The sequence below is a fragment of the Diprion similis genome, chromosome 6, assembly GCF_021155765.1.
Source record: "Diprion similis isolate iyDipSimi1 chromosome 6, iyDipSimi1.1, whole genome shotgun sequence".
In the NCBI taxonomy this organism is placed as follows: domain Eukaryota; kingdom Metazoa; phylum Arthropoda; class Insecta; order Hymenoptera; family Diprionidae; genus Diprion; species Diprion similis.
In genome coordinates this window covers 25,268,534-25,412,712 of record NC_060110.1, presented here as the reverse complement: position 1 = coordinate 25,412,712, position 144,179 = coordinate 25,268,534, and the positions used below count along the sequence as shown (strand labels likewise).

General features: G+C 43.8%; 1 protein-coding gene across 1 annotated transcript; it reads right to left on the bottom strand.

The window, feature by feature from the left end:
* Positions 1–35,915: 35,915 nt before the first annotated feature.
* LOC124407149 lies at positions 35,916–138,388 on the bottom strand. The gene is made up of 9 exons (XM_046883003.1): positions 137,242–138,388; positions 120,081–120,116; positions 86,462–86,659; positions 59,112–59,174; positions 43,390–43,529; positions 41,035–41,394; positions 38,607–38,703; positions 37,949–38,567; positions 35,916–36,913 (listed from the first exon to the last, which is right to left on the bottom strand). Exons 1-9 carry the CDS (start codon positions 137,903–137,905, stop codon positions 36,580–36,582), a joined length of 2,511 nt encoding a protein of 836 aa, XP_046738959.1. The 5' UTR covers positions 137,906–138,388; the 3' UTR covers positions 35,916–36,579.
* Between the last annotated feature and the right edge of the window lie 5,791 nt (positions 138,389–144,179).

The window sequence follows — 144,179 nt, the reverse complement described above, 5'->3', positions numbered from 1 at the left end:
AATCCGGAAGCCGAACTTATTCCAACCTTCCGGGTGCCGCGACCACCTTTCGCGTTGTTCGTACCCCCGTGTGTGTTGTGGTTTCGGGGAGCCAAACCCTTCCTAACCTCTCGGCCGCCGCAGAATCCGGAAGCCGAACATATTCCAACCGTCCGGAATCCAAGGTCTCGGAGGGCCGAACTTGTCCTAACTTTTCTGAAATCGATCCGATCGACTTGAAATTTGAATTACCGCGGGTCCCCGCTTGATTATGGCCATCTCAACGCGATGGTGGTGTCGAATCGGAAGTCGGTCGCCGGGAAAGCGGAAACGCCGGCTGTAAAATCCGAACCGTGAGATTTAGCGACATGCTTCTGAGGAGGTTTTTTCACCGCGATGACCGCACTGGTTCACTGGAATTTTTTCGGAATTTTCCGGGGCGATTTTGAAGTTTTTGAGTTGGGCGGTGGAATTCGGAAAAAAAAAAAAAAAAGTTCTCGACAAATAGGTACCGATCGGCTCAGAATCGTCCAAAACGCCCAGAAAACAAGTCTCTGGGTAACATTTTTTTTTCGAAATTCGATAAATTTCAAAGTTTTTTGGGTCGTGCGTTCAAAAAAAAAAAAAAAAAGTACCCGCCAAATAGGTACAGATCGGCTCAGAATCGTTCGAAACGCGTAGAAAACAAGTCTCTGAGTAACATTTTTTTTTTTCAAAATTCGAAAAATTTCAAAGTTTTTGGGGTTGTGCGTTCAAAAAAAAAAAAAAAAGTTCCCGCGAAATAGGTACAGATCGGCTCAGAATCGTTTGAAACGCCTAAAAAACAAGTTTCTGTGTGACGAAAATTTCGAAAAAAAACTTAGAAAATTTCCGTTGTTTCCGACATAGGTTAGGTTAGGTGCGAAATAATTTTCAAAAATTCATATCTCCTGAACCGTTCTACGGAGAGGGTTCGTTGAGGGCTCGTTTTGTTCGATAAATCAAGCTCTACCAAGTTCATGTCTGGACCAATTAGGTCCAGCGACGGTTCCCCCCCCACGCCCCCCCGGGGGGGGTTTTGAGGGGGGGTGTCAGTCTGACATCGGAAACGGGTGCGCAGAACTTTTATGCGTCCGACCATCACTTTTTGAGTTGGGTCGGGTCAGGTTAGGTGGGTGATATTTTTCGAAAAACGCCTATCTTTTGAACCAAGCTACGGAGAGGGTTGGTTAGGGGCTCATTTTTTTCGATAAATCAAGGGCTGAAAAGTTCATGCCAGGACCAAATAGGTCCAGCAACCGTCCCCCCCCCACCCCCCCCGGGGGGGGTCAAATGGGGGAGGGGGGAGGGGGCCGTGGGGGACATAACGGGCGGGGGGATCCTGCACCCGACCCACCCACCCCCCCTCGCCCCCCCCCATTTTTGCCCCCCCCCCCCCCTAAAAATCTCAAAAACGGCCCGGTAGATTTTGGAATAATTAGCGGCATTGGAAAGAGCGGAAAAAATCCGAAAAAGTTCACTCAAAAACCGGAAGTCGACCGGTGGTCATGGCTATAACCTAACCTAACCTAACCTAACCTAACCTAACCTAACCTAACCTAACCTAACCTAACCTAACCTAACCTAACCTAACCTAACCTAACCTAACCTAACCTAACCTACTCTGGGGCTTCGAAAATTTTCAAAGTTTTTTTCGAAATTTTCGTCACGGGGAGAAGTGTTTTCTGGGCGTTTCGGGCGATTCTGAGACGACCTAGGGTAACTTTCGAAGACGTTTTTTTTATTTTTGTACCTGTTCCAAAAATTTCAAAATATCAGTGAAAAAGTCTCAGAAAATTCTGAAAAATTGGGCAAGCTGTCGCGGTCAAAAAACTTGATCACAAGTACCCCTGAAAAGTGTACGGTTTTGGAACTATAGATGTGCATTGTGGTTTCGGGGAGCCGAACCCTTCCTAACCTCTCGGCCGCCGTAGAATCCGGAAGCCGAACTTATTCCAACCTTCCGGGTGCCGCGACCACCTTTCGCGTTGTTCGTACCCCCGTGTGTGTTGTGGTTTCGGGGAGCCGAACCCTTCCTAACCTCTCGGCCGCCGTAGAATCCGGAAGCCGAACTTATTCCGACCTTCCGGGTGCCGCGACCACCTTTCGCGTTGTTCGTACCCCCGTGTGTGTTGTGGTTTCGGGGAGCCGAACCCTTCCTAACCTCTCGGCCGCCGTAGAGTCCGGAAGCCGAACTTATTCCAACCTTCCGGGTGCCGCGACCACCTTTCGCGTTGTTCGTACCCCCGTGTGTGTTGTGGTTTCGGGGAGCCGAACCCTTCCTAACCTCTCGGCCGCCGTAGAATCCGGAAGCCGAACTTATTCCAACCTTCCGGGTGCCGCGACCACCTTTCGCGTTGTTCGTACCCCCGTGTGTGTTGTGGTTTCGGGGAGCCGAACCCTTCCTAACCTCTCGGCCGCCGTAGAATCCGGAAGCCGAACTTATTCCAACCTTCCGGGTGCCGCGACCACCTTTCGCGTTGTTCGTACCCCCGTGTGTGTTGTGGTTTCGGGGAGCCAAACCCTTCCTAACCTCTCGGCCGCCGCAGAATCCGGAAGCCGAACATATTCCAACCGTCCGGAATCCAAGGTCTCGGAGGGCCGAACTTGTCCTAACTTTTCTGAAATCGATCCGATCGACTTGAAATTTGAATTACCGCGGGTCCCCGCTTGATTATGGCCATCTCAACGCGATGGTGGTGTCGAATCGGAAGTCGGTCGCCGGGAAAGCGGAAACGCCGGCTGTAAAATCCGAACCGTGAGATTTAGCGACATGCTTCTGAGGAGGTTTTTTCACCGCGATGACCGCACTGGTTCACTGGAATTTTTTCGGAATTTTCCGGGGCGATTTTGAAGTTTTTGAGTTGGGCGGTGGAATTCGGAAAAAAAAAAAAAAAAGTTCTCGACAAATAGGTACCGATCGGCTCAGAATCGTCCAAAACGCCCAGAAAACAAGTCTCTGGGTAACATTTTTTTTTCGAAATTCGATAAATTTCAAAGTTTTTTGGGTCGTGCGTTCAAAAAAAAAAAAAAAAAGTACCCGCCAAATAGGTACAGATCGGCTCAGAATCGTTCGAAACGCGTAGAAAACAAGTCTCTGAGTAACATTTTTTTTTTTCAAAATTCGAAAAATTTCAAAGTTTTTGGGGTTGTGCGTTCAAAAAAAAAAAAAAAAGTTCCCGCGAAATAGGTACAGATCGGCTCAGAATCGTTTGAAACGCCTAAAAAACAAGTTTCTGTGTGACGAAAATTTCGAAAAAAAACTTAGAAAATTTCCGTTGTTTCCGACATAGGTTAGGTTAGGTGCGAAATAATTTTCAAAAATTCATATCTCCTGAACCGTTCTACGGAGAGGGTTCGTTGAGGGCTCGTTTTGTTCGATAAATCAAGCTCTACCAAGTTCATGTCTGGACCAATTAGGTCCAGCGACGGTTCCCCCCCCACGCCCCCCGCGGGGGGGGTTTTGAGGGGGGGTGTCAGTCTGACATCGGAAACGGGTGCGCAGAACTTTTATGCGTCCGACCATCACTTTTTGAGTTGGGTCGGGTCAGGTTAGGTGGGTGATATTTTTCGAAAAACGCCTATCTTTTGAACCAAGCTACGGAGAGGGTTGGTTAGGGGCTCATTTTTTTCGATAAATCAAGGGCTGAAAAGTTCATGCCAGGACCAAATAGGTCCAGCAACCGTCCCCCCCCCACCCCCCCCCGGGGGGGGTCGAATGGGGGAGGGGGGAGGGGGCCGTGGGGGACATAACGGGCGGGGGGATCCTGCACCCGACCCACCCACCCCCCCTCGCCCCCCCCCATTTTTGCCCCCCCCCCCCTAAAAATCTCAAAAACGGCCCGGTAGATTTTGGAATAATTAGCGGCATTGGAAAGAGCGGAAAAAATCCGAAAAAGTTCACTCAAAAACCGGAAGTCGACCGGTGGTCATGGCTATAACCTAACCTAACCTAACCTAACCTAACCTAACCTAACCTAACCTAACCTAACCTAACCTAACCTAACCTAACCTAACCTAACCTAACCTAACCTAACCTAACCTAACCTAACCTAACCTAACCTAACCTAACCTAACCTAACCTAACCTAACCTAACCTAACCTAACCTAACCTAACCTAACCTAACCTAACCTAACCTAACCTAACCTAACCTAACCTGGGGCTTCGAAAATTTTCAAAGTTTTTTTCGAAATTTTCGTCACGGGGAGAAGTGTTTTCTGGGCGTTTCGGGCGATTCTGAGACGACCTAGGGTAACTTTCGAAGACGTTTTTTTTATTTTTGTACCTGTTCCAAAAATTTCAAAATATCAGTGAAAAAGTCTCAGAAAATTCTGAAAAATTGGGCAAGCTGTCGCGGTCAAAAAACTTGATCACAAGTACCCCTGAAAAGTGTACGGTTTTGGAACTATAGATGTGCATTGTGGTTTCGGGGAGCCGAACCCTTCCTAACCTCTCGGCCGCCGTAGAATCCGGAAGCCGAACTTATTCCAACCTTCCGGGTGCCGCGACCACCTTTCGCGTTGTTCGTACCCCCGTGTGTGTTGTGGTTTCGGGGAGCCGAACCCTTCCTAACCTCTCGGCCGCCGTAGAATCCGGAAGCCGAACTTATTCCGACCTTCCGGGTGCCGCGACCACCTTTCGCGTTGTTCGTACCCCCGTGTGTGTTGTGGTTTCGGGGAGCCGAACCCTTCCTAACCTCTCGGCCGCCGTAGAGTCCGGAAGCCGAACTTATTCCAACCTTCCGGGTGCCGCGACCACCTTTCGCGTTGTTCGTACCCCCGTGTGTGTTGTGGTTTCGGGGAGCCGAACCCTTCCTAACCTCTCGGCCGCCGTAGAATCCGGAAGCCGAACTTATTCCAACCTTCCGGGTGCCGCGACCACCTTTCGCGTTGTTCGTACCCCCGTGTGTGTTGTGGTTTCGGGGAGCCGAACCCTTCCTAACCTCTCGGCCGCCGTAGAATCCGGAAGCCGAACTTATTCCAACCTTCCGGGTGCCGCGACCACCTTTCGCGTTGTTCGTACCCCCGTGTGTGTTGTGGTTTCGGGGAGCCAAACCCTTCCTAACCTCTCGGCCGCCGCAGAATCCGGAAGCCGAACATATTCCAACCGTCCGGAATCCAAGGTCTCGGAGGGCCGAACTTGTCCTAACTTTTCTGAAATCGATCCGATCGACTTGAAATTTGAATTACCGCGGGTCCCCGCTTGATTATGGCCATCTCAACGCGATGGTGGTGTCGAATCGGAAGTCGGTCGCCGGGAAAGCGGAAACGCCGGCTGTAAAATCCGAACCGTGAGATTTAGCGACATGCTTCTGAGGAGGTTTTTTCACCGCGATGACCGCACTGGTTCACTGGAATTTTTTCGGAATTTTCCGGGGCGATTTTGAAGTTTTTGAGTTGGGCGGTGGAATTCGGAAAAAAAAAAAAAAAAGTTCTCGACAAATAGGTACCGATCGGCTCAGAATCGTCCAAAACGCCCAGAAAACAAGTCTCTGGGTAACATTTTTTTTTCGAAATTCGATAAATTTCAAAGTTTTTTGGGTCGTGCGTTCAAAAAAAAAAAAAAAAAGTACCCGCCAAATAGGTACAGATCGGCTCAGAATCGTTCGAAACGCGTAGAAAACAAGTCTCTGAGTAACATTTTTTTTTTTCAAAATTCGAAAAATTTCAAAGTTTTTGGGGTTGTGCGTTCAAAAAAAAAAAAAAAAGTTCCCGCGAAATAGGTACAGATCGGCTCAGAATCGTTTGAAACGCCTAAAAAACAAGTTTCTGTGTGACGAAAATTTCGAAAAAAAACTTAGAAAATTTCCGTTGTTTCCGACATAGGTTAGGTTAGGTGCGAAATAATTTTCAAAAATTCATATCTCCTGAACCGTTCTACGGAGAGGGTTCGTTGAGGGCTCGTTTTGTTCGATAAATCAAGCTCTACCAAGTTCATGTCTGGACCAATTAGGTCCAGCGACGGTTCCCCCCCCACGCCCCCCGCGGGGGGGGTTTTGAGGGGGGGTGTCAGTCTGACATCGGAAACGGGTGCGCAGAACTTTTATGCGTCCGACCATCACTTTTTGAGTTGGGTCGGGTCAGGTTAGGTGGGTGATATTTTTCGAAAAACGCCTATCTTTTGAACCAAGCTACGGAGAGGGTTGGTTAGGGGCTCATTTTTTTCGATAAATCAAGGGCTGAAAAGTTCATGCCAGGACCAAATAGGTCCAGCAACCGTCCCCCCCCCACCCCCCCCGGGGGGGGTCGAATGGGGGAGGGGGGAGGGGGCCGTGGGGGACATAACGGGCGGGGGGATCCTGCACCCGACCCACCCACCCCCCCTCGCCCCCCCCCATTTTTGCCCCCCCCCCCCTAAAAATCTCAAAAACGGCCCGGTAGATTTTGGAATAATTAGCGGCATTGGAAAGAGCGGAAAAAATCCGAAAAAGTTCACTCAAAAACCGGAAGTCGACCGGTGGTCATGGCTATAACCTAACCTAACCTAACCTAACCTAACCTAACCTAACCTAACCTAACCTAACCTAACCTAACCTAACCTAACCTAACCTAACCTAACCTAACCTAACCTAACCTAACCTAACCTAACCTACTCTGGGGCTTCGAAAATTTTCAAAGTTTTTTTCGAAATTTTCGTCACGGGGAGAAGTGTTTTCTGGGCGTTTCGGGCGATTCTGAGACGACCTAGGGTAACTTTCGAAGACGTTTTTTTTATTTTTGTACCTGTTCCAAAAATTTCAAAATATCAGTGAAAAAGTCTCAGAAAATTCTGAAAAATTGGGCAAGCTGTCGCGGTCAAAAAACTTGATCACAAGTACCCCTGAAAAGTGTACGGTTTTGGAACTATAGATGTGCATTGTGGTTTCGGGGAGCCGAACCCTTCCTAACCTCTCGGCCGCCGTAGAATCCGGAAGCCGAACTTATTCCAACCTTCCGGGTGCCGCGACCACCTTTCGCGTTGTTCGTACCCCCGTGTGTGTTGTGGTTTCGGGGAGCCGAACCCTTCCTAACCTCTCGGCCGCCGTAGAATCCGGAAGCCGAACTTATTCCGACCTTCCGGGTGCCGCGACCACCTTTCGCGTTGTTCGTACCCCCGTGTGTGTTGTGGTTTCGGGGAGCCGAACCCTTCCTAACCTCTCGGCCGCCGTAGAGTCCGGAAGCCGAACTTATTCCAACCTTCCGGGTGCCGCGACCACCTTTCGCGTTGTTCGTACCCCCGTGTGTGTTGTGGTTTCGGGGAGCCGAACCCTTCCTAACCTCTCGGCCGCCGTAGAATCCGGAAGCCGAACTTATTCCAACCTTCCGGGTGCCGCGACCACCTTTCGCGTTGTTCGTACCCCCGTGTGTGTTGTGGTTTCGGGGAGCCAAACCCTTCCTAACCTCTCGGCCGCCGCAGAATCCGGAAGCCGAACATATTCCAACCGTCCGGAATCCAAGGTCTCGGAGGGCCGAACTTGTCCTAACTTTTCTGAAATCGATCCGATCGACTTGAAATTTGAATTACCGCGGGTCCCCGCTTGATTATGGCCATCTCAACGCGATGGTGGTGTCGAATCGGAAGTCGGTCGCCGGGAAAGCGGAAACGCCGGCTGTAAAATCCGAACCGTGAGATTTAGCGACATGCTTCTGAGGAGGTTTTTTCACCGCGATGACCGCACTGGTTCACTGGAATTTTTTCGGAATTTTCCGGGGCGATTTTGAAGTTTTTGAGTTGGGCGGTGGAATTCGGAAAAAAAAAAAAAAAAGTTCTCGACAAATAGGTACCGATCGGCTCAGAATCGTCCAAAACGCCCAGAAAACAAGTCTCTGGGTAACATTTTTTTTTCGAAATTCGATAAATTTCAAAGTTTTTTGGGTCGTGCGTTCAAAAAAAAAAAAAAAAAGTACCCGCCAAATAGGTACAGATCGGCTCAGAATCGTTCGAAACGCGTAGAAAACAAGTCTCTGAGTAACATTTTTTTTTTTCAAAATTCGAAAAATTTCAAAGTTTTTGGGGTTGTGCGTTCAAAAAAAAAAAAAAAAGTTCCCGCGAAATAGGTACAGATCGGCTCAGAATCGTTTGAAACGCCTAAAAAACAAGTTTCTGTGTGACGAAAATTTCGAAAAAAAACTTAGAAAATTTCCGTTGTTTCCGACATAGGTTAGGTTAGGTGCGAAATAATTTTCAAAAATTCATATCTCCTGAACCGTTCTACGGAGAGGGTTCGTTGAGGGCTCGTTTTGTTCGATAAATCAAGCTCTACCAAGTTCATGTCTGGACCAATTAGGTCCAGCGACGGTTCCCCCCCCACGCCCCCCCGGGGGGGGTTTTGAGGGGGGGTGTCAGTCTGACATCGGAAACGGGTGCGCAGAACTTTTATGCGTCCGACCATCACTTTTTGAGTTGGGTCGGGTCAGGTTAGGTGGGTGATATTTTTCGAAAAACGCCTATCTTTTGAACCAAGCTACGGAGAGGGTTGGTTAGGGGCTCATTTTTTTCGATAAATCAAGGGCTGAAAAGTTCATGCCAGGACCAAATAGGTCCAGCAACCGTCCCCCCCCCACCCCCCCCGGGGGGGGTCAAATGGGGGAGGGGGGAGGGGGCCGTGGGGGACATAACGGGCGGGGGGATCCTGCACCCGACCCACCCACCCCCCCTCGCCCCCCCCCATTTTTGCCCCCCCCCCCCCTAAAAATCTCAAAAACGGCCCGGTAGATTTTGGAATAATTAGCGGCATTGGAAAGAGCGGAAAAAATCCGAAAAAGTTCACTCAAAAACCGGAAGTCGACCGGTGGTCATGGCTATAACCTAACCTAACCTAACCTAACCTAACCTAACCTAACCTAACCTAACCTAACCTAACCTAACCTAACCTAACCTAACCTAACCTAACCTAACCTAACCTAACCTAACCTAACCTAACCTAACCTAACCTAACCTAACCTAACCTACTCTGGGGCTTCGAAAATTTTCAAAGTTTTTTTCGAAATTTTCGTCACGGGGAGAAGTGTTTTCTGGGCGTTTCGGGCGATTCTGAGACGACCTAGGGTAACTTTCGAAGACGTTTTTTTTATTTTTGTACCTGTTCCAAAAATTTCAAAATATCAGTGAAAAAGTCTCAGAAAATTCTGAAAAATTGGGCAAGCTGTCGCGGTCAAAAAACTTGATCACAAGTACCCCTGAAAAGTGTACGGTTTTGGAACTATAGATGTGCATTGTGGTTTCGGGGAGCCGAACCCTTCCTAACCTCTCGGCCGCCGTAGAATCCGGAAGCCGAACTTATTCCAACCTTCCGGGTGCCGCGACCACCTTTCGCGTTGTTCGTACCCCCGTGTGTGTTGTGGTTTCGGGGAGCCGAACCCTTCCTAACCTCTCGGCCGCCGTAGAATCCGGAAGCCGAACTTATTCCGACCTTCCGGGTGCCGCGACCACCTTTCGCGTTGTTCGTACCCCCGTGTGTGTTGTGGTTTCGGGGAGCCGAACCCTTCCTAACCTCTCGGCCGCCGTAGAGTCCGGAAGCCGAACTTATTCCAACCTTCCGGGTGCCGCGACCACCTTTCGCGTTGTTCGTACCCCCGTGTGTGTTGTGGTTTCGGGGAGCCGAACCCTTCCTAACCTCTCGGCCGCCGTAGAATCCGGAAGCCGAACTTATTCCAACCTTCCGGGTGCCGCGACCACCTTTCGCGTTGTTCGTACCCCCGTGTGTGTTGTGGTTTCGGGGAGCCGAACCCTTCCTAACCTCTCGGCCGCCGTAGAATCCGGAAGCCGAACTTATTCCAACCTTCCGGGTGCCGCGACCACCTTTCGCGTTGTTCGTACCCCCGTGTGTGTTGTGGTTTCGGGGAGCCAAACCCTTCCTAACCTCTCGGCCGCCGCAGAATCCGGAAGCCGAACATATTCCAACCGTCCGGAATCCAAGGTCTCGGAGGGCCGAACTTGTCCTAACTTTTCTGAAATCGATCCGATCGACTTGAAATTTGAATTACCGCGGGTCCCCGCTTGATTATGGCCATCTCAACGCGATGGTGGTGTCGAATCGGAAGTCGGTCGCCGGGAAAGCGGAAACGCCGGCTGTAAAATCCGAACCGTGAGATTTAGCGACATGCTTCTGAGGAGGTTTTTTCACCGCGATGACCGCACTGGTTCACTGGAATTTTTTCGGAATTTTCCGGGGCGATTTTGAAGTTTTTGAGTTGGGCGGTGGAATTCGGAAAAAAAAAAAAAAAAGTTCTCGACAAATAGGTACCGATCGGCTCAGAATCGTCCAAAACGCCCAGAAAACAAGTCTCTGGGTAACATTTTTTTTTCGAAATTCGATAAATTTCAAAGTTTTTTGGGTCGTGCGTTCAAAAAAAAAAAAAAAAAGTACCCGCCAAATAGGTACAGATCGGCTCAGAATCGTTCGAAACGCGTAGAAAACAAGTCTCTGAGTAACATTTTTTTTTTTCAAAATTCGAAAAATTTCAAAGTTTTTGGGGTTGTGCGTTCAAAAAAAAAAAAAAAAGTTCCCGCGAAATAGGTACAGATCGGCTCAGAATCGTTTGAAACGCCTAAAAAACAAGTTTCTGTGTGACGAAAATTTCGAAAAAAAACTTAGAAAATTTCCGTTGTTTCCGACATAGGTTAGGTTAGGTGCGAAATAATTTTCAAAAATTCATATCTCCTGAACCGTTCTACGGAGAGGGTTCGTTGAGGGCTCGTTTTGTTCGATAAATCAAGCTCTACCAAGTTCATGTCTGGACCAATTAGGTCCAGCGACGGTTCCCCCCCCACGCCCCCCGCGGGGGGGGTTTTGAGGGGGGGTGTCAGTCTGACATCGGAAACGGGTGCGCAGAACTTTTATGCGTCCGACCATCACTTTTTGAGTTGGGTCGGGTCAGGTTAGGTGGGTGATATTTTTCGAAAAACGCCTATCTTTTGAACCAAGCTACGGAGAGGGTTGGTTAGGGGCTCATTTTTTTCGATAAATCAAGGGCTGAAAAGTTCATGCCAGGACCAAATAGGTCCAGCAACCGTCCCCCCCCCACCCCCCCCGGGGGGGGTCAAATGGGGGAGGGGGGAGGGGGCCGTGGGGGACATAACGGGCGGGGGGATCCTGCACCCGACCCACCCACCCCCCCTCGCCCCCCCCCATTTTTGCCCCCCCCCCCCTAAAAATCTCAAAAACGGCCCGGTAGATTTTGGAATAATTAGCGGCATTGGAAAGAGCGGAAAAAATCCGAAAAAGTTCACTCAAAAACCGGAAGTCGACCGGTGGTCATGGCTATAACCTAACCTAACCTAACCTAACCTAACCTAACCTAACCTAACCTAACCTAACCTAACCTAACCTAACCTAACCTAACCTAACCTAACCTAACCTAACCTAACCTAACCTAACCTAACCTACTCTGGGGCTTCGAAAATTTTCAAAGTTTTTTTCGAAATTTTCGTCACGGGGAGAAGTGTTTTCTGGGCGTTTCGGGCGATTCTGAGACGACCTAGGGTAACTTTCGAAGACGTTTTTTTTATTTTTGTACCTGTTCCAAAAATTTCAAAATATCAGTGAAAAAGTCTCAGAAAATTCTGAAAAATTGGGCAAGCTGTCGCGGTCAAAAAACTTGATCACAAGTACCCCTGAAAAGTGTACGGTTTTGGAACTATAGATGTGCATTGTGGTTTCGGGGAGCCGAACCCTTCCTAACCTCTCGGCCGCCGTAGAATCCGGAAGCCGAACTTATTCCAACCTTCCGGGTGCCGCGACCACCTTTCGCGTTGTTCGTACCCCCGTGTGTGTTGTGGTTTCGGGGAGCCGAACCCTTCCTAACCTCTCGGCCGCCGTAGAATCCGGAAGCCGAACTTATTCCGACCTTCCGGGTGCCGCGACCACCTTTCGCGTTGTTCGTACCCCCGTGTGTGTTGTGGTTTCGGGGAGCCGAACCCTTCCTAACCTCTCGGCCGCCGTAGAGTCCGGAAGCCGAACTTATTCCAACCTTCCGGGTGCCGCGACCACCTTTCGCGTTGTTCGTACCCCCGTGTGTGTTGTGGTTTCGGGGAGCCGAACCCTTCCTAACCTCTCGGCCGCCGTAGAATCCGGAAGCCGAACTTATTCCAACCTTCCGGGTGCCGCGACCACCTTTCGCGTTGTTCGTACCCCCGTGTGTGTTGTGGTTTCGGGGAGCCGAACCCTTCCTAACCTCTCGGCCGCCGTAGAATCCGGAAGCCGAACTTATTCCAACCTTCCGGGTGCCGCGACCACCTTTCGCGTTGTTCGTACCCCCGTGTGTGTTGTGGTTTCGGGGAGCCAAACCCTTCCTAACCTCTCGGCCGCCGCAGAATCCGGAAGCCGAACATATTCCAACCGTCCGGAATCCAAGGTCTCGGAGGGCCGAACTTGTCCTAACTTTTCTGAAATCGATCCGATCGACTTGAAATTTGAATTACCGCGGGTCCCCGCTTGATTATGGCCATCTCAACGCGATGGTGGTGTCGAATCGGAAGTCGGTCGCCGGGAAAGCGGAAACGCCGGCTGTAAAATCCGAACCGTGAGATTTAGCGACATGCTTCTGAGGAGGTTTTTTCACCGCGATGACCGCACTGGTTCACTGGAATTTTTTCGGAATTTTCCGGGGCGATTTTGAAGTTTTTGAGTTGGGCGGTGGAATTCGGAAAAAAAAAAAAAAAAGTTCTCGACAAATAGGTACCGATCGGCTCAGAATCGTCCAAAACGCCCAGAAAACAAGTCTCTGGGTAACATTTTTTTTTCGAAATTCGATAAATTTCAAAGTTTTTTGGGTCGTGCGTTCAAAAAAAAAAAAAAAAAGTACCCGCCAAATAGGTACAGATCGGCTCAGAATCGTTCGAAACGCGTAGAAAACAAGTCTCTGAGTAACATTTTTTTTTTTCAAAATTCGAAAAATTTCAAAGTTTTTGGGGTTGTGCGTTCAAAAAAAAAAAAAAAAGTTCCCGCGAAATAGGTACAGATCGGCTCAGAATCGTTTGAAACGCCTAAAAAACAAGTTTCTGTGTGACGAAAATTTCGAAAAAAAACTTAGAAAATTTCCGTTGTTTCCGACATAGGTTAGGTTAGGTGCGAAATAATTTTCAAAAATTCATATCTCCTGAACCGTTCTACGGAGAGGGTTCGTTGAGGGCTCGTTTTGTTCGATAAATCAAGCTCTACCAAGTTCATGTCTGGACCAATTAGGTCCAGCGACGGTTCCCCCCCCACGCCCCCCGCGGGGGGGGTTTTGAGGGGGGGTGTCAGTCTGACATCGGAAACGGGTGCGCAGAACTTTTATGCGTCCGACCATCACTTTTTGAGTTGGGTCGGGTCAGGTTAGGTGGGTGATATTTTTCGAAAAACGCCTATCTTTTGAACCAAGCTACGGAGAGGGTTGGTTAGGGGCTCATTTTTTTCGATAAATCAAGGGCTGAAAAGTTCATGCCAGGACCAAATAGGTCCAGCAACCGTCCCCCCCCCCACCCCCCCCGGGGGGGGTCAAATGGGGGAGGGGGGAGGGGGCCGTGGGGGACATAACGGGCGGGGGGATCCTGCACCCGACCCACCCACCCCCCCTCGCCCCCCCCCATTTTTGCCCCCCCCCCCCTAAAAATCTCAAAAACGGCCCGGTAGATTTTGGAATAATTAGCGGCATTGGAAAGAGCGGAAAAAATCCGAAAAAGTTCACTCAAAAACCGGAAGTCGACCGGTGGTCATGGCTATAACCTAACCTAACCTAACCTAACCTAACCTAACCTGACCCAAACCTGACCCAAACCTGACCCAAACCTGACCCAAACCTGACCCAAACCTGACCCAAACCTGACCCAAACCTGACCCAAACCTGACCCAAACCTGACCCAAACCTGACCCAAACCTGACCCAAACCCGACCCAAACCTGACCCAAACCTGACCCAAACCTGACCCAAACCTGACCCAAACCTGACCCAAACCTGACCCAAACCTGACCTAAACCTGACCTAAACCTGACCTAACCTTGAATACGTCGACTGAAAATGATTTTTGCATAGTTTCAGTGACCGACGTGATTGTGACCCGAGTCGGACTAACCTGCATGATATTCAACCTTGGTTGGCGACTATTTCGGGACAGCTGTCATGACTCACCTCATGATGTCATTGTTTCGGAAAGGCTCTTCACATGAAAACTTAATTTTTTTTTTTTTTTCCTTCCTCTCCACTCACGTCCGTGTTGTGCCTGAAGCCTTGCCGGGTTGGTTGGGTCCCTTAGCTCACTTCAACCTCCCAGGGGTCACCGTCACGGATGTCCGAACTTGTACGAAACATACGGGTGCCACGGCCTCCTCCGCCTTTTTTCGCACCTCCCTGTGTGTTAGGCTTCCGGGAAGCAGAACTCGACATACACTTCTAGGTGCTACTGTCTCGGACGTGCCGAACTTATTTAAACCTTTCTGTTGCCACTGTCACGTATGTTCTCATGTATTTCAACCTTATGGGTGCCACGTTTTACGAGCGGAGATCTTTTTCCTACAACTTGCGGAGTTTTGTTGATAGACTTCATATATTCGTCTTGAACCGTGAACTAGAATAGTCGCAACAATATTTAACAGAAAACTACCCAACCCAAATTCACTCTCTGCTGGTGTCGCCACTATTGGATGGTCAATTTCAAACAGCGTGAGCTCAACGAGTGGCATAGGTTGCGGCGGTTCAGTGGTAGTGTACGGACGGCTTCTAACGTCCTGCCCGTCCAATAGGCCTTCAGCAGTCACTGTGCTCCTTCGTAGCTTTCAGCCGTGCAATTATCCGAAGTGATTCAAAACACAGTTTTTACTTACGGTGGACGGATTGGTCTCCTGAATTCTTCTTGAAGTTTCTAGGGCGAGTTTAAGATCGATTCTCAGAATCAATCAGAACGATAGGAGATTGGAAAAGACGGCTATACGTGGCAGCAAGATGGCGATTCAAACGCGATGGTGGTGTCAAAACGGATGTCAGAAAACGGGAACACGGAAATGTCGAATGCGAATTTCGAACCGTCGGATGTAAGGGACGATTTTACGGAATTTCTAATTTGTTGTCGACCCCCGAACGCGGTTGAAGTTTTTCTGGAATTTATCGTCCAGTTCCTGCAAAATGGGATGGCACTGCTTGGCGGGGATATTTTGTAGCCACGGAACGGCCGGTGCGCTTTCCATCGTTACTTTGTCGGCCAATTTTTTGCCGACGGTACCTTTCTGATCTGTTAAAATATTCTCGAGATTTTCAGAGCAATTTGTAGTAGGTTTAAGTACGCTTTATTTCGACTGTTATTTTTATCCTCTGAGCCCTGCGTTTTGACCAGGTGCTCGAAGGACATTTTTTATACCGCGGTGGCTGGATTCGTCTTCCGGATGGTTCCAAACTTTTTAGGGTGATTTTGGATAGATTCACCTTTGGAGTGTCACTGTCGTTGGATGACTGAGCTTATTCTGACCTTTTCGGTGTCACGGTCACCTTCCACGGTTTTTCTACTGTGATGTACGCGGCAGAACGACACACCCGATCGCCTGGCTCCTCGCTCTGAACTTGGCTGCACACTACTCTCTGCGCGATTTCCCGCCAACCAACCAGCCGCACGCTGCGCGCTCACAGCGCGGGCGCTCAGAACTGGCTGGTCTCAAGCGCGAGTGTAGCGCAGCAGCGCTCCGCTCGGGAAGCTGCCAGACTAGAGTACCCGACGCTTGGCTCATACTCGTTGTCCGTACGGTGCCCCCCCCCCCCCCCCCCTGCCACCGGGCTATTGACCCACTTAGCATTTCCAATCAACTGTTACGTGACGAGTGGGACGTTTTAGAGAGGTTCTGATTAGTTCCGTGATTAAGGTTGCACTTTCGACTTACGTAGTTGTTGAATTTGATTCTAGGAAATCTGTTTATCAGCTTCGCAGGTTTTCCCACTGAGCTTACCCATCAATTCTAAGCGTTTGTTATTTTAGCCACGTGCCAACTATCACTATGCGTGTCTGAAATAAATAATTACTGACGACAACAATTGGGTATTAATACACTTTATTAACACAAACTTCACAGGTTCCAATGGTAAAGTTCACCGTAGTTCATAACTGACGGTATCCACTTATAATAGTGAGAAACTGCTTTTAAGCTACTGATGTTTGAAATAGTTATTCGATAACTTGATTCTGCGATTTTTGGTCAAGTTCTGATTTGATTCACAGTTTAATAGATTCTCACTGACTCTGAATAAAAACTTCTCTATGATGTCTGAATCTGTTCTCTATAATGTTTTGATCGATTCTGCTCTCTATGATGTTCAAAAATCTTCTCTCACTTCTAAAACTTTTCTGCCCTAATTCGAATCAGGGTTGAGAAGAAGTGGTGGAAAAAGTAGGAGGAGCTGAAAAGAGTCGCGAGTTCTCACGGGTCTAGGATGATTGGATGAGGATGTTGGTCTATATGGGGATAAGGCTTCTGATTAGTATACAGGATCTTGGCGGGGAATTAGCATGAGGTGGTTGGTTCAGAAAGCAAGCAGCGATGCGCTAATTGGCTGCGTAATCAGCAAAATGAGAGCGCTATGCCTAGTTCTGAGAATAAGTTTTATCTGTTTCTGAGCTATGCATGGTTCCTGTTCCCACGTTTCCATTGTTCAGTCTGTTAGATTACGTTTATTGAGTGTCAAGTTTCGAAATTTCATTGCAAGTGTTTATTACTCGAGATGTTGCAGCTGAGAATCGTAAATTATAGTTTAATGTGAAAGCTAATGTTGAAAGATACGACGGTCAAAATGGAAAAATATATGTACTATAGGTATGTTTGAGCCTTATTATTGAAATAATGGTTAGAATGAGAATTATTGATCTAAGGCTAATGCATGTTATGATGGTAATTCTGTATGTAGGTATGAGCTAAAACATATGGTAAGAGCGCATAAAGCTCTCTTGTGGTAACTACGCGTCGATAAAGATAGGGTGCAGGGAGGGCGCTGCCGTAGTTACCGACAGGGACGTAACACTCCAAGGACACGGGTAAATTAGAAACCCGTAGGTATCAGTGTCCGGAATACTGATCACCCACACAAGCATACTCGTGTCAGCATAAACGGATGCAAAAACAGTTTTGTTGTCTATTGTAGGTATCATATTTCAGTGATTGCAGCTGTGTCGATCAATTGGACAGCAATTACACAGCCACGGCAGCGATAGGTTGTACGCCAAAAGCATTCACGATATTTTGAAATCTGACAGAGATTTTCCTGAATGGCAGTTATAGGTTATCCATGAGGATATAATGTGTATCGTAACTTTCACAGGTTTTGAGAGCACCTTATTTGAGAAAATGACGTGTCAGTAGATGCTTTTTTTGTCTTGTATGAAATTATGAATTTTTATTCACTCTCTAGGAATGAAAAAGAAGCTCCATATTAAAGGAACGAAGCATTGATGATGGTTTGTTTTTTCGAACTCCCTGCCTCTCTCTGTTTATAGTTAACACAGGATTTTGCATCCATTGTAACGTTTTGCAGACTAACGCATTTGGATTGTCGTCCGCGCTTCTACACAAATGCAGGGAGTGATGCTGTTACTGGACGGAAACAAATTCCAACTTGCTGTAACGTAGCTGCACTAATTCCAGTTTCACGAATTCGGGTTGTGATACCGTGACAATAGTCCTACCGCTAATGTTGGTTTTTCAAACCTAGCGTGCCTAGTCTGAATTTTATCTCCTGCCTTGCACATGTAGAATGCAGTCCGTTGCTGTACCACTGACTCAGGATGTTACTCCATCACTGTTCGTTGAATAACCCAAGATTTGCAGATGCAGGAAATGATTCAATAGTTGCATACAGATACAGGACATTCGTCCGTTGCTGATCCATGGCTATTTTTTATTCTAGTACAAATTATATAACTTCTTGGCTAGTAAAGAAGTAAATGTAATTTTAACAAGGTTCAATCAGACGAAAGTTATTACTTAGATATTTTACAAAAGCTTCGGCAACAAAGGTACCCATGCATATGCAAGAACACGAGCCGTGTAAACTAATAAACTAATGAGTCAGAGCAGCGCTATGCCATGCTCTGCTCTAAAACTGACGTGAATCAGTTGGGTGCTACGCCATGGGTCTGCTGACCAGCGTATCCAAGGCAAACTTGTATTCATATTGATGTCCTGTGGTAGGGTCGACGTTTGAGTAATAAATAGATTAATCACAGGGGTGTACTTCCGAGAAGCCCATATACCTCTGATTGATTTGAAGTTTGATAGACCCACGTATTTTGACGCTCTGATCACGAATATGAGAGTGAGAATACATAAAAATTCGATTTTCTTTTTACTTTTTCAAAATTTGGGAAAAAATTTTAAGAGTTTTGCATCTCGGCGTGTTCGAGGTGTACAACGCGTCTTTATAAGCACCTTAAACGTTGCTTCTAGGTACCGGACGCGGTCGTAGTCACCACTTAACTCGTTCGATGGCGCTAGTTACGCCCGTAACAAATATTACCTAACGCTGACGCACATTAACGCACGCTCTCTGCCTAGCGCAGGAATCGGCTAATCCGCACACATTTTACCGTGCGCGAAATCGAACTTCCCATGCAGGTGTTACAAGAAATCAGTTTTTGCGAGTTCTCAACTTTAAAATCGAATTTTATGGGTGTTTGCACTATCACATTCGTGATCGACGCGTCAAATACGTAGGTATAATAAACTTTAAATCAATTGGAGGTATGGGCTTTTCGGAAATTTATCCAATCATCCTGATTGGTTCGCACGTCAGTGTGAACTGTCCACGCTGATGTGTCTAATGCGTTGCACTTAGTGCGTTGGTGTCATCAGCTGTTATGCGAGTGCTCGATCTGTCAGCTGGACGGTCGAACGCGGCACAATATAAACGAGATATACATTACGTCAAATATGACGGAAATTTTTCGAATTCAATTATTTTCATTTAGTTCGCGGAATAATTACACCTTACTGCAAGGACCTAATGACGGTTTCATCTTATCTAACCTTGATTTGATTACGGACTTGTTACGCACACAAAGACGCATCTTACGGATGTACTTGACCGTTGCAGTACGCAACGTGGCCCCATGCACCCCCTTCCGACTTGCCTGACTACCATACACTTGCTTAACTCGCGCCCGCTGGTCGTCGGCGGAAGATGTATCGATTTTGTAAGAATTGGTCATCGATTGAATTGGTTAGAACGAATTTATCCGATACCTATTCTGATAGATTTGACAATGAGTAAAGGGAAGTAATATTTCAATATCTATGTCGAAATTTATTATACAGTTACAGTGTTTCTACTAATCGTATGATAATTATTGTAATAATATCGATTGTAACAATAATAGATAGTTAATTATTCGATAATGGTACAAACTACGATTAAAATTGATCTTGCGATGCTAATAATAGTAGTGATGATTATGCCGATGATGGTCAGATTGACGCAACTTTGTAGTATTAACAATTTTACGATTGATATGATTTTTTTCATTCCTGCAAAATTAATGTTTCAACTGTGACGTTGAATACGTCGTTTTTTTTCTCGTTCCGCGTCTTTTGGCAGGCGAGCGACACATTTAAACAGATAAGCCTGATTGTCGACTTGGTCAAGTTACCCATTAGCTATCGGCCTTGTTCAGAACGAAGTTTGTTCTCTTGCTACCGTACTTGTACACATGGGGACATTAATTCAGAGACTGCTGATTTCTCGGCCAAGCCAATTACGCTGGTAACGCAGATTCAGCCGGTAGTGACCAGGCGACAGTGGCACTGCAGGCTGAATCTACGTTACCAACGTAATCGTCTCGGTCGAAAAACTAGCAGTGTCTGAATTAAGTTCCACGTGCATGTGTTTATCATTCAGTTATGTTATTGTTGAAAATTCCTGTGTCACACATGAGACAGGTTATGCTCATCGAATAGCTCGTCCGATGTTATAAGTGTAGGCAATTAGAACGACCCGAATGAATGTATTGTCTAGTTGGTAGGATTCACCATTTGTATGGTATACCGTGGTTTAGATTACCGAAAACATTGAATTGGTTTGCTGTAAGTGGTATTATATCAACTAGAGTTTCGCAGCATACGATTGTCTTGAGAATAAATTAGTATACTGAATCATGTCTAATTGCGAAAGTATCCATTCATGGTTTTCGGACAAAGGTTTATTGATTGACCCGGGAAGTATTATTATAGGTACCTTCTATTGAAACTATACGCTAAGCAAGTACGATTTAATCATGACAATTGAACTTGCGTGGCATACACACATCGGGACATTAGGTGATGTGCGACATAAGGACCCTTAATTACAGGCAAACAGGATACTACATATACTCACTCTGAACAGAGCTCCGAGTTTCAGATGCATGGCTTGTTTGAATTGAAGCTTACAATTAGAGCATATACTACTGAAGGTGACTTCTCGTCTACAGAGAGAGAGAGAGAGAGAGAGAGATATTTATATGTTGGTATTAGGGTGCTTCATTTAAAACGAACATTTTTTTTTTCGCTGACACATGAAAATTTGCTTATTCACATCTGAAAAACGACTCACTCTAAAGATGAGCCCTTGATTTTAATTTTAAGTACTTTCTTGCGATCGTTGAATTTTTCCCATTTAAATAACATGTAAATCATTTTTTTTTTTCAAGTTGTTATAGCTCAGTTCGGTCTTATGATTTTTCATTGTATTCAGTCGCAATCTGTAGTGTATGAGAGACTCCTTAAAAGTGTCCAGTAATATTTTACTGTCACTTGAACCGTTTCGTCGGTGTCGGCCTCGAAAGCTCATTTTTTTTTAAGAAGATATTGAATGTAGAAGAATAAAATGAAATATGTTGAATAGAACTTTGTCAAATAATTTTATAACTTCTTATCTTTAATTATCAGGGGGTGCATCGCATTTTCTCAAAAAAAAAAAAGGAAAAAAAACAACAACATATATTTGATATATTTCAATACATTCTCAAAAAAAAAAAACATATCTTGAACGTAAGTTTTTTTTTTTAGAAAAAGCGATGCACTTCCTGATAATTAAAGATGTGAGGTTATAAAATTATTTGATAGAGCTAGTTTTATCAAGGATAGGCCTTAACTTATTCGATAATAAGCTCACTATGAGAAATAATACAATAAATGCTGAAATCTTATGAATTTTTTTAATTTTCAATGTATTAAACTGAATATACCTTGTGAACCACGCACTTCAGCAAAATATATGGTGAGACATTTTTTGTAAGAAATTTCTTACAAATTGTTCCATGACTTTTTTATTGTAACTTGAGCTGTTGCGTTGATAACCAAGAAAATATGACAATATTCGTGGAAATGGGGCTCTCGAGGCCGACACGATTTAGAGAAGAATATTAATGGACACTTTTAAAGAGTCTCTAATACACTACAGATTGCGACTAATTCAAATGAAAAATCATAAAACTGGGCTATAACAATGAAAGAAAAAAAAAACAATGATTTATATGTTATTTAAACGGGAAAAATTGAACGATCGAGAGGAAGTACTTAAAATTGAAGGCTCATCTTTCGAGTGAGTTTTTTCTTAGATGTGGGTAACGAAATTTATATGTTTCAGCGAAAAAAAATGTTCGTTTCAAATGAAGCACCCAATATATGTATATATGTATATCATTATCTCTTCGGCTGCAATTTTCGCGAGGCCGATGCGAGAAATAGGTTTCCTTCGGTAATATATGCTCTAGGGATTGAAGCCGCCAACGCGCGGCTGAAGTCGCCTCGGCGATACTCTGATCTACTCGGAGTCGTTCCTATGACGCGCATGCGCGCAATGTCCCGGTATACATATCCGCATACGAAACTCTCACCCAAGTTTCGAAGATCAAGCACTTTAAAAGCAGCTGGTGGAATTAGGTAAATATACATAGCTCAGCCACACACCACTAAGGTGCATACCTAGATTTCTTGATACCGTGTAAGGCTATGCGTAATCGTGTCCCCTTTACGAGTTAAATGATCGTGTTTCTTCTGTTTCCTGTCACTATCTCAATATCATCGATTCGTTGCACTCCGAACATGATAGAATCATTCGTCCACGATAACATTACAGGTATCTCGTATATTTTACACACGCGTGATTCGCATTTTTATTACAAACGACACATCAAATTTTTGCGGTTATTCGTAACAGTATCCTATAACATTACAATCTATATTTATAAATAATTATTGTATAGCGTCTGTTTTATACATATCGTGATGTCGTACCTGTTGCCTTGCATTCGATCATATTCACCTTTCAAGCGGTGACAATTTCAGGGTATCGTACACGAGTAATTGTTATGGAGCAATAATACATGTTGGTCAGAGTTAGGTAACCAGTTATAATGCATATTCATATTTACACGGGTGATCGAATTTCGTGAAAAATTTATTGCGGGATCGAACTCGGGGTGAGTAATTTTGAAGAGCGTGGCAGAATAAACAATTACGATATAATACAATCATACCTATTAGTAAAAGGTCGGTAAGTGGAAGGCTGATATGCATTAATTATCCGAGGGATTGAAATTCTATTGTACAATACACGTTACATCGTAGATAAACACGGCTATCCTGGTTAGTGTGGCGGTTTGACCAGAGTTTGTCGGTCTATGAAACGACCAAAATCCGTCAAGCTCAGCTGCCCGTAGACTTATAGGGATAGACTGCGCGCCATGTGCACTGAGCTGAAGCCGTGAGAAGGCAGAGAAAACAATAGCCGCAGGCATCCCTCTTACTCTACACGATGACTTGGCGGGGAAAACAGATAGACTTATACAAGTATAACTCCTTGCTTGTCTTGTCGGTTTCCCGGTCTGGTAGTTATCGCCCACTCTCTTGAGCGTGCAACAGACAGAGGACCGCTGCAGGACTAGCTCTGTCCTTCGGTCTCGGCTTCAGCGGGCCCAGAAGTGCGCGCGCGGTTTACCTCTGTAAGTCTCATATATGCCTCAGCCATGCCACTCGTATGTATGTACATACACACAAGTCCATCCTGAACAGCTCCGAGTTTCGCACTAGCCGCGTGCTAACAAACGAACAGCGGAGCCTGAATGGACTATTGAACTATACTCAAAATGTAACGCGCACAGCAATGGATCCGCACGGGGCGAGAAATGGAGTTAATATAGTGGATTTCATTTTCATCAATAGCTTCAAGTCAATCACTTCTACAGGCTCGGCGTCTCGTTTTCATGGACACCGCAGGGACAGTATCGTATATAATATCATACCCTCTACCAATCCCAGAAGCTCGAGTTCTCTTGCTGTTATAATAATAAATAACAAAGAAGTGGTGAAAAATGGGTGCATAAAATCGTGCAAGCGCAAATGTCAGCCTAAGGGAGTGTTTCGTTCCACAGGTAATGAGGGTATTAATATTTCATTCATAGAAATTTTAGCTTCGTTATCAGGCGGTAACAGGTTATGTCTTGTAGAAATTAAGATAACATCGGGAAAATAAAACTTCGGGGGTTCGTCGTTACTACCACGGCCGTGGTAGAGAAAGAGGTCCGACACTATATTTGTCATCCCTCTTGGTTCGCGCCTATTCATTGCAGTGCGCGTTCCATCTTGAGTATAGTTCAGTCGAATGGACTTCATGTTGCTCATCCACAAAAACGCATGGTACATAAAACAACTACATACCCAAGATAGGAATATCCTAGAAATTGGCGGTATGTGTACTCGGTTGGTATCGCGTAGGTATATTGAGAAAACTTTACACAAGCTATATGGTGTTACTCTTCACATTTCGTGTCATACGCTCTACTTATATTTTCGTTGCACATAAACTGAATGGCTACAAAAATCAATCGCTTACGGATCACGTGTGCATTACACATACCAATGCGTATCTATGCACAATGTACATGCAGGAGATTCTAACAATCTCAACGTGTAACGTATACTTATGTACCCGTGCATGTATACGTATAGGTAGTAGCCTGTTTCGGAAAAAAATAATTTGCGATTTTACCACCGTGAAACCGTCTAATAAGTGTTTTTAGGTTGAAAAGAAGATTCTGTCCAAATATAAGCACTTAACTTTATGCGACAGATCGCACTGATTTGAGTCTTCCCTTTTTTTTTTTCATTGAATTTGTGAAGAAACACGTTGTAGCACTTTAATTATTATTTCTTTCCTAAAATTCATATTTTGTGAAAGATCACGGTCCATAACATAGCAATATACCGAACGGGAGTCTTATTTTACTAAATTAAAAGTTCATATTAAATTGCAACCGTCTTATCAGGTCGAATTAATAATAAAAAAGTCGTCAGTACACTTCTCAAATGTCAACTGCAATGGATACTCAATACTACAAGTGTGAATCATTTTTGTGAGATAAATTGACATGGTTGATGTAACGGTTAATAAAAAATTGTTAATGATTCTTCATAAATTGAGGAAATTGCAAAAAAACTAAAAAATCCAACGAGCGCGATCTTCCACATAAAGCAGAGTACTCATCTGTCGATAGAATGTTTCTTTTGACCTAAGCAAACTATTTAGAATGTTCCTCGGTGGAAATTCACAAATTATTTTTTTCCAAAACCCCACTGTGTATATTCAACAAATGGTGTTGCATGGGAAAGTATAATACGTACTTCAGAGAATACGATAGAGTCATTCTTTGAAAAAAATTGGAGCATCTACGATTATGCAAATATTCGTGTAATAAATCAAAGACCAAGAGTATATATGTATACATGTACACTTTTATATTACCTACCGAACGAGTCAGTTTCTGATGGTTACTATGATTATAATGTTTATAGTTACTTGCTAATTCATTCTGGTCCACATCATGCTTAGCGCGCTATTCTCGCACATTAATTAATCCGAGTACAGTCGATTCTGAAATTTTGAGTTTAACACTAGCATATGGACATTGCCACCTCGAACAAGGCGATTTAGGATGTTTTTTAACCATGTATTTTTAAAATTAATTCAAACTTTTTTTAACGTCAAATGTACATAAGAAAGCACACCCGTATTTGTTCGTTGGACCGAAAAGGTTTTTTTACGCTAGTTATGTATTATTGACATGTGATTATTAGTGACATTTAATTATGGAATTATCTCGTTCACCGTTGAATTTTACGTATTATTAACAAATTTTTCATAGACTAGGTTAAAAAAAAACTAGTTGATTTTACTTTATTTTCTTGTAATTTCAAGTTTTCATAATCTGAATCGTCGAATCAGTTTTTTTTTTCATTATGCAATTTTGATTATTATCGTTTATACGTAAAAGTCAACAGTAAACGAGATTATTCAATAATCAAATTCCCCCTCGCCCCCCTTTGCGAGTCCAATTCGAAGAATATCGATCCGAGAGGAAAATGGTAATAATCACAGTTGTAAGGCGTCATTCAAGTATTACGTAATGCTATTTTTGACCTTTTTCGCCCCCCCCCCCCCCCCCCCCCCTCCCTCAAATGTTACGCTACCCGACTAATTGCTAAGATTATGACGAGGCGTTGAAAATTTCCTAAAAATTCAGAATAGCATATTGCGCGCGCGATTCAAGTCATCAACAGCGACTAGTTCGTAAACTTGAACGACTTTTCGAGTTGAGAATGCAAAAAAAAATGTTGCGTCACATTAGACGACCCCCCCCCCCCCCCCCCCCCCCCGCCCTTCGCCGTATCAAATATTCACGGTTTGACCAACCCCTCCCCCCCTGAGGGCGTAACGTATTACATGAATGATGCCTAAAGAATGAAATTCGTTTGTTATCATCTTCAGTGTAAACTTGAAACCAAACGAGTAATTTAATAAATAAGAAGGATGAAGAATGGATTCCCTAAAATCTGGATTTAGACTTCCAATGACCCCCTTTCCTCGCAACAATTCATGACGGAAAAGTTTCTGTGCCAAATTAATGCAACTTCAGTACTAATTTTGGTCTAAGGCGACCGGGCTACATTGCTTAGAGGCTGTCGGAGGTATCCTTATGTTGGACCCGCTAAATTTTGGAGAGTTTGGCATCAAGTTTACTTGGGCGTTCGTGTTTTCGGAGAAACGTTCGCTCATTCCAAGAGTGTAACGCAAACGCGTGTCCGTGATGGTATCACAAGTGGGGATAATGGTCAGTGGTAGAATATACGAAGATTTGTCATATGATCTCTGCGAGGTACGTATTACGCGTCGTGGCAGGTATATTGCACACATTGCATACATTGCATACGACATCAAAGCAACGATTGTGTTTAAACTATTGGTTTTGTAGGATACCTTATCATCTATCAATCCATCTCTGCAAGGTATCATGAATATCGTACATACTTACATTAACCACTTACACTCTATTTACCTTTTTCACCCAGCAATATATGCTTCGTCGTTTGCAATCACCCACACAGCAAAATTCATATGGCGAATACATGGCAGAAATATAACAACTATAATGTTTCACGTTTCTCTGACTATTTTATAGTCAGGCTCTTGTAACGTCATAAAAATATCATACATAGCCGTCAGCAGGCGCCTTCAAAGAAAGTTGTTTTGCGGTGTACGCTGTAACTAGTCACTGGATTGTCCGAAAAAAAGTTACAATGCGCTTAATAGGTGAGTTGCAATGAAAATTTAGAAAAATATAGTTCACATGTTGCATTATTATGTGAAAATTAATCAAATAAACCGGCATTACTAGTATCTTGTAAAAAGGAACTTGAAAATATGCTTTTTATACACCGAATTAACCTTACACTGCCCTTGAAAAGATTGAAATTGAAAAAATCGCGTGACAGCTAAAAGTTTTTAACATCTCATCCAAATATACAGAATGAAACGTTACAGGGAAAATTTGTATAAAAACATTGAAAATTCAGTCATCAATTGACACAAAAACCATGTCAATGTCACATATCTGTCCGAATGTATAACATTCGGGCTGTGTGAGATAATACCAAGGAAGAAAATTGGAAAATTAATACACGTAGAGATGTAAATGGATGATTAATATTCGTACTCGGGTGAAAGTATAACAGCGAATAGAAAAAAATGTAATATCTTCTAAGATAATAACAATAATAACAATAATCATAACAATGGTAATAGTAGAAATAATAATAGTGAAGAACTAGTAACGAAAAGTGTGATGTTGATAATAATTTAACCAGTCAAGTGATGGCAATACGAAGGGGTGCGAATGTAAATGCTCCACGATACCGCGTGCGAAGGTGTGTAACGTTCGGAGATTAGTCCATTCGCGATACAGCGGACGATTCGAACTTTGATAATTCGGAAATGATCGAGCCGCACCCAATATAAAGTAGGTATGAAATCAACGAGGTGAAAGAGCGGAAAACATTCGCGGTTGTTGGTAATATTAACTGTCATTGTTTAAATACCTATAAATGGCTATAAATACGGAATATCCCACGAACATTGTCATTTTGCCCGTTGCAACTTCAATTTGGAAGTATCCGAAAAATCAGTTCGCATTTTACTCACCCTTGCATGCATTACATAATACGTAGGTACATGAAAGCCGTATAAATAAAAGATGCGATCGACCATTTCGCAATTGAGGCAATCGTACAGATAATAATCGTAATCGGCGAAATATTGATATGTCCTAACAACGAAACAAGCGCTGATAAAAAAAATTATTTTGATACAAGGTATAATGATATATGATGACGACCGTAATCTTATTAATTATAATATTAAGAAACAAAATAATCACAATTATGACAGACCCGAAGGGGGTTCTCTGTAAATTCACCTTTTAATTACATGCTGTCGACGGTATATATATATGTATATTTTTTTTTTTATTCGCAGGATACGCGTATAGATACTGATTACCGCATGCGCGTACCTACCGCATGGGTGACGTGAGTTAGGCATAGGAAATTTCTGTGTTTATACTATACTTGGTCCATATTTATGATTTTCCTCCATACACCGTACATACCCTGCACGTTCCCAACTTCGAACCATGATTATACGGCGAAGCAGCCCGCCGACACGCTTCTACGTAACAATAGCTGACTTGGGTATAGCAAACGGTCGGCGCAAGGCATATCGATTAGTCACTCTAATTGTGACAGCCTACGGGTTTCCATTTAACAAATGAAATGGTTGCGGTAATATATCAGGTATAATTGTGATGACGAGAAATGTATTCAAAAAATAAGATAACATCAATGAAAATTGTAACGCTGATGACGCTGATGATACCGACGAAGCGAATGAAGATAATATTATTCATTTTGTTTTATCCGACAGAAAAAAGTTTCCTAGCTGCAAAACAGTTGAATCAAGTTCACACATATTGCACACACAAGTGTTTTCCGCATCTTAATTGCATCTATCGCGACATCTATACATTATTACATTATCAAATTTCTCGTCATATTTCACTATTTAAAATTACAACTTGATGTATAACACGTCGCGTGTCTAATGAGATAAGGCCGTAACGGCCAAAAATGCGATTTTACTGGCAAAAGGGTGTATAACTTTTTTTTTTCACCGTTCACTCTGAAAATGATGAAAACGTATACTTGGACCAAAATCAAGCGTATGAAAATATAAAGATAAAAGGTCGTATGTTAGGCAGATACGACCTTTATTCATTAATAAGTACATTAAAACAGAATGTCCGTAACGATCATGTTTCCTTTTGTCTCCGCAATCGTTCTAGAAGCCATTGAAACGTATAGCTAAATCTAGATCTGAAAAAATCAGAAATTTTATCAGAAAGTTTTCGAAGATAAAAACAGCAGAGCGTGACCGCCAATTTTTTTTATTGATTGCAAACTCTTTAAAGACTACTGAAACGCATGAAAAATTGAAATTAACAAAGTTACACAGTGAGGATGTCGATTTTCTGAACATCGATTATCCAGACAGTCAATTATGGGAATGATAGGAATAGCAATAATAATTTTTTGCGGTAACGCCCTTATGCAATCATCGTATTGGATCATTTTTTCACTTTTCATTAGGATCAAAAGGTCGTATCTGCTAACACGTACGACCTTTTGCGTTTAGTTGATGAATTCATACTGGAACCGAGAAAGTGAAAACAAAAAAATAATTTTTAGCAGCTACGACCGTATGGAATAAATCGACATAGGTTTCTATAGTTGAATCGGTAGCGGAAGGTTGTATCTAACTTCGACGTTTCTGACTGAATTTTCCTGTTTTAAGCCTAGATGCGATTAAAAAATCAACGCCATTTTGTCTGTTTCAAAAGAAAAAGGTCGTAGGGTGGCGCTTACGACCTTATGCCGGTAGACATGCGACGTGTGTGTCGTATTTTGATTACCATCGTATGCACATGCCCATATCACTGACAATAAGTTATACATAATGGTCAATATGCATAGTATATAGATAGATATATGTATGTATTTTACGCAGAGATCTCCAATAATAAAATGACACATTCATTCATCGTACATTGTACACTAGAGTGTTTGGGGAAAAAATAAGTTGCGAATTTCCGCCGTGGCACTTTCCGTTCACCCCCGTCCGATACGCATTGACTACCTCGTATAAAAACATTGACCATCGGTGCAAAAGACTGCTAGGGGCGTAAAGGTGTGACGTTTACAACTCAGAATGTAGATATTATCTACAAATATTATGTTATCCGCAAACATCAACGTCAGAGCTTACGCCACAACCAGTTTTCCGCTTCGACGGTCAATGTCTTTGGACGAGGCACGTAGTCACCACGTTTTGGTCAAGTGCGGACAGGGTGAGCCGTAACTATTTCTCTCATACCGCTGCGCGCTGGTCGCTGCACGGAACAAACAAGCCCGCGCGTGTTCCAGTTCATATTGAAACGGGACCCCGGCATAATTTTAACGAAAAAATTGTGCGAAAGATGTGACAAATCTATGAGCGCCATCTTATACGTAACGTACAACGCTCATTTTTTGAGAGAGTCTTTCTTTAAACCCAAAAAAACTTTTTAGGTGGTGCCACGGTGGAAATTCGCAAACATTTTTTCCTAAAACACCCTGTTAATTGCGATATACATGACGGTACTTAAAATAAAGTGTACACTTGATCTGCAGGACTTGGATTGACAAACTGAGGCAACTATTTGTTTGGACGCGTTAGCTCGTGTCGAAGAATAACAATTTCAAGATAACAAATTGGTGTACAGACTTACTAAAAATAGTACATTGTGTAACGAGGGAATAATCAACTTTTATTCCTGTGTTACACATAGGACCTTACCTTCGACTCAACTTTAGCCACATTACTTACTTGAAAAAAAAGGAGAGAAAATCTAAAAAATGCATTCAAGAAATGCATGTATATAGGTCGGCGGGAGTTAAGGTATGGTAGCGAGTCTAGGGTTACGGGCACTGGTAACGGCGGTGCCCCCCCCCCCCCCCCCCCCCGCCACCCGCCTAAAAAAATATTTTCCATGTCCTAAAACCCGGATTTTACTATTCTGACAAATACCGCGTGCTTCATCCGGAGAGTGACAAGATAATAACGATTCGGGTCACGAAGAGAAATCCGATTCATTTGAATCAGCAAAACTCTGGTTGGGTTGTGCCGCAATGATCGCCGCACTTCGTTAATTCAACAAAGTTTTTCCATATTTATTTTCGTTTGGGTGTGGAGAACAGCTCGCGTGTGTTGCTATGTAAAAATCTGACCGTATTATAAAAATGTGGAAGCTAGCATAAAAGAGATCGCCAAAATTATTAAGATAAAGTGGCAAGGTGACTGCTGTCGCTTATATTCACGAAGCCTTCAGAGACTTCGGCATCTTGCACTGCTTATTGACGAAATGAAGGGAGGTCAGAATTAACGGCACTCGGGTGTAGTACGCACGAGGACAGTGATTCGGAAACTGGTAATTCTTCGGCCGATTAGATTACGCTGATAATGGAGTCTGTCCGCGAACCAATTTCAATTTTGTATTGCTGGGTTCTCTTATGTTTACGAAGATTGATCCCACCTCGCGGCTGGCCAACGTCGGCGCGGTGGACTGACTTCGTTATTGCTAACCTAATCGACTCGGCCGAAAAATGACCCGTCCGAAAATCATTGTCCCCACGGGTATAGTCCGTCATCGCAATCTAATTTCTCACTTATTATGCACTTTATGTGCTGTACAGATTGACCCTTGTGAACAATGCTCACTTGTGAGAGAAAACTAATGTGTGTATACGGAGAAACCAACAGCATGACTAACGAAATACGGATAGATGCGTGAATTTTATTCGGCCTCATCGTCACCGTACAAAAATTTTCTGAACCAAAATGAAAGGGGAAAAAGAACTTTTCAGATTTCTTTGTACCATGGCGAATACTAATTTCCTTGATATGTGCTGTTCAATGCACACAGTCGCGTATCTCTGGTATGGCAAGCATAGCACGAGCCCTGGGTGTTGTTTCGGAAGGGACGCTCGGAGCTTACTTGAAAGAGGCTGCACAGTTGAAAATCAATTCTTTTTTAGGTAGCTTCATTACAATATAGTCGCACGTCCAGTTTCTATTAAATTTTCACATTCACAAGTTGTATGGTATTTATCTGCTAGAAATTTAAGGAAAAAGAAATTGTCGCGGTGAGAGTGTACGGAATTGTATTGCGAATAATATGACTCGTCGCAGAGTGAAATCGACCAAATATACCAGGTTTTCCAACGAGTTTTAGAAACGGGTTTAGCAGCAGTTTGAGGGGAGAAATCTTTATTCGAGAAATCTAACATAACGAGATTCAAAAGTTTCGAGTATCTTTGTTAAGGAGATGGTTCGGTGCATTTTCAAGCTATGGGAAATATCCGGTCCTATAGGGTTTGTGGTTTTTATTTTACGGCTCTATTTGCAAACGCAGAGAATCCTCTATGACGTCCAAAAATTTAAAAGAAAACTTCTACGAATATTTTACCAATTCTATCTTTCGAGTGAATGTAGATATTATCAATTTCACGCATGAGTTTTCATGGGTGGAAAAAAAACGAGAGCTTTGGGAAACAAAAACCGGACACGGTATTTTGATTCTTCGGTGAAAAATTTCACACCAAAAATGTATCACGTGGTTAAAAAAATTACGAAACTTTTATTAGATTGTTTTTAATTCATTTACTTCATATATATCTATATATATATAAATATATACTCTACTAAATCCGTAATGCATTATTGAATAGAAGATACGTATGAAGTAAATGAATTATAAATAATCCATCAAACAATTTTTAATTTCTTTCAATCGCCGGTTACTGTTTTGATGCAATTTCAAATGAACCCCAAGAAAAAAAATCAGGACCAGTATTTCTTATACCTAGAAGGTGTACCGAAGCTTTCCCTTAAAGGTCCTAGGATATCAGATTTTAAGACGGGCGTAATTTCAGTAGTTGCCACAGGAGTTATTTTCTTTAGATATGCCACTGAATACGTACCATTGGCAACTCGCAATCAGCTTGTTTTCATGATAGGCCTGACAACTCAGATGATACATCGTAATTGGATATACCGTATGATTTTTCAATTAAAATTATGCTCACATTACAACTTGACTACAACATCAAACATGAAGTACTTTTCTTTTCATTCTATGGGGTAATTATAACTATAGGGAAGAAAATTATGCAGGATTGTCGGCAAATAAATATTGCCTTATTAAATATTCGCAAGCAATGAACGTCATCGTTCCTGGAATAGTTTGTGGATCTCACCGTCAATCGATATTCGATTTTGTCCACTATGAATAGTCATTTTTTCGTAAATTCATTTTTCATAATTAACAATAAATGACCAACAACCGTCATGAGTGCACCGTTTCATCAAAATAAACTTGTTGATATGCTATGTCCGAACGTGTGTTTCAATAGGCGAATATGTAAGTCAATAAAGGTCTGTTTTAACTCTCATGGAATGAATATATTCCATATCCGTGATTCAGTTTCGGTACACAATTTCTCGAAGGGATGGGAGGGTCAATCAAAATGAAAAGTATATTTTTGGGGCCTGTGCGTGTAATAGGTGTTTCGCGAAACTTGAATCACGTGCGCAGGTGTCCAAACTTGTGCTTCTTATACAGTGAGTTTCTCTATCTGCGGAACGATGGGTGTGCCTTATTCAAGCAACCGGAGTTACAGCTTTCATCTCAGTTTGAGCATCGTATCCTGTCACATTTATCCCAAGCTTCAACTATTAATTACTTGCTTTGACAACGGTGAATATCGTTTGTTTTGACAACATTCGGTATGGCCGTGTCGGGATACGAAGCTCAACCTGACACGACCGCTGTAACTCTGGCTGCGTGATTAAGGCGCATGCATCGTTCGGCGGATAAACAAACTTACCGCATGTCCAACCAGTTAGGAAGGTTCATCGCCTCTGAAATACATTTCAACAAAATCAGGGAAACTGTGCTGGTCTTATGAAACTTTCAAAACAGTACGTGTACTGTCGTACGATGAGGTGCTTCTCGAATGCTGCACAATGAATTTCGCATGGGATTTAATCGCGAATGGAGCCTTTAAAATTGATGCAATTTTGAGGTTTTTGTGAATTTTGGTATTATCTTCACCGACGATACAGAAACTCCTTAGTACTTTTTCACTCACTGATACGAGATCTACATTGCCGACAAAAGATAGCGTAGGTGATTGTATGTATGCAATACCTATCATATTTCCCGTATGGCAACCCACATGAGTGGCTGGATCGTGTCGACACCGTTTTCTACAGAATCGTTTCTACAGGGCACCGTTTCTACACAATTCTTTAGAGAGTTCGTTTCCACAGATCATCTTTTCTACAAAATTCGATTGTAGAGAATTATTTTAGGTCTATACCCACAGAGATCCTCCTAAAAAGTCGTTTCTACAGACAAATTCTTTTAGATTGCTCAATTCTACAGAATAAATCTGTAAAGCTCGTTTCTACAGAATTGCAACCTTCAGTTCGTTTCTACAGAATTCAGGGAGTCGACACCGTTTCTACAGAATCGTTTCTACAGAGCACCGTTTCCACAGAGTTCTTTTCTACAGAGTTCGTTTCTACAGAAAATATTTTCTACAAAGTTCGATTCTACAGAATTATTTTAGGTCTATTCGAGTTCTGTAGAATGTAAATCTATGAGAAACGAACTTCCACGACCGAATTCTGTAGAATCGAACTTCCAAATCTAAATTCTGTAGAAACGAACTGCATGTCGCGATTCTGTAGAAAAGTTTTCTGTAGAAACGAGCTTTTCTCCTTTACTCTGTAGAATCAAACAATCTACAAGATTTCGTCTGCAGAAACGACTTTTTTGAAGGATCTCCGTAGATACAGACCTAAAATGATTCTGTAGAATCAAACTTTCTAGATAATATCTTGTGTAGAAACAAACTCTGTAGAAAAGAACTCTATAGAAACGGTGCTCTGTAGAAACGGTTTCTGTAGAAACGATGTTGACTCATTTTTTAAAAATTTAATTTAAGTTATTTGACCGCCACTTGTAGAAACGAACTTGTGGAAGTAAAACGGATTTACAGAAGTGAATTCTGTAGAAACGAACTTTCAGGACCGAATTTTGTAGAACCGCACTACCAAACTTGAATTTTGTAGGAACGAATTTCTAGGACCGAATTCTGTAGAATCGACCTTCCAGACCTAAATTCTGTAGAAACGAACTTCCAGACCGGAATTCTGTAGAAACGAACTGCAGATCGTAATTCTGTAGAAACAAACAATTGGATATAATATCTCTGTAAAAAGGTAGTAATGTACTTGTAGTAATTGGAGGCCAAAAATGATTATGCACAGACGAACTTTGTGGCAAAGTATCTTCTGTAGAAGCAGACTCTGTAGAAAAGAACTCTGTAGAAACGATTTCTGTAGAAACGATTCTGCCCTGCTGGATCGAAACTCTGGAGCTAACACGAATGCGACAATTTCAGTAACAAACATCTGATGGCATATTATTCGAAATTGACAGGCAATTTTTCTATCACATCACACTCACGGATATGCATAAGCTTTTCAGTATTTAGAAAGAAAAAGAGAGGTATAAATTTTGATCGCGTGTATCAGTTATAAGTATAACACTGCATGACGTCGACCGAAAAGTAAATGATGATCGTACTTTGATGTAAAAGAATCCTTTTATTAAGTAACAATTTCGTTTCACACAATATCTATGTTATCACGTAACTATATAGTCGTTAGCATTGACAATCATTCGTCATACTCTGAAGTGCCCATGAAACTCGCGGTAAGTGTACAGATGCATTGAGTAAATAATATGCAACCTATTTTCTCTCCTAAAAAAGCCTCAGATATAGGAGTGTCGAATTTTGTTACGATTACAGATCAGCCGTGAGTTACCAAACGAGTCACGGAATGCAAAATAACGGTGTTTATCTGCGATTATCGGTCTTGCGACAAAATCTGTTACGGGCGAACCAGAACAATTCCAGGACCACCGAGTAGTTGCATACACACAAAAATGCATCCAGATCCCTGGCTGAAAATGCATTTCCAAAACTGGAAGTGTATTTTCTGTACCTATGGCACGGACGTGATTCTTCAGATCGAGATATTGTTTCACGTGAAACAGCTTGTTCCGGGTGGAATATATGTCTCAATTTAAATTGAGACAAATGGTTGTATTTGAAAAAGATTACGGGACTGGAAAGTTGCTGATAGAAATTCCACGTAAAACAAAATTGCAGCGAGACTGTAAGTCAAAGTATGATTCCACTTTCGCCAAAACCCCAGTAACTGAGAATTACAGGCTTGCAAGTTGTACTCGGAGTATTTGCATGTATATTCGTGCCGGTACAGGTGGTTCACTCTGCCGGAATTGACCTGGTTCCGTTTAAGAAATTGAGATGAATCTGACAGCACGAAACCTGGAATATAGACAAGTCCATCTAGGTACACGCTAGGTACGCAGCCGCAAACAGTTTGACGCAGCTCTGTCTCAGTATCTGTAGGTTGTCATTAATATATAACAAATCCCTCAGCTTATTGTTATACTTACGCACAGTTCGGCTACAGCTATATTTACAATTACATATACATCTATATAACCTTAACTATACAATTTTCCAGAAAAAGAACAATTTTTTTGCTGCCTATACATACATACATGCATACATACATACATACATACATACATACATACACACATACACACATCTACACATAGGTATTAATACGGAAACGGACTAGCCACTATACCCACATCCGATTAAGACGTCCCGTATCTATTAAACCATCCGCCGATCGCAACTGTTGATCGAAGCGCATTTGATGAATAAAGTTTTCGCGTTTATCCGCGTCTTGGACGCGTCACGTCTGTCCCTGTTGCACTACAGGCATTCTTCGTCCGCCGACACCGACGACCGATTATATCTGACGCCTTTACCGTTACTTGTGTATAGTATTACATAGTTATTTATTGATAAAAATCTGTGAGATTGCACAAGCGTCGCTGCCGCCGCTGCTGTTGCTGCTGCTGCTGCTGCTGCTGCTGCTGCTGCTGCTGCAGCTGCTGATGATGATAATGATGATTGTGGTTCTGGTTTTGATGATGTGGGTGAGGGTGTAGATGAGAATGCTGACTTTGGGACTGGTGATTGTAGAGAGCGTCCTCCGCCTGGGAGGGCTGGTGTCACTCGTGGGACTTTGAACTCGTCGTGTGATAACTGCCGCCAGCGGTAGCGACCAGGGCAAGGGGCAGCGGTGATCCGAGGGACGACGTGCCGTGCCCGTGGCCGTGACTCTGACTGTGAGGATGGGGGTGAGTGTGGGGGTGGGGGTGGGGGTGTGGATGCGGGTGGGGGTGGGGGTGAGAGCCGACGTGGGTCGTCGCGTGGGTTGTCAGAGATAGAGGGCTCCCGGACATCGAACCGGCCAACGAGGCGAACACAGACGGCGTCGGCGAGGCCATCGTGGGACTGCCCATCGCAGCCGTCGGGGGGTTGATCCGTTTTTCCTTTTGTCGCCTGTAAACGAAACCACTTTAATAATTACGATCCCACTTACGTAATGTTGTTATCGTATATGTCATATAGAGGCCGTTACTCCTCACCATTCCTAGAGCACTTGGGGGTGCTATAACTAGAAGAAGATTTGGTAGTCAGAGAGAGAGAGAGAGAGAGAGAGAAACAATGTCAAGCTAAATTTCTGTGCACTGTACTCTACAGACTATATATTCACTTTAAGTTCAGTTCATCCCAAGTTCCCTTTCCTTTATACATGCGCAATTGTACTTATGCGTCACTACCCTCATATAATAAGATTTGGTTCTATATATCTATCTATCTGTACTTCCGCCCAACATCACTGGGGTTAAATCTTTTCCCTCCTTCAAATACACATTATTTGATTATCTATCGAATTCAGAGCGCAGTGATCTTGAGTTGCTTATTCAGTCCGCTGATGAGCGCCCTGATACATATTACCTATAACACCTATTATGTTCATTCCCATTTATATACGTATGCATAAATATGCTGACTATTATGTGAATTGGCAGATATTTGCCCCTGAGTCTTACACTATTACTGTAATATCACTATTTCTACTGTATTCACAGATGTATTCATGTTCAACTGTAACTTTTCCTTGCGGAGCTCATACTGTATGAAGTTTATTGTTCACGCATCACCTTATGTACACTCATGCCTTGCTTTGTAACGAGCAATTATTTATACTAAGTATTGTTTTTTTCGTTAACATTATTTTTTATATTCACTTGCCCTGAACTGCGTTAGGGGATACTTCCCATGGCTATGAAAATCTCTAATCTACTCTACTCTCATCTCTCCCAATCCCAGGTTGGTTAGCCGGTATTCAATAAATGACCCTGGATAAAATTTGCGGATCGGGTAGACTATTTCTCTCGTTTATTCGAATGCCTTGTTAAATTCCCAAATCTCGTAGTTACACTCGCATGTTGGATATAACAACGAGTAAAACCTAAGCAGTGAGTGAAGTAGAAACTGATCTCATCGAATTCGCAAGTGTTTGCAGTTTACCTGTTGCAGAACCAGACCCGGACGACTTCCTTCTCCATGGCAAGGCTGTCGGCGAGCATGGTGATTTCTTCGGAGGTAGGTTTTGGGTTCTGAAGGAAAGCCTTCTCGAGGGCAACGCGGACGCTGGTCTCGATCGAAGTCCGCTTCTTCCGTCTTCTGCCGATGGCTTCAGGAGTAGTCAGAGGGTTCGAGAGGGAGTTGGGGTTGTTAAGGGAATTGTCCGCGTCTTCTAACCATTTCTGGAGCAGTGGTTTCAGCTTGCACATGTTTTTGAAGGAAAGGTTCAACGCTTCGAACCTTGAAATCGTCGTCTGGGAAAAGTCGTTCCCGTAAAGTTTCCCCATTGCCAGACCGACGTCACCCTGGGTGAATCCCAGCTTTATTCGACGCTGCTTGAAAGTTTTCGCGAACTGCTCGAGTTCCTCGAGGTCCGTAGTCTCTTCCGGAGATGGCTCCAGTCTCGTCGGTGCTCCTTTAACGGCAGGTGGAGTCCCGGGCGGAGGTGGCGATCTTTGCTGGTTCAAACCCCGCACACTTCCAACACCTCCGACACTTCCGACAACGCTGATTCCTCCCCCGCCGCCAGGCCCGGCGCTTCCTCCTCCTCCTCCTCCTCCTCCTCCGCTGCTGCCGCCACCTCCGCCTCCACCGCCTCCACCGCCTCCACCGCCTCCACCACTTCCGGCATTCTGTAGAGTTTGCTGCTTTTGTAATGCTTGTAGCTGCTGCGCAGCCTGCGCTACTGCCTGCTGAACCTGAAACGTGCAATATCACATTACTTCAGGCGTATGCGACGGCCGCGGAGAGTTCAATAGTCAGGTGTGCACGTTCGTATTATGGTGAAAAACTTCCCGAACTGTTGAAACATATTCAACGTAAAAAGTTGAGACGTCACAAGAAAAACCCAGCCTATCTTACCACACCTAAATTAGGTGATTGCGGATTGAGCCACAAATTGTCAATTGATGGTAAATGCAACTGTTTAACGGCCGAGTGCATTCTTCGGCCTGTAGTGCCACTGTTGGCCGGCCGCCACGGACTGAATCTGCGTTACGAACGCAATCGACTCGGCCGAAAAACTAGCAGTCTCTGAATTAATGTCCACATGTGTACATTCGTACATTCTTACATTATTTCGCGCGCGAATAATGTATGACTTCGATACCGGTGACATTCAACAGAGGAGCTTGTAGGTAACTGTAACGCGTTGATTCCGTACGTACTGTTCATCACCTTTGGTGATAAGATAAAAGTAGTGGTTTCGGTAGAGCCATCAGTTCTTCTAATTTCAACGTATCTTTACGTTTTCCAACCTCTAGATTCCGAAAAACAGGTGTTTAGAAAAATTTCGGTCTGAATGTCGGTCTGATCCCGCGATGATCTCGGAAACGGCTAGATGAAAAAATTTGAAACTTGCAGAATTTTACGACGAAATCATGAGCTGGAAAAATTGCCATGTTCTGTTCAATTTCAACTCCCAGTTCTACCAGAAATAAATCGAATCTTAGTACCTTATCGACAAAATTTATACATCTTTCACGTTACTAATTTTTTTGAATATACGATTTTGTTTTTCCCAGTTTGTATATTTGTGTAAAGACAATTAATTCATAAGATTCTTGTCGTTCGAACATTTTTTTCCTATCTTTTTTCCAAAAACTTTTTCATTTGGCTGCCAAGTCGTATGAGTTTCAGATTTTTCACTCGGCCGTTTTGAATATCATTGTGAAGGTTTGTCAAACGGACCGACGGACTCTTTCCTTTTCACGGCGATGAAAAGTATCGCGAAAAATCTGTTTCCCCGGCTTTTTTGCAACATTCTACAAAATCTTTACGCGATTGGTTTATCGGCTCCGCAATAATTGCCTTGCAGTCTGACAGAGAATTCGATTTTTACGCAATCTTGAGCTAGTGATAATCATCGGTGATCAACTTGAGCTCCAAATTTCTCTTCACTGAGAAATACCTATTCAGTTCTCGAATACGCAATCTGTTATTCACCGGGAAAGCAATATAAGTACCTCAAGATTCGTATTATTATAACACTTGACACGAGAACAGGTTCATTTCGGTCGAAACATAAGTATGGATCCTACCGTACAAATGGGTGCAGGACTCTATTCTCTTTCCTTCGGTACCTGAAAGTTTTCACCTTGGAGGTTTCCCTACTAAACGACGGGATAAAGGATTGACGCGTGCCGCATTATTGTAGACGGCTGACGAGTCACCCTTTAAGGAGCGGTCGCGTGTCGTTTAGACAACAAAATTAAGATGAACACCTCCGTGCATTCTAGACCTTCTAGCCGGGCATAGAATTGATGGCGGAGCGCCCTAACAGAGGTGTCGCGGCAACCCTTCATGCGGAGGCCCTTGAAAGGCGAAAGCCGGTGCAGACGTGCAGGGTCGCGTGTCTCGAACGTGTCACGCTTTATACCCCGAAGAACACCGAGTCCGCGAGGGAACCTTTTGGCCGATTGGAAAGGGGTGCAGGCCAGGATCAATGGAATCTTTTGTCGAATCATAACAATTCAAGGCGTGACATTCGGGGCATCGCGAAACCAGCCCGACCTAGGCCCATACCGTCATCTCAGCCGACATGCTCGACAATACGACGCGACGCGACGCGACACGACACGACACGACACGACACACGGCGCAGCAAGGCACCTAATAAATGGCGAAGACGCGGAAACGTACGTGGAAATCGGATCGACGAAGACCAGAAGGGTCTATAAGCAAGAAAGATTTCCGCAACGCGCTGTACCTGACACGCGCTGAACTTTCCGCCCTCCGTGTTCCTTTGACACCGCGAAGGGATCACAAATGTGACTGTATTATAGAATACCAACAACTTTCTCTGCTTTTGGAGTCCCGTACCCCGATGTTCAAGTTTCAGCTTCGGTCTATGAAAAATGCGGAACGTCATGACTTGGGAACCCAACGACGAAAGTTTAATGAAATCTGTCTTTTCCGAAAAAATCTCACGTTAGGACAGGCAGGGATGGACGTTGCTCCAAAATACTCAGGAATGCTGCTTATTCGGTTAAACAAATTAATCAATCTAATCTCATCGTCTCGTTGTGTACCTGATTCCTGAGAAAGAACTGCGCCTGTGCCGGAAGTTGGCCGGCAGTTGCCGGATTGGCTTGTTGGAAGAGCGCGAATTGTTGTAGCTGTTGTTGCAGGGTGTGTTGCTGCTGCTGGAGGGTTGATGCCAGTGCTTGGATCTCCTGCGAGCTGAGCGCCCCGAAAGAATTGTGCATTAACATTTGTTGGCCGACGAGTTGAGCAGCCAGGGCCGCCTGAGAACCTGATCCATGGCTGGTCCCGTTGTTGGCATTAGTACCCGCGTGACTTCCGGTCAGCTGACTGCTGACCCCGGAACTTGGGGATGACGCGCTCCCGCTTGTTCCTCCGCTGCTATTCCGTTGCGAGACATCCGTTACCTGAAAAATTATCAGTTTTAGCGCTCGCCCGAAAGACTTTTGCATGCAGTTGGGCGGAATTCACGCCGCCTGTCTGACGCACGCACTTATACCACGAGATTTAGGAAGCACTTGACGTAGACGTGACTCACGCAATTACGATTCGCATAGTTTGTTGGACAAGTATACGAGACTCGAAGAAGAAAAATTTTTAATCCGGTATCAATGGTATTTTTGCGTCCCAATTTACTTAGCTCTATTTATGAAAAGATATTGTAACGAAGTTTTGTTCACACCCGTTGTACACTCTTACACCCTTATGTCTATACTTTTATTCATCCGCAATCACGTGTTTCGTCTTTAATAATTAGTCTGTGCACGTACGGTGGCCGCGTGAACCGGTATTATTGTAATAACATTCTTGTCTCTGACTTCGAACTAGAAATGCGTGTTGAGATTGAATAGCATTTTCTCTGCCCTATTCATTTTTGCTGGTTGGATCGCTTAATTTTGGTCAAGCATCCCTTTAATCTGGGTTGTAACTCGAGTCTTACAACACTGGTGTCGGAAGCGTGATTTGACTTTATGTATTACCGCATGCAAGTTGTCCTATTGTTTGTCATTTCGAAAATGAGGATTATTTCAGAATGGAAAGGCAGCCCGAACGTTTCATAAATTGCAAGATAGAATGTGGCTGAAATGGCGGTGCTGTTGTTTGCTCTATTATGAAGAAATCGATCGTTTCTTGTAACTCGAAATCATATGGCTTAAGAAGAATAAAAAAAGTTAGTCACCCTTGAAAGTTGATGTATCCTGTTCTCATACAATTGTTACTGGGTAACTCGTTGGGTTACAAGCGCTGAATACTGCGTTATTCTACAATATTAGCGATATATAAGAGAGTGAACGATGATGAAATCATGCCTGTATAAATTTACAAAACGAAAGATTCTTGCAGGTTGCATGTTTTTCATAGTTTTATAGCTAAATTTTTTCACTACTCAACTCTATCGGTTATGAAAAAACGCTCCATCACTTACGATTGTTAGGTAAGTATAGTCGCTTACTTATAGCCAATATGTAACTGCATTTGGTATTACTATTAATAACTTGTAATCATTTTGAAATCGCTGATGTACCCCTCTTTATGCGCCGAAATTACGAGTCATGAAATTCCATTCTTTAAACAATCTGAGGTACGAAGGGATCCACGTGAAATTTCACCCTGACCTTCTTCGATACACGTTCCTGTTTTCTACGGGTGAATGAAGAAATCATCGGATGTAAAATGTATAGATTATCTGGAGGGTAGTTTTATTTATATATATTGAATAAATGCAGCAATATTCGGATGTTCCTAAAAGCGGAAACTGGGCTATCGATACTTGCGAATCCCGTCAACGACATTGGTCATACCTATAAACGGACATGAGACGTGCTTTTCTCTTCGGTTCTGATTTATGAAAGCATGGGCTCGTTTCGAAGGTGAAAAACGTTTTTTATGCTTGCAGAGTATCACGGTTTCTTCGATTTCCGGCAATAAGACAGTTCGCGAGTTCGCTCACATATTTGGCCTGTTTTGCTAACTGTTCAAATCGACATTACTATTTTCGGAATTTTTTGGTATGGTAAGTCACACGAATTGGTAATTCACGATGCACAATATTTCAATTACTGAAACTGTATTACGGATATAATATTGCCCACATCCCAAGTACTCAGACCCGCTATAGGTGAAGCGAAATTTTCATAAAATTGTGCTAGTTAAATTACAACTTGCAAGGAGGGGTTCTTTCCGTATATATGATATGATAACCATTGTCGGATTTATCGCGGGAAATTAAAGAAAAAAAATCGAATAGAGAACCGTCATTATAATTATTACACCTTTGTCGTAATTTACACTTGATAAATCGAATATACTTGTATCGTCCAAGTTCCATAGAACCAAAGGGGCAAAACGGAAAAAAAACATGAGGTAATGATAAAACTGTTGCAAATACTTGGATGACTCACCAAATTAAGGGCCTCGCGGTCAGAATCAAGGGAGTCTTGATCAAGGTTGGCTGACTCGTGAACGTCGCGAACATCGCTGTCGATGCTTCGATCGTCCCCGCTCAGATCCGGTCCGTCGACGTCACCGTGAAGATCGGCATCTGCGAACAATGCGTCGAGTGAAATAAGTATCGCCACGAGTTGCGGCCTGCTGACGATCACAGAAAACGTGGGGGATTGCATTTGAAATTTCCAGCCATGATGAAATACTCATAACACGATATTCCGTACAATTGTTGTTGTTCTGAGCCCGAAGCTTCCGCCGGAAACGGGTCGGTGTATGTTGCGTTTTATGCGTAGGCGTACTCGTTGCGCGCATCCGAATATCGGCGAAGATCATTCTTGACTCTTCGAGGAAAACCATCCTCAAAACACAAGACACTTTTTATCAATTTGTTTGTTTTTCTTTCTCTGGTTTCCTGTCGTACCTCTCTTATTCTCAAAATCACATTCCGAAGTGGTTTAAACCCTGGGGAGCACCGATAGATCGAAAACAGGACGAATAGAAACACCACCAAAGAGCCCCGTTTTTAGATTAGTGAAAATCCACCTCGTCACTTGATTTTCATATTATGTGCTCGAATTCGATTGTCCGATAGAGAAAAACGAAACACTGTGAAAATTGTATAAGGATACTGATAAGTCGGGCATTTTACTTCCCATTCTATCGTGATCTTTGTTTCCTTCTTCTTGCCGTTGAGTAAAAAATTAACCAGATTATTTCACGAAACTAAAGTTGAAATGCTATTCGGCAACGATGAAAACACAGGCGCACTAGGTCAGGCTGTGCGGGATTGGAATCGGTAATCGGAAATCTAGTATCGAGACGGACGACACTGCAGTTGATCGTGCGGCGTGCGTCAGCCGATTGAGGGCATGACGCAACGCCGCGTATCCCAGCGGATGGCTTGGCCCTAAGGGTTTCTATTTCCCCCACCAAGTATGAAAAACCTTTCTTCCCCTCCTCAACTGGCGCGGTTGCCGCGTCTTTCTCGGCGGTTGAAGATATACTCGGCGGTGATTGGACGGCGCTTAAATTCATCTCGGCGCTGCCCCATTGGTTGGATAGAGCGGCGAACCCTTTAGATGGCGAAACGCGATTAGGTCTCCTTCACTCCCTTCTCCCCAATTCTCCTATCCTTTTCTCCCAGCCCCTACTCTCCCCCTTCATTTAGCCTTTAAAAAGCTACCCTTCAAACATCGATCATCACCGCGGAATGCCTCCTCTGCACCCGTACATATGTGTATGTGCGTGTGTAATTGTATACATAAATATATATAAATACTAAATATATATATATATATATATATATATATACAATATACATATATATATATAAATACTATGTATACAATTATACACATATATATATATATATATATATATATATATATATATATATATATATAAATAAATAGTAAGCCGCGCTTATTTCTCGCGTACTATGTATATATTACACCACAATACATTCACATGGGTATAGCGCTTACGTTACCGTGTGTTTATGTATAATATCATAGTCAACGGCCACCTTTCAGGAGTTGGAATTCAGGGTCAAACCATGCATATGATAGTCGCGTATGCTCATGGTAAAATTAATGAGGAGCAAGAAAGAAGATAATTGTCACTTGATGAACAATCTGTTGCAATCTGTTATGCCGGGACGAAGCAGTTGTACGCATAAGAGGGGTAAAATCGCACGACGAATTGCATAAAGTTGATTAAATTCTTATGTACCTACCATAAGAGTCGAGACAGTTCAAATCGGGTAAAGATCAATACTTGTACACAGGGTGGTGCCACACTCGTGTAATCTAAGAGGTAGGTACAATACCTATGTACGGATTGACAGCAACGGTTAACGTATCAAAAACTATCAAGATTCGTCGTGAACTGTGGATACGAAAAATTTTCAAAAAGCTCTCCAACCGAATACTTCATAGTTGGGTATCCGAGGCATCCGATTCATTCGAGTCCTCCGCATTAACCGAGGTGTATATTACATATTCGGAAAATACGCAAAGACTGGAATAAAACGGATGTCAGGCTTTCACGATTCTACGTATTTTCAAACAATGCCAAGTTTCATATTTGTCTACCGTATTACCCGAGACTTCACACGTCCGAGATACCCTCCACCCCCATATTGGCTCCGATAAACGAGGTTCTACCGTACTATCGAAGCGTTACGTCACAGGTCCAATGTGTGAGTAACGAAATAGATACGTCTCCAAATCGAGTCGACGTGAAATTTCAGTATAAGTAGATGCCGCACAATCGGTTTGCCTCGCGATCAGGGAAGAAATGTAATTACAAAAACTGAGGGGAGACAAACGAAGAATCCCTTCGGCGTGGTGTATTCCGGTGGCAAGATGGAGGAATGGCCTGTAACCTAGAGTATTCACGCGTGTGTACATCGTCGCAAAGTAAGCATGCTCTGCCGTATGCCCGCGGTCTATTCTCACAAAACGTTGACAGGTAAAAATTGTTCGGGCGAGTTTGCTAGATCTTCTCAGGATGAGGGTGTAAGAGCGGACCTGCAGGGCCGTTGCGGCCGTGCAGCAGCGGCAGCGACGGTATCGGGGCAACATCCGTGTATATTCGTGAAAGATTTTTTTCTTCGCTTTTTTCCCTCCTCCTTTTTCCGTTTTCCTACCTGGCAGATTCCCCCGAAAAATCTTAAAAAAAAAAAGAAACCGCTGCGCAGGCTGCACAGGTATGTTTCCCAAAAGTGCATTAACTAGACGGACTGGGTATGGGCCGATAGCTTGAACCCTGCCTGCAGAATGGCCAGGCTAGGGTGGCCAAGGTGGATAGTTAGGGTGGGTTGACAGAAGGGCCGGTTACGTACGCTCTCCGAGGTTCTGCCTATAACATGATTCTACAGGAGGAACAGCAAAGGCAGAAGTAGGGAGCAGGTATAACGCGAAATTTGCATCACAAGCGCCGCACCTTTTTAGAATTACGGTAACGTACGCTTTTTCGTTCTTCTGCCTTCCCTCTTTTCATTCCCCACCATTTTTTTCTATACTTTTTTCATTTTGCTCACAGATTTCGTGAGAAATGGGCAAGAACCCACTAGCTCTCTCTTTTTCTATTCCAAATATTTTTAAAACATTCGTCATCTTCACTTTCACATTCAATCGCGGATCTTTTTTTCACAGTCCCACACTTTTCCGCAACCTTTCGGTTGGGATAGAATCAAAAGGATTTCTGCGTGGATTCTAGCGGATGAAAGATTTTCTTCTATCCCAGAATTTACACCCTTTGCAGCAGTTATCTAACGCGTTGCGTTCGTGGAAGGAAATCGGAATCAATTACGAATGTGTCGTCAGACCTTTGGGTACATTTTAACGCATGCGTGTCAATGTGAACGTTGAATAGATGTTTTTCTTTTTACCAGGTGTAACGATGAAAATATGATGACGGAGAAAACCGTTGGAAACGGTTTTATAATTCTTCCACATGTCTCGTTCTACTCGGAGGCTCGATTTGTACAAGTTCGCGGCAGGTTATAGGCGGACATTCTTCAGACAAATCCGCAATCTAACGGCTCGCGATCAATAAGCGATAGAACAGGCATATGGCTCAGGTCCGCTTGCCGACAGTCGTAAATGTTGCGGCGAAATCTGTTTCGGTTTCTTGCATCACGATTGACAATTTATTATACCTATTGGAGAGTGTCGTAATGACTCCTGATCAGACAGGCAACATCGCGGTTTTGTCAGAAGTGATAACAATCAGGCACCGGAGAACCTTGATTCCTTCATACATACACGCATGCCTTATATACATCCTCGTAAATATCACGACAACTTTGATTTGCCTGGCGTAGTTATCTGCGGTAGAATATTCCATGGCGCGTATTTTTTCTCTCTTCAGTTCTCATCACATTTGGTGATATAAGAAGAGGGTTTGTTTCGGTCAAAAATCACTTTTTCTCATTTCAACGAATCTTTACATTTTCGAACCTCTGCAATCCGAAGAACCGGTTCTTAGGAAAACCTCGGTCTAGACGTCACGTCGATCCGTCGATCTGTCCGATAAACTCCCGCGATGATCTCCGAAATGACTCGATGCAAAAATCTAATGCTTACATTATTTTTCAATGAAACGATGGGATTGAACAATTGCGATAACTGGTTTAATTTGAACTTCCGGTTCCACCGGAAGTAAATTGATTTTTAAAGTTTTACAAACAAACTCAATCTTTTTTTTCTTATTAATGCTTCTAAATAGACGACTATATCTTTTACTAGTTCAGATATTTAAAAAAAAAAAAATAAAAATTTACAAAATTTGTGTAATCCAAATTTTTTTTCTAATTAGAAAATAAAAAAAATTACCCCTGTCTGCTAGGTCCTATCAGTTTCAGATATTTCACTTGTCTGTTTTCGAGATCATCGCGGAAGTTTGTTGTACAGACCGACGACTCTTCCCTTTCCATGTTGATGATAACTATCACGTAAAAACTGTTTTTCCGACTTATTTCACTTCTCATTGTCGAAGTTACTCCTGCAGGCTTAAATTCAGCAGCTGGATCGGTCTGAGACTGTAGTTTTGAGGCGGAAAAGTGAGAGAACGATGACGCGAGAATTTATAATATTGTCAAACGGCCGATGAATATCCCCTGTAGCTAGGTGAACGAACGCTGCGCTTAACTGGTTCGCCATCGATGATGGTCTGATCGTCGTGCTTTATCACCCCTTGTGTGATTATAAATGTATTTCTCAACGTTTGCCCGCCTTCGGCGCGAGAAACCAATGCACGGCACAGGGCTGCAAAGCTGCTGGAACGAGGCAGAGACGTGCGGCGGCAACAGGCAGATGCAGTCGACACACTGGTTGGCCATTGTACCGAAGAACTACACACCGGCGCAAACACCTAACCGCCACCACCTCCGCACCAACTACATTGACACCTACGTGGCTACCCTATACTAGGCACCTATGTGCAATACGTGTGCGGTGCGGGCATAATATACATATATACGTCTGTTCGTTGGTTTACTCTTTAATAGGTTCACCCTTGAAACAGGCGTTCGATCAGTATAACGGTAGGTATATGCGGGAACTGTGAGCTATCGATCGTTTCCTCGGCCTACCACCGAGCCCTCCGTTCCATGCAGTTTTCTGAAATTTCGGTAATTTTCCTGATGTCGATATTTGAAGAATTTTACCACGCATGTCGGTGAGAAATTTCGATGAACGTGGATTTCCCAATATCTAGCATCTTTTTTGCAGGCAAGTTTGGATTTACAGTCAAAACGAACTCACGTGTCGTGAATCTTCACCAATTGATTACATTAATCCAACTCTGCAATATAGATCGCTAGCACAAAGCACTTACGATAAACGTACAAACCGGGTTTTCCCCAGCGTGAAAATGCAATCTGTGTCGGTAACAACAATAGACAAGGAAGTGATTGCCGTTAAGGAAAAGGAGAAAAGACAAGTAAGTGAATCAAAGTGCTAGAAGCCTTGGCATCGTTAGACCGATGGAACGTACGAGGTACCATGTATAGCCCGTGCCCAAAAATAACGGAACATTCGTTCATAATGTATCTTTGTACAAGGGGAGGCGAAGGGGTGCAGACGAACTGGATGAAAACCGGAAAGAGAGGAAAAAAAAGTAAAAAAAGGGAGGCTTTTATGCCTGCGAGGGGATAGCTGGGGAAGGTCGCGGGAGAGAGAGAGAGAGAGAGAGAGAGAGAGAGATGCGGGAGTTAACGGTGAGGGGGGTCTTGGTCGCGTGCCGGTTTGGTAGCAGACTAAGACCCGCTGCTTGATTCACCTTTCCTCGTAGCAGCCGCGGGCATGCGTTCAAGAGTTCCTGACAAAATTCCGAATACCTACGTATGTATTTCCTGCAACTTGGAACAGGGCCTCCTGGATTAACTGTCCAGAAAGTTTGTTCCTCTGAGCCAAGACTGGCCAATAATTAAAAAAGACCCCGCCAACTTCCTTTGAAAGTAGGAGTTGATGATGAATTTTGACGGATAAACTTTCGGTTCGTCACATTCGAGACTCGTTCTATCGCAATAGAATACAGCCCTGGAATTTCCGCACTAACGAAAGATGAGGTGCCGCAAATTTCTGTCAGCATCCACCCATAGTAGGCATAGTACAGTTCGAAACCTGCAGTGATCCGACTTGTCGTCATATAATCTTGAATTTTTGACCATCAGTCAATGACTATTTACAAATTGTCCGCATGGATTTTGTCCGCTATAAGAATACCTAACAAATGAATGGCAGGATTACGAGTGTTTTTTGTGAATTGCCCCAGCGGGACGCCCAGGAGAACGTAATTCCCGGCTGGATTTTTTACGAACGACCGTCACCCCAATTGGCACCCGTCACTGCCTCTAGCTGATTATAACCGGCAGGTGCTCTCGATCGTTTGATCATAGTTTTCATCAATAAACGAGAGAAGACAAAACAAGTAAAATAAAATGATGACGGAAACCGCAGCAAAGGCAGGGGGTGTTTCGTCGACGCTTTATCCAGTTGTCACAATCTCAGCAGTAAATTTCCGATAAGGAAACGAGGCTATGCATACAAAACAAGGCGTACGCGTATAGGTAGGTAGATGCATGTGTATATTGGCACCATCCATCGCAGAGCCCCGAAACTCCATTTGGCAGTGGCATACATCGGGTCAATTTAGAATTTGCACCCTTGGCTGGCCGCAGGGTTGGCAGTGATGTATGGTGAGCGCGGCGGCCAAGAATACTGACCGCTTCTGCGTGCAGAGCGGCAGAGCGGTAGTTCTCCTTCCCATCTACAGGTCTTTTCCAAACTGTGTACCGAGGCGGGGAGCGATCGTTCCCGAGTCGGAGCTTCGAATAAGGAATGCCGTCAGCTTCTTGCATCGGTCGTGCACGTAGTTTCGCAGGGGCCGTGGCTGGAGGAGGGGATATCCAACCACCCCGAGACGCGATCTATTTGAATATGAGAAATTTGAAATTCGGTCAACGTAGCGGCGGACAGTGATTGCCACGTTTGGTAAGCCGGTCACGCCGCTTTCTCGCGTCATACCCGTCAAAAAGCTGCATCCTCGTGCCTGGAGCGTCCTCCCTCCACCCCTCCGGAAAAACCAGCGGCAGAATTCCTTCTATATAGTGCTTTTTCTCTGCCAGCCAATTTTTTTGTTTTTTTCCACTTCTTCTTCCAATCACCACGCACGACGCTGCATGTTTTAATTACACGTGTCTCTCCCGTAGAGTAGGTAAACCGTGAACTAAATATTTATCTTCACATGCAGGCTTCGTCTCCGATAGGTGAAAATAGTACGTTACATACTCTATGACGGAATCTCTGTTAATATTCCTTGCAAGTCGAAGTCGATTCACATTTTATTATCGATGCCGATTGACGAAGTCAAGTTTTCAATTACAAACAGCGGATGTACACATAGTACCTACCTACCGAAACATTTCATCATTCGCCCCGTATAACATGGGCAATTGATCTGTTCTTTACAAGGACATGCAGCGTGCCTGTAATCTGATCGGGAAGGAGTAGGTAAGGTCGAAAAAAGTCGACTGTCAGATTCGAAATGCAGCGAGTTGGATAGAAGTTGACATCCGCTTAGCCATCGTATGCGGTGAGAGGCGAGTGCATAGACAAGATAGCAGGAGGTATCGGTCAACTGCGTGAAAAGAGATAATACCCGTGAAGGACGTTGCACAGCGGAGAGCTTTTTGGTCAACGGTTAATGTCGCTTCGGACGAACGAGGGACCAACGAACATGCGCGGAGCATCGTCACGACCTCACAACCGCCTGTTTATGATATAATCATAGAAATGGAAAATAATAAATATATATATAAATATAAATATAAATAATACATATATATATATATATATATATATATATATATATATATATATATATATGTAGTATATACATACGTTTATACATATGTGTATACTATATATATTATATATGTGTGCATACATGTATACTACACACGCACACACACGCACGCGCATACTCAGGAGTAGAAAGCACTGCGGGGTCTCGATAAGCCGAGGGCATTTCACACTCGAGTTGAGATTCTATCGCAGAGCGAAGGACGCGTCGGCGTCGCGCCACCGTCGCGTTATTTAACCGTCCGAGTTCTCAACCCCTGGATCACATCACGCTACACCAATACCACGATGCGAGAGCCTGGGTCTGCAGGGTGTTCGTCGTCCCGTAAAAACTCTTTCTCTTCTGGTTTTATATGTATGTATGTATAATTCCTATGCAGATACATGCACCTACGCGTCTCTTATTATACGGACGAAAATGTTAGGAGGAGTGCATTGCTGTACCTGCTAACTGCAGTTAGACGAGCCATTGATAATAACTGAAGTGGCAGAGGAGAATCTCAGCAGACGTCGTAACTGTGTCAAATGCATCAGGTATAAACACGTTTATGGTGCGCGTACCCGGTAGGCGTACAACGTCCGTAAAATAATCTATGGATGAATGTAGATGTTTTTCATCTGTCGGAATTCTTACTCATTCTTGAGATCGGTATAGCTTCAATTTTGATTCTGTATAGCGTTTATTGAATATTATTTGAATCGCTTCCCCAAAATGGTGTGCCCCTTAAAATTGTTGTTTACTGTGAGTAACAAGAGACATGCTTATCTTTACAAACTCAGATCACTATTCATCAAACGTGCGCACATCAACGCAAATGAATGATGCTTATTTGGAAAGTTATTCGCCTCTCAAAAATTCGGGGATCGTGTACGTCAGAGAGCGGCACAGAGAGCGTTCCGGAACATGGTGACCTGCGTGGCATGACTACCGTCGTTTAAAATCATATTCTGATCTTACAAGGATAGTTTCAGACCTCCGGGTCATCGATTCACATGAGACATCTAGGGGTGTTTTTTCGGTCTCAGATATGAAAATTCAAATGTAACTCACTTAATGTTGGTTACATTCGTTTCTTCGCTCAGGTAATAAAAGATCATGTTGTCGAAAATTTTGAACTTCGCTATGACCATGGAATAATAATATATCCGTTTACACGTGAATCGATAAGAGTCTATCATCGAAACTGAAATCGAGGACGATGAAAATTAATATTTAAGGTAAAAATAACCAACAGGTTTCGTTTATCACGGCATTTCGCTCGTCAGACTGCCGATTCAATCAATTTTAACCGAGGTGAGCGGAAACCTAATGGATGGAAAGACACACCAGCCCTTTATTTTGGGCCAAAGGAACACTTCTACCTAGAGTTTGAGCAGAATTCGCGATCCGGAGATCTGACACTCTCCTCGTTGGTATGCTATAGAGCATCGCAATTAAATAGAGAGATTACTCGACATGCAAAGTCACTGTTCGACATTGTCGACTTTAATGAAATTGAATAGAACTGTACAAATTAATATAAATTTCCTTCCGGCACTGAACAAACGTCGAAGGCATTCTGTATTCCGATGTCTCGATGTTTCAACATTTCCGAATTGGGGATTCTCGAGGATGCAAGGTGATTCGTCTTGAAACATGGTCGGAACATATGTGATTTTTTGAAATCAAAAAATAACAATTACCCGTATGTTTGTCCGGCTAATTTCTTTATTTGATCCATATGTTACGCTATGTACTTGAGTTTTTTCATCTGCGGATTCTTCTCAGGAGTGGCGAGCCGACGTGCCGTGTAAATGTATATTTAGGTGGGTAAACATGACTAAGTATTATGTACAACTGAAGGCAATTCGTCCTATTAGGCGAGAACCGTTGACGCTGAGTTTCCCCGAATGGCTTTACGCTTCTGCCGAAACACCAGATTCACGTCTACCATTAGGACAGCTGCCGGCGGGACTCGTTCGTTTCTCACGTGTAATTGTTATCTGGCAAAACAAGGCTTCGTCTAGACGGGAATAATTGTGGCAAAAGAAGAAAAGAAGATGGTCGCGGACACGAAAATTGTGAGCCCTCGGAAACGCGATATACATATAATATATTAGGTAGGTATAAAATTTACAGATAATAACTTTCCGCAAGCTAGCGCATAGGTATTACGGGTATACCTTTTGTGGCTTTCATCCGATCGAATCGGCACCTGCACATGGCTTGTCATCGTCGCAGTTATAATCAATAGCCGGAAGTTGGTGATTTTTGAACGCGCACGGACTTTACGAAATCGTGGAGCTGTACCAGGAATTTCGCCACGTTCCGATACGATCTCGACTCTAGTTTATTCGTCCTTTCGTGCGTTCAGAAATTCCAATCAATTAACACCCCATTATCCGGGGTCGCACGTGCCACCCGGATGCAGACGTCGATGGGGGGTGGTCCTCGTCGAGGGACGTCTACGGCCCCTCGACAATTCTCTAGTACAGTAGTGTGTTTGCGTGCACCGTTGGTCGAATGCATACGCATGTATGTGTATAGTATGTATACCTATAAAGTTTCATGCATAGTGTCTATTGGTATTCGTATTCCTACGCGTAAACAGTCTGCATGTCATTATATTATCCATATGTACCGTTGGAATGCGGAGGATTTACTGGCTCCAGGCTGCAACAGGCTGATGACTAATTGTATCCTCAGTTTTGTGAAGTACAACACTGTGTGCATCGTCTTATACGCTAATTTCACACAGAAAAATTCAACTCTACTCCCATTGCCAGTTGAGTTGTCCCGGAAATCACGGTGGCATTCGTTTCCCGGCCATGTACCCTCTTCGTTCTATCCTACGTTGTCTATCCTAATATTGTGTTTTGCGCTTCTTTAGAGTCTGTAAGCTCGCTCATGGATATCAGCGGCTGCTGCTAGAAGAAGTCGACCGACGCATCTAAGTTTTTTGTACGGTAAATTTAAGCCGCTGCAAGAACATGTAATACTGGGTTACTCAGATAATACTTCTATGCAATAGGGAAAAAACGGTGAAATTTAATTTTCTCAATCATTCCTCCCTATACCCTGGGAAGTTGTACTCCAAAGTCCTGAAAATCCACCGCAAAGAATCTTTTTTCATGGGATCGCGCCCCGATGTAGTTCCTAGGTGACCATCAACATTTCGCAGTCAACGGTGATTTGAGGTCTTACAGTAGTAAATGTAACCGTTGGGTCATACGGTATGTTCATTATGCAATGTATAATACATATAGGTATGCATACTTGATATAATATGTAGCAAGCATATATGCTCTGAAAGTTGCATTTAATAAGAGTCGCGTAGTTCTGTATACACCTTCCTCCATTCTTAAATCCTCAATTCCTGAAATACTGAATGGAATTTCTGAGCATATAGGGAAGATGACCATTTAAAAAGGGAAATTGTCTTGACTCCGCTCCACTATGTAAATAACAAAGGAGTGCAATCAAACCATTAAAGTATATCATGATAAGTGTGTGCGCCAACTTTATCTGCGATTCACATACAAGTATACCTAAATAATATCCCGAATGCAACCGTCTCCTCGGCACGCGATGAAGTATTAACATATACCCACCGAAGCATATCGCGGCCCGGATCCAGTGTTACACGTATAGTATAGGTAGAGGAGCAAACGTGTCGCGTGTGCGTGTATTCCCTTGGAACGAGTACGCGGCGTAGGCATAGGTATGAGCCGATAGGTGGGCGCGCGTGACGATCGAGGGTCGGGAGTCGAGAGTCGAGAGTGTCGCCGATAAAAATCTTCGAGTCCTCTGAAAGCCTCCAGCCTACCGTGACCACTTCTCTCGCAGGGTCCAAGTGGCTTCGTCCCCGAATACGAAATTTGAATTCTCACTAAATTGCGAACGAGCGAGGGACGCGGTCCTGCGCGGCGCGGCGCGGCGCGGCGTCCGGCATCCCTAGGAGTGACTCGATCGCACAGTCATGAAGCGATCCGGGCCATTCAGAGGCGGCGCGTTTAGGTACCGCGGGCGATGCCGAACAATTCGCTCACGTATGTATTTGAATGAGAAAGTCGGGCCCGCTTAGTTCGCCGGCATCGAAAAAATCGAATAGCGTGTCGGTGTGTGAGAGGCGCCCGAATCGCAGGGAACCGCGTTGTCGACGGAACAAGCGCGGTGGCCTGCATCCCGCAGGGTGGATTTTGCATCCAAATGAAATTCGCGACCGCGACCTGCACCGGGGTTCGCGTAGCGCCCTCGCAGCTTCGCCGCTCCGATTATCGCGAAGCGTTACAGCTACGTATTTTACTCGCTCGTCGTCGTATTGGTCACGATGACGTAACAATGCCTACGTACTAGCTGCGCGAATTTCATACGATACAGGTGATTCTATTGTACCTTCTGACCTTCGCGCGGAAAAAGGACGACAGGCTGCAGTTTTGATGTTGAAAAAATAAAACTTGCGACTCCGCGTGAGATCGCGGTAGAGCCATTTATCAACCGTGGTCAGAAGAAGCGTTTACATTCTTTATCGCCATGTGGCGGCCGTCCGATAAATTCGTGGTGATTCAAGTTGCCAATAACTGCGCCATTGCAGGTAATCGACAAATGCTAATAATGGTAAGATGAAATGATAATTACTACCACAGAGACGACCCTGTAACAGTGGGGAGCAATATCTATCTGCACGTAATAATGGCGAAATTAGTTATGCCGAGAGCGTGTCGAACACCTGCTCATCGGATATGGTTTCGCCGTGCGCATCGCCCTCTATCAAGCCCGATCCACCGACCCGCAACACCGACGGGCTGTATTGTATACCTATATGTGTATAATTCCTTGGGTACTATAGATGCGGTGAAAAACCTGCGCCACTTAAATCTCACATATCCGACCGAAATATAATTAATTAATTACTAATCCTCCGTACTTCAATTCTGCATATTTAAATGACGATCATTAACGAGGCACAGCTGTGTCACAATACCGTCGAGTGGATTTCGAAGCGAAGACGTTCCTTCTCGCATGATCATTGGTATACTGCGAGGTTTTAACAGGGTTCTGTTCGAAATTTTTTTCTACTCTTGTATTCACGCCGGGTCTTCGTCGCGACTCGGCATTCCCCTACGAACTACCTCTCTGCAGCGAAATTTGACTTTCTCGCGTTGCATTGACTTTTTGCAGGGGGAAAGGTGTCTCAAGAGACGCTAAAATCATTCTTAATTGAACAATTTATTCGCAATAGTTCACGATAATATCTCAGCTCTCAAATTGGCCGCACATTTAAATGAAGATGAAAGTTTTTTTTCTACCATTTTTGAATCCTTCATTCATATACTATTTTTTCGTTACAGAGGTCGTAGGTACCAACCGGTAGAGGGATGCGCTCGTACAGAAATGTGCGGTAAAAAGTTTTCTGTACTTGAAAAAGCTTAGAACAAAGATGGGCACCGCGGCAAAGAAAGGAGCGAGGAACGAACATTCGAGTCAAGTCAAGTCTAACGAGAAATCGTGTATTTGATCGCAGGTCACAGGTGCGTATAACTCGAAAATGTATACGGTGATACAATACGCCGAGACTGTGCCCCACCGATTATCCCAATTGAAGCTGGTATATTGTATCCTAATGTTGGAAGTGTATATTCGGCAAATTGAAGTGAAAATACGCAAGCGGGGTGCAAGTAAAAAGAGTTTTCGTCTGGCAATGGCGTTGCACAAAGGTGGTGGCAGTATGCACCAGCGATCGGAACTGTGTAAAATTACAGAGTCCCGTGATATTAATGACTCCTAATGACGAGGAATGGGAATTCGGTCCCTTCGTGGCCGTACCTCTTCCACCTTGGATATTTCTGTTCTTCGCGGAGTACATGGTCACTCAGCGACGCGGTGCGGCACGGACAACGAATCCCATAGTGGAGCAGCGAGGTTCGGACAAGGGAGTATAATATCGGAGACTCGGAAGATCACCCCGAGATCGGTCAGCCGCGACGAGCGAGAACCACGGCGCCGGGGGTGGGGGAGAGGAGAGGGGCCGAGCCCCGGCTTCAGGGAATACGCATTAAAATGAAATTACTAATTGAAGAACGCTAATAGCAATAAAACAAACGACCGCTGAATGCTATAAAGTAAAATACAGGTTCGCCATCCTCTCCTCCTCCATCCTCATTCGCTGCGTTCTCCTTCCCCTGTCACTCCGTCGTTTCAACCTTATTGTTCGCTTCGGTCTTGCCACGAGCTGAAAGAAATTGACGTGGCAACAGGTGAACGCCAAACATTATTGAATCTTGGTACACAATGCGATACCTTTCGAAAGAATATACCTAATATGTTGTATAAATTTGTATGTGGTTATTCGTCACTCCAAATAACTTGGTGTATAGATTTCACAATTTTGTCGTCCCGTTCAGGCGAGAAATCAAGTTCCTCGAGTATATACTACGAGATGCCAAGAAAGTAACAACACCGCCAACCTGGCCGATCCGCCTCAATGACGGAGTGCCTGATTCAATAAGGAGAAAAAAATAAAGAGGAATATTTCCAAGCCTAGGCTTGGCCAGGCTAGGATGTCTCACAGAGTTGACGAGTATTCAATTTTGGCCCCCTTCCAATTTTCTATCCCATAACTGGAGAACCGAGCTCGTAAAACGAATCACTAGTCTCGGCAGCGTGCGTGCGGCGGAGTTCCTTGCGCCAACAATCTGTCATTCGGTCTGCAGTCCTTCATGAGTGTTTATAGCCATTCAATATCTAAACCTAAGGTTTTTTATCCGAAGCTTGGAATTTATTCGGTAAATTTCTTAAAACTCAATTGACTACCTGGATGTGATTTTATAAAATATATGTGTATATTCGTAAGCAGCTAGATGAACGGGGGGTGAGGGAACCAATAATGCTATCTCGCCCCGAAAATGATCTCTTCCATGCGATTGGTAGTACAGAGTTCTTTGGGAACAATAGTCTCCTGCCTCCACTATCATTATTGCAGTTGCGGTTGTCCTCGTTGTCCTTATTCTGTTTTATTACTTCATTGTTTCATACATATTTTCTTGGGAGTCCGAGGTGGCAGAGCGAATCCTTGGTTCAAACGAATCTGGATTCCGTGTATGCTAAATGTTTTTCCTGACAATTCGTGTTTTATTACTTTTCTGAGAATTAATTTTCTCAGAAGTAGGAAAGGTCGTGGTACGATATCCATTTCAAGCGGGGACCTCGTTTTGACACAATTTGCAATCCCGGCAGATTGATGACTCACACATGTATTTCGCTATAAGTGTGACAAAGACAAATGTGATGGTCAGAGCCGTTGTGCCGAATAAAAAGTATGCAGCACATCATGTTTTTGTAAATTTTATACTCAACTCTGAGAGAATAATTGATGGAAGTGTGGTAAGATTGCAGAGCGTAAAATTAGTTCAGCTATATGAACAGTAATCATCGTTTCGACTGAATTTACTGGATTTTTGGATAAAATGTAGATGAATTGCAGTTAAAATTTACACAGAAAAAGTATTGAAAATTCACTAGTTAAATCATTCAGCTGCCGCTGTCACGTAGTCAAAGTGTCAAGTATTTTTGAAAGTTCATTGTTGTTGAAAAATTTGTACAATTCATTTGGGTGCCATTCGCCATTATTCTGGCTATTCGAACAATTCGATTCTGTAAAAGTGAGTCAAGAAACGTGATATACCTAATACAGCTATACAGCGCATGTTCCAGTTTAGATTCTCAAGTTGACTAAGAGCTTATTTCACTAACCGTGATAAACAGTGTTTATTTTGCTCAAGGACCAAGAAAAATTTAAGAAATGAACAAAGAGGTCTCAACTCACCTTCAACGGACTGCGGGGACGCTGGTTCTGGTTCCTTATCGATCCGCCCTAATGCGTCGCTGGCTAAAACAAAAAAATATTAAGGATTTTAATTGCCACAAGTGTTGCTCTACAATACCGGTCCGAGAGACACAGATAACTAGCATATACTATACGCGGTTGTTTAAATTTTGGCGACCTTTCGATTTGTGATAACTCCTAGAACGACGCAATTTTTCTTCCTTACGATCTCATTCAAGCAACGGATTCAATATTCCCAAAGCAGCGGTCATGTTGTTAATCGCTTCCACTGTCACATCCATCAAGTACGTATCTCACAAGATCATGAAAAAAACCTAGAATCAACATTCTCTACAAGTGCCAGTAATACGTATATCACAGATTAGGGGATACAAAGGCGTAACTAGCGGATGTTCTACTGAAAACGATCCTGCTGCCAGATGGGCGTATCAGAAGCTTTAACATCGGGGATCCATGAAACAAAAATTCATAAGCATTCTGCCAGAGGGCATGAGCTACAGTTCATTTTAGCTTGATGCTGTCAGAAAAATGGATCGAACAATAACTATGAAGTAATTGTAAGCTCTTTTGGGTGAAGTAAAGTTGAAGAAATGTAAACAATGGCAAGGATATTTGCTACCAAAAGGGCGTTGACAACAAAAATTGATGACTGATATTACACCCCCGACTCGGATAATTAATCACAAATGGCCGTGCCATGGACATCTAGGATGGGTATGAAATTTCTCTATTGTATGCATATTTCAACTGGGAGCAAGTTTGAAGAAATCCATTAGAATTCCAAATGTCTGTTAGTTCTTCATTCACTAGAACTTTACTAGCTATTCACATAGAGTTGCAATAGACATCGAATGGATTTTTGGGTGAAGTAATCTCCACCTTCAGCAGGTACCTAAAGTTACACCAGGCACCCAAGGACAGCCAAGTGCTTAGATACGGGACGAAATCCAGGGCAAACATCCAAGTGATTAAAACTGAATTGTCGGGGGAAGCCCCGAGTTTGTATAAGATATAACTCGGCGTTGTTTTGACTAGCAAGAGAAGTGAACAGCCATGCGTCGTCTGGTGGCTATTTTATGGACACTGAAAATCCACCACCAGTTTTGTTCTAACCGTGAAGGTAGCGTAGATGTCGGTGGATGTCTTCTATAGGACCCCCATGGACATAATTCTTCCACGGAGGTGTGAATCCTGTATGGTCCTCTAATAAGTAGGGTGTTCTATGTGCGGACCGTCTGGTACAGCTACCGTTTCATGTCCTGTCTGTTTTCCCGATTGCACTTCAAGCAGAGTATGTAACATCATTTTTTTATTTTTGTGGCCTACACCATCGCGGTCGCAGGCGTTCGCAATTTTTCGTGATTTTCGGATTCTAATTTGACAGCTAAGAAGTTATACCCATCTATTTGTCGAAGGTACGGCAAATAAGAAGTAAGTGTGGCTCACGGCTGTATTTTGTTCCTTGGTTTCCTATTTTTAATCCGGTAACGACGCCAATTTTACGGTATAAACGAGGAAATGACTAAGGACAGTAAGTTCGGCACGTTCGTGGTTTTTAACCAGTTGCGATCCGGTGAACGATACCGTGCATCACATCAATCGGTGAGAGATGGCACAACTGTCCTTATTTGGGACGGAGATCCGGGATCCCCACAAAGTCCGAGTGGGGATTATCTTAGGCCGAAGCGGTAATAGAGTCGGAGGGGAAGGAAGGTTTCCGAGGTACGAAGGAGAGTCAGAATTGCGAGCCCCCAGGGCGTCGTAGCCGGTAGTCCAAGGATGCCGGGCGTCGCGGTGACGTATGACGGTCATCTCATCTCCAAATTACCCGACGGCCATCTCGGTTCGCAGGCTGCAAAGCGACAGAGAGAAAGAGGGACAGAAGCTGGCTGCTGAGCAGAAGTAGGAGGAAAGGACGGAAGGTTAAGGGCAATAGATTATTTGAATATCGAGAGACCGGGACAAAAGGGCGAGGGGGCTTTGGTGGGAAACGGGATTTTTCAACGCCGGCGAAGAATCCGCAGCCCCCTAATACACACCCATCGTCGGCCGTGTGGCGTAGAGCAGGAAATTGGTTGAGTTTCGGCATAATTTACCCTCGATCGATAGCAATCTGGTTTTTCCGTATAGCTCACCGAGAGCCGTGATTACACATTCTACCGTGTATTATTCCCGAGCATTGTAATTAGATATTTATCTCTATCGCGCAATTTTTCGATCGTTTCAAAGCGAGAATAGTTTTATGCGAAATTCCATCCCGTACCTCATCCTTGTTCCATTCGCAATTTTCGAACTAATTAAAGAAAATATTATCATAAACGATAACGCTTTAGTGTAACTAATGTCACTTGAGTAGGTATAGAATTGTATGCAGGATACAGGCACTTGACCTAGAAAATTACGAAAAAGGTACGAAATGAAATATTTTTGCACTCTGTAAGTTTCTCTAATAAAAGCAATACGTCAACATCGTATCCCTAGCGAAGAAACTGTGGTTAAATTTAACACCCAATTGGTAAGGAGAAAATATTTTCGATCTTGACCAAAGCAGAGAAAACTTGGTGCTTAACTCGATAAGGTATATACGGCAGATTCGTTCTAAAGGTGATTTTTTGCTGTACAACGTATCATATAGTATATTGACTCTACGTGCACTCAACGATTACAGAATTTTTGTAAATACACTCGTCTGTAACAAAGCAACACTGTCGCATCTAACTATACAAACGATCGAACACACGCGCATCAGTTCAAAATGAGAGGGTAGGTTGTAATTTGACGCAGCGACGAATCATGAATCCATGCGGTCGCGAAAATTTCAAATTGACCGCCATGCTGACATAAAAAGTGGAGTAGAACGACCGCAGAGGCAATCGATGTCTCCGGGGGTTGGAGCATCGACTCGCTCTCCCAAACGAGATTTTAATATTTGACTGGTACGATAACAATACCGATAATAACTGACCGCAAGGGGCTGTGGAGGGGTGGCGGTATAGGTTTGCTGCAAAAGTAGGCTGAAATATTAACGTCGACATTTCTGGTTTGCGGCGGGACGTCACAACGATGCCTAAACCAAGCCATTGCATAATATATTCTAATCACAGCCAATATATGTATTTTCACACGCTATGAATACTAGATGTAGTCTTTGAATCTTGTTTGCGTGCCGAGCTCAGCGTTATCCAGTTTTCAAAGGTCACCCACCCACTCGTGCACAGCTAAATGTGCGAAATTTTCAAACATGATTGGAACATTCTTCTTCTTGCGATTTTCATTATCGTTACAAATCTACGCAACTACAACCAACGATGTAACTGTTGGATCTGACCTGGAGTTACGAATAGAATAGGGGTATTTGGCTCACGTGATGGAGAACAATGATACAACGGACTATCTTAAAACGACGTATCACTGTATCAAAATTGCGTACATACTTTCCATATATTTGCACTCAGAAACTCGTCGTATAATTACGCCAAGAAAACCGAATATATTTTGAATTTTCGTTTCATTGTTTTTCATTACTTTTTCTTGGCTTTTGAAATCCTTTGTCGGTAATCCCTGATTCGATTTTTCGGAAATGTATGCGATTCTTCCACCGTTGCACTATAACCTTTGAATTATTATTGATATGTACGGGCATGTCAACGAATTTATTACAGATAGTCTGACATACAGCACTGCATCGCGTGTCTCTCATGAGCCACCCTACCTGCGAATCTACCTGTAGGCGTACATACACGGCCTGGTACACCACATCATGCGAAGAGGTCAGACAGCGTTGTAGAATTACCGTTCTTATCACCGTACATACAGATATAATACTCCGCGATACGTTGACGTTGTCCATTATTATTTTACGATCAACAACGAGCCAATTTCGTTCTCAACTGCTCGTGCATCGTTTCTCTTCGAAGCTCCTTTGCTGCACACTCCAGTAATCTCAGCTGTTAATAATCCCAACGCACGTGCCGCTGTTCGTCGTCCGCTCCATCCTCCGACTTCCCTGAAGATTTTCGAATTCAGAACAAGAATTATTGGATGTTTCCTTTTCCGCAAGAATTTATTTTCCATACATGTTCGCGGTGACGACACACGACGAGGCACATTGGAAATAGCCGGTACACGAAGTGACGTTTACGAATTAACCTTCCTGAACACTTTTATTGCTTTGTTGAAATTATACCACGCACACGCACACGCACACGCACACGCACGCACACATACACACACACATGATGAATTGAAATAATGATTTCTCATTCCATCCGAATAAGGCGTACCTAGATATCTTTTCAGACCAAAGGATCTGTAATAGGTGAAATAAGTGCACTGCAGAGTGAAGCGCGATTGTGGGGGTGATAATCGCGACCGTTATGAAGAAATCACCGAGCGTTTCCCTCTGGCCCCTCATTTTTCCTCGGCCTCGGCTGCAGACGAACTCTTCTCCGTCGCCATGACGACCGCCTTGGTTCACGGAGCAACGAAGGGGCGGGAGTCGAGCCGCGATGGTTCAAGACAGCAGCGTTCTCTCATTACCGAAGTACAACCCCGCACACCTCCTCCACCTCCTTGATCCTGAGCCGCCTTTTCATCTCGCTACGTTTAAAGTATACATATATAATGCAGCAAATGCATACTCAATATTCGTTTTGTCGCATATATCGCGGTAGCTATACAATTAATATAGGTACAGTTTGATCACTTTCCACCGGTGGCACCACACTTTTTGACACTAAAACTTTCATCTAACACCTACTTAATTGGAATGTTAACTTTTTAAAACCAATGAGGCGTGCGTAAAGTTTCCCATATCCGAACAGTGCGGCAAAACGACGCTGGCGCACGCGTTTAGCTGAAATTTGCGATTTGGCACACTAGGGCTTTCGTGGTGCATGCGCATTTTCCAGTAGCTTACATTTTACGCATGATCCTCACGCGCCGTCAGTTATGCCATTGGGCTGAGCTCAACGCGAAGATTTGCGCGTTTACGTCCGGATTCATGAAGTCGGGCTTAGGTCTCTGGAGGACTTGATTACCCTTCATCTACTTCTTTCGTATTGTTCTATTACATTCATTTGCTTCTCAAATCAAACTTTCATTCATAGGTGATGGAAACAAGAGCACGCATCGCACATGAGGATGGGCGATATCAGATTCGTGCGTTTACAGCGCTCGTCTCAGCTCGTGCCGCGTTCACACAAGTAATTATACGCTTGCAGCACTCGTATTCGTATGAACACAGCGCCGCCATTGCGGGTAACACTCCAAACTTCACACTCGTTGGAAATCACCTACTTTCCACACTTGTAACACGTAATATACTATTTTGTTATATGCGTGCAATACGCACACGCTAAGCTGCGGCGCAGATACCTCATTCAAGTTAGAGCGTACGACTGCGAACTTAGATCGGAGTGTGAGTCATATACCTACAACGAAATATAAATAATAAATCCTAATTGTGGGTCTGACATTTTAAGGAGGTAAAATCGATACTTATTGATTATCTTATTGTAAGATAGTCGTACATTGAATATTTCAAATTATTATATTCCTGCATGGCACCACGGAGATTACTTTGAGAATAGAAAAATAAAAGATACTGTACTCGTGAACAAAAACCAATCACTAATGCTTCATTTTGAATCGCTAAGCAATGGTTCTAAATTCAATATAGATTCATTTTATTTCACTCCGTGATAGCTCATTTGATTCCGATGCCTATATTCTCAAAAAAGCAACTGAAACAAATATCTTTTTTTTCAATGGCCAGTTCAATTATTTTACGATCTTTTTGTCACGAATAATGTCGGTGCGATGTTGTACTATTAAATATTTCACAGCGCAAACATCGTGAATAATAGTGTTTCAGTGAAAGTATAGAAAATGTAGACTTGTAGATAAAATGAGCAGTCGTTGAGTGAAAATCGGACGTCTTTGTTGGATTTTCAACCACTCTGAAGCGATTTGAAACAAAGCAGCGATATCTAACATTCTCGTTATAACTCCGGTATTTTCTATTTTTACCGTTAAAGATATCGCCGTAGAGTACGAATACGTTGGTACGACTATGGATTACGGATCGACAACTGTCGCGTATAAATTGGACTCTCGAATGACTTGTCGGGGTACGAGGACGAAGGAGGTTTGATCGAAGAGAGGTGTGCGTTATTTCACTCGGTAACCCTTCGTCATTATGGGGATGGGCTGGCACGCGCCGCATCCCATCGGCGGTTGCCGTCCGCATCAGCTTCGCCCATCGGTGCACGTTATCTACTTCATACGAGCATGAATATTTGTAATCTGCATTCCATGGGGGACTGACGGCGCGATGAAAATTGCGTCCATAAATGAAAATTCGTGAAATTCGTCACAGCCCAGCCTCCGCGTTCGAAATCCATGGTATTAATTTTGGTATTTATGGGAAGGAGTGTACAATTCAAGAACTCGACGCGGTAGCGCATCGGCGCGGCGGCTCGGTGGAGTACAGATCGAGGCAATAGTTTCATACAAAAATAAAAGGAGAATATATCTATCTGTACCTCTATTTGTTCTACGGAGTTCCCGATATCCGATGGAGTCATATACCTTCGTACAGCTCGGCAGACAGTACTTACTTTTCAACAGCATAAGCAACTTTCATTTTCATTAGGTGATACGAGTGACGTTTCGGTTACGTTCAAGGTGTTGCAAATGAGAAGTGAGAAAGAGCTAAAAAACAACAAAAAATGTCAGCAATTTTGGTTTTTAATCCATCAACGTTTGTTTGCCAAGCAATATACGTAGTTGATAAACCGCGGGCGTTGTTCGCTTATAACGATTGACTATTGAACTGTTCGCAGGCTGAAATTCGGACACCAGAGGTGCGAAGCGGAGCGCCAAAGGATCGCTGACATCCCGGCGCGTATCGTCAAGCTAAAACCGAAGGGCGGGGAGAGCTGGAAATTCTCTACTGGTCTAATGAAAGCTGGCTCCATTATTTCGCAACACGAACCACTTAGACTCACCCCTCATCCATTTGCCACGACATTCACATCCACATCCAGAACGCTCTCGCCGCCGGCTGCGCGAATGGCGCTTTCGTATGAAGTTCTATACATTGATACGCGCCTCTGTATATTTATACTAATTCAGAGACTGTGTTAAGATCTTGAAAAAAGCCGAATGGATCAGGTTACTTGGACATGGCGGTTCGGAGACACGAGAGATCGTGCCTTCATTACGGATACGCAATCTATTATACATTCTGGGACAAAAGTTGTCTATATTTTTTCTCCCTTGACGCACCTACGAAAATGAAGATGATTTTGTTGGCACGAAATGTGTACCGAAACAATAAACCACCGTCCATGTCATCAGATCAATTCAATTGATGACACATAGATCATTTGGTGCAGTCGTCATCATCGTCGGTGGCTTTTCACACGATTCACATATCAGCCGAATACTCTGCAGACTTTTCAATATTGTCTTAGATTAACGTCAGTACTCGACATTATTGTGTATGGTCTATGTCTCGTAGGATCTGATTCAACTTCATATCATACTATTCAAATATTGGTGGACAACTACACTCTATGTAAAATAATATATAGGTACACGTGTAGACATTCTAATATGATTGAATAGAACACGATCCTCAGAAGATGCACAGGGGCAAAAAGTTTAATTGTCAAGTCCGGGATAGCAAAAAATAAATTGATCGGATCATTCCTCGGTTTTATTGGTTGATCCAACGATTATACATTTCCAGTTATCAGGGAGGAAAAAAGTTTTCTGAGCCCTACAACCAGGAAGGGGGGAAATCTATTGTTATATATTGTTATCTATATATATAAAACGTGTGCGCGCGCGCATATGTGTGTGTGTGTGTGTGTGTGTGTGTGTGTGTGTGTGTGTGTGTGTGTGTGTGTGTGTGTGTGTGTGTGTGTGTGTGTGTGTGTGTGTGTGTGTGTGTGTGTGTGTGTGTGTGTGTGTGTGTGTGTGTGTGTGTGTGTGTGTGTGTGTGTCACACGTGACCCATCGCTCAAGGCACGGGGCGGGGGGAGGGGGGAGCTCAGCTGTCTGGGCAGCTTTTCTCTGTAATTAAGTTATAACTATGAGGAGAGGTAAAGAAACGAAATATCTGCTTGGCTCGGCAGTGGGCGAGAGGAGCAAATGGACGTGGCGGAGAAGGAGATGCAGGGGGCAGAGTGGAAAACAATAAGGGGCCAACTAATCCTCGCGATATATTATACCCAATGAGAGTGGTTCTGGCAGGCGGTCGGAAACAGGGGGAGAAGGGGAAAAACAGTCGAAGGATAGCGACTAACTGATGTACTATATCGAATTAGACGCAGCTCTAGATTCAGCTTTGGGCGTGGGTGTCGCCAATTGTGGTTACGCGCCAGAGTCTGAGCATGAAGGAAAGATGGAAAGAAAGAGAAAGTGGAAAGAATAAACGAGAGAGGCTGCCGTGGCGGGACGGCGGGATGCATGGGTGGAACTTGCGACGATCGAGTTTGTCGATAATTATCGTGGGGTGCAAATATCGACGGTAACCTGCTCGTGTACGCCTGACGGAAAACCACTCGATTGCGCGAAATTGAATCAACTATAAGCGAAGAAGGAGCGGGAGGAAAAGAAGGAATTCGCCCCTTCACCGAATCGAGAGATGTAATTAATTAATTCTCCCGCCGCCGTCCTGGATCCAACAAGGCGAGCGAAAAATATTGCAATCGTACAGATATAGTGGAATTTGATATTACAGATGTGCTTGACGTGCGGTTGATTAGACCGCTGAGAAGCATAGGTATACAGGTGCCGGCTTTGTTGTACATACACAGACATGATACAGTGTTTAATAGGTAAATGTATTTGGTCCGTTCAAATTGTAAGTGGCTTATTTACGACCTGTAATACGGTTGGACATTGATCGATAATTAATAAATGAATACACCTTCGTCTTTCACGAGATGCGATAGAAAAAGAATGTAATCAGTAGCAATTGACGATTAGAACTCTGGCTCAAAACCAAGGATGGATTCTTTGCGTTGCTTTAAACGCAATTTTTAGGCAAACAAATTTGATATTTTAGTAGGTTGATACATATAAGTTGCCGTGTGTACTTAGCGGCTACCTCCTTCGCCCGTCATCTACAAGATACTCGGTTAAACACGATAAAGGTATTCAGACGACCGTGCATCCACGTACGGTAAATTGTACTCTGCAATGCGGTGCAAGTGGTTATAGCTAGGAACATGCGCAATATGTTGGGGCACGGGCGAGTTGGTTAGCCGCTAACGAGGAGGCCGACTCATAACGTTTAATTAAGGTCCGGTACCCGGCGATCCCGGGCGATCCCGGCCGATCCCGGGAGGTCCTCGGCGCCGAGATCGTGACCGGGATTCCCCACAGGTAGATTCTCTGATAGGGCTCCGATAAGACCCCCTCTCCTTTCCAAGATTATGCCTGGGTCCCGATGGAAAGCTCCGCTTACTGCGAGAATAACGCGATCGGGAGCATCGAAGCAGGCGCAACTTCTCAAACAACAATACAAGTAGGTATGTACATTCTGAAATGAGACGCAAGCAAAACCTGATATGGTACATCGGATAGGGAGAATTATCCTAGAATTCGATGTTTCCTCAGTCACATCAACTTCCCAACTGTACACGGCAGAGGGTCGGCGCACAATAATAGGGCCAGTCAAAAAATGCGTGGAAATGCAGCTTGTGCAAGGAAACGCCTTGTGAATATTCAGTTATTGTACCGTTCCAAACCCTCGATAAAAAATTCCACAAACGTATGCATATTCTTCGTCCCTGCCTTAACTTGTAAACCAAATTTTATGGGGGTATTCCGATTTCTGAGCATTAATTATTCGAAGCTAATGCGTTGATCAAATTCTTTCTATGCCTATGAAGGGGATGGAACTATGTCTACCACGTCACGCGTGACAGTTCCGTAGACTAGTGAGGGTTGTATTTATGGGATACCTATTACCTCGATTGCTTGCCTGCGTTATGTTCACACTTGTTGCAAGTATTTCTTTCGTGTATAAGCACGTTTTTCATTTGCATCCAGTGCGCGTGCGGAGCGATCACCTAACGCACTCACAGACGCACCGCGACGATGCTCACAGAAAATTCACGAGTGGGAGATGCAATGCGGGGGGGGGGGGAGATCCAGGCGTAGGTCACGGATTTATTGTTCAATTCTCTCCGACACAATTATTCCCGTTCATAGAAACTTTCTGTCAATTTTTTCTCATTACTCATTAGTATACAAAGGGATAGTATGGTGGGAAATATTTTTCATTATCATACGTGGCCGATGTCACATTTTTACGGGTCGTAATGAGAAAAAATTGACAGAAAATTTGTATCAAGAAGGCTGCCTTTTTTATCAGCTGGCTGCATCAATATTTGAAATCGGAGTGAAGATCAGTCTGGAACGTTTCAACCATCGGGTCCTTGAACTCGTGAGTAGAATGATAATTAAATAACTTTCGTATGACTGCCACCAGTTACTGAATATCGATTAATGAAAATGAAAAATCAACTTTTATGCGTGTGACTGATTCTTCCACATCGTGCAATCAAAGAAATTCAACTTCTCCAAAAGCATTTGGAACATCATACAAGTATAGATTTTTTTCGCTTGCCATCATTGTAATAATCTCTCGCATAATTACCGAATACACGGATGTACTAAAGATTCTAAAAGTGGTAATAATACTACGACGAGCTTACGCAGTGCAGAATATTTCAACGTACCCAAAAATACTTAGGTCTAAACACTTCGAGGGTAATATTTCCTTGTTATTTTCCAATATTCCAAAGTGGATATTTCAAAGGAAACGTCTTGTCAATACCTAGGAAACGTCCGACGCTGCGCATGGTTGCATAATTCGTTGTAATGAGTTTGTTCCTGACGCAAGCGCTCGGTAATGTAATTTTGTCGAATCAGCTGTTATGGAAACGCAATGTAATACAAAATCAGAATTGATGTCTGAACGCCCGACACTTGCATGCATGTACAGCATCGAAGTTAAAGCGAACAAGTGAACCCGTGCCGCTGAATTTCGCTGTCTTGGAAGGAGATGCGATGACGGATTCAAATCTATAGGCTCGTGACTAACGACGCCATGCCGGGACTGACACATTCGACATCTGACCCACGGCAATGCAGGCTAGATAATCCCATTTTGCGTTCAGCCACTTTGCAAAGAGGATGCGCAGAAGCACTAGAAGTGTTCCGCATTATCGATATTTCGCATATACCTCGACACGTCCAATAAGTTTTTAATCCTTATCGTTAGTGAAATATACTCGAGCAGCTTTGCCATCCGAGGGTTCTCATCACTTGGCGTAATTAAAATCGTTCGGCTCGTCGTTATACCTACAACCCTCGCCTTCCAAGACCGCAGGATATACGCGACTACCGTGAAACGCACCGCTTGATGCATTAATTAATAGGTATACCTATAGTATATGTCGCGTATGATACAGTATGCCGGTATAGTGTATTCACTTTGCAATTGCCTAATTCGTATAAATATGTGTGCCGGAATCTCTTGTCAGTTGTTTACCATGATTTGGCGATTCCGCAATATAACGGTAACGGTAAGGCTTGGACCGCACTTCATAGTAGGTGCATATTTATTGTGCATGAGAAATTCTCTCTTTTCTTTGAAGAACGCGGCGCCCTCCCTCAAAGTGGAACCTCAATTGAAGATGTCATCTCTAAGTGTTTGGAAGAAATCGCGGCAGAGTGGGGATGTCAAAAATTCAGTAACAAATTTTTGATAAAAATATTTGCGACACCACACCATTTAGCCTTGAAAGCAAAATTGTTTTTTGGCAGCATAGAGAGTGCAAATCTACGTGAATCGGAAACAAACGTAATTGAAAAATATCCTTCGCACAACCATGATCGTGTTCTTTCCTCAAGTTCCCCGTTTTTCATCGGTCTCCCCAATTACACCTGATTGAAATTAAAATACTCAACTTGCAACGCGTGCGAAACTTGAAGGGTCGTATGGTGAACAAACAACACAAAAGGAAAGGTGGCGATGTAGTAGTTTTTCAGCTTTCACAGAGTGCGGTGCTTTTCCAATAAATTTTTCATTGCGAATAAACGTGCCTGAATCGACATTGCCGAAAACGTATTCGTTAATTGATGAGCAAAGCAATTAAGTCTTCTCGTTGTTACCATTTAAAACGCATGAGTTATAGCGACTCCCTACTCTTTTCGATACTTGGGAAATACTGGAATAGAACGATAATCAGCAATTAGGTAGATCGAATGATGAAAAATTGTAGGTAGAGTAAATATGACAGGGCGGGGGTAGGAGGCTTAAATGCCGCGGTATGTGGCGGTGAGGAAAGGCACGAAAGGGGCGTCACGAGATGGTCGTAAGTTGAGGGAGTTAGCTGATAGCGATCGGGCACAGGTGTAATGGAGCGACACCTCGCGTATTCCTAGCAATCAGTACCATGTATCTTATGCATCAATGGGCGCGGTGTAATAGATGTACCCCGTGCATCGAAACCGAAACTCGGGGAAGTTTCTCCGCCATGTGAGCCGGGCCAATTTAGGTCACTTCAATCGTAGGTTACGATATTGCTGCCCGTATAGGACTACTCGGGGCACATGCTTAGTTAAGAACGGTCAGTCTTCCAACTTTATGATTCATAAAATACAAACGATGCATTAGTTCGAATAGTTTGCGTAACGCTTTATACACATTTAATCGGTTTTAAGTCAATTTATTCTCAATATTATTCGTCGTTAAGTTTTTTCATACGTACAGGCATTGATCTCTGACATTGTCCGTTGCAAAATCTGCAATAGGTATAGGTCGACACGCAAAAAAATATAAGATGTTACATCGAACGATGAGACATTGCACCTGACACTTTTATCTGTGTTACATACATTTATAGAAATACTCACTTATACGAAAAGTATTTCCCAAGTCAGCGTGCATATTTTTCGTGGGGCGGAACTCTGCACAGTTCCTGACAACCATCGGAAAAGGTGATACTTATAGTTTGCATGTAATATCTGTTCCGGTTCACTTCTTATTTAAAACATTTTATTTGAACCCGTTAAACTCCCGATGTATTATTTGTTCATCATTGCATACTCTTTGTCGTGTATTGCACATTTTATTTACACTTGTTCAATTTCACCACCAGATTAGTTTCATATAACCAAAAATAATTATTCGGATAAAAATAAGGCAAGGCAAGATGAAAAAGTAAAGCATGAAAAGGAAAGAAAAAGAAAATCCCTGAACACTGAGTTTTTTTGTTTTATTATATTTTGTATACATTACAGTAACAATCGGACCCATTTATTCATATTTGTTAGCGGTGTCGTTGTTTTTAATCGGACCCTTATAGCCATCAGATACAGTACGTCTATTTGATCACCTTTCATGCAGCTTATTTTTCACAGTTATATTCTTTCCGATTACGTTCTACCAATAAATATTGGCTCAATGATGAAAAAATTATCTTGAGATTGATTAACAAATTGTTGGTGTGATCGATATTCGGCTTGGTTGCACAGTAGCAATGACGTGAAAAATAATCGCGAGAATATTATGTGTAACTTGCAAGGAACGAACATTCGCGGTACGTATAATAGTGATTAATTGTATAAATAGGGTATATGAAGTGAAGACGGGAGAGACAATTTTTCAAAATATAGATGCTCGGAGTTGAGGTATGTGTGAGCGGGAGGGGGAGGGCTGGGGTGCTTTTGCACGATCCTGTTCCGAACGAGTTGACTACCGATGTGAGATCCTTCTTCGAGCTTCTCGTCCGACAGACTCGTTCTGTCTACTATACTCTCTCGTCCTCGTTGGTCAGTGTAGCTGGTACATCTTACTGGCCTCTCTCCTTCTCACTATATGAGGCTAACACATTCTCTTTTTCTCTCACTCTCTCTCTCTCTCTCTCTCCCTCTCTCTGTCTCTAACTCTGTCTATCTGCCTATCTCCCTTTTTCTCTCCATCTGTAGCACACGCGCGCGCGCACACACACACACAAACACACACACACAGACGCGTACGCGCGCGCGCGAACGTTCACTCTCGCAATCCTCATGCCCCCGCCCCTCGAACCCACCTACCCCTCTCGACCACGAAGGGTACATACATTATTTCCCCCACCTCCGACTTTCCAGAAACTGAATTATAAATCAGTCCTCCACGCAGCTGTATCGATATGTTTATAGGCATCTTCATTGGGACTGTTGGAAATAAATTAGAACCAGTCAGGTGCGTTGAAGAAGCTTCCACCCTTCTGCGATCCACCAACAATTACAACAAGGTCCGTACAAAGCTCTTCCATTATATTAATTAAAAACTCAAGTCAGTGGCAATTTCCGAAACTGATGTATGAATGATCGCCACAACATTTTCATATTACATTATATGCACCTATACCATCATCTGAATCGAATATAAGTCATCTCGATGTTTTAACTATGGGGGTGGCAGATTTTGGAAAGTTTTCGAAAGATACAAGATGCTTGAAACCAAAAGGAGGAAACCAATTTTTTTCGTCCTCCAATATCCTAATTACACGCTGGCGGCACGAATTCAGACTATAATGAGAGTGCAGTGAGAGAGGGGGAAAAGCGAGCGAACAAGAGGAAGAAAGATGAAGGGAGAGCCGGCGTTTAATTTGCGGGCGAAGAACCGTGAAACCTTTTTTTCGTTCTTGTGCTCTGTGGCTACTACCCTCAGTCCGGGGTTCTTAGATGCCCAGGCGTCATGTCCTTTTACCTTCTATTGCCGCCAAAAGGGGTTCGGGAGCGGGGGGGGAGGGGGGGGGGGGAGGAAGCAAACCTTAATGGCAATAGAAATTCGACGACTCTTTCACCCCTCGACCTCCACCCCCGCCCCGCACCCTCGCCACCGGTATATGCATTATCCGTACGCGTTGATAGGTACATCTGTGTAGATATACGTGACATTACATGCCAAGGTGACTGTCAAGCAATAAATTCAATGTAACGATGGCATATGGGAAATTTTTGGATTCGTCTAAATTATACGTCTATTTCTCTACAGGTATAACTTCATTAAGACTATTTTCACTGATATATAGATATTGTAATTATATTAACAGACCATTTAATAATATTTGTCGAAATTAACATTTTTCAATACCCCCTGAATTCGATATAAATTCTGTCCAAAAATTTCACATAACCGAGACCGATTAAATAATATGAAATTCAAATCGTTCATTCTTCCTAATCTCAAACAATTTATAGGCGCCGTGATTTAGATCCCAGAAAGATATTTGGGAAGCATAATGTAAAAAAAAAAGAATAAAAGTAAACTCGATTCAATAAAAAAGCACAATCGCCATAATTTCTGTATAGTGTAGGAATTCGGTATAAAATAGATTTCTATCTAAGCCCGGCACCGAGCAGGATATAATCGGCGAGGAGGAGGGAGCATTGGGTGTTGGTGGGTAAAGGGATTGTAGTTTTCCACGTTAGTTTGTTATACGTGAGCGTCGGTAATTGGGGAGGATTAATTAATAATAATTGGTCTAATAGTTTGATACATCTCGTGGCAAGAGAACATCCAAGTTAATTATTTAACTGGATGGGAACAAATGCGGCACTCGCCGCAAACGAGCCATTTCTCAAGCGCGTCCGCAGCTCCGGTGCGGGCAACAATTAACAGCAATTGATAAATTAAATGAATTAGACAATCTACTCATCGATCCCCGACTCGAAACCAATTTACTGTTCCGCTTCTTATTCGGCAATAAATTCATCCGCTAATCCACCGGAATCGATCGACATTTATACACGCGGGCATCTCACCACGTCTTGTTATGATATTCAAACCGAAGAGAGGAGCACAGTCGTATTACGTCACTAAGTTCTTCATCGCGTACCTTTCCTTCTTATTGTCTTATCATTAATGCGTTTTTATCGCCAAACTGGTTCTTCCTCTATTCGTCCGTTACCGTGTGAGGTTGAATCTTGACAATTCACCTCTGAGCTAGCGTACGGATCTTGATTCTGATGTTGATTAAATTTGTAATAGGTACATATTGCTTGTAATTCATTTCAATATTTGTCATCAGGTAATAGAAATTAACAACTAGTAATTGGTAAGCCAGAATTCACTTGGATTGAGTATAACCCATCATCCCTTTATATAATGTGGTTGCAGCCGTTCCCTGTATAACGAGGCGTATACGTATGACGAGTAATGTCACGTTGCAGGGCTGCCAAAGTGACCTTCGACTTTGACTGACCTCAGCAAGCCTCGGGTCAACCCCGAAGCGAACCCTGCTTTAGAAAACGTGTATGGGTATAGTATTATTATGCGAGGTACAACGGGCAAACCCTCTGTGACGTATTGCATATACCTATTAGTTGGGCGGTACACCGGCAGCTATGCCTGCGTGCGTGCGTCGATTTTTACCGATTAGCAAGTGCACTGGAATCAGCCGATTCATTTGCCCTGGCTGCGTATAATGGCTCGGCACGTAATAATATTCCGCGCATTAATCCATCGTGAATGATTGTGAGGCAACGTGATATCGTCGCAGGTAAATACAAATGGGAAACTATGCCTGTGAATCATAGTCATTCCAGATGATCGCTACACCCCGGCCAAGGATGACGTGTAAAATACAAATGACCAGTTATAGTGTACAATTGGTATTATTACCTGATCGAGGAAGTAAAATTATTACGACTTCTTGAAAAAATCAGACGTATCAGCACGGATTCTTATAGACTTGTTAGACTCGTTTCAATTTTCTGGATATCATTGTCAACAATATACGAGTATAATGATTGTATGTAAAAGTAAAGTCGTATCATCATTCATCAGTTTTCGTTATAAAAATCGTTTGGTCACCGTCAAGTTCCAAATGCACAATGTGGCTGACCTTCGTTAGGTACAGGGTACTCGAACGTTTTAGAGAAAAGACAGGTGTAATTCTCGCCGGGCGAATGAATTTATCGTCAGGTTGATCACAATTTTTCACATACATAGACCAAGTCGTTTTCTCGATACGTATCCAAAATATCTTTGTCTAAATCAATATATCTCCAATTCACAAGCAGTGATTTTGACGATGACTCGGGTAAGTGAAAATGTACGGGGTTATAAATTTTTTAAGAGAAACCACGTTTTCAAATTCCACCACAAAACTCGATCGACCGGAGAATGTCGTAGAAAATGTTGAAGAGGCGATCGAGAGTAGGCATGAAGAGCAGGCGCCCTTATTTTGGAGCCTCGTTTCACCTTCCTTCCACTCCCCGGTCGTCGTCCCTCGGCCACCCCTTTGCTTGACCAAGAAAAGCATTGTCCAGCCGAATGGACCATTGTCGAATTGAATCATCAGCCCCCACCCACTGGTACGTGGGTTTACCACGTCGGATGTGTGCAGGGTAGGTACATGCAGGATTCTGAATATGTATACGTAGAGAGTAGGTACCTATGTACTGTAACACTGGTACGAAACACGACGATGCGCATCTGCGTATCAAAGCTCCACGTCGAGCAGCAACGGCCGCCGCAGAAGCGCCGTTATTGTCGTTTTCGTCGTTGGCCTTGTCGTTGTTGACGTTGCTGTTATTGTTATCATTATTATCAGCATTGCTATTGACAAACGTAGGGAGATTCGTGGGTGCAACGGCGTGGCGTGAGAGTTGGAACGGGGAATCGGGCGGCTGCTCAAATTCGGATGTAGGTATTGGAAATTGGGCAGAGGGGGAAGCGTAAGGTTGTGCCGAACTGTATACCGTCCGACTGATGGACGGAAATAAAGAGAAGAGAGGAGACGGAGAGGAGCGGAGAGTAATCGAGAGCCTCGTGCCACGCGGTAAGAACCATTTGTTGCCACCGAGTGAATTATTGCCATTGTCAGGATATTAACGAAAGGCGAGTCCTCGCCTTGGCACAAGAATAGGGCGGGAAATTTTCAGACACCGTTTACTCAATCCTACGTTAAACTAATGTGCAGCCGCTGAAATGACGGATTCGCAAAGGTTTCGGGATCCCTGTAGGGTCTGGATTATAAAGCGCCCGCGCCCCCTACCAACGCGGTCGCTTGCCAATCGCAGATTATTACCGGAACACCTACGCATTCGGGGATGGAAGGGGGAGGCTAACGTTAAGTGACTGAATAATCGGCGTCAACTTGTGAAAATGAACAATGAAATATTCATTACAGACGAAAGTAGAAGTTGCATTGCACAAGTTTTGAAAATAGTTGTCACTTATTATTCCAGAGTAAGGGCGACAATCCTTGTGGGGAATATTTCTTAAAAGTGGCCACTTAGGTTTGAGGAGCGGGCCATCGTATCATGTACTCGTATGGCTAAGCGATGTCGCAGGATGCGGATTCACCTCGGCTGATTTGGCACGGCTAGTTTCACCAAATGTTTCTTGTAAGAGAATTGGACCGCGGTGGCAATATTCGCGCTATTCGAATCCTTCCCTTACCACATTCCGGGATCGTGAATTTTCATGAACGTGGGCTATATCTACGAGCCCTTCAACGGAACTCAGTCCAAGGCACCGAGCGCCACCAGGCTGACCCCACGGTCAGCAGGAAGGGCCTGCCCGACCGATCGAAGCCTCACGGATGGAACCCGTTTCTGCTGACAGTGAGTAGGCAGCGTATGATATTTGACACGTAACGGAGGAACTGGGTATTCGGGATACTGCACCGGCATTGTACCCTATACGTGCAACAATTCCTGACGAGATGCCGAGAAACCATGCGAATCTAACAGGTACACACAGAAGTGCACTCAATTGACGCAGCATCGACATTTACTTCGACTTCTGATCAGGTCAATAATTTTTGTGATTTCGAAAGATTTACAATCCTTCGTTTTGACGTCGACAACGGATTTCCGAATTTCCAAGATATGATCTACTCGCGATAGGAAATTTCGTTCAACTCAGAGACACATCGTGCCACGATATTTCCACCAAAGTTAGTAATGCCAAGCACTAGACTAGAATTCCGTCGATCTACCTACACTGCAAAGCCATCCAGAAGGTACGGTGGAGGCAACTGCAGTAGAGGGTGGGAGGTAGAAATATAGGGAAAAGTGGAGCCCCGATGATAAATCACGATAGGTGCTGGCAGCTGGTGTTCGGGAAATTGCCCTCTATTGTCCTCGCCGGGTTATTTTGGAAAATCATCTTTCAGCTTTTTGCTCGCTAATTGCAGGGCTGTTTAAAATTACCGGCCACTTCCTGGGCACGGGGGGCCCCACTTGAAAATTCGAAACAAGATCCAGAGGTCCGAGGCTCCGAAAGCATATGGAATGCGGCGCAGGGATTAAAATACAGATTCACAATATCCTCGCCGAATTCCTAAATGCGCAGTATTCTTTGAAATTTTCTCTTGACTTTTTGATTTTTATGTCAGGCAAAAAGTCAGCACACTTCCAAGTGAAAAACGTGCATACATCAACTAAGGACGAAGAACCTTTGCAAATAGTGAGCCGTTACAATGGCATGTTTTGCGATCCTGAGTTAGAGTCTGAGAAAAGTGTTAGGACAAAGGGTTCCTAAATTTCATGGCGTAACGGAAGACTCGGAAAAGACAACCATAAGCGTCTCGCTAACGTTTCGAAAATGTTTCACCAACAAAATCTGACCCAAGCGTAGCTAGTCCCCGAGTTTCCCTGTTCTCTATTTGACCGTTTTCTTCACCGCGTGTCCTTTCTTCTCTTGGATGGGTTCGTCCCGCCTTCATCTCCCTGTTATAGAATGCTTTACGAATAGTTCTGAAATTGGCTAACCTGCCTCCAGGTAGACATTTTTAAATTATGTTCTTTTCATTTATTTGGCCCGGGCAATACTGACTTCGCACAGGCAAGGTAAATTTTTTTAATGACTTTAATCCTCACTGTAAGCATCGCTCCGCTGTTTGGGAGGGGTGGTAAAAGTAGTAAAAAAATCAACGACGGGAAAATGGTAATTTTTATTCTGAATGCCGTTTCGTGTTTCTGAAAACAAGTCAGATGGCTGATCCCCGTCCCCCTGGGATCACGATGGAACTGGATTCTATAAATCAAGCACAAAATAATCAAGTATCAAAAATTGGAAACGATAATTTTTTCGGAGCTACAAACTGATAGTCCATACCAATTGCACTGCACGATAAAAATATTTTTCAACTTGCCTTGACAAAACGCAGATTTTTTTAAAAGGCTTCGGCATGATCAAAAAGTCTGTTGCAATAAAAATTGCGTATCACATCAGAATTTCTAGAGATTCAAATTGTAAAGTTCAAGTACCGAGACTTTCCACAATTCCGTACTATTCATATGTTAGAAACGAGATGTGCCAGAGGTCAACGTATACTCGAACAAAGCTCAAATCTTCACCTTCCCCATAAAAGTCAATCGATGGGAGTTAGCCGTATAGTAGTTGACGTCAAAATAAAGCTTGAGTCGTCACCGTTTTGTAAACAATACTCATTTTTTATTCAAGTAATAACTCTAAAGCAGATTATGCATTTTTCGATTCGGCTTTCCACACGAGGCCGTGGAACTTGTGTAATTTGCTTTCAGCAGGATCAGCCAAGTTAAGAGTGTATGCAATATCTCCTAATTTTTTTCCAATGCACACGGTTACTAGACTACCGATCCGTTGAAATTTTGTTACTTTCGGGGAGAAACTCGGAGGAATATCTACCAAAAAGCAGTTGGATACGAAAATTGCAGAGTACTATTATGGAGAGTGTTTGTTATTTTCAAAAGTAGTAAAAGTAATTTATCGCACGAACTAAGAGAAATCTACTCTTTTGTTGGAAACTTGGTGGTTCAAACTGAATTTGAAGACCTGGTAGAATCCAACAGAGTACTACCTTCCTTGAAAATTGGAATCGAGAAATCCTGACGACATTCGCCGTTTTTCTGGACGGCGAAATTCGTGGTATACCTATTCGTCGTTACCAAAATTACCGACCATTTACTTAAGCCTTCGCACAAACTTCTCGCGACGAAACGCTTTCGGAGAATAGTAACCCGTCGGTACCGCTGCGGTATTCTCCTGTACTTTCAAATTCCTCAGATTAGCATAACGTTGATCTTCGTTTTCCAATTCCTACAGTCCCGAGCTCGCGGTCAACTCGGAAGTATAGGTATATCGTGGTGTTGGGGGCCGGAAGACGGAGAGGCTGGAGAGGCGGGGGTGTTCAATCGGTTATTGATTGAGGGGTGGGGGGCAGCGGGATCTGCACGTGGCTGACACGAGAGGAGAATTCCCTATGGGGGCTGGTCAGTATGAAGGCATACCGGCAGATGGCCATGCCGACCATCGGTCAGCGCCAGCTAGACCAGCTTCACTGTCGCCGGGTGGCCGGATCCCCAATCCCTCGGCACACGATCATCCGAGCGTTCCCCGGATCCCTCGTCTCCCCATCTTCCGTGAAAACTATGCTAAAAGGGAAATCAACTATTTCGAAGTAATATTATCGCGTCCTTGAAGGAAGGGGGGGTGGAGAGGATAAGCCGAGGGGCGGTGGATCGGGAAGCGATACGACTGCAGCAGTTGTAGTCGAGAACCATCTGCAGCTGCGAGCAGTCTGCGTATTGAACTTTCGTAGCGTTAATTTACCGTTGCAACCTTCGGCATCTAAACGCGAACGCTCGAAACGTGAACGGAGAATACTACTCGGCGCGTAAGGCTAACATGCAAATGATACCCATGACAATCGGAACGGGTTGAAATTCAGTAAAAGATCGCACACGCTCAGTGGATATGATATTGAAATTAGGTCAGAGAGAGAGGGGGATGGCGGGGGGGGGGGGGAAGGACATTTGGAAGAAGAAAATATTTCAGATCAGATATCGGGATCAGATATTCTGCGATTGCCGGAATTATCCGCGTGATTTCAAAAGATTGCATTTAACAGTTTGCAGATTCACGTGTGACCACCTCGGCGATGGTCAGAGTCGCGGCTGCGGGAAGAGAACGGGAGGCGACAAAGGAAAAGCGAGAGGATGAGGAGGTCAGAGGTTAAGAGGCGTGATCGAGGTCTGCTTTGAGCGTCGTTTATAGGAGGTACCGCCCTTCTATGTATACACCATAACGTAATACAACCCGTGTAATACTTGACTTTAAATTGAAAAGATTGCCCGAGGGACTTGGTCGAGGGGCGATGAGGGGGATGAGAGGGAGAAACTGAGGGAACGGCGGCGGGGGCGATGGCAGGAAAGTAGGGAATTACCCACACGAGTTAAGGAGCGGGTCATCGCTTCTCTTTCGCTTCAAGTATTTTGACTCGTCGCGCGAATAACAAATACGCATGGCAGGAGGTGACAGGAAAAGCTGCGGACGGTACTTGTGAGGTAATTTTGAAGTCGGGGAAACGGGAATGAGAGTCGCATAGCTGACGGGATATTCGCCAAGTTCAATGTAGAATTGCCAAGGGGTGGAATTACCGATCAACCGCCTTTCTAACAAGTAATTTCCTTTAATTAATCGATTATGCAGCCGACAGTCGGCAGGGCTCCGGCACGGCCGATATACCTGTAAGGCCGCGGTTCAAGCATCGCCAGGCCAGCGTGCACTCAAGCTTCACTAGCGTGGCTCTTGAGATCATAATTTTAGATAGGGCGGACAGCGGCGTATACGCAAATTGAGGTGAGTTCTGAGGTCAGCAGCTCGGCGAACGAGCAGCCCTCGTACCTGCTCTTCCTACTTTATTTCCATCCTCTTCGTATTCGTAAGTATACTGTCATTTTTAATCTTATTTTTAAACACTTTTACCTTTCACTTATTCGTATATTTTTAATATTCAATTATATGCTTCATCATTCAATCTCGAAGATACACATAGAATCAGGCAATACGACGTAACAAGAGTTACTTCAACCTTCACTATTATTTACATTATATATCCTGCTTGTTGAGAAAGTACAATGTTTTCGGAGTACATCGGGTCATCAAATATCTTAATTTAAAACGCCGATACCGCAAAACTTCTGCCCATCTTGGTTGAAGATCGTACGACGCGTCCAGTTCGTCGAGACTTTTGTCGGTACCTTATATTGGCTGAATAGTGTTTTAATTGTATTGAGGAGTTGGTGTCCTTTTGTACGACACTCGGCCCGTAAATTATTTTTAAACACGAATAGAATCATGCGTAACGATTCAAATATGCCCGCATAAATTCAAAACAACATCGAGGTGACATTTGACTCTTATTGTTAGTGTCAATTACGCGGTGTGTGCACCTTCGGATAATTCATTCCGCCTTCTCGAGGAACGAAAAGCAGTCTTTCGCTTGGTACCTGTCTCGGGAGCACGGCATGTTAAACACACTTTGTTAACGTGTTTGTACGCACTTTCGGAGAATCAGTTTAAATTATAAAAGTTCATCAGACAACTTATCTTTAAGAAGTGAAAATTTCGATAAAAACATCGTAATGAAAAGTTCGGTGAAGACAACGAATAGCCACTGAAGATGAAGAATATTATTCAACAGCTACGTTTAACGACGACGAGATGCCATGGACAAGGTGTATAATAAATTCCACGGAACACTGAAGATACGTTTAAAATTTTTGTAATCTTAAATAAAATTGTGAATGAGTAGAGAGACACTGACTTTGAAAAACAAACTCAACAAGTACAGAAAAAAACATAAAAAAACAATTTCAAAATATGCGAAATTAATGAATCAACTTTTTACTACCGTAGAATCGTTATATGTTGGGGATTAAATATGTGTATGAATGAGAGAGAAATGGATGAATAAATGGCTCATAAAACAGAGATTGATTGGAATTTATAGCAATTGATAAATTAAATAGATGACCGTCAGAATTTCTTGCTTGAATATTTATGTGCATTAATTATTACGTAAACCTGGGTACATTATGAAAGTATAAATATTAATAATAGTGATTTGTTTCACAAATACATATTATCATCAAATATGTTTCATGAGTAGCGATGAGAGGGTAATAACTGATCATGGTAACTGCGGGTGCGATACACACACACACGCGCATATATCATATATATATATATATATATATATATATATATATATATATATATATATATATATATATATATGATGTAAATATCTGAATCAAAATTCAATTTTAGCCGCAAGATCAGGTCTCTTGATATTTTATCTGTGTAGATCTGCTCTTTGGCCTCTTCGTGCAGTTTACTCCCGACCTTATTCGCCGATCTTATTCGAAGGCATAAGTGATACAGCGCGTGTGTGTGTGTGTGTGTGTGTGTACCTTATTCGTGATCCGTAGGGTGTCACAGCTAGCTGGCAGACTTTCCGGGTGAAGACAAACGAAGCAGCCCTCGGCCAAATGTTACGACGTGTTTTACAACGGGTAATAATAGTTCGAATCTGCGCCTGCCAATATTTCTCAGTCCCACCCTTTTCAACTTTCTATTGTGCGCACCAAGCCCGATAGCATTAGTCAGTTATTCTCAATGTGACTTTTACTTATAACCGTATGTAGAGGTGTGAAAAGAAGTCGAGGGTTGTGTCTACTTAACACAGTAGCCTCTCGAATGAATTACCGTTTGGACTCTTGTTTTCATAGATTTGGATCAATGATTTTTTGCGTAGAAAAACGAAAAACAAGAATAAAATACGCTAAAAAGTAAGAGCGAGGAGGGGAAAGGGGAGAGGGGGAGGAAGAGAGCAAGATAAAGAGAAGAGATGAAAAGAGAAAGTGCCACACGGTTGTCGTGAAAAACGGCAAGTTCCCCTCTAGGGTGAGTCGACTGCCGCGCGAGGAACAGGCTGATATCAATATGTTGCTAAACATCAATTTTACGAGATTCGAAGGAGGGCCAAGGGGTCCCGGTGATAAAATATCGCCAGCACACTGGCTACGTGTAAATTCGTCGGCTTGCTCCCTACTTCTCTCTCTCAATTTTTTCTTCATTTTTTATTCTTTTCTCTGACATTCGCGTGGCTTCGTAGATGTCGAAAATATTTATTAGAAACGTCACATCCACTGCACAACGGTACCTTATTCTTTGCTATAATTAAGGTCAAGCCGGGTCTTACGTATATTTTGTCAAAAGATTACGCAAACGCTCTATCATAGCAGACCGTATAAAATTACCCTCTTTGTCCAACCTGCCTCGAAGAAACGTGTTTTGGCGCATGTAGAGCGGGTGCGAAACTGCGACAGTTTGCATTCCGGGTAAAGCGAGCGCAAAGTTGTCCGTCCGACCACTTGCGGGTGCGCATGAAAACGATGATTTTACCCGCGCTTCACATCTACAAAGGGGCAAATTTTGAAAGTGATCGGAACAAAGAGAAAATCACAAACTTGGCGAGCGGAAAGCAATTTTACTCGTAGTTGCCTTCTTTCTGCCCTCGATATAATAATACCTACAGCGTACAACTATTGTAATTAAAGAGATCTGATTTTAATGGCATCCCGGAAAAAACGAAGATCCTTCCACTGAATATCCAGGAACATCACGTCCCGTGCCACCAGCTTTCGGAATAAACTGTTCCTGAAATGGAATACCTTGCCTTGAAATGTAATTTTGTACCTTCGGGGTGAGGGGTGGATACATTATCTTTTTCATTTCGGTTGAATAAATATTGAAGCGTCGTCGCACCGCGCAGAGGTACGCACACCCGTATAGAGGAAATACGTAGGCGCACAAGAAGACGGCTAGGAGCTCCGTTTGCGGTCTGCAGATTCTTCCGATCGTCGAACGGCCGAACCGGACCGAATGGCAAAGGGCAACCTCGCCAGCTCTACCCTGACAATCCCTTGTCTACCCGTCCTGTCTCAGCCATGTTTAATGCATCGTTCGACATTTCCACGTCAAACATTGCTTTGAGTAGCCGCGGTGAAATTTAGAAGCCCCATCCCTACGCAACCAAGTCCCGGCATGTAGGTACGGTCGATAGATACGTACACATACGTCGACTGGTACGTAGCTGATTCCCGATGTCCCGTTTCATCCCGAGATCGATCAGTATTGTAAAATATTTTGCATGTATACGCACGGGATATACTATCTCCCCTACAGGCTCGATCTTTTTCCCTCATTCTCTCGAGATATTTACAATGATGATGGAAATTCTTTTCCGCTTGCAGACTCTCGTTACAGTGACAAGGATCTTATGAAAAAACTGTATCGTTCAGCTTCAAAAACATCGTTGCATTTCGAGCACGATTTTTTTTCTATGGCGAATCATCGGAGTAGCGCGTCTATATTGAAATCGAGGGACGCTGTGACGAACGAGGGCGGGGAATGTCTTTCTGGCGATAAAACAATTCACTCTAGGTGGCTAAATAAACGGAATTTTAATACTCGAGGGAGAGAAAAACGATTCTTTTCCGACGGATAGTCTACACGGGTAGGGAGTGAATTTTATTTCACCGCTAGGTGTACATTGTGCCGCACGACGCAAGTGTTTCTCACTCACCGCACTAGCGGGAAGTATTCTATGCACACAATTGAGATGCTCTTCTCAAATTCATACCTGAAATCGGATTTCTTGAATAATTTTCATGCAAAAGCCGTATACCTGAAATTTTTTCCCAGCTTAGCAATTTGCTCTTCAAAGGAAAACGATTTATCGATAGGTGCGAAGAGTGAAGTGGGGGTTCTCCGGATGGTCGGTGAAATTGCATCACCCTTATTGCATTATTTAAAGAGCAGGGGCTGACGCCCACCCCCTTTAAGAGCTTTTCATGGGAGAGGAAACGCCGTTTCGAAGAGTGCCACTTGACCAATCCCGCGGTTCTTTAGATAGGGATGGAATTCAGGACTTGGCGGTACCCGCAGCAAGCCTCTCGCTCCTCCTAGCCTCCAAGTGAACCGGCTGTCTGGTGGTTCGTCTGGAGTTTTCAAGAAAGACTCAACTTCCCTCGCTATGCCGACCCAGACATTAGGGTTCAAATTGAAACGTGCAAAGCAAACCCACTTTCAGCAGTTATGGTTCGACGAAATTAAACGAACACGAAACTTCCTCCTTAGATCGGAGGCTCAAGGTGAGAATTAACGTATTATCGATCGATTTCGTAAAAATCTTGATGTCAAAGTCAGTAAGGTAAATATATTTTAAGTGATTCAGGAAAAAACGTACCTATGTGTACGTAACGGTTTGAAAAACAGGACGTGGATATGAAAGAAAATATTGTACACAGTTTTTCTCAACTGACCTCCCACTCATCGGGATATCACTATAATTCTATGGTACATGTAAGAATAAGTGATGTCAATCACGCAAAAACCGTAAGTAGCTGAAAAACAGCAGAGCCTGGGAGTTTGTCCCTATAGTGTAATATATTTGATATTTTCTGACCTGGTGAAATCCCGAACTTGGCACGAAGCGTTGCGGACGTTCCGAGATCAGGACTGGTAACAGGAGCTGCTATGGGTGGCGACAGAAGAGGAAGCGGGTGCGGCGCACCACCTCCACCCGCAGATACGAGGCTCGGCATCCTTTTGAAAGAACTGTCCGTTCTCCACGGCACTTCGTTGTCTCCCAGCCAGACTTTGCCTGAACATATCGAAACGAGCGGAACTAATTATTAATTTTTTTCTAGTAATTTATTTCATTTAGGCACAAAAATAATGATTTTTTTATTTTTCTTATTTTGCAGCGCAAACAGTTTCCGATGATCAGGAATTTTGAAAATTCGACGTTGCGCTTGAGAGTTCTCAATATAGCCGTCCAACGTCCATTTCGTACGCACACTACGTGCGTGTGTCGAAAAGTGCCCCTGTCCACTTCTGTCCCATTCTCAGTCTCCCTCTCTCTCTCTCGCTCTCTCGCTCTCTCTCTCTCTCGCACGCTCTTTCCCTCTCTGGGGTTTATCGGACGGCCACGGAGAGCCTGACCGTGGTCTCAGGGTATAGTTTGACCCTATACCATAGTCTATACATATAATAATACGTAGGATACGTGGCCTGCATAGTGGGGTGAGCTTGAGACAATATTGATGACTAACGCAAATGAGAGAAATGAGGAAAAACGTTATAAGTCAGGGGTGGTTTGCAGATGGCGTATTAATAACGCTCGTCCCTTTTGCGAAACGCGAGACTCGTTGCACCGTAAGTTCACCCTAGACCCTTTCCGCCATTCCCGTGCTCCCCCGAGCTCATAATTAGCTACGTTCGCCCACCCTGCAACGCAGATATTCCCGCTTTACCGTATTCCCAGCTTTCCTCCCTTCCCAAAGTTCTGGGAACAATGCGCCTCGCCCTTATACAAGCAGCTACCATCCCCAGGATATCACAATTGTCGTATCGGTCACTCTCACTGTACGAACTAAACTCTAGCCCCAATATTTTTCCGGAGCTAAATTTGTGATACAGTACCTAATTAGGCAGGACAAAGCTCTGTCTTCTCACTTCACGAGCACTCGCTTCGGTTCTTTATCAAAGCTCGTTGGAATTTGAGAAGCTTGGAAATTTACTTCCACGTAAATATATTACCTCCCTCCCTTTGGTTCCCGTGAATTCAAGCCTACCCCACCCCTCTCTTTTGCCTATCTCGCTCTTCACTTTAATCACACTTTGTTACTCTCTTTTTTTTGCTGGACAAAATAATTATTTCTTTTTCTTGAAATAGCATTGTGTTATAATAAGAATAATTACAAATTTGTGCAGGACGTGCAACTCTGAGGGGACTGTCTCCCAAAGTGAAATAAACTTGTCTTTGTAATTATCTATGTATACATTCAAATTTTTCGCAACCCTGTGCCCCGTAAATTCTATGGTACCCAGTATCGCGCTCCTTTTCTCTTTCGTCCATTTTCTACGCCAATGTGTACAAGGAGTAAACTAGTCCTGGCATTTGCTTGATGAATGATTTAGCTCAAGATGTCCCATCAAGGAGGACAGTCAGAAAGAAGCGTTTGAGACTACAGGATCTCTCGAGAGAGAACAGGATAGAGTGGGTGAGAAAGACAGGGGGGAGGGTCGAAGAGCGAGAGGGTAAGGTGCGACGAGAATAGAACTTTGGTGAGGGTGAAAGGGGATGTGGGGAGCAAGAGGGACAAAAGAAAGAAGAACCCGGCATTAACTGAGGGCGTCGGCTAATCAATATCATCGAGAAATGGCTGCTTCCAATCTCCTTGGACCATATGATATAGTTGTTCACCTATAGCTCTACATGTACTCGTAGAGATTTGCTCGTGCTATGAGATTGCGAGATGATCGTTTCCGTTCGCGAAAATATTTGAAGTTACGAATAATGGGACAGAATTCAACCGCAGGGCAAGTATGCTCTGACCACGGTCTGTTATTCAAAACTATTATTGACATAAGAAAAGCAAATTTAGTGCCGAATGGTGCTAATGCCAAAATTATGTAGATGAAAAAAAAAATCTTTATTCGGAATTACTATCTTTGGAAATGGCTCTGGATTCTTTTAGTTTGTGGCAAGGTCAATGGGTTCTTTTGGCGTAGATAGGCGAATATTTACATCACGTTTACTCGTCGCTCGATCGACTACAGGTGTTCCAAATCGAGGTTTTCGTTTCAAGTGGATTCTTGAGGCATTGCGGATTTTGCAATTTGTCTGCATATTTTCTTCTTATTGCAAACTGTTTTTCTGGTTTACTTTTCCGTAACTTTGTCAGACGTCCACCCTCCGTGGTTCAGCGTCGTGCCATCGGCCCCAGAATGACCAAATAAGCAATGTCGGTGAAGTTCGAGGGAAACTGGAATGAGCCGTATAAATTTCGGGTCCAGCAAGTTGAAATACATTGCGATTTGTTTAGGCCCACTGCATTAAGAAGCGGGAAAAACAGTATTTTTACTTTTCATCACCATGAAAAGGAAAGAGTCTGTCGGTCTCTCTGATAAACTTTCGCGGTGATCTCGAAAACGGCTGAGTCAAAAATCTGACACCGGTGGGACCTGGTTGCCAAATGAAAAAGTTTTGAAAGAAAAATTAGAAAAAAAATTTTCGAGAAACAAAAAATTCACAATTTTTCTTGAAGATAAATATCCAAACTGGGAAAAACATAATCGGTTATTTAGAAAAAGTAGTACAGAGGAATAAGTGTATATTTCATCCATCCAGAACAACATTTTTCTTAAAACGTGTTTTCCGGAATCTAGAGGTTCAAAAACGTAAAGATTCGTTGAAATTAGTAGTGATTTTCGATCGAAATCTTTACTTTTCTTATATGACCAAGGGTGATGAAAAGTAAAAATGAAGTACAATTCATGAATCACTCCGAATGACCGGCAAGTACGAGACTTCCTCTTCCAAATTGTAACTCAGAACACTGAGTCCAAAAATGTAGGTGACCTATAAAATCATTTCGTCAATGTATCCGCTGTATGAGTGTATTTGCGTGTACTGTATACTTGAACATCTTCATTGCCACCCGGAGCATCGTCAAATACTTTTTCCACTTGCCCTGATGTGAAGTCCTGGAAGAAGAGAGAATATAATTACTTCTCGCGTGTGTTCGGTAATTCCGAACAGCGAGATACCCTGAACCTTACAGACAGTCGAATTACCATCCAAATCGTGTTTCCTTGTGTGCTGGATAAGGATTCTCAACGTGGTGAACTTTTTTTTATTATTTTATCTGGCTTCCTAATATAATATAAAATTATTCTATGTAAAATCAAATACCAAGATAGCACTTTTTCAATTGCTCAAATATATTCTCATGCCGTGTATGAGACGTTAACAAAGATTGCACCGGTTATCGAAATTCGTAAGCAGCATATCACCGTTAGGTAGCTCCAATATTCTATGAAATTTTAGTGATTAGGTTTCTTGAATAACGCAGAAGGAATTCTTTTCGAAAAAAATATGTAGCGGACGTGCAGCACTAACTGTGTTGAAACCACATGAGCGAACGATACTAAAAGTTTCCATGCGTGCAGAAATAGGTCTGTGGGTCGATGGGTAGGTGAGTAGGTGGATTAAGTAGGCAGATAGGTAGGTAGGTAGAAAGGAAGGTAGGTATAGGCAGATATATCCAACGTGGACAGATGAAAAGGGAATAAGTAATGTAAAGCTCCATTATGCCGAAATGGTGGCGAGGAGGGTCAACCAAGGGAGCGTACGGGTCAGCCAATCCCCCGGGGGGCCGTTAAAGTGAAATACTCCCGAACGCAAGGTGGCCGGGGGTGCTGCCTCCCCTCGTATCAAGGGCGGCGGGAACGGGGAGGGATGGTGGGAGCTACAGTGCCCCGCGGAGGAAAACCTTCCTTTAGAAAGAGTCGCGAAAAACGAAGAAAGGGAGAAAGGGCGGAATGCAAGGGGGTAGGTAAATCGTTGTTATCCTGACAGTGATAAAAATCGCCGAATGCCCGGAGTCCGTACCTTTGTCTATGTATACACAGGCAACTACTGCCCGCACTTAATTCACAGAATCGAAAACGGTATTCGCATTTTTTTGCTAACGTCAAGTTCCTGCAGATGCCCGGTACTTCTGATCGCGCAATCTCTGATTTGCAAGTTTCAGCAATTTATCACAATTACTTGTTCCTTAGGAATCAAAATCAACCGACAGCAAGGAAGGATCGTGACAAAAGACGAAACACTTCGCTAAGATTCGCGGGAGACTTGGAATAGTGCTGTAAACAGACTAAATTGACACAGAGTGCAGGGAGATGAGTGAAAACGAAAGAAAGGCGGTTAAAAGAAATAAACGAGAAAAACAATCAGATATGCAAGCAGATACCTAAGTTGTAAGAATGCAAGTAAGGGCTTAGGCTGCTGCTGTATAACTCTGGTAAGGCAACGTGAGACCGCCTGTAGGCCGTCGCAAGATTCTCGATCGTAAGTAGTTGGCGAAATTCGGACCACTGGTTCCTTTAATCTCGTCGTGTTTGCATACCACCCCTCTCTCCATCCGAGGCATCGTTCCTATTTCTCCCTCTTCTCCCACTCTACCCTCTCAATTTGCCGCAGAACTTGAGTTCACCCTGCAGGCGAAAGAAACAATGAACCTAGACGTAGTCCTATACTACAGCCGAGGGGATCGACTACATCCACATAAGGCTAAAATTGACCACCGCCATACTGTGGCAATGCACGCGGCTACGAGAACAGGACGTGCGATGAACAAAGAGCTGTGGTCGGATGAGTAAAAAATTCAATGCAATACATTACCCCATCCATACCGTCAAAATAATCAACGAAATCTTTGACAACGTGTACCAATTCCATACACGCGACTCATATTTATCACGTTGCAGGATCTGCAAGATTTGATCCGAGTATCTTTCTAATATTTTATTATCACCTAACTCAAAGACCTTAGAAATATATGAAGAAGACACGGTCTCTTGAGCAAGAAATTATCGAACATACCTAGGCACACACACTTTACCTTTGGCTTTTCAAGTTTTTCGTTGCGTTCGTTCTCAATGGTAAAAAGAAGTGCAGGAGAAAAGGAGAGGAGACAGAAAATCAAAATTTCCATGGACTTTGAGCAAAAAGAGAGCGAAGAGAGAGTGAGATAAGGAGAGAGAGAGAGAGAACTGACGGAGCAAGGCACAGAGCGCGGGATGCGAATAAAGCGAACGATATAAGATTAATAGTGAACGAAACGGAGGGCTCGCTGGAAAGCTGCAGAAAAGAGAAGATACGACTCAGGGAGAGGGATGGAGGTGCTCCGGCTTCTGCCATCCTGCAAACCCCTCGGTAAGAGACTATGTCGGCTCTTCTCTTTGAAGATGGACCACGGATAGCGGATAGTGGCCAAATTGAATCCTGTTTAGGACGCGGGAAGAGTCGATAGAAGTATAGAGGGCTCCCCACTCCCCCTATCTTCCCCCTTCCGTGCTTCACCTTACACTATTCCGCCACTCCCATTTCTACTCTTCGCTTCTTTGCACATTTCCTCTTTCTCACTCTCCGACGTAAGTAAATTGTGGTCTCCCCAGCCTACCTCATACACACTTCGCACTGTTATTCAAATCCCGATCTACTCTATGCTGTTAAAATATTATTATAAGACCGCTAGCAAAATGACCGTCAAGACTTTAACGGTACCCGGATCAAGGATTTGTTACAGGTGGCAAAGGACAGAAATACGGTTACATAACTGTTTAACACGTGGCTTTCCAAGGATTCACAGTGTCAAAATACCCCGCCGTACCAATAAAGTTTCCATTTCATATTCACGGTCTGATTCCCTTTCAATTCCTTCTTCTCACCATTTGCATTCCTTGAAACTTGATCCGACCCAATTTTCAAGTTCTCATCGAACAGTGAGCTGTCTTGTGGGCAATCTGCTTTGCAATTATGCTGCAAGCACCTTGCCAATATAGTCAAATAAACCTCGAATTAGCATTGTGTGATTTGTAGCGCGCGTTATTATTTTTCTTCTACTCTTGTAAAACATTTAACAGAGTTACCGGAACATCATCTAGATGCAGACAATTTCGCAAGCACACATGCGTGCATACATCCATTTTTCAAAATACTTGCGAATGCTTTTAGCACTGAAACTATATTTTCCCGACGTGTATTCGGTATGTTTCCTCAATTTGAGATTCCAGCTGAAACAGAGAAGGCCGTAGGCTGCTTCTAATCGTGATAATTATTCGCATCAGATTATACCCGATACAGATGCTACATCTTGCCAGAGCTCTTCGTTCGTATTCTGATTCTGTTTCGGTGTAGATCGCTCGTGCAGGCACTGACGTCTCCGCGGTTAATGCACACGTGTACACATGTAGCACAGCATGCGGAAAGAGTCGATCAATAACCCCCCCCCCCCCCCCCCCCCCCCTTTCCAATACAACTCCGACCTTTCCGACCCCCCGCACTATTTTTCCTGAATTATGTCGGCCGAAGGTGAGGGTAGATGGGTAGGTCGTTGCAGAGGTGCAGCATAGGTATATTTATTCAGGTTGGTATTTAAACGGGGTAGATCTGAGAATTGTTTGTAGAACTAACAATGCATGCCCTGCACGCAATTGAGTATCCCATTGGACGGAGTGATTCTTCGAACTTTCTTTTCGTTCTTCCAACTTGTCTGATGTTCGATCAATTCGACATTCATTGTACAGACTTGAAGTGAATTAATTCGCGTGCTCCACTAGTTGCTGAGGTACAAAAACTTACTTCATCAAGCGGAATGTGAACGGTCGGTATTCATTTTTAGAAAGAGCATCACACATTCAGTGTTATCAACTTGAGAACTGTAGATTTTATTTTGGGATGACGGCGCTGCCGATTCTCAACTCGCAGAGCATAATTTTCCGAAAAGCATCTCGCGCAAACACCGAGGTATACAATATCAATGATGCGCCCGGCGCAATCAGTTACGTCGCACGGATACACTTTATAGAAACCAAATCAGACGGCCACAAAAAATGGCTGCAAATACACTATCCTTTGAAATTCAACGAATAAATCCGCACTAAGTGCGTGGAATCCAAGTATTAGTGCTTAAGATATTTGCAAGAATTTAGATATTTCAATTGTCTTGCGCATTTTATGGCTAATCACGTTCAACTGCAGTTGATCCCACCTATAAAAACAGTTCAAAATCACGCGTTTAGCGAAGGATAAAAATTTCTCCATCAATGGCAAAAGATCGGAGTAACGAGGGTTTTGCGTATATTCCGAAATGCGCCGTATTTAGTACCACCATTCTCAAGGCGACCAATATTATCGAAATTGCCGCCACCACCATCGAGAATCGTGTGACTCGTGGTAATGTATGCGGTTGCTTCAACGCGGGTTGACTCTCTCGTATAATAATACAGACCAATAACATCTATGGATCAATGCGCATACCGCCACGGTGTAGTACGGCCAAGAACATTGACAACTACGTAAGCGTGCGTATAGGAGTACGAGTATCCGTCTACTTGACGACTGGAATCGCATCGGGATGTCTCCGTCGATTTGTCATGGTTCCGAGTGCACTTAATTCAATCGAATGCCGATGAAATATTTATTGTGGCATACCTACCTATACGAGTTCAGGAATAAACTTTGTTCGTTTGTGCGCCATTGGGTTTCAGGTATGCGCCTGCGGTATACGGATATCTCTGCGTATACATGCCTTCAACCTTCTCCGCGCTCGAGGCAGCCAATAAAACATGAATAATAAAAAGGCGCCGGCTCGCTCCCCGGCCTGGAAGGGTTGCGCTTGCGCGGCCCGCCCCTCCGACCCTGGAAAGAACCCGGTGCTACCCCTTGCGACCAACCAATCTGCATGTCGGTCGCGCTTGGCGCTTGGTAACGCCATTTTGGAATCTCCGGTGCAATTACGCATCCCCTTCCCAGTGGGCTCGTAAGCACAAACCTAGTCCGAGCACCCGGTGTCGGGGTCACACCCCGGGGTCGCGTGGACACAAGGTTACGTATTATATTCTCCATTGCAACGGCGGAGTCGAAATGACGAATGAGTCGCATTTATACTCAAGGTTAACCACCGCGACCTCTCGAATATTATGCCCGTACCTGCGTACGAATATAAGCGGCACGGGAAACTGGCTTATTTACAGTACCTGCTCATCGTCATTAGATACATTTGTATTGCTTTAGCCAATGATCACCTTTCTCAGCATACGAAATAGTCTGCCCCGTTGCTAAAATAGGAGGTGAGAGGTATCATACAATGAACATTAGGTATTCTGTATGATACATGTACAGTTGTACACTCGTACGTAATCGGTTCAGTCACCGTAAATGTATCCTTACGTTAATGGATTCTGGCTATTGTAACTTGATGTTTTCCATTTCAGAACAAGGTCGAAAACACACCATTTCAATTATAGATGTAGGGTTTTATCAGTTCTCCTTAAGATGCCATAATCTGCTATACTACGACACACCCTGGTGTACACGCAGATCTGTATGATAACGTGTCTTGTGCACTGGCTCTTTGCGAAAGTGATCAGGGCTGAATAGATGGCAGACTCCTGAATCGAAAAAAAAATCAATGATACTGGTCACCGAACTAGAAGAACTGGATATAATTGTCACTGGAAGTGTCTGAATTGAATTTACGCAGGCGCACGAGCTGGTATATAGAGAATGTGCAGGGATTCAAGAAAATGGAGAACGGAGGTATCGAGACTAAGATTCGTTATCCATGTGTCGGGTATATTTACTTTCAACATACCTGCGACATCACGGGATTAATAGAAGATTTGCAAGAATTAAACGAACAAAAAAGTATACAGTATGAGCGATATATACAGGCTGACGTACTTCGTATACTACAGAGGGTATAAGTAGGTATATGCGATTATTCAGCTAGAACAAGTCGGATGTTCCGTTGTGCTTTGTTACTGGTTACGCAGGCCTATGCGAATAATATCATTCCGAACTAGCGTCGAATAAGTAAACCATACTAAAAAAAGAGGATAGAAGAAGGGGAAAAAAGAAAAATGGAGGGGTTCAGAAAAAATTATGATAATCACAATAATAACAATGAAAAGTTTAAAATGTTTGAGGAAGGGTGGAGGTTGCCGATCCAATGAAGCGGTGGATGTGTCCAATGGTTTTGTCAGTTTCAGGCTGACAGAGGGGGAGGGGGAGAGAGTGCGAGAAAGAGAAATCCAACGCGTGCGGGGTGCGTGCCGAGCAGGCGCAGATGCTCGAAAGCGCAGACAATAACTCGTACGGGCCTAGGAGGAGAGAGTGAACGGTGGCCAGAGGTAAACGTAAACGAAGGTGTGGTTTGAAAAGTGGCGCGAGAGAGATAGGTATAGCTAGGTAGATATACAGATGAAAATAGAGAAAGAAAGATGGATGGACCCAAGAGGGGGCGGGAGGGAGAGAGAGAGAGTCGCGCGAGGGTAGGTGAAGCGGCGCACGCCGTCTGGCATTGTGATTGGAAATTGAGGAAACCTAGCCCAACCTCGCCTAACCCCTTGAAAGCCTGCAGTGCAATACACAATATCAATTCGTTGCTGCGCAGCGTTCCCTTCCTCATTTCACCCCGGCCGTATCCCTAGGAGAGAGGGGGAAACTCCCTGTCCCCTGTAAATGCGGATGCAGCCGTTAAAAAAAAGTCAAAACGAAAGAAGAAGGGGAACCGACAAAAATCGGAAATTAAAATGAAAATAACATCTTCTCTAATACATGTAGAGGTACGGTGTGTATGATAATTTACAGTTTGTGCGAGAATCGCGCGGTAAATAAAACCGTTGCTCGATCGTTCGCTTCGCTTCGCTTGTATCCCAGGGGGAAACTCGGCCCGGATCGAGGTGGGAGAAGAAGGTGGAATTTTATTCAGATTCGAAGCCCGATTGGGCGAAATCCTTCTGATGGAACTACCAATGCGAGAGAGTTGAGAAGATGGATTGATCTTGAGCTGCAATGCATGCGCGTATGCCTACATCGGCCGTGTTCGTACTTGGCCGTGTATATGCCTCTCGCATCGGGAGAGGAGCCAACGAGGGTGGAGAGGGTGGAGAGGGTGGAGAGAGCAAAGAGGGCAAGAGACGGAAAGGAGAAACTCGCTGACGTCCGCGCACCTCGCATCATGCATCTATCCTCCACTTCGCGTCCTCCCTATGGGTTATTCATCGTGTCGCGGCGGGAAAAAGGAAGGAAAAACTGGTTGCCGTTGCCCATGACCCGGACGACGCCGCATGTCCATCCCGGGTCTGCGTGATCCTGCGTGCCTCTCCGCTTATCTAATTACGACTGAGTCTTTGACCTCTCCGACACTCGACGGACTTGGTCGTTTCCGGCAAGGCGAACGGTGTGAAATGACTTTAACCAGCCACGAGATATCATTGGACTCGGAAAGTCACGATATACTTTGAATTACTTTATAACGTGTAGTACGAATATTGCAAAGCAACTAAGAAATCGTCAAGAAAAGAAGTCGGCTACACCTCTATAAATGAAGGACGTTTTGCCGTTCAGGCGTTCCAAGCTTCCGTAGTACATTCGAAAGAGTTCAGATCTTCATTTGGTCGTAGGTTGACCCACGCCATTTTTACATCTTTCGCGAAGTCGAGTTTGAATCTAGTGCTATCCAGCCGCAACCGAAACGCAAAGTGCGTCGGCTTCAACGTGATGGAGGCTTCTGGGATCAGGCGACGCAGTCTACGGTATTGACTAGGAGAAATTACTGTCCACCCCCCCCCCCCCCCCCATCCCCCCACACCCTGCGAGTGCCCAAGGATTGTCTCTACAATCATGCGCGATTGAATTTATCATGCCGAGAAAACAATAGCAGGAGTTTTGTCTAAAACCTATTTGAAAATAGACAATAGGCAGCGAATCCTTATAGCAGGACCTAAAGAGACAATCTGCTCAGGGCCATTGGCAAAGTACGCCACCCAAGTAGTAAGTGAGACTACGGCAGGCCTCTCTCATGGCTTTCGTTGGGACAATTCTACAAATTATGTAAGGCTCTATTAGGTCGACGCTTCAATTTGTACTGAGGTCAGTTATAAATAAAAGCTTATCAAATCTTAACACTGACATGCGGTGAAGTTTTCTTCAGTTTGACGAAACGTATGGAAAGAATGAATGAAATCTTGCCATTTAAACGAGAAAAATAAAGAAACACGATAATCAGGAGCTCCAAAAATCTGAATAATGAAAAGATAATTTTGACATTTGCAAAAATAATACGAAAGCAAGAAAAGAAATCAATGAACGATAGGTTCACAATGGAAAAGTCGCATTTCCAAAGTCCGGTCACCTTACCTGCACGGACTGATTAGATTAGCTTAAGACTTACACATACAAGCGCGTGCTGGTAGATTAGAAGAAGACACAAAATTGTTTGGAAATGAATGAGTCAACCATGCCGAACGTACGATGTGGCAAACCTGGCAATGTATCTTCAGATTAATGTTGAACGTAAAAGCGCATATAACGTGTGGATTTAAAATATTGAACGTACAAAAGTATTGGAAAAAATATTAATTGGAATATAAATCTGAAATTGGATTGAGCCAACGTTAGGAATTCGCGATCTGTACGTACGTTGTGGAAGTAGTAAGTACCTTAAATCAGAGGATCGGTAAGCTCGACTACAATCCTAAACTCCCCCCCCCCCCCCCCTCTGGCATCGTAAACCTTCCGTAACTGCCAAATTTCAGGTAATATCCCCGCAACTTGCATTGTAGGTCAAATTTTGAAAGAGACTCGTCACGTGGAATAGGCATAATCCTAGAAAATGACGAGAATATTCGTATCGTGAATAAATATACACTCATGCAGGCAGACCAATATAAGTCACACAGGTGGGCCATAGAGGGGACGCGCCACATCCAGGTTACCGATAGCCGAGTTTACGCTGGTGATATTTGATTTATTATACGTTTCCCGTTGATAATTATATTGACCGTTGGACGTGTAAAACTGAGGCGCGCCCTGTCTTATCGCAAACTATCTGGCCTCGTTTACCCAATGTTTGTAAAAGGAGTCGCGCGCGTCATGTGGCTACACTCTTTATACACGTCTACAGTGTTATGCACGCAGGCGGGTCAATTCGAATTCATATATTGTATGCAACGCAATTATACTCGGGTACATCTATCCGCTTTTTTACTCGTAACCGAGCACGGTAGACAAATACTAAATGCACCGCAAATACATAAATACATACGTGTGCGTGTAGTCATGAACTGCACATACATTATAGTGTTGACTCGAAGGAGATACTACCAATTACGGAGCGTTTTGCTCTTAGACAGTTTCATAATAGCCCGCTGGACGCGCTAATTAAAAGTCTGCAGGCAACTTGATAATAATAAAGCGTTATTGCCGCTCGAGTTTCAAGTGAAATAAACGCTACACATCTCTTCGTGTATCAATAAAAGGAATACCATTCGCTCACACTTCACCCTGTACTGTTTATAAAGTGGCTGTCAAGCATGTAATATGCTTGTAGTAAGCAAATTTTGCATCGTTTCGAAATAAAAAATATCCAGTGTATTTACGATTGAATCGACTCAAAGGTAGATGCATATACTTAATGAGAAAATTTTGAATAAGTGAAACACTTACATAAGTGATTTACCAATAAATCAGGCATCTTAAGTAATCAAAGCCACGAATTACCTTTTATATGGATCTGTGGTATTATTATATTGGAAAAAAATGTTCGTAACCATTTTTTATTTCCTTGTTTATTTTCCGATCAAGTACAGTATAGATTTTCATAGAGGTTTTACATAGAGTTCATGTCACCAAAAAGATCGATCACTGTACAACGTAGATCTGCAAGTTACGGGTTTGAATAAAGACGAAAGATATTGCGAAGAGATGAAATCGAACAAGGAGATTGAAATGTAAGAAGAGGAAATGGAGGTTTGAAAAAGTGGAAGAAATGCTTGAATTATACTTCTACTCAAACTTTTTTCACCTTCTATATTGTTTCATACTGCAGGCTGTCAAATTTTGCAGTGATGTGGAAGGAGGAGGTGATACAGCAGGTGTGGGTGACTGCTTGACAATATCGTCTGACACTCGATGGCCGTCTATTCGAGTCGATTTACAATATATTAGTTGTGGTTGCACGGTTTTACCTGCACTTTTCGGAGGAAGATCGGACAAATTTTTGTTTGAACATGCATATCCAAAGACTTGATCGAAGAGAGAAAAAGGAAGAATAGCTGATAACCGAGAACCACCGGGATCAAATATGCATGGAAGACATTTTTACCACCATTGTCAAACCAATCCCTCACCCCTGCGGTAGCCATGCAGATAGAGATTATGTACCACGAAGCAACGGACTCGTTTAAAAAGGGGAGAATCGAGTCCACATGTATAGCGTACGATTGGTAGCCTGTCGCGTAAGCACCACATTTAGGGGTCCAGACAGGGCCTGAGAATTTTCGTTAAAATTTGTACACATAATGTAACTTTGGGAGAAAAATATACGTTTTTTAATGCCCCATTCCGAACCGGCACCCCTCGATTTCAAATTCGCATAAAAACGGTTCGCTTGCCAGCAGCGGGTACGTCGGTCCACCCGTCCACATGCGTGTCACATACACACCCCGCATTATTCTGAGCATACGTATGTATGGGTAAAAAACGTTACTTGATGTTTTACGTATACGTAAGCAGGGGGTAAATCCGCCGCTCCACGGCTTTTTTTCCCTCCTGTGAACGGGTTTTACCCCAAAGAAGAGAAATGAGAAAAAAAAGTGTAGCTACAGGTAAATTTCATGAATCTAGAAAATCAGGGGGGTCGCTGGGAAAGATATCCATGGTATATTCACAAAATTTTCGGAGAAAATTTCTGAAAGAAGAGAGAATAGGGGAAAAAAAAACTCTCTATGGAATTTTCTCGACCTGCTCGAAACCTAGAGAAGCATCGAACGAAGCAGGGTAGCACGAGGGTTTGTTCCCCGTTTTTTCCTCTTTTCTACCGAAAAGTAGGTATTGGGCTGCAACCGTTTCCTTAGAATTTTGAAATGTAGGTCATGGGAAAGCGCGTTGACTCATACGTATATGTTATCCCGATGTACGCTGTTATGCACGCAACGCTTTTATTCACATCGAAGAGAGAGGAAGTCGCATCGGAATTAAGTGAAGAAGGAAGGAAAACAGAAAAATGATTCCAAATTTAAAATCGCAGTGATTCAGAAGCAAGCCTATAATATTTACCGTTTTCTTACGCTGACCGCAACTCCGACGAACACTGAAAATAAAAATTTATGAAACTGCAATGTGAATCTCTGCAGCCCGAGGCAATGCGGCGAAAACGTAGTTATTTTGTCAATTTTTCAAGTATGTCGTGGTTAGAATTGAACCCTCCACCGACGATGATAAACTTAGGGTTCGTATGCTTGAATATTTTCGGAAGTTTACACATTCGAGATATTGATCTCGGCTGATTTCGATCCCTTGCGCCCTCCAAATGCATTTTGACGGAGAATATGAAAATATTGTACATGGTATATAACGTAATACATAAATGCTGCAAAATTGAATGGTAAGAAGATTTCATTGTAAATATTTTCGTCGAATTCAGGTTTTGGTAGACATTTGCCATGAGTCCGCACTTGAATAGTTAAATTACTCTGAAATTTTCTAGACGAAATAGTCAAGATACCTAGCTGCAGGAGGGGATCAGAAGGGGACGAATAAAAATTGAAAGAATTCTTTCGCTGAATGTGAAAGACGGGCAGTGAGGGAATGCGTACCTTATATACCCTTAAGACGTTATTTCAGAATGAACATCATTCATCGTGCAGCCGCCGTCTTTTGGATTGGAAAACCTTTCCCATTCTTTCTTCGGCAGCTAATCCCTAGGTAAGACGAAACAGTATTACGCTTATAAAAATATCAAGATTCTTGGAGCGTGGCATCGGCCGCGTATAATGCCGGGTCTCGGTTGACGTGATCCGAGGTTGGCGAGGCTTGCAAGACGCCATGTCACGGCTCTCCAGATTAGAGGGTGGTTTATTTTTTTTATTCCGTTTTTTTTTCACCTCCCCCCCCCCCCCCTCTATCCCTCTCCCTTCTCGCCCTCTTTCACTGCCTCTCCCGCCCGGAGAGGGTGGCGAATGGCAGCCATACGCAGAATGGGGATCGCTACGAGTGAATGACGGGACAATGAGGGCAGTCTAATGCACGCGAACGGTTCTTATGACGATTCAATATGTTTACTTAGAATACGCCGCTGCGCTTCTCTCAATGCAGCCGAGGTTCGGATTTCTTTCTCAACATTTCAATGACGAAGGTGAACCGAGTTCAGGGCCAATGTGTGCGGCGTGCATGCAGCGAGGAGGAAGTCGGTATACCTCATCGTTCGATGACTGCAGGCTATACAACCGTTCATTACCCAGTCTAATTGATAGGCGTATTAGTTATTTCCGAAACCCGATATCGATTAGCGTCGACGACGGTCGGTCGATCGCCCGCACATTATTTTGCCCACTCTGTTACGGACCAAACGGTAACGACGGCCCGTCAATTGTGAGGATTTTCCAATCGTTTGAACCGCGTACCGTCGGTCGAGGTAGCTCTGCGAGGTTTGTTCGACCAAAGATATCAATTATTTAATCAAACAATAGCGTCCAGTTGCAGTCATGCCATGTAAATTAATACTTGACGCGGCGCAATTCGGTCGATATAGGACCGACCCTACTTTTGGTTGCGCTTCCATATCAGTATGTATAATGTACGTGCGCTACGTCTCCATCCTGCAGCGGGCGTGAGATGATTGGCAAAGTTAATTCTAACCCGCGCAGAACATTGAACGGGTGGCATCGAGGGTTGCAGGAGTAGAATACAGTAGAGTAGAGTTTGTGAGAGATAGAGAGAGGGATGGAGGGACAGAGATAGCTGGTTTCAAAAGTGCGTAAATAAATACATCGCAGCGAGAGAGGGCAGGACGACGGGTCGAGCCGCTGGTGCCCGGGGTGAGGGTTGAGGGTCCGGTGGCTTGCTGCGGTCCCCGACACTGCCGAGATTCTTCCAGGAGGAAGGATAAACCGCGGCCTCTACCCTATCAGCGAATACCGCGCTCCTCGGGGGCGATGTCGACTCGGGGCGTGCTCACCCCATACATCCGCGTGATAATCTAATAAAAGGCCTTGGCACCCTCGAGCCAACCCCTCCGAAGTTCGAATCGGCATATCTTCGCCCGCATTTCAATGTCCGTTGTAAGTACACAGTGGTAAATACTACCTTTTAAAAGATTTCGAATGAAAACGGCCAATTTCTGGCAGCCCTTAATTGATGATACGTGACACCCACCTACGCACGTTATACCTTTTTATACCGAAGATTGTATTTCATTTTGGCATGACTTTGAGAATTCACTCAGTATGTTTGTGATGAAAAGAAAACTTCGTTGACTGCCCTGTTCGAAAGCTTGGAAAAACTCACTCACTCTATTCACGTAACAAGTAGCTGGATAATTATTATGATTTACGGTCTCTCGAGGACAAGTCTATCAGAAGTTATCCGAAAAATTGGTCGTCGTCAACTTGTGTCTGCGATTCACAAACGCTTGGGAAAGTTCAACCTCGTGAGACAAAGCGCTGGACCTGTGGTGGATGAGAACGAGATACAGAAAAAAGGACACAAATTTTGTAAACATCCTAATGCGGATCACATCCTGTTGACCATGACGATAAGAGGAAGATGGTTGGACCGAGGTGGGGCAACGGCCGATTCAATTAGGCAGGGCGAAAAAGGGGTAGAAGGTCAGTTGGTCGATACCTTCCCTTTTCATACAGCTGTCACGACTTTCGTATAAAGCTCTCGTGCACGCCCACCACCTCGGCTGCCAACTCGCGACGTCGGCGTGATGCACAGGTACACAAATGTTCATGTAGGCATATGTAGCTGTGTACACACAAAAGTATAGGACGCTGCAATTGGGCGAGTTTGGGCAAACAGTTGCGTCTTGTGCTCGGGTCTGGGACGAGCGCAGATTGAGTGACAGCGTTGACACGCGAGGATCACAAGAATTTTTCGTGAATAATAAAGCCGAAGAGATATAGCTGGTGTCTTTGGAAAGTTGGTTTCTCGGGTGTCTGTGATTGATAGTCGAGGGAAAATTGAAGGAATACAATGTCACGTTTTCATTGACCTGTACGTATGCAATAATATCGTAGTACACAAACTTAGATCGATCCTGACACCTTTAAAGCCACGACTGGCGTCTACTTCTTGCATTAAACAACAAGTGGCGGCAGACTACACCGCTGCCCATCAATGCGTCAGAACCAATTATCAAATGATTTTGCACGTTCCTTGCGATTAGTACATATATCTTTCTAAGGTGTGCATTAATATTTTCACACGTGCGGTAATTTTGTCTTCCAATCTTCGCTGTGCTTATTGCTCCGCGTTCCCGAGCTGTAATTACGATTTCGAGACCCGAAGCGTCATCAAGAGCTATAGTCTGTACGTTATCAGTCTATATAGGGTCATTCAACGGTTCGTGTGAATCGAGGTTTAAAATTCTGAATTCGAAACAAGCCCTTTACGATATTGTCTCCACACAGCGAGGCATCGGATTATATTGTGGAGTTACCCACGTCCTTCAGACAAAAGTCGCCAGTGCTGCAGCGGCATAAAAATCTTGGAAATAAATATTTCAACGAAAACAATTCTTGCACCATCTCTCCAAGGAAGCTGAAGAAATAAAATTTTACTTTTTTGTTGAATGGAAAAAAAAATAGTGGCTCCCGGGAATTTTACGTACGAAGAACTTCACACCCTCCGGACAGAACTACTACCCGTAAGCGAAAAGTTGAAATCTGCAATGTAAATCATGGAGCAAAATTAGAATGTGGAATTATCCTGGAAATACGCCCTTGAATGAAAAGTTGTCTCGGAATTGCATCGCTTCTCAAAGCGGTTAAGGGGTTTACGTCTGTGAAATATGCCAACGGCACAAGGCGGACCTGTTATTTTCCGTACGAGTTGGCATCCGCGCACAGAATCACACAAATACTCCACCGAGCCGGATAAACGGAAATTTTCCCTTCGAAAATTCGAACGGGCGACCCGAGCACTCAATAGCAGGACAGCCGACTTCCTGTCTCCGTGCCCCTCTCGTCCCCCCATGCTTGTTTCGTTCCTTCTCCGTTATTCAACTCCGCTGAGGCTAGCCGGGACGATCCAAGCGCCGACAGTGTAAAACCTCTCGATTTTATACCGAACCGTTGACCAGCGTTCCGCAGAATCCATTTAACCCAATATCAGCAAGTATTATTTAATTCGGAAGTCGGACCATGCGCGTTAGCCGTGGACGGCCGGATGGGCGGATGCCGAATTCACGACCCTCCGTATATCGCCTCGGGCATCGCTCCTTTCACCGCGGCCCTCGCACTCGCTTCTCGTTCACCCCGAAACCGGCTCGCTTTTCCATTAAGGGAGAACCTCAATTTTAGTCGGTCTGCGATGCATCGACCTCTTCTACCGTGTACGCCCTCGAGTACTCCGAGTAACAATACCTGCGCCTGCGGTGTGCTTATTTCATTGTGAGAGAAAATGTGCAAGGAAATAGCATAGTTACTTGAATTTCCTTTTCTTAAATACGAGTCGTATAATCTTCAGCCGTGTATCTTGAATTCCACTGATTGAGTAAGCAGCGAAGGTATTTCACAATATTATTTAATTGATATACTAATCAGTAATCATCTTCTACTCTTCACTTCTCGCAATACATATAATATTATGCACTTCCGCAGCAGTTACAATCTCGTGTCGAACTTACAAATTTATGTACTCACCATGAATTAGAAATGATTGCCGTCCTGCAGTATGACCCGGGTCTCGCCGCCAATTCTCGTTGACTCCGCGGGTCTGTAGCTGAGCAGAAGGGGGGCGCGGGTGGACGCGGGTGGACGAGGGTGGGGCGTCGGTCGTCGAAAGGAAACCCGGTTGTGTCTCATCAGCGAACAAATTTCGACGTTGTTTGCGTTGTTTGGCCCCCTGACTTGAATCCAGCCGGTCGCCTCGAGTGGAACAAGTCCTTCGCCAGCCTCCTGCCTGCGGACGACGAATCTGCTGGACGAGTTCGAGCCTAGCCTCGGTCCAATCTGGCACGTGACGTTGTTTCCGCTCCGGACCGTGATCGCCTCTTGTTTATTCTAGTTATTTTATTACAACGACGGTGGGGCTGGGAAACGGGAGTAGGAGAAAGAAGGCAGGAGGTAGGCCATGAAGAGGAAAAAAGAAAGATTGAGGGAGCGAGGAAGAGAAGAAGAGAGACAGAGAGAGAGAGAAAGAGAACTATTGAGTTATTGCCGATAGACAGAATAAGTCGATGCAACAGGAAATTGCCTGATGGGCTGCAACCATATGGTGTACGCCTTATCATCTGATCTTAATAAATCCATGATCGGTCGAATCTTGAGAATCTCGCATACATTGTCGACTGATTATTACACGGATTATCGTGTATTCATTTACTTATGAGGTAAATGATCCTTTGCTCGTTAACGATAAGAGGACGCGTAAATTTGAAAACTGATAGCATAACGGATCGTCGTTAATACCTCATTGATACAGCTCATTGTGAATCAACTGGCTGATTAAAATAAGAATGTTAATAGCTTTAGTTTACAGCGGACTTCATTTTTTAAGGAGTTGCGATTCTGTGATATTCTGCGTGTGAAGTCAAGAGCGCCAATTTATTATCGTCACATTTTTTGGTAGCCAGCGAAGCTTCATCATCCGGAACCGGCGTGCCGTAGCAAAAGGCTATGTTACAGTGACATATAAATGCGTTTAATTATTGTTCGTCCAAAATCGATAACTTTACTTCATTTAAGTAGCCTGGCTCAACGACCCCGCACGATCTGTAATATGGAACATTACCTACATTATAAAGCAGAGACTTGACTTTTATGGTGACCTCATAGCGTATAAAACGAGAATAATGATCCTCTTTTTACATTTAATCCAGTCGAGGTGTGATAATTTTTGTCACTGATGCGGAAGAATCAAAAGTGTATATAATACATACAGGTGATATGAATATTCAGGAAATCGCAATTGGGACAAAACCCTAGATCCTCCTTTTCAGCCATTTGTCGTCCATACAAGGGAGTACTCGAGAAATGAGAAGAAGGAGAAGCGGAAGAATGAGAAGAAGACGGAAACGGCACTGAAGAAGACCGGGAGAAAGAAAGACGTGGCGATGCCTACGGAAACGCGAGGAGAGGCGAGGTGCGGTTCGGCGTGGCCGTTGGCTATAAAGTATGAAGCATAAACCGTAAACCATAAAACGCGAGCCGTAAAGCATCGTCTTGGTAAATAAACCCCGTTTGGTTGCAAACCGAATGCAAAGCTATAGCAGAGATGATCTTTCAACGCTGTGGAGGACTTTCCTGGTGAAAAACTCGGGTAAAAAAGAAGGGCGAAGGGCAACCGCAGGCTCACAGGGTATCAGCTCTGCAGGTGGGAATCTCGCTCGACGACTGATTTCCTCAATTAACGCCACGAGAGTAATACAATATCGTCTGTGAAGCATAACGTGTTACAGTATTATTCAAACGCTGAAGGAATTACGAATGGGAACAACTCAAACGATATTGGTGATAAAAGTTGTGTTCGAAAATTTTTCAGGTGGGCCCACTTGGCCCGCAATTTCCCAACTTTGCGGTAGACGCTCGTATTCGGTCAGGTTTTAGTTTTTTGGTTAAAATCAGAAGATTCAACGATTAAAATCTCAACTCGTAACATTGTTTCCTACTTATAATTAGGCCCACTTTACACCGCCCCTTCCCTGGACCAAAATTGTGCTGTGCACGTAACAATAGATAGCCAAGTGAAGCGTCCTCAAACGAGGACGAAAAAACGTTTTCTATTGAATTTTTTACTCCCGAAACATGTAACGAATTCAATCATTCGAACCATTCAACTCCAATTCCGGATGTAATGTTACGAAAGACGGTCGAATAATTTCAGTACCCTTCCATCGACCAAAAGTTTAAATAAAAATCGATTGAAATCTGTAGATTTCTCGGTTTTTTCTGCTCTAGCACGGCCGCATATATTATACTACCCATGCACAAGCATAGAGTGAACCCGGTGTGGTTACGTACTCGCTTGTGATTTACGAGACCCAAATTTCTTACTCCGCACGGCTACAGGCGGCGCTTTTTTCGCGTCGGAAAGGAAAGGGGTAAGTTTCTTACTAAGGTTACAGGCTGGGCTGACAAGCGCACACGCGTAACCGCAAACTTTCACAGACATTGATAGTGCATTAGTGTTGGTTACGCACGCAGCGAATATGCGGCGCGGCGTTGAGCATACAGTCAGTGTAGGACGAGCCGGGGGGCGGCGTGGCGCGCACCTGTCCGCATCCTCGACTCACCCCGATGATTTAGAGACCGTATATCAGAAAGCCTTTGGCACCCACCAGTCGGCCGGTTGGTGGCTTTGTTCGACGATATCGTACGCTGGCTAAGTTGTGAGTGCATAGTTATTCCCTACCCCAATGCAGTCGGCACGTGGTTATAGGTACTAATTGTAAGCGTAAGACGCACCCGCGGGAGGGACGCCGGCAGGGGTTGACGTACTTAAGTAAGCGAGGTGAATCTGCCCTCTCCGCGATCGTCTTACCGAGACTTCTTCATCCTGCGTATTGAGACGTCTCTCGACGGACGTCTTACCTCTACTTTATCACCCAGGCCGATTGTTCCTTCGCGCTCCTTCTCACTCATTCCACCGAAAAGTCGTTTCACCTGTGCACCATCTAGATTTAATACATCATCCACCGAGATATAATGATCAAGAAAAACGCAACAAAATGACTCTATCAATATTGAGTTTCATTGCCGATTACTTGTACGGCCATAGAAGGTGAAATATTCTAATCAAGAGATTTTTCTTGAGTGAATCAGATAACTTCATTGCAGCACAATGTGCTTACAACATCATATCATCCTATCCGTTAATTGGGAATCACATTTTCTGGAGCTTTAACCAGTTCTTTATACCCCTTGCTGTGGCACCAAAGGCAGCTATAGAAAATGTGGATAGACACAAGCTATAAGTACACCGATTCATGTCAACTGCAAGAATCAGCGATAATTATTGGCGTGAACTGTAGCGGAGGCGATGAACTCCGCTGAGCAGCCGAAGATGATGCGATTCTTTGCTTCCTGCCAATGGCAAGAAATGAACGACTGAAGCGAGACACACGCGAGGCTCAAGGGGGCCTATAATTAAGGAAATTCAAGCAAACTTTCCTTCATCTTGTTTTCTCTGTTATTCAATATCATTATTAATGTTTTTAAAAGGTTCAACCAGCGGCGTGTGTATTTACGAGTAGGTAGTTATCAGATATTCATACACCGCAAAGTATATCGTTAATTGGAACTGCATTATGTTAAAGATCTCGACGGGCTGATCTTGTCTCGGGACTAGGGTACCATTGTCGGATGACCCGCAAGTTTCTTTTACGGCACCACCTCTTCTCCTCACGTACGCGTACCACAGGCAATCCGTACGGTATTCTGCACCATGTCATGCATGAAGTTAAGATGTAAAGGTTCGAATCGTACCTAATTGCACAACCAACGAATAGCATCAATAGCGACAAATACCACAGATTACCGATAATCAGCTTCTGGTAACTCATGGTAGAATTGAATGATACGTTAGTAATCAGATTTTTGTATCACGTAGAGTTTGAGTCGTCATATTCAAGTAGGCCTACCACTATAATAATTAGGAACCACCTGCTTTTGTCGAGAAAGGAAACACTCGAGTGGAAACAAAGATATTTTATCGGTTCTTGCGTCATCTGATCTAATAAATGAAATACTGGATCTTTTATTTCTCATTTAGACGCGAACGGTTGCGAACGGAAGACTTTATATATTTGCATTCGCAAAGAACTTTGAACTGAGAACTTATTTCAAGACCACGTTGGAAATGTATTGTCACCAGTAAAATCGTTTACAAATATTTTGGAAAAAGCGCTAGGGTTTTGTGAATACGATAAAAAACGAATCGCTCAAAGGATTTGGCTAAAATTTAATTCAACCTTTTTCAGGACTAGTTCGAGACGGGTGAAGGTTAAAAATTAAAAAAATTCTTATTCTCTACATTCCTCAACGTACATCATTAAACTCTGAAATGCAACTACATACCGTTACGATAGCTTTAGAACAAGTTTTCTATAATTCGTTATCAGTCACGTACATTGGTGTACAATTCCTTGTGGGTAGTATTCCAGACGAACTACTGAACGTATTATATTGAGATTCGGTTGGAAATCAGAGTATGCAAGCGAGCGGCAGAAGAATCCTAGAAATCTTAGGTAACGGGTGTTTTTAAAATTCTCGAAGAGTATAAATGAGAAAATTTTTTATCATATGTATCATACATATCTGCCCATCCACCCGTCAATCGATCAATTCGCACACGCGTTAAGTGTATCAAGTTGGGGTTTAAAACGTAAGTAAATACGTTGTAGGTGAATCGGAAGGGTTCGCGAGGCTTGGCTGTGAGTTTCATAGTCATACGGCACCGGATAAAGTTCCCACACGTGAGACTGAGCATCAACACGATAAAACACGTGTAGATAATTACCGACAAGCGCTACGGGCTTGCGATATTAATCACGATTAACTCGATTCAAGACATCCAAGTCTGCTCTACACTTTCTTTCACCTGTGGCGCGGTGAGCACAACGCAACAGCGTATAGTTGTGTGCGAGAGCTGCATCTCACGCGCAGGATATTACTGTGTGCATCTTTATGGTAGACGTACAAGATATGCACCATTGAACTCACACCGACGGATGGACCTTGTAAGTACTCAGATTGCTCCGATCACCGATGTGCTCTCGGACTCGAGGAATGAAGCCGGAGCCAGAGCCGAGGCGAAACGAGATGCCTATACATCGATCGCCCTCCTACCCCCCCTTCGCTCTCCCTCTCTTTCTGGCTTGTTCTTTCAGGCTCGTAATTGGTTAAATTCGACCTCTCTCGTCGAAAGTTACAGTATAAATCAAACGCACCCGCGCGGAATACCAGACTCCGTGTACCGCATCTCGTCATCTCGTCATTTGTATCGGTATGGATTTTAGAATGAGAAACGTTTCAATCATCCCGCTAAACAAACACTCGCCCGTACTACAAAGTCCATCATCTGTACTTTCACAAGCTCAATGAACAATGGCCGCACACAGGCTTACTTACCTATTTGATCCGTACTGTAATTAGAATCAGTGACTTATCAGTAGGCGTAAGTAAAATCAGTACCTCTAAACTTGTAAAGTGTACCTGACTGATTTAATTCACGACTGTCATCCCGATATGTACCCGATACTCAACTTTCGGTTGACGTAATAAATGTTAATTCAATATTCGACCAACCAGGCTCCGAATTTTTCAACCAGTATCGAAGAAATGGATTTTTGTAATTTCACCTCACGGTAACTTAGCTGGGTTGAACGCCAAAATATACGGCTTTAATGCAGTGTCAACACCCCCCAAAATTAAAAGGGCTAAATTCTCCTTTGTTTTCAAGTTTTGAACCGAATTAAGTAACGGTCATATGCGATACTATGCGATAGAGGCGAGTGGGATTTCCGAAGTTAATCGTATTACCATATAGCAGCGTGACTTCGAGGTTGGCCTACGCGAGAGGAGCTTCTCATCTGAATAAATATCGTATTATAATTAAAGGAATCGCTTAGGTCATAAATCAATGGAGTTCGGTTTATATATCAGTTGCACCTATAATATAGTCCAGCTCGTGGACTGCACCATGGGGGGTCTTTCCTCCTATGCTAATGGCACCCTCGCACGAAGAACTCCCCCCCTGCCCCTCTCTATCTCTTTCTCTCGGTATGGCCGCCTCTCTTATTTCAAACTTGACCCCCTCGCTGCCTCGGCTTCCCCGTGGTCATAATCATCCTGTGATCTCGCCGCTCTCAGGACAGCTTATCAATTTGTTACGAATAAAGTTTGTTGAATCAAATGAAAGGGTAATAAATATTGGGGTGAAGTGCTAGTCAATGCCCTTTTGTGTTTCCAAGCAGCGAGCCACCATCGGCATTACCGCAATTTTAACCTGAAATATTCATGTCCTAAACGAGCAGTTTTCATCTCCTACAAAATCTTGAGCACATGGGGTACGGAAGCTGCGGAACTTTCTATCCATCAGCACCGTCACAATTGACATCGCCACTGTATGTCGCACGACGCACGAACTTCGCATGACTCGAATCTATTTATCACGTTGGATGTATTACAGGTATACCCGTTCTAACCTGTCTCAAGCATCCCTTGCCCTTCCTTCTTTTTATTTCCTTCTCATTCTGACCCACTTTCAGCACCAACACCACGACAGTGCTCATAAGTGCTAGTCCCTCGGGCGATTTAATCTAATTTGTATACTCTTTTGTTAAGAGCCTGCCATCTCACCTATACCTCCACATCTGTACCCACGGCTGTGATTCACTCTACCTGTTACAACCGACGTACCGATTGTCACGACGCAGAATAATATATAATATAACGACGAAGAAGATGCAGGCATGTCAGGTTCCTTGACAGTTTATTGATATTGAAATACAAGAATGAAAATTTTCGTATTCAGCTTGCGTGAAGTAATTATACAGAGGTTCTTCGAAACGTTACAAGGTTAACAATGTAGATTAGTTGGGTGATGATGTTTTCTCAAAAGCGCGCACAGTAGAACTCGATGCGGCTTACCTAAGAAGAGATCGCAATAGCAATGGGTCGACGGCAGGTGAAATACTTGGTAAAGAGAGGACCATGCAGAAGCCTAACCACAAGTCAGTCCGCGGCAGGTCTTGTTCGCCCAAATTCTCAATGGGCAACCAGCTGGCTCGTTATCGATTCTGGATATTTTCACATGTACTCCAACTCCGAGCTGGACTCATTTTCAATCAAACTTTTAAGCACGTTGGCACGAGAATTTTGGTATTCCACATCAAACTTAGCCATTGGACAGGAACATCACAACCTAACGCAAAGGGCACTCGAGATTCAGCCTGTGTTTTACCGCTGTACGAAAAATTCGAGCTTGAAGGTTTCACCATTGAAGGTAATAGGATAGGGTCGCATCCGCGCAGCAGTGTTGGTGCAGGAGTAGGAAACGAAAGGTAGAGGGTACCGCGTAGGTATATCTACATGAATATATTTTATCTTATTTTTTCTAGCCGTTCAGAGAATCAATTAAAATTTTGGTCCGGTTGTTGGCAAAACGAGGGAATAATGATAGAGTTGAATGACGTGTAGTCAGGATTTCGGGATTTATTATTATTATTATTTATGCCCTCGCTGCAGGCCGCTGTTGGGTCCCAGGGCCGCACGGTTATGGACTGTATTGCAGGGCCGGTGATCCACTGACTTTCGATCCTTTCACCTCTCTAACTTCGATGCACTTTTTGTGAGAATGACGAGGTCTTGCAACTAATCCTGATCGATAATTATCTGGGATCCGTTTACTGCGACATTGTTAGTGCCAAAAGCGAAAGGAAAAAAGAATGGCAACAGGTTAACCAGGAAGAAAAATACTCGGGTATTATAGATATTATCTTGGATAAGTATCGTATAAACATACCTTGCTTGAATACTTTAAGCATTTTGGTATTCGACCCTTAATAGTCGCAGACTGAAATCTAAGTTACGCGGAATTGTAACAAAAATTGAGTTGAGAGCCAGAGAGGAGCAGGAGAACTCGGAAGCAGGGGGAAGTTTGGAATCCATCCTACGAATATACCAAGGAACGTTTGTTCGTTCCAGTCGAGACTGGAAGCGGCTGATCGACCGGGCAATATTTAATTACAGATAATTACTGGTTATAATCTGCGGCAGATCGGCGGCCTGCCGTTTAATTGATTGGCTTTACGGTCTGATTTGTGGATCTCTTGTTCGGAAGATCGGTATCCATTCCAATGATGCTTATTATCCACGGTGTAGAGCACACATTGCCGATCCTGTATCATTATTCGTATTATATGGTTATCACGCAATCCACCCACATCGCCTTGATGAACTTCGATCGCTTGGCTCATTCTCAGTGAAACCTCTGCCGACGATGACTTTAGCGGGGAGAAGGGCTCAGCTACTGTCAACCTACCAATGTCTCTCAACTCATCCAACGAGCTCGTTATGTCAGCAATATATGTTATACGCGTTTCTAGAATCTACGTACGTACGTCGATACCAAACTATGGAATTACCCCTCAGTTCTCGTGGTCAAGTGTCTCCATTACTTGGTCGGTGCCAGGAATCTTCCCAATTCCAGTTAGGCAAGAATACAAGTGGATACAAGTATTATTTCGAATGATTCCAATGTTGAGAACAATTCGAAGAGTTCTGTTCATCGTGATCACATGCAGTACAGCTAAGAAACTGCTGGTTTCTAACGTCTTTTTCAATATAATCCATATTTCAGTTCGATCGCAACGGCTAACGGTCTGTACCAGCGCTTTAGGGACCATGTTTTACAATTTGATTTCGGTACTCTTAGCATTGGAATTCAGTTTATGTCAGTTGAAAGGTAATTTACTAATGGCGGCAATTATTGGACTTAATACGACGGCATCAAGGCTCACAAGATTTTCTCAAATAAGGGATTCTAGAGCGCAGATCGAGAAACTATTAAAATCTCCTATTGAAACATCTGAAATTGGGATGTGGACTCGGACTTAATCAGCTACACCGAGGAAGATTGTTTCACTTGCGCACGTACGAGCCGAACATGCAGATCCAAACACGAAATATTACTAATGGCTGTTTACCGGATGATTGCGCCAAGTAATGGGTTATGCTACTGCGGTTCCCCGAGACCGCAAGGCCCTTCAGTAGGGAATAACCATATCTTACGATGATCAAGGTGCCGTGTAGAGTATGATTAGTTGGAGTAGAGGATCGTAGAACTTGTCAAGATTGCACTTGCCTGGTACACCGATCAAATTTTACTTTAATAAAACGCAGAAGTACACGAGTCCACTGCGTTCTGAGGACGAGGCAAAATTAATACCAAATGAATCAACGTAAGACGTTCGAACTGAACATAGGACAGAGTTATCAGGGTTCACGCGTACATCATATTCAACAATGCACCATACGCCCTGACAAAAAAAAACGACCTGCAATCAGTACTCGTACACAGCTCTCTCAAAAAACATATGGGATCCAGGTATTTTGGAAAGTTATTGGCAGGCTTGAAACAAAGTGTGAAGGTATTAGCGCATAGCACGAAGCGTAATTGCTTCTTGCCTCGCCTATGGAAAGAGACAGGTCAAGTAACGATCGTTGAAAAGTTGGCAGACAAAGATCTTTCTAATTCTTCCTGTAGTAATCAGATTTTTTTTCATTTCAAACCTAGGTGGATGATTTTCAAAAACTTTTTTCAAGGATTAAGCAAAATTTAGGATATTCATTGTTAAAACCTCCATCCTTACGTGAATTGAAACGATATTTTGATGGGGGCATGTCTGCCAGACGGTCCAAAAGACAGGCAATTAAGTTGCACGGAATGAAGTATACGGCTGCACTTTGTGGCTGTACATCCTGGTGGCTAAAAAATAATTCATCTCAAGTTCCGTAGCTCGTAGTTGACCTAATCGAATTTGAATTATCATAATGAAGCTTTGGAGTGGATGCCGTAGGTTGGCGGCATGAAGTAGCGTCCATTAGTAGCGTCCGCCGTGAAACAAGGTTATGCTAGATATCCAATCCGACTCAGCGGACATGGACGGCGCGTGCAGAGTCATCATTCGTGGAGATACAAAGACAACGCCGCCACGACCCAAGGTAGCTCGACGAGAGAGCCGCGGCCAGGTGGAGCAAAAAACTGGGTATGCTAAATGACAGGTAGATACAGATAGACTCGTATTCATACGTACTGTTCTAAAAACTTACATACACAATCGACTTGAACACAGATGTACAAGGTGTACTAAAATGACATATTCCTCATGGAATGGGCAAGTCTGCTCCCCAATTAACAATCGCCTAGAAAAGGGGGAAATAACCGCAATAAGTATATTTTACATTCCCCACAATTATTTTAATTTTCATGATTCTTTGAGGATTTTTAGCGCTGTGGTCCGAAGATGCGGTAGTGAACTGTTTTCTTCGATATTCAAAAAATAGAATAAAGAAATTGTCAACAGTAGATTACTGATATCCTGAAACTCGATATCAAGAATTTCTACAGTAGATTTTCGGTTTAGGAATGTGAATAAAGTTGTCTATCACTAACCATCAAAGTGAGCCATGCAACGGAACTGAATGGTTTTTAAAAATTCACGGAAATCGGAGTTGAATCAGAGGAGGTGGCGTACATGACTGATGTTAAAATCCTCACCCCGCTACATCACAGACACATTTATGAACTTGAAATTTACTCGTAGTATCCTTAAATCATCAAGGTCAGTACGGAGTATACGGGAATGGGGATTAGATTCCGTATAATAGGAACTTTCTTCCTGTCCTCCTTGCTTTGTCTCACCAACCACGATTACGTGTTTTCGGAAATACTCGTATCCCCTCATCTCCTCAATATCTCTTTTTTTAGTTGAAAGCAGAAGGTTGATGACAGAATCCAGTCCAGTATAATGTATATTATAATTTATTATTTGATTTTCTGTCGTTTCTTACAACATTTGATCGAGATGATTAGTAGGTATGGGTGTAATCTTTCACGAGCTCGCGTGGGAGAGATTAAAAATAATAAAGGCAGATGGATTCCCTTTTATTAATTGCATAAATCCTGCTTGAATGATACTCGGGAATAGACGTGAAGACGAAAGACTCGCTGTCGTCTCAACGTCTAGGAATGATTCTCCGTCAACAATATTGGTGAATTCTAAAGCATAGGAGTTCTAGAATTGAAGATCCCTCTGCTGCATTAAAATACACTTCGGGTCCTCCCACCACTTGCCCCCGTGTCCCCAGACCCCCTCACAATCCTTCGAAGGGCGACCAGGAACAAGAGATCGAATCACTATTTACACCCGTGAAAATGAAATGGCTTCATCCGTCTTATCGGGTCTGATCTCGCCTGGAGTTTCTTACGCTAATGTCGAAAATGTGTCGTCGCGTTTAGCTACCTGATATCTTGGCAGCCACCCTACTATCCTCTATCTCTCTCTCTCTCTCTGTCCCTTCCCCTTTCTCTCTCTTTCCGCCTCTTCCTTGAAACCGTGTGTCTAGGTATGCGATTTCGTGTCTGTCGGCCCGGTGATTCGCCCCGCGTGCGACAAGGGTGGTAATGGTGCCATCCGGGTAGTCGAAGGACCATTAAGTCCTACCTGGACCCCGTCGTCGATTTTTGTCGGCGATGAAATGGGTGCAAGGGAGAGAAACGAAGGAGAAGAAAGAGGGAAAAAGTGAAAAGAAAATGAAATAAAATGGAAAAAAGGACGGAGTTATGAGGGCACGCAAAAAATTCTACGGGTTCGTTCTCTGCCCGGCAAACTGCATTCAAATAACTCCATAGATCCCTAGATCCTTCCCTTTACACTTTACAGTAGTAGGTAGATGCACCCACACGCACTCACGTCTACCTGCGTTGCTGCCGACCGTGTGAAGCTGGGCACGTTTTGCTTTGTACGCACACTGTTGACTTGAAGACGCCTCGATAAAATCCCAAGACCAATTGCGCAATCCATTGCTTCGGTAAGGTGAACAAATAATTGAAAATAATTCCGGCGTCGTACCATGGCTAAAGGTAGGGGCTCAACCCAACAGCTGCTTTCAGGCTCGCGAAGGTATTTTTGTCGGCTTAATTTTTAACGCTCTTCTCATTATCTATGCAGGCATTCGAGAAAAGCCCAGAGTTCCGACAGAGTCGGGATTCACGAGTGATCCAAAGTTTCGAGACCCGGACGGCGAATAATTGGAAACCAAACCCCGGGGAGCTCAACTTGTTATAAAACCATGATCAGATATTTTTCTTCAGAACAGAAGACCGGACCGCCCGAGAGAAATCGCGTACGATACTCAGATTTTGGTGAGTTTCATTCTGCTTTTCATTCCAAGACATACTTTGATGGTTATATTCGTCACTACCGCACAGATTCACGTCTGCAAGCGCGTATGCAAAGTCACGGCAAGGCCGCCGCTCGTGGTAAAGACGAGAAGGTATGCCTGTAGTACCTGGTGGAGGGACCCTCGCCTTGGCGGTGGCGAGGAACGTGGGGAACGGGGGCCCAAGGGCCCCGGGCGAGGTCATCCGGCACCCTCGCCCCCGCGCACCCTGATTACCCGTGCCGGGGGCGGGACTCGTCGTAATGAGCGTCAAAGTGGCGCTCAACTCCGCAAGGAAAGATCAGAGTGCCCCAGGGCGATACCTATAGCCCCGGGTATGGGTATCCGTCTCTCGGCGAACGTTGCCGCTGCCGGTGCGGCTTTCACTTTTACGTCCTACCTTTCATCTCCGCTATCACAGTGACTAACTACATCTCGCTTCGAGGTACCGATAATCCACTTCAGCCACACGAAGGATTGGATGGTACGTTTTTAATCGAGCTGCAATTACTTCGTCCAGATAGTGGGATTTATATACCTGTACCAGATCATTTACTCGAATGAAAATATTTGATCGAATCGCTGACATGGATTCGACATGGAGCCTCAGCTTCTTGGTGGAGGAAAATCGCGATTTTTCACGAAAATTTCGATGAATTTTCGAAAATACGGGACTTGGTACAAATATTTTTGACGATTCATAGATAGTTGTAGAATGGCATACTGCTTCGCGATAAATTTTCGTACATCAATCCTTGAAATGGATTCGAGTTTTTGGGAAATATCATAGTAATCCGGGTGAGGAGAAACAATTAATGTTTGTTAATCTTCACATACCCCAAACCAGGTGAGTTTAAAAATATACGACAGATTTCGTACGCAGATTCGCAAGGATCGTACGGAGAAGACAAGAAGTGTTGTTGAATGCAGACCCACTACGTACTAGGTACTAAACTTGTCTTCGGTAAGTTTTCTCTAAGAGATAAAAGTGATATTTTTTCGGAAAGTTCTATATGAAAAACAAATTCTTCATTTACGTTTTTCAACGGACCGTGAAACCATATCGCTTGCAATATAACAAAGTAATAGTGAAATTGGAAGCCACGCGGTGTCACAAAAAGCGTCAATGCGTTCAGGTGAAGTTTGCCTGAGAAATTCTTCAAAATGAGAGGGAAAAAAATTAAAGTTATTTGGATGCTCAATTTCTTAAAGATGGTCTCGAACCTTGTCATAAGGTAAATCGAAAGTCTGCACTCGGCTATTTCGTCGTCGAGACTGCCGGCAACATGACCAGGATTGTCACTTTCGAATATCACAAGAATCAAGGGACAGTAATGCGAAAGGAATGAAACGTCTGGTCGTAGTCTTCGTGTGGATCGTAAAATACTTTCAAACTTGCAAGGATTCTGATTGTGAGTTCCGTCGACGTTTCACGATCCGTGCGGGTATTTCGCTAGGTTAAGAGTCATCGAGGGCACGAAATGCTCCGTAAGGCCGGCTCGGCATGCCCGAAGATGTCCTCGATGACGGGGGCGAGGGTTGTCAGCTCGGGGGCGTGACCGACGACGAGGGGAATACGAAAGCAGGCTGTTCACTGTCTGTCCTGTCGGCAGGCAGCAAGGCCCCCGGCATGATTGAACGATGTTATTTTAAGTTTTCCGCCGAGGGTTGCGGTGCTCCCGTCTTGCCCTAATCGGCTGTCGACTGTCGAGGATTCCCAACCCTCTTGCACCCGCTTGCCGAGCAACTAGATTCACGCCTCGGAGGATTCCTGTCCCTTGAGGGGGGGTCACGGGGGGTTGGAGAGAGAGAGAGGAACGAGGACTAGATTCAAAACGATTTGGATCAGTTCGAGACGGCGGAGAAGGGCGGAACCTGTTGATCCCCATCACTGCAGGTCATGCCCCGTCGTCAAGGGGTTTGAACTTGAGATATCCACGCGAACGAATACCCGCGCCACGATACGGGCACTCTTAACAAAAAAAGCTGTGGTTGAAATAAGTCTACCAACAGTAGATAAATCTACATTTTCAAATCAAAGCGACAATCACCGACCATCCACAGAACGGATTACAAATGCATTTTACGCATTCTACATAGCTCGGCTCGACGCGTATGGAGAAGCGTGTGCGACTACTATGCTTTGGGTTGATACGCGTGATCCATCGTAGCCATTGATTCGTCTTCAGAATCACTAGAATCCAACCGGGCACGGCTAAGAGCACATCCTCGAAGTGTCGACCGGTGGTTGGTTTTCGCAACGCGGCCAACTCCACCGGACGAGAGTGTAACGTTGATAGCCATATCAAAGTTACCCGGTTTTTTGACAGTTCCATTTGAAAAATTTACAATCTTTTCCTCAGCCAGCAACGCGTCTAGCCACACAATCATGCCCACGCGTGTAATCTACGTTTTCAGAATATTGCCAGCTGCGATCATTGAAAGCATGCGAAACTTTCGATGAGGGTCGAAGGTTACGCACAACGTTGATCTCTTTTCGTTCCTCAGATGCAAATGAAATTCTTGCAAGTAGTGTAATCACCGTGAAATAAACTCACCGTAAGGCCTTTCCAGCATCGGGTCACCACACGGTTCTACAACAGAGAAAAAGACGCAAATGAGTGACAAGAATAAATAGTGGATGGGATTTTAGGACGACCGACGACGCCCGACACCCGGCTGTCGACGCGCGGAAACGCAGCGAGACCGAGTCGGCCTGCTAATTGGCTCATTAGCTGGCTGCTATACGCGTATGATCCTACTCGCGCCCTGCCTACAGGTATAGTTATAATTATGCATCTCTCCGTGCGCTGCGTCTTCTCCTCGCGGGGCTAAGTTTCTCGATTATTGCTAGAAAATGTTTCAGTTTTCAGTTAAGTTTCCTTGATTCTCTCTTATGCAACAAATACATCCCCGTCAACCACGAATCGGAAATCGAAACTCGAGATGGTAGACGGGACCGCCAGAGGCTCATACATTACCTGGGACGGAATAATCCTTTTGCACGATGAGTACATATATCTGTCGGATTATGTGGGCAATATAAGCTGCCCTGGCTCAAGTAAGCTTCACGTGCGAGCTGGCTATTGTGATTATTATACCTAGTCGAGGCTTGTCACGCCTCGCTAATTAACATTCAGTCATCTCCCGCACACCTTGGGTTCGGCACAAGGAGTCGTTTAATATTTATTATATATCGTTTGCTCCCCCTGCTGGCCTGTGGCTGCAACGCGGCATATAGTATGTGTACCCAGTATTCTATCCTCAATTAGAATTCTTCGGACACGATACACTTGCCGATTCATGGAAAATATTACAATATAACAGACTCATCGCAGCGCGTAGGAGGTGGATCGGATAGCCGAAGACTCACGGGCAACCAGTCGAGAACCGTAAACGTTATAGGTAAACAAGTTGCCCGATCCACGGCCCAGATAATCCGCTCAGAGATTGCAAAAGAACCGAGGCTGCAAATTTCTCCAATTTCTGTATCATAAAAGTAAGTGTTTCGCTTTCCTTCTTCCCGCTGTAGATAATGGGAATGGTAGGGATATGTAAGGAAAGAAAAATAAATTGAAAAAAAAAAAGAAAAAACTAGACCTGAATTGTAATTAAATTTTTCAGAGGCTTAAGCTAATCAGATCGGCGAATTCGATGGTAGATTAAAATTTCTTGGAACAAGTTGGTAATCGAGATTGAAAGAGTAGAGACAACGACCATAGGCACAGCCTATAGCCATTTCGATACATTGACCTCCCCGTTAATCGTTACAACTTAACCATTACTAGATCGCGATGTGACGATTACGAACGCGCAAGGATCGTATCGAGACGGTTCCATTGTTTGTTCTTAATTAGCTATACAACTGATGTATACGAAGGATTATTTATACACGCGCTTAGTGAACCGAGAACAATGTCTCGATGTCTTAACAAAATTATCCTGTCCTCTGTCAGAGTACGGGGTATGTGGTTACGTGGAACCTGTACCCAATCGTACGAACTTGACAGTAATCGACGTTCACGGTGATCACGGCGTGTTTCAGTTTCGAAGCGTCAGGTTTCGTTTTGACTTCACCTATACATCAAATGCCACCCCATCCAGCGGTTGCCGTTGAAATCTTTGGAATATAAACTCTTAACTATTCTAATCAGCTCGTATTCGCGGACCATTTGTCAAATGTTGGTAGGTCCCTGTAAATTAAATTTTTCAATCCCGACTAGGCAAATCGGCAACGTTTCGTGATGACTGTACGTTCTCGTCTATAACTGACAAACGAATCAAGCATAATTAAGTTTTGGGCATATATTTGCCCCGTTCTCTACGACCGGGCTTGAACTCGGTATCCCCGAATAAGTTGCATATAAAATGCTTACGCGCGCAGACGCTAATCGTTTGAGGGGCCCTTCAAGGAGATAGGTACAAAGATCTGACCCATCCTGTTCTCGAGTTTTTCCTTCCGCGTGGCTTGATATTATTAATGAACCAGTCAAGCAGTACGTAACCCAATTCTCCAATGCGGTCGGACGGTGCGGATAAATTTGATAACAGAAGAGAGTCACGAAAGACTCGTTAGCAATGCCCGCACTCTGATTAGCCGGCTTTGCCAACTCATCCCGCGTCCCTAGAGTATCGAGACAACCACGGTCACAGATATACGCAGGTTATAGAGATACATCGTGTCGCGCGGCACCTTGTTTCGCCGTCATCTTTATACTTATATATTGACTAACGATGATCGGACTTATTAAACGAGAGTCACTGTAGTCTTAAAGTTCGATCAAAGGATTGAAGTTTCGAAATCACTGTGACTTTGTACAGATAGGCAATCGTATTTATACTAGTATGCAATTAGCAATCGTTTGTCGCGGTTTTCAGCTTTGCGTTGCGATGCCGGAGAACCTTATATGAGAGAATATAACTACGTACTCTGTTTGTGTGCCACGAAGCGATTGCCACTTTTTGTTAATTTTGACGAGTTGTAATGTTGCGAATAGTTCAAAGCTTCAACGAGCGAATGAAAGTCTATCGAATCTGATGCTTGAAAAAATTATTACCGCCCTCGACAAGCCACGAGTGCCAATCTTCTGCATGATACAAGTTATGGGTGAAATATGAAAAATAATGGTATTTGGATTAATTGTAACTACTTGCTCGAATTTGCATTTGCGTGAATTTCTGTACTAAGAAATATTGTCTACACAATTTTAAGTCTATTAGAAAAAAAATCCAATACGTATGTGGAGTCAAATTTGCACGAGCGTGCATGACAGGCTTTCCACGTCGGCTATGGCAAACACACCCGTGGCATACGCGTGAACCGGCGTCTTACAATTGAGCCCGCACATACCGGTGATTAAAAAAAGTCTCCGAGGATTTGGCTCCTTTTGATCCTCCGCCCTTGTCCCGAGGACCGAGCGAGCGATACCTGGGCTGAGGATAGGCTTGGAAGTAGAAGGCCTTCGAGCGCAGTTCGAGAAATCGTTCGTTTCGTCGCAGCTGTGCCTAGAGCGGGTCAGGACGCCGCGATGCCGGGCCGGACGGACGGACGAACACGTGAGTCAGGGGTAGGCGGCAAGGCTGTTTCGCGTGCAAGACACGGCCCTGAGGGCCACTCGCAGCGTCGTCGCCCGGGATCCGATGCCATCTCCCTCGCCACACGCGCAACGCAACGCAACGCAACGCAACTCAACGGTCGGCATGCGCACACATACCAACGTATCGGACGTACGGATGCAGGCGGGAAACGGGACGGGAATCCGTGACGTGGGAGTGTGTGGTCTACACCTGTTGTCGTTCACACCTGCGTGCGCAGCCGAGTCAACTGTTGCGGGGCTACCGGTAAAAAAGGGAGATTACAAGTCGAATCGAGCATTACGCGTTTATAGCAGCAGGGAGATCCTGCTGTTTCGGGAAGGAAGGGAAATGGACGGTGAGTATCAATGGGGAGTTGACTAATTTCCTCTACCTGTCCCCGTCTCGATAAATTATTCGTAACAGTCACGGTAGGGTTGAAGGTTAATCGAACGGCCACATCCGAAGGTGAAGAACGGCCCGTGTGAACACAAATTAATTAATCAATCGAAATTTGGTATGTATTGTATGATAATAGGAAGCGGCAAGCTGCTCTAGAGTACGGACGGCGCGGCGTGCGTGCGAATATTTCGCCCAGCTTCTACGGTCCAAGTCTCGCTTCCTGGCCCCAAGGCCTAATTCAGACGCCGACGATGATGGATTACTCCCACCAGGTGTTGGAACGGCACGAGGGACGAGCCTGGATAGTTTCACACTTTGTCGTAGCAATTAATCGCCTGCGCCAACAAACATGCGACGGGAAGTATTTTACATGTTGATTTTCCCATTACTTCTCTCTCTCTCTCTCCCTCTTCTTCCGCACTTCTAGATCTAGTCACTCAGCCTTTATCACTGTTCTTGCTATTTATTTATATCTCTCTTTGTTCTTCAACAATTCTTCAATTCATATTCTACTTTCACCCTTGTTTGACACCCTGGGTTACAAACGGCCCCACGCCTTTTCTTTGTTCATTTACAGTACCTAAATCCAAAAAAATCGGATCTGTGGCACTATCTGGCGTTTTGATATTTTATTACATAACCCATACAGTTTGAAAGAATAACGTTTTCAGAAGATCCAAAAAAAATTTCAAGTGAAAATATTTATTACTTAATTTTTCATAACGTGAATCTCTGTGTTTCTCCAGAAACACTGTGAACACCAAAATTTCTGTGAATCTCCAGAAATGCGTCAAACAAGGGTTAAATTTAATTCATTCGTTTCTTGTGTAATGCAATACGTCCGCTGTTGGGTTTTGGAGAAACGCTGAATGGCGTGTGGTTTTAATTGGCCGAGAAAGAACGTCAGGGCTCATCTGTCATGAGGAGGGCTTCCGGCACCTAGCGAGTATCACTTTCGCGGGTCTATCAGTGTTGATGTTAATGCTACGAATGTAGACATTAAATTTTTGGGCTAAGATTTCCGGTCGCGATTCGCGATAGCTGGCGAGATAAACCTAGTTGATTAATGATTTCTTCACTGTTCGAAACACTTGTGTGAATGATGAAATTTTCATGTTGAAAGCAACACGCATCTAGGTATACTACTTGATTTCCATATACATTCCGGTATTATCCTCTTTTGTGTGTAAATCAAACACAAAACTAGGAGAATGCCTGTTTGGTCTATTTCTCCTGAGATTGAACATTACGCGCACGGCAGGCGTAAATATCGTGACGGTATTTTTCAAAGAGAAACACTGCTCTCACAGCGCACATTCGACACAGGTGATTCATGCCGGCGCGGCGTTAAATCAGCGGCATATCTATGACACTCAACTTTTCACAATATTATATGTGAAATCCACGGTACAGATATCACCGAACGATAAACGTTATACGGCCAGCGAAACGATAAAGCCAAACAAATACCTACCCCACTTCCCACTCCTGACGTACATAACATTCAAATTCTATGTACTTGGCATCGTCATGCTGATAGTATTCTGTATCTACATAAAATATACCAGTCTTATCGTAATTCTACGCGGGCGACGATCAATATATCGTACGTATTGCGTTTCGTAAAAGCTGAGTCAAACAGGGATACAGCCTCAAAGATATCGTAATTATTCATTATATCGATTAGCCACTTTCATGCCCCGCTCGATCGGAAATGAGACGGAAATGAAACATCGAAGATTTGGAGCAATACTCGATGCTGCCAGCTCATGGTCGGGGCAAAGCGGGTTATACGCGTGCTTTATTTCAACTGCCGTGGATTTTTCCGTAATGTCGAATTGTGTTATTGCATATGCGAGCCGAGCAAAAATGATTATATGCACAGCGATTTTATGCTTTGTATGATTTTACACTAGGAAAGAAAAAATTCCTGACGACAAGTAAATATGTTTGAAGATTATAACTCAGATATAAATATTGTCATTGATGATTGCGAAAAAAAAATGTTTTAACCTACATAGATCGAATTGTTCACTTTCAAATATAATTTAATGTTTCATAATCGCCGAGATATTTCCAATTGGACCTTTCGGCGAAGCAATCGTATCCTTTCAGACATTATCAAATAATGGTACGTTGGTTTAGTCAACAGCACCCACCGCCCACCACACACTATTCTATTATTTTCACGTTATTAAAATATCTAAACGTGATTTGTGTTATCTGCCATTTAGATACCACTATTTAATTTTTTTTTGCAGAGATGGGTGATTTACAAAAACATTATGGTCCTGCGACCTTCTTAAATCGCGAACAGTCCACACTGTTTTAGTCCGCTTGAGGTCAAGGATGTAAGGGTGCAAGTTAAGTATAATATTTACATTTATATGTTATACTTTGTTAAGGTGTAAGTAACGTTTGTACGTATCATTCACGTGGTACTATAAGAACGAGAAAAATTTCAATCAATAATCTGATCAATTATCTGCGTATTATTTAGAACTAGTTGTGCCATTCATATACAGAACGAGGCTTGTATTGGTAAATTTCGAGGAGTCAAGTGAAGCTGCAAAGTCCTGAGATGGATCGAAGCATACGTCATAGAATACAAGGCAAAGTAATTGTGTAACGGCACGCAGTACGAAGCTTGGCTCTTGAGTTTTTACATTCACACAAAAGATGCCGGTATACGATATAGCTACAATTACGTCAATTGTTTCATCCTCAACTACTTGCGTTTTTAGCATTTATACATAAAAATTATCCTCAGTTTTACGAAGCCTGACCCGTAAATATACCGTGTCAGTTCCTCAACATCTTTCAAACCCAGACTTTTTCTTGCACCTTTCGTCCTCATTCGCAATGATTTTCATAGGATCGCGTGACTTGGTGAGTAAGTTGACAAGTTCGAAGACCCGAAATAGACTAACATGCCTTGATGAAAGCCCCATACGTATATTCAAATGACCTGGAGTTACTTGACATGTCGTCAAGCGGTTTCATCCGACTTCAAGAATTTTCGTATGCCTTTAAAAGGCTCGAATTGACTTCAAGTGGTATCAATTACTGAAGTTATGCAACTGCTGTAAGCCGTGCATATCCCTGACATAAAAAATCGGTAACAGCGCGGGTAAATCGCATAAAAGGCATCGATCATGCGGTCACAATGCAGCGCTAAGTAAGTAGTCGGGGGATATACATCAAATTGTCGTCGAGGGTGTTGAATGAAACAACACAAATTGCGAATTTTTCTGTCAGTACAGTGTAATTATAATTTTATTCCAGTGCAATAAATGAGGTGAAAAATAGACCAACGATGAGTACAGCAAGTATATTCTATGAACCTTCAACTGCAGGTAGAAGCGCTAGCCTTCTGCCTTCAGCTGGGTCTTGTAGGCCTTTAGGGACCATAGATAATTGGACGTGGGCCTTAATGTTGTTTTAATAAGTGGATAAATAAACATAAGCATAAGCATGAAACGTCATTTGAATCCGGATGTGCCCGTGATGAGTGGGCTTTGATAACTCGGCAACCATACTTGCTTTTCAGCCTGTTGGGCGCAGGTACATACCAGTGTGTGTATAACTCACGTTCTACTCTTTACTCTCCACGATCACGTGCCCCCCGTCGCTCTCTCTCTCTCTCTCTCTCTCTCTCTGTGTCTCTGTCTCTGTGTTCGCTCCCCTTTGTAAGGCTCTATACAAGCACAGTGGTAATGTTCGTGAACACGCTATACAAACGAACGTAGAATTACCGGCGCATATACCTCCGATTTTCTTGTGCTGTTATATGGTATATCTATACTACGTGCACCGCCGTTGTTCCTTTACAGTTCCAACGAAGCGCTTGTATGATAATTATGCGGTAAAACGCGGCTCGTAGACTCTCCGTGGAGGAAGCCTTCTCACGAATATCTCATAAATTAAGAATCAGGAGCGGGGCGAGGATTGAGACGTGCTCAGGCCACGCACAATCAACATCGGTCAACCATTTCTTGCACCAGTCATGCTACACCATCTGCGTACATCAAGTACTGATTACGTCATACAGAGCCGGTCAGTTTGTCCGCACTCCATAACTCGCTGACGATTTGTGAAAAATATGAATACTCTCCTTGAAATTGACACATCTATAAGTAATTTCAAATGACAATTACATTAAGTGTCAAATCTACTTACAAACCGTATCATCGTTGCGGAAACAAAATATTGAATCTATCGGACCAGTATTCAACCTGTGATAGGTCAGGGATTCCCGGAATGTGAACAAAAACTGTATTTATAAGCATAACAATGAAATTGAATCGTCACTTTCATTAAACTTTCGCAACTGCGCTGTGATGAATCCGAGCAGATCATTCGTTAGCATGCTTATTGCTTAAAGAAAGACGACGAATTTATTACATTTTGTTGATCGAATATGATTGGCAAATACGTAACTTACGTAAGTAAATAAGTTTGATCATTTCGGAGCGTACGGCTATTCTGGTCTCCGGTATTTTCTGAGCATTCTTTTTGCATATTCTTGTGTTTGTTTTGTTTTTCTTTCTTAACTTTTTTATCTTTCATTATCTGACAAGGGAATGAGTACATTATATGGTAATTATCTATAGGTGTACTAATGTATGTCGACGTGTTTTGGGGCGTGTGAAAGGAGATGTAAAAAATCTGATCGTTCGGGTACGCTTACGGTGCCTGCGTGGATAACTTGTATGTATATACATATACGTAAGTGTGGATACGCTACGTAATACATCTATTGATCGTATCCCACGATCAATTACGAGATTAATTGGCTGGCGGGCAGTCGGTAAATCAACGATAGTATAGTTGCCTGCCATATCAGCTACTGAATCCACTAATTGTCGTAAGTCTAGGGGACATAGCGAAACGATACGTGTAAGGTATTTTCAATTATCTCCACTTGTATTGAGAAAAACTTACGAAAAGTTTAGTCATAATTGGAAGATGGCAACAATTGGATCCAGTTCATTCCAAGAGAAAGAGAAATTAACGAAATGTTGATTTTATCCTCAAAACTGTTCACCATATCAGTATCAATTTCAATTCATTGGCGGAACGAATTACAATGAAAATTGAGGATTTCTGAAGCAACAAATCGCACGTCACCCTTGACTCCGAAATCAGAAAGAAGTCTCAAGCATGCATCGGCATAAGTTAGGAATTGTGACTCGAAATTTTTTCCATTAAGTACGTACGCTGCGATCAAGTGATAAAAATAATTTAAGATAAGTTTCTCGCTCATAATTGGCCCGCGGAGTGAAGAGTCAGCGGCAAGGAACACAGTCTATCCTGGGAAAGCCTATGCATATTATACACGTACATCACGTTGGTACGCAATCATTGGGATGTGTATGCTTCTCCGTGCGTGTTCAAATTAAACTTTTCATCACCAATCGGGTTTACCCATCAGGACTATGTGCATGGGCTTACGTGAAGATGTATCGAAGCGAATAGCCAGGGCCAAATTAAAACTAAACATACTCGGTTGATCCGATCTTTCTTTTTTATCGTTTCTGTCGCAGTGTTTCATGATGTTGTACAATCAAATTTCGATAATTGTAATCCTTATACATAACCTATCTATACAATAGAATACAATACTATTTTTCACGCGATCCAGACTATACACTTGTCGCGAATAACGTAAGTAAGGTTTTCACCAGTATATAATTATAAGCGTTTTTAACGAATAAGCAATAAATCAGTTCTAATAAATATTCTATCCATGACTTCAATTACTGTGACAAATGGGGTTATTTCTCTCTCTCTCTCTCTCTCTCTCACACACACACACACACACACACACACACACTTTCACTATTTCTTAGCTTAGATTCAAACAATGGATACAGACATCGGCAGAGTATCAATGCACCCTGCAGGTTATTACAATACACACTGTCAGATGAGCCCACGAACGTTATCAAAATAGATCTTAGAAAACATTTTGAATGATTTCTTTCCTTTGCATGTTTGTGTATTTTTTTAACCACCTCCCCACCCCACCTGCGCTAAGAAATGAATTGTCGATGTATCTATATTAAATGTGGTGACTATATACTTAAGGGGTGATTATTGCAGGATGAAAATGGAAATTAGAACGTTCAAATCGCAATTCACTTCAGACAATGGTGTACTACAGTGAACTGAACGTGGAACCAGCAATCTTGGCTGTTCGCCAGTCAGTGCGTAGGAACAGTTTACAGTGATGAAGTGATGGAAAAACAACCAAGAAAGAAGAGGTGGGCGGGGATATAGACAGATAGATAGACAGATCCATGGATAAATGGATAAATGAATATATAGATTGATAAATATAAACAAATGAAGAAAAAAAATATTAACAGTGCAGCAGTAAAAAAAATACATAGGGGTATAACACTCTCGAAAACCGGTGATGGTGAAGTTCCAAGTACTTTGTAAAATATTATTTCATTCCAAAAAGTCCAATTTCGGTAACCGCCCGCTTCCCAGAACTTCAAAACCATGTCAGAACTAGCTAGGTATTACTTTGTTTGCGAAAAATACCACGGGTTTTACTGAGCTATCATTAATAAGACTGTAGGCAAATCTGATTTCTTTAAATATCTCATGCAATGAGGTACGGAAATCGACAGGTATCCGCCGATTTTGTCTCTGTTTTTCTCTCTTTCCCATCTTCACGCTGGCCGACCCCCTGCCCATTCATACCTAATTCTTCTTCTCTCTTGGGTATAGGCAGAATACGACCGTGGTTAAGAACAATTTGATCAAATCACACCTCAAGATAAAATTGAAATGATAAATATTCGAATTTTCAACCAGTCACGCAATTCGGTTCTAACGCAGCTAATTTTTTATAAAGGCAACTACAAATCCTGGCTTCTCTTCGTACATATCGAATATACGCAATGTCAAAAACATGTATCGATGCGTCAATAATTTTTTATGTTTTCATTTCTGTGTCACGCAAACGTATAGGTTATAGCTAGGCATATTTGAATTGGTGGATAGTTTTTCCAAGAAATGATGATAAATGTGTCTACATAAATGTGAATAATACCCGCATCAATTCCCGCTAACCATAATTAAGTACACATAAAGTTCATATCGCGGGTGTAGATACCGCGGCTATTCCGCATAAGATAAGCAGATAAGTATATACGCTAGTTACTACAGACTCAAGCGGTGTTAGTCATAACATCAAATATACAGGTTTACCGAAGAAATACCAAACGATCTACGTACGTACAATAGTTTCCAAGATTCAGGCATTTTCCTATCACGATTATCGACCAATAATTGAGAACCGGGGTGCAAAAACGGTTCAACCTTAGTTGAGTTTTACCCAACTTCAATCAAAATGAGGTCAGAAGACTGTGTGATAGGTATTTTAGGAATTGAAAATCAAATACTGCATATCTTTTTTTATAGCTCGGACCCTCGCCGATAATTATATTTCACAATCGCTTGATAAATGTTAACACATCGTGTGAACAACTCGTTACTTGAAGAGAGTTGAGTCGTTTTGCATGAATAAGTGAAATTTTTTTTTTCGTACCCAGGGCATGGGTAGTATTTGAAATGGTTCTATTTCGAATACGTATTTGAAAGTTAAAATGGCATTTACTATTTTCTATTTTAAATAGAATCGACGGGAGCATTTTTATTTTATATTTCAAGCGGTAAAGTCTATCCATTTAACCATTTGAAAAATTTGAAATGCTGTTTTTTATACGTTCTCCGAAAAAAATTTCGGTTAAGCTTTTGAAAGGCTACAAGGGGGAAAAAATTGTTTTTACGCTGAACTATTTCCGATCCTGATACAAATCCAAAAACGGCTACTGAAGTTACGTTTTCAGCATTTAAAGTATTATTCATATTCGGTTGTGGTCCTTTTAGAAAGATTGAAGAAGATGTTCTACGATTTCTATCATTATTCAAGAAATTTTCAGAAAGTGTTTATTTTATGTTAAATGTTTATTCAATTCTCCTCGTGAAGTAACGAAAAACCATCTTAAAAACTTAACCATACATTATTGACGTATGATACGTCAACACGAGCGTATAATATCGAAAATGACTTACAAGGGGTAGACGCATATCTGTGGGGTGACCGATTTCGACAAAATTTAAACTGGTGAAACTAACACAAGGAAACAACCCCTTCGTGATTTCTCAGGAGACGCTGCTTATGGGACCGAAAAAAATACAGGTCTAATGAAAGTCCATCTGGTTTCACCGGTTGAAATTTTGTCAAAATCCGTTACCCCAGGTGCTTGTCCTCCCCCTTGTTAGCCCGGATCAAGCCATTCTTGCACCCAAGTCCTAAGTTTTTGACGAGTATCGCTTAGCATGCGTGAATCGCCATTGCGATGGGGCTCTCAACCGACGCGATTGACGTTCGATTGCATCGCACTTGAACGCGAAGATGCACCAGATGACCTCTCCTCTTACATCCTGGCATACTAATATTGGGAACAAGACATGTACGGAAGTAATTGCAGTACATTTACTTCTACCATAAGATCGAGCATTATACAGTCCTAAAGTTACGATTTCGGGTACTTTGAAAATTCGACAGTGAAAATTCATTTGACGTGCGAATGACAGTCACCATTTTTTGCTCCATTCACGGTGAAATGAAAAACCGATTAGATCCACGCGTAGATCATTCCCCGAAATGAAATAAATCGTAAATCAAGATCAAGGTCTCCGGGATCTTATAAGTCACGAGGTAGAACCAGGAGAGGAAACGGTGACCTGGCAGGTGAAATGTGCCACGCAATCCTGACGTCTTTGTTACGAGATCTTCAGAGATTGAAGGCAGCAGCCTAGCCGAGGTATAATACCTCGTACACGCGCGGTTGAATAAAAAATAAGAGTGAAAGGGTTATCCCGCACCTTACCTACCGCTACCAAGAGGAGCAGACACGCGCGCTCAACCCGGCCGAAGAATTCAAGGACCAAATCCTGCCAAGCACCTATAAGAACTGCAGCAACAACGGAGGCGAGCCAGACCGCGAGCCTAGATCGGGACTCGAATGAAGGATCAAGGGGTAAAGGGGCGCGCAGCACGTGTCAACCTCGACCCTTAACCCCTCCCTCCTCCCCCCCTGCCATTATACCTTCTGGTGAATCTTTGAAGAATCCCGTACGCGTGTCGCGGCGATTTAGAGGGGCAGGGGCAGGGACAGGTAGACGGCCCCGGTTCTATCGGGGTAACCCCTGCCTGCATATCCTATCGCAAGGACGGCGCACAGCCGAGTCTGCGGCAAGGAGGGAAACGCACGAGGCGGCGGAAGGAAGCCAGGTAGAAAGGGTTTAACCTGGTACCTGCTGCCATGCCGCGTGGTCACGTGCCTCGAAATACTATCGCGGCTCAGCTTTATTCGGGGGATACTTCAACGCCTGCACCTCGTCCCTCCTTCCCCGGCACACGCCACCGTTACCCAGGTTGACGACCCACGCCCGGGGACGACGGCCGAGGGCCGAGGGAGGAGGGAGGAGGGAGGAGAGCCCTACGACCCCCACGACCCCCGTGACCTAGTCTCAAACCCGACCCCGGTGAATTCGCCCCGCGAGGTGTCCTTCTGTGACCTACCTGGACGTAAACACGCTCGACGTAATCGAAAACCTTGAACCACCGTGACGCGCTTGCCTAGGCCGAGATCTCGAATAAAATTAAACCCTATACCTGCATAGCGCTCGGGCATCCGATATATATCGTGCGGGATACACTGTCCCGTAGGCAGAGTCACGTATAACATCCTGATTACATTCAGCCAGATAAGCTTGATCTTTCACCGCACCTTATACTGCACCTGCAAAATTGGAATACAGTGCGATTTTGAAACTTTTCGTAATCCTCCGCACAACCCTGTTAGATGAGATAAACAATTCAATTTCATTTCATTTAATCCCACGAATTGAATTGTTACGAAACACTACCGCCCAGTAGATGGTAAAAACGATAACAGGATTGTTTACGTCCAAACCTGAATCGGCGGACGGTTAATCACGGTTATTGCATGCTCGAATTCAACATGGGCTTGAGCGATGCTGGTCATTTGCGCATACCACGAAATATATACCAATAAACAGGTGGATGAGTGAGTTCACGAGCGAGCGAGCATTCGACTGTATGATAATGATCAAACTTTATCGCATGGTTTACTCACGCTTGCCAAATATAGATATGGCTAAAATTTTCAAACCCAGTCTAACCATATGGCGGGACCTCGAAAGGTTGGTCAGAATATATGAGCGGGGGTGAAACGTGATCGCGTACAAGGGATCAATTGGTTTATCGAAAGTCGCAGGATATTGACGAGCAGAAAATCGTTGAAACCGAACTGTTTAATATAAAATAAAAGAAATCGATGCATCCCTCGGGATATAATTGTTCCTATATATAATATGTACCGGCCACAAAGTCCCTGTTATCGGGTCGTTGATTGACTCAACACCTCCGGCATACACCAGGTCTGCGTACTAATGGGGGTTGGGTCATTTGAATACACACATTTATCAGGGAAAAACTGTCAAGCGGGATACAAGCCGTCGAATTATGGTGGATTAAACCCTATCGGTAAAAAATGCACCTGCACCTGTTCATTACTTTCAAATTTGCTGGGGAAAGTTAAATCGAAACACAGGCTTGGCACTTCCTAGCTATTATACAGACACGTGCACTCACATCTCTGATCATTGACTAATGCTCACATACGTGTTGATTCGCTTTCATGAACTTTGGTCCATACAAATGTATCGCAGTGGGGGTTTCACACGAACGATATCGGCGCAATAGTTCCGAAGCCCAATGACGTTGTTATGCGTATCCCAAGTAAATCCATAAAAACTCTTTGAGATCAACGGTACTCCATGAATCGGCACATGTAATCATTTTTCGTTTGATTGAATATTTCTTTGCAGATTTGTCTCGATTTTCATTTTCAAAATAGAATCCGGGAATTTCGGACGTAGCTACCCCATTAATCGGTTTAAAATAAACAAATAAAAATAACTTCCAAAGCACCGTTCTTCTTGTCACCCCTAAACAAGGGTTTAAGGTAAGGTGCCGAACTGTGCTCTGGAAGAAATTAGTATTCATTTATTGAAACTGATTTCGGGTGCGGCTTAGTCGAAATTCACTAAAGCCAGCTATAATTTCCAAGAATACCCTAGTAACCATAGAGATCGCGCATATCGCACAGACATGCCAGAAGGCTGAGCGTAGGTATATACTAGGAAAGCGTGATCGTGATTCGACTTCCGCCGTGCGTTTATTGTCCCTGCGATCGAAGGTACGGGGGCGAGGACGGAAGAATCAGATCGTAAACAGGCCTTGAAGAACGAAAAATCTCCACGATCGGATTTAATAATCGTCCATCAGCTGTAATAATAAATAGTAAGTAGTAATTAAAAGAATTTTTCCGAGTAGGTACGAGGTAACAGTGATACGCGTCTGCGCGTTTTACGAACTCGGAAAAGATAGTCGGTTTATTCTTATTATACGTATTTGTCGCGTTTACCTCTTATCGATAATCGACTAATCTTCTTTCAAACTATTGCGCCATATCTTGGACGCGTTCATTCGAGCCGAGGCGAGCCGGCTATCAGTTCCCCTGCTGTTTAACATCTACATAATTATCATCGCTTGTACATTGGAAGGAAAAAAAAAAAAAAAAAAAAAACAACTTAAAAGGAAGAGAAAAAGACGAAAAACGCAATTGTCAACATATTGACACAGCGTACGGCCAGTGTCGATCATGACGAAGATATACCGACTAGTCCCTCTCCCCTGCTCCTCCTCTGCTCAGCCGCCGAGCGACTCAGGCGCATAAGCTGAGCCCTTATCGCTCTTAACTTCGTTTACTTAACTTTGTTTAAAAATCAGTAGATACCGACCACCTATATAGATAGGAACGCGAACGTACACGCTACATGAACTGATCAGGTAGAATGTCGTGGAATATTACCTTAATCCCATGGTATTCCAATATCAAAATATACTTGGAATTTGACGCCTTTATTGTTAGTGCGGTCTCGTCAGGTGCCAAATGGACAAGGGAGGCTGCAGAAAACCTTACATCTGAGTAACTTTGACCTCTCGTTTCATTTCGTTTCCTCACGTTGCAGGGTAGCTTGTAAGCACCGTTCATGCTTAACGACGGTTCATTGATTCATGAAATATTTTTTATTTCCGAGCCCCAGTGCCATAATTCCTAGACTTTATGCAACAGCTGCCGAGATGCCCGTAAAAAGACTCGACTGTCATTCGTTATATTTCATCATTTCATCCGTATGCCTATGAAACGATGCGCTGTCATCTGACTCACATCACTGTGCCAGCAAAAATTAAGAAGAAATTGACAAAGGATCGTGAAAATATTATACGAACGTCAATTTCAGAATACGGATATTTATTTTCACTTTGTTTGCCAGAAACTTGATTGCTGAACTAGTTATGCCGTAGCTAAATATTTGGTGAATCGGTATAGCACGTAACCGTAGTAAGTTTACTCCCGTGATACGTGTCAGTTGAGAGTTCGCTTCACCGCATACTCATGGTAGGTGTCTTGGAGCAGGTACGACTCTAATATAGATTGATGAAACGATTTTCCAATTTATTTGGCAAAATTATTATATTCAGAATGAGGTCTAGATAAATTTTTGACGCGATGTTAAGTGAAGAAGCACGAAACGCTGACTTGTATTTTACTACATTAGAGTCCAGATATTGCGGAGTTTGATCTTAAAGCATACACGAGAAGGAATGACGAAACCGGGGATAACAAAGAAAAATGCAGACCGTTACTTTCCTAATTAAGAAATGTGAAACACTACAATTCTTCAATTGAAGACAAGATGGAAGGGGGAATTTTTAAATTCTTAGCTTCTCTGACCGTGACATTGATATTCGAAAAACCTTTGGTAAAATTATGTGAAAAATTCGTGCGCTGTTAAATCCACATATATCGGACACATTTTATGAAATAATGGAACTTCTAAAGAATCATGATAATCAGTATTATCTGCAGGCTTGAAGCTCTCTTCGACTAAATTGCACAGATTTACCGTGAAGCCATTGCACACCTTTCTCATTGTCATATTCCCTGAGTTTTCTGTGACGAGCTAACACGTGAAGTCAACGAAAAGAAAAAGAAACGTTCGAGGAATCGAGGAACGTAGATCAAACTAAAACATCCTCAAATATAGAACTTGATTCGAGGGGTCAGATTTTGAGAGGCTCAGATTCGATCTAAGATTATTCAATATGAGGATGTGTAGAGTAGAAGGCACAAAAACACCAATTAGTACAACCGACATTTTTTCACGCATCATTCTAATATACCTGTACACCAACGCATGTGTATCTAACTTTCATGATCCAGATAAATAAGAACGGACCATTCATACATAAACGGTTCCCTCGGTGCCTTATACTGTGCGTTGCGTACAATGCGGTAAATTTGACAGCGGCACGGCGTTCCGTCGAGCGGAAAAATGCGGGTGACGATTATTACGGGAAGGGGGGTGTGCAGGTGACGATCAGAGCAGACAATGCTCTGGTTGAAGAGGAGGGAAGGGAGAATAAGATGCGGAATGGAAGAGATATAAGTAGAGAGAAATGAAGAAGAAAGGTTGAGAAGCCAACGCCGCGCCGGGGTGAACGATTAGCCGGATTAGCTGCCGAGGATCGAGCGAAGAACGGTAAGGTGGATAAGATCGACTCACCGGTATCGGTTCCGTGAAGCGGTCCCGTCGGGCTTCCGCCGGTCGAAACGCCTTCGTCTTCGCTTCCGCTGTCACTTCTCTCGCTGGGGCTGTAGCTTCTCCTGCTGACGGCACTGCTACCGCTATTGCTGGTCAACTTCTGTCGTCCTCCGACGTTGTTGTTGTTCCTACGGGGTATCGCCGCACCACCTTGAAGCCGCTCGTGCATCATCCTGACGGCGGCCTGAGCCGCGACGTGGGCCCTTGCCTGGAGGTGGACGGCTCTCTGCTGCTGGAGCGAGCCGACCGAGAAGTCAAGGGGCTGCTCCGGGTGCTCCTTGGTCCGGGAGCGTGACCGGGATCTGGAGCGTGAGCCGGTCCTCGCCGAAGCCGGGACCGGGGTCACGGGTGGTTCCTGATGCTGAACGCCACCGGGAGGGCTCCACCACTGGTGAATGCCTCCACCCTGAGCAGACCGCCAGGCCTCGATCGTGTTGTTGTTCGTCGGGCTCGACTGCAGCTTCTGCTGGTGAGTGAGTCCCGGCTGGTGCGGGAGATGCTGCTGCTGAGGGTGATGAGGCTGCTGATGGTGCTCCTGGTGCTGCTGCGCCGTCGGTTGGCCCGCCGAAATCGCCTCGGTCATGTTGTTGTTGTCGAGCAGGTGCATGTTCGGCGTTTGCGTCATCGGCGGGGTTAGGCTCGACAGAAATGAAGCGGCAGGTACGAGTACCGGGGGCGGAATCTGCCGCTGGACCGACCTCGCGGCCTCCGCGACCCACCGGCGTACCGCCTCGCTGTCGAGACCCGCCAGCCCTGCACCGACACCGTATATCGTACCCTTCACACCGGGTGTGTTACCCACTCCCGGTAGAGCGAGAATCTCAGCGCCCGCCACGGCGAACTCGGGCTCCGGACTCCCCGCAAACGAAGCCGCCACCTCCGCTAAATCCACCTTACGTTAAACTCGGCGGGACTTGTGTCCAATCTCTCCTACGCTCCCTCGGCCCCTATGAGCCGCACGCCTACCGATCACCCTCGATAGTATCCACCGATGTCGAGGCTGGACCCTGTCTTCACCCTCATCCGTCCCGGTTCTCGATCTCCTCGCGGCAGGGTATAACGTGAGACGGTTTTCTCCTTTGGGTTCGTGGGTGAACTCGTCCGTCACCACCTCTCTCTCTCTCTCTCTCTCTCTCTCTCTCTCTGTTTCTCTCTCTCCCGCACTAGTTCACTCAAACCACCAGAATTAATCAACCAAAACCACTGCTGGTGCAAACAGGCGAAGCCCAAGGCGCACTGATCGTCACTCGGCTTCCGCCGGTCCTCGCGGTGCTGGAGAACGTCACCACCCACGCACGTGAATAATACTCGTTTGCAATGCGGGACGTACCACTGAACCGAATGTTAGCCGGCCGTCCGGGCCGGGTGTCACTCTGGCAAGGTATATATATACATACATATATATATATATTTATATTTATATATATATACATATATATACATAGATGTATATTTAATATTAGCCAACGCGTTGCATGCGCTCGAACCTCGAGGTGTTTGGGCCAAGACGCCGTCGCGTTCACTAACCCGCGGGGCGCTCTGTTATCGTTACCGAGGGCGCGAGCGCGGGCGCGTGCGAGCGAGAGAGCGAGCGAGGTGCGTCGACGGGGATCCGGGAGTCGGTGCTCTCGCTTGCATGTGTGCAGCAACACTACGGCGCCCGAGCGGGATCCTGGCGTCACAGGGCGACGGGGGCAACACCGATGGCGAGGGCACCGCCGATCACAAGGTGGGGGAGTCGCTGGGCACGAGGAAAAAAAGAACATTGCCGAACCTGACCGACGGGCGATCGCCGCGAGGTGGGGGAGACGCCCGTCTACACACGGCGCGGCGGGCCGACCGCCGTCGGCTTCCCAGATTCCCCTCGCGGTGGTGGGGAGCTTCCGGATGGAGGGGAACCCGGAGACCAATCCAGCGCCACCGTCGTGCCACGGCAGCTCCGCCTAGGAGTCCTCCTCGGCATCCTCCTCCTCCTCCTCCTCCTCCTCCTCCTCTTCCGCCGCCACCGCCGCCGCCGCCGCCGCCACTACCGGGAGGTGCGGGTGTACGACGATGCCCTCCACCTTCTGCATAATTCCTCTTCGCCACGATTCCGCCGCATCGCCACACCGCTGAAGGACATGAATTGTCGGGGGCAGCTTTGCATGGTATACGGCCAACGAATCCAGCCTCTGCAGGTATAAAGAGACCGCTGGATGCATAAAGGACCCCGAGAGACGCGGTCTTCCACCTGATCCCGAATTCTGAGTCACATGTAACAAGCCACAAGTAGCTGCGAAAAGAATGTCCATCGTTTCGATGATTACATACTGGAGCGGTGGGCCTTGCTGCGCGATTCGTCTCGACGAGTTAACCGTTCATTCAACTCCTGTGCGATGTCGACGTAAACTCCTTCTCTCTCTCTTTCTCACTCTTTCTCACTCTTTCTCTCTCGCTCTCGCTCGATCGCCGTCTCACGGCTTCTCTCACTCTCTGTGACGAAAATTTTCTTACTGACGGGTACGATAGACCATGCGGAGTACACATATAGTAAAGTAAGTCCGTCAATTACGAAAATCAATTTCTGTCTGAGGAGTTTTGCGATATTGAGGGCCTTACACCAGCTATAAGGGGGGCGAGGCCGAAGGCGAAGGCCGGGGACCAGGCGCTAGATACAGCATCATCCCCCTGTGCGTTGCAGTGTCTCCTGAATGGCCGTAGTATACGCGACGTATACGGTGAGGGCGAAAACGGCACCGGCCAGATATAGTAGGATTAGTGCCGAGACGAATCGTTGAAGGCGCCCTTGCCCACCACCCCCGCATCCGACCAGCCGCCTGCAGTATATCTTAACCCTCTCCCCGGGCTATGTCTCTCTGGTTTCATTGGGACTCCTCGCGTCTCTCTGCCGAGACTACCCTCTTTGTAAAGAAAACTGTTGTGTTTTCTTCAATGGCAGTCATACATGACGACATTGGGTATGCAGGTGGCGACACGCAAGTATTTTTGGTCAGATGTCATTTTTGATATTGCTCATTGATATCCCTCAGTAAATGTATGCGGTCAAGTTCAATAATGACTTTTCGTGATGGTTAATAAAGATAGTCATTAATCCGTGCAGAAAATGAAACGTACCATTCGTAATACTTTTAATGTCTATTACTATCAAGGTCTTACGATGGTAACAGCACACGGTGCAAAATTCAATAAATAGCCTACCGTATATTTGACAATTAATACAACAGATGTATACTGAAAATTTTCCTTATTGGTAGGATTAACGATGATCTAACGAAGATGCGGTAGGCCACACATTTGACCGCAAAACAACTAAACAGTCAACCCTCGAAAGCTATTTCCTGTACCTTTTTACACCCAGGATCTTATCTGTTATCCTCCCCCCTCCTGCTGTACCGTCATGTTCAGTCAATGAAGTGTGTGATTGCAGCAAACCATGTGAGTTACAACATGTATCAGGTCTAGCTTTCTTTAATTTGTGTATTTGAGGATAGGTGCGACTGTTCTGGAGTCTCTGCATTTATAGCTGACGAATAACAAACGAATGGACAATTCCGTGAACAAAGTGATTCGTTATCAGCATATGACGATAACGTGCCGCGCCACCTTGAAACTGTGAAATTCGGCCCAGGATAGACCAGCGTTACAACAATAGCAAGCTGCGCCCGGAGGTAGCCGGGTCGTCCTGGTAAGTTCATCAATGAAACGAATACCTTATACAGGTCCTACATATAAAGGTCCCTACTCTCGATGATCCTTCGTAGCTCTGCTCGAATTCATCGTCAGTCTTCACTTCAAGTGGGGACTCCGCAGTTACGTTACGCGTATCTTCTTATTCTTCTACCATCTGATCGAATCCGTTGTGTGGATTTACGGTGCAATTGTAATTAACTAGCATTGTGAAATGTAGCATATAGCTGATCGGAAGAAAGCATACGTCTATCTTTCAAACAACTGTCAACCTTGATCAAGGGGTACTAACCGTAATTGGGAGATGATACCTTTAATACCTACCTAATATGTGTGACAGAAGATACGATCACATCGGGTACCATGCCCCCCTGAGTTCTCGGCGTTAAACGACCAAGTGACGTTATATTTCTATGTAACTGCGTCGCGCCTCCGACTACTCTGGGTGGATGTGTGTAGGTATAGGTGGAGTAGCGGTATGCAAGGTGGACGTGCATTCGTCGAGGGTAGGAAGGTATTTATGGGTACAGACATACGAGGGTGTCCCGAAGATTTGAATTCAGCATGCGCAGTGGCCGCGTAAAGATATTTTAAAGTGGTTCTTATTGGTCATAGCGCGACGCCCTTCCTACCTACCCTCTGCCGCCACCGGCCCCCCACCGCGAACCAGCCACCCTCGACTTATTCCATACATGTAGGTAGGTATAACCTGCCCTGCTTGCGGGTGGGAATCCCCTCCACACGGGATCGCTGCACGTACCTCCGCGTTCCTCTTTTCAACCTTATTTCACCCTCCCGAACCCCCAAGCTCACAGCTCCTTCCTATTCCTTCTTCACACTCTTCTTTGCGCCCGTGCTTATCGCAAACTCGCCCTCCCCGATGACTCCTTATTCCTTCTTCTCATCCTCGTCCTCGTCCTCCGTATGCTCGCCTCCTCCTATTCAACCTCCTCCTCCTTCTCCTCCTCCTCCTCCTCCTTTTCCTCCTACTTCCTGCCCCGCTTCGCGACGCAGGGAATAGCTCGACTCGAGTCGCGTATTGATTTTAATGACGCCCCTCCCTTTCGAAACGCTTGCTCGCTCGTTCGCTCGCTCTCCAGCCCATCCAAGAGAAGAAAGCGCAAATTATATCATCTAGCGAAATACAAGCTACATCTGTAGCGTAATATCCACTACGAGCTAAGTTTCAGATACGTCGAATTCTGGCTCGAGATGTTAACAAAAGAAAACTCGGCGTGGAACATTTTTTACTTTCTACAACCTGATTTGTAATACAAAGATGAATTTTCGAACTGTATAAATGATTAGTGAGACATTTTCCTGCTTTGTATGCAACAATATATCTGGCAGGATAATGATGCGATCACTTGCGTGCTGCATGATTTCAAGAGATCCGGAATGAACCGATGCTGTAACCGAACATGACCATATCGTACATACGCAGAATAAAAAGCCATTTGATATCCCAGCTGAGACATCGCATAATTCACAAATTACAATTTATATTTACTGTCCGTTGACTACCATCGATTCGTTGGATACTCAATGCATGATCTCTAATGAAAATAAACGTTTGAAGAACCTTTCTGTACATAACGGTTAAGCTGTAAATAGCTTTATCGTTAACCGGAAAATTTCGAGCTGGAGAACGAACCGCTTGGCTTAGCATCGCTCAGCGTGGAGTAAGGTTTAAAAACATAGTCGGAGAGAGCTGCGGGGAGGAGCGGTCGTGTTAGCCGCCTCAAAGGCCTTGCCGTTTCCCTACCACTGTATTGGTAACTTTGGCACGTAGTTCATGACGTCATGGCATTATTCTGATCTTGATATTCATACCTCACCTTAATTTCGATTGACTATTCAACTTTCCAGTTCGAGTTTTGACGCAGCAGTACTTGAGAAATTGTGTGGCAGGATTGGCATTACTATTTTTGTCTCCTTGCAAACATGCAAATCAATCGGCTTGCTTTAAATGTAGGCTGATATTTGCCCACAATTTTTATACTTTGGTATCTCTCGTTGTGATCTTTGTTTCCTGAATGGTCACAAATCATCTGGAACATTCAACACGCATAGGGAAATGATCTTATCGGCTGGTCATACGCGTATCGACTTATAAATTGTTGAAACAATTATGAGATACAAACAAAATTGCACCAAGACGCAATACTATCGACATTTGTTCAAGCAGAAAAAGAGCAGGAGAAGAAAGGAGAGTGAAAGATTGAGTGACGTTAGCGGATTTGGTAGACCTGACCTAGTTTCCACCGATCGTAGAAAATCTCAGAACAGCTGCTTTAAGACCTTGAAAACAAACTCTTGTCCTTAATAAAGAATAGAGAAAAGAAGAACAAAATGGCAACGTGTACAAAACTAAAAACTCTGAGGAGGTGGCAAGAGCCGTGCAAAAAGTAAAACTCTTTCATAAATAAAGGATTCTTTCGAATGGAAATGATTATGAAGGTACTTTTTGTTTGAATTTTCTCCTTGTTTTTTTTTTTTTTTTTTTCATTCTTCCACCCGATCTTTCTTTTTGTCATTCGCATACCGAACTGTACGTGAGGCATGAGACTCAAACCTCTAATTTTGTGCCCAGCGGTCTCCTTTATTCCAGTCCTGTGCGTGGATGGCGAAGGGATGGCGAAAAGATGGGAGGGGAATCGAGGCTGGAAAACTATGGGGAAACTAGACGCATTCGGGGAAACTCGAGAGAAACTCACGCAGGCTGTGGAGACCAACGTAAAGCCGAATTCATGTCCAGCGAATAGCGGTTGACAAAATCGACGATCGATCCGACGACAATGGCGTATACACAGATGTGTACGCAATACGTACGGTCTCAAATATCAAGGACGCGTTGCAGGGAGACCTTATTTAGAGTGCGTTGTTGAACCCGAGGAGCAGGAATTTTTACGATTTTTGAAGAAGGAACTAGCAAAAATTGATGGGGCACTCGGAATTACAGGTAACTCCGGCTCCCTGGCCCCCAGTCGCCCACGGCTAGTAAGAGGGTGGTTCTTACCTGCTAGGGGTTATAGGCTAGGTAAGCAGATGCTCTGCCGAGTATATATGTTATGTATATACTGTATACCTATATATCCAGTATCGATATACGGGGCATCCATCAGTCTGCCTTCATAAAACGGTATTTTCACGGAGTTTTGATTGAGTCGGTGTGAATGCAGTGGCAAACCTATAAGATATCCTGTGAGATA

Coding starts and splice junctions, on each gene's coding strand:
- LOC124407149 (XM_046883003.1), bottom strand. CDS start 137,905: ATGACGCAAACGCCGAACATGCACCTGCTCGACAACAACAACATGACC. Junction 86,660..120,080: donor GATGCTGGAAAGGCCTTACG/GTGAGTTTATTT, acceptor CGATATGTTCAG/GCAAAGTCTGGCTGGGAGAC. Junction 38,704..41,034: donor AGTTCTTTCTCAGGAATCAG/GTACACAACGAG, acceptor TGCACGTTTCAG/GTTCAGCAGGCAGTAGCGCA.